Genomic DNA, 118651 nt, shown 5'->3' on the forward strand with positions numbered 1-118651 from the left:
CTGTTTCCGCTGGTAGGTGTCTCTGTGACTCGTGGCCATGGTCTTCAGATATCTACCAAAAGAAGCAGAGGGGAGGTTAGAAGAAATGTTTTCACTCAGCGAGTTGTTAGAATTTGGAACGATCTGCCCGAAAGGGCAGTGAAGTCCGATTCGATAACAGCTTTTAAGAGAGAACTGGATAGGTATCGGGGGAAGACAGGTTTGCAGGGTTATGGGGAGAAAGCTGGTGAGTGGGGTTAATAAAAGTCAGTTGCTCTGTCAAAGAGTCAGCACAGACTCGATGGGCCGAATGGCCTCCTTCTGTGCCGTAAAACATTCTATGATTCTATGTCTTTCTTGACTGAAAATTTTCAGTGAATGATCATTCATTTCTACAAGCCCTTCCCCCTCCCTCCCCACACCACTTCATTGGATAATAAAAAAAACCTTGCATTTGATATAGCCTCTTATCACATCTTCAAGACATCTCAAAGTGCTTCACAGAATATACTGTAAAGTGAATTGACTGTTTTGTGGGCAAAACGCAGCAGCCAATTGTGCACAGCAGCGCCCCACAAACACATTGAGTGACCAATTTATTCTTATTTTTTTGAAGGAGTTATTATCCCCTAAAATGCAATCGCACCAACCAACCAACAACCGGGTTCCTGCTTACTGCTAGGTAAACAGAGACGTGTGGAGTAAGGAAACTTGCCCAATGTTTTGCCGCAACTGGGAAACGAACCCAGGTCTCTCGCTTGCGAGGCAAGTGCTCTAATCGCTGAGCTGCGCAACTCCACATCTGATAAACATGTTTACCATTTCCTGTTACAATCTGCATCACCTTCTATTTATCCGTATTAAACCACATCTGCCAAGTTTTTGACCATCTGTTTAAGTGCTCTGATCATTTTGTACAATTATTCACTTGACCGCGCAGTTTGGTATCATCCGCAAATTTTGTATTGCAACCTAGTCCAGCCCATTGTGTCCTGAGCTGCCCAATGGAGCTCTGTACGTTAATCTCATTCGTCTATACTTTCTCTTTAGGAATAACAATCCTTGTATTTTAGATAGTGACTTATCACATCGCTGAGACATCTCAAAGCTCTTCACAGAATATGCCAATTGATTTACTGTATTTTGTGGGCGAATCGCAGCCAATTGCAAACAAGTGTCCACAAACAGTCGTGGATTGAGTGATCGAATGTATTAGTGCCAACCCATGGAGCAGTATTGTGTGTGTGGTGACATGAGTGCCCATGTGCTGGCTGGCTCTATATGCCTTGTGCATGTGCTGGTGAAGCCATCTGCTCAGAGTTGGCATCAAAGTGCTCAAGGACAGGGCACTAAACCATTATAAGACCCCCAGAGTTGTTCCCTGCAACTCTGTTCCAACATTTGTTTGGAATCAGGTTGCAAATAGCAACTCATCCGAGAGCTAACAGCTGTAAACGTTTTTGCGGGGGAAGCCACATCTCAGTGTCAAGCCTGTCCCCACTGAAAACCAACTGCTCATCCAGTGTATAGTGCTCAGACTGTGGCAAACTCTAGAAGTGTCCGAGCTATTTATCCCCCGTGTTTCACAGTTCCTCCGCGCAATCATAACCCTTGCCTTTGAGCAGAACGGGTGCTGCATCATCAGAAGAAAAGGGAGTTTCTCCTGGTGTCCTTGCTGACAGATTTCCCCCAGATACAAAAATCGCTCATTCATTTCACGGCTGTTTGCTGTGTGCGAATTGTCTGTCAAGTTCTCCAACAAAACGCTATTCTATACAGTGAACTGAGTTTCAGGTATCCTCCCAATATGAAAGGTGCCGTGTCAAATGTAAGGATTATTATTGTTGTCATTATTTTTAGAGTAGAAAATGTGATTTGTTTTCAGATCCAAATGGCAAACTCTGAGAAAACAGTGCTTATCATGCGTCGATGTCTAGATACGGCATCATTGTAAACAAACCATCTATTTTGTCCCCTGCGCTCACAACTCTGTTACCCACAGAGGATGAAAGGAAGACGAGAGTGAGAGAGACAAACAAGATTGAAGGGGTGCAAATTCAGAACAAATCTGCAGGAACACTATTTCAGTGAGCGAGTAGTAAACATATGGAACAGGTTCCCCAGAGAGTTAAATGGTGGAAGCAGAAAATGTCTTTTGTTTCAAGAACAAATTAGATAGATTTCTACTAGAAAATAATATCTCGGGCTAGAGTGTATAGTTTGGGACACGACATGTCAAGAATGGTGGAAGGAGAACTAGATAGAACTTGATCTTCTTACGCCTGCAAGTTCTTATGTTCTTAAGAAAAGAAAGAACATTTCTGATAAAAGTGTTCCTCAATGCTCTGACAAGGTCATTAAAGTGAGGACACGTTTGACAATGTCTCAGCAGATATCTCCCGATCTGAGTGGAATGAAACTCGTGAGAAAGTGTTTCAATTACTGGACAGATATAAGTAGTGCAATACCAAGTCTGCTCACTGCAAATAAAAGGAGTTCAACTACATTTCACCTCCAAAGCCACTTTCATTGTCTCGGAACCTCTGTGGAGTCTGGGTGTGCCGCTTGTTAAATGTGCTTTTTTCTAACACGAAATTAACTGAACAAACTGTTCCTATTCTGCTCTCAGAACCATGTCTGTCTCCTCTCACAAGGTGACACTGCGATACTCAGCCATGTCTTCAAGACGTCTCAGAGCACTTAAATGATAATAATCATATTAATACTTGCATTCAATGCCATGCCTGCAAACCTCAAAGCTCTTCGATGTTAGTTTCCGTCTGGTGTAGTGACTGTGCACTTGTCAATTTGTTCACAATAAAGTCCCAACACACAGCCCCAAAGTGACTTTATCTGGCTGATTGTTGGCCAGGACACCAGGAAAAACTCTCTTTACTTTTTCAAACAGTGCAATAGGATCTTTGACGTCCATCTGAACACACGGGACCTTGGTTTAACGTCGCATCCTACGTTCGGGACCTCTGGCAACACGGTGCTCCCCCCCACCCCATCACTGGGGTGCGTCAGCTTAGATGAGGAGCTCAGAGACCCCCGGGTGGGGCTTGAACCCCCAAACTGATGCCTCGGAGGCGAGAGCACTGTGTAACAGAGCTGTAACTGATTAATTGTGATGCCGGGTTTAGTCACTTTCTGCTGTGAGGGGCTCAAATGAAGGTTACATAATAAGTTTATTTAAAATATAAATGCCAGGCCTTGCACAAGATCATGTAAATTAATTAACGGAGGCCTATTCCCTGGACACTCATCTGCTGGGTTTTTATCAGGTGCTGTTACTAATTTTCATGAGCCACAACAACCTCGCAGAGAGCTCTTTGTATGGCTAATGTTTAGCACAGATGGCGATAGCAAGGCACTGCGGTTAATTGAGGCAAGATACACAAACCCAGCTACGTATCTGATGGGAGGGAGCAGGAACCGTCCTTATCAGAGCAGACCTGCCTGTGATTGTTGCTGGCCTGACAGAATCAGAGCAATACTAACCAGATGCCTCTCTGCACACTCTCACCCCACACCAGTGATCAGAGACTCATATCCCCTACATACAACGGAGAGCGTGGCTGGAACGAGCGTTGGTGAAGAGGATTCCGTCCACTGAATCAGGGAATCAGACTGACCCTCGAAAGAGAGGAATGTTAAAGGGTGTGTATTGACCATATTTTGTGGGTGAAACACAATGCTTCTTCCCCCATTGATGGTCCTTCCTCTCTCCTCTCTGATCTTTATATCAAAGCAACAAGTGTGCATTTTTCCTGTTCTCAGCGTTACACAATCATGTCCAAATATTGATGTTATTCACTCCGTGCCTTCAAGCTTTTTAGAGACAGTGAGCCAATAATTATCTAGTGTACTGCATGCACAGCCATCTGTTAGCCACCACCAACAAACCTAATCCAATCAACCATGTTCCTAAGAGCTCCCACCCACACTGCCAACCTGCTACCTTGCTGTCATCTTTGCGGTTTGTCCACTGTTCTGGTTCCTCCCCGGGGAAACAGTCAAATTGGATACATGGGGGAGAGGATTGCATCAAGGACTTCTATCTAGTCTTAGCCTGCAAGCCTATTTTGTCCTAAAAAAAAACTTACATTTGATACCGCACCTTTCATGTTGGGAAGATGTCTCAAAGAGCTTCACAGGATGTGCTGGAAAGTGTAGCGACTGTGCCCTTTGTGAGTAAACGCAGCAGACAATTTGTGCAAATCAACATCCCACAAAGAGCCATGAAATCAATGACGATTTTATTTGGGGGAGATTGTCAGCCAGGGCACCAGGAGAAATCCCCTTCACGTTTCAAACTGTTGAGCAAACATCTGAAAAGACGGGGCCTCAGTTAAATGTCTGAAGGGCAGCACCTTTGAGGGTAGAGCGCTCGTGTCAGTCTAAATACCTGAAGTTAAGATCATCCAGAAATGTGGAAAATGTTCTCAGGCTAAAGACTGGGTGAAATTGCAGGCCTTTGTAGTAATAATAATCCTTGCATTTGATATAGCGCCATATCACGTCATTGAGACATCTCGAAGTGCTTCACGGGATATACTGTAAAAAGGGTATTGTAAAGACTATATTTTGCGGGCGAACCACAGCAGTGTCCCACAGTTGTGTATTGAATGGCCAAATTATTATTACTATTTTTTTTTACGTACATCCTACAATATTGGCCTGGCCAGGTCTCAAATTGATAATGAGAAGCCTAAGCAGATGGTTAAACTCCTGAAGCAGAGCTGGGAGCCAGGACACCCCAGGCCCTACTGACAGTACAGTGAAGGGTAGCAAGGCTTATCCCTCTGGGTGAGAGGCTACAACATAGCACAGCCTGGCGTCCTTCACCCTTGAAAAGACGTCTCCTCTGAAACAATATCTCCCATTCCTACTCATTCCACTGTTTATCAGCCATTGTCTCCCAGATCAGTGTTCACTTTCATAGACAATCAATTATATTTTGCAAAGGGCTTCGAGACATTTTATGTGAAAGAGCGCTGCTTAATGGCAAGTTGTTATTCTCACAATGTAAGGCAGGCAGCCAGGGAATCAGGGACAGCAGCAACAGACATCTTTTTACTCTCACTGCTCACATTAACCAGCCTCATCTCTGCTGTCTGAACACAGCATTCTCCTGGCCCCTACAAGCTGAGTTAATAACATTTGTCGCACATTCAAGGTAATAAGCCAACGGTGCAGTCTGTTTGTTTGCGACAGCACTGAACAAACAAACTGCCGTGAAGTGAATGATCAAATTTGCCTGTCACGTGTGCTTACAAAATACAGTCACTGTGTGAATCATCGTGTAATTTTCTGATACATCCTCCTTAATGAAAGGCGCTATGACAAATACAGGCATTATTATGTTATGAACATGATCATCATATGGGGTCTTATTCAACCCCACAATGCCTGTGATCTTGTGCACATTCTTGTGACGTCACCAAATTGCCATTAATTTTTTTTATTGAGAATCACTGAATGAGCATCAAGGCAACAGGGCGTTGATGGGGAAGTGGGTGCATGGCTGCTTCGCATCACAAGAGTGTTCCCATATCTTGCTCACAGGCTTGGCTCGGGTAATTAATATTGTTAATGTGTTTGCTGTTCTCCTCCCCCNTCATATTGTTAGTAACCATTTACTGAGTAAGTTAATGACACCCACATCCAGCCTTTGTTCGAGGGATACCACTGTATTGACTGTACTGTGCTGTAAAGACTGTATATTTTGTGGATGAAACAGGGCAGCCAATTGTTGCTATTGTACTCACTCGGCTAATTTGTATGATTTTGGAATGGATTTGGAATTGTCCCGTGCGGAGAGAGAGCGAGAAAGAGAGAAGTGTTCAGTGTCTCTCCCTCCGGTGTCTTGAGTGTGTTTGAGTGAGTTTCAAGAATAACTGGGGAACAGTGTGGTAAGTCACAATGTGAACAGACTAACAAAGGATGGTGGAGTGACCTATGTGATGCTGCACCCTCATCCTGGCTCTGAGCACAGCTCGGACACCCAGAACACGGACTCCATCTCACACCAGGGAAATTGCTCAGTTTTGATTTAACTTAAAAAGGAATCAACTACAGGGTTGCGGGGATAGGTATATGGGACTGGAAGGACTGCTCTTAAAAGAGTCAGCACAGACACGATGTGCTGAATGGCCTTCTTCTGTGCTGTAAATGTCAACGGTGAACGTGTAACAAGGGGACTGACAGAGGCTTCTCCATCTCAGGTCACTCCTCCCGACTGTAATAATAAGGATAATCTTTGCCTTTCACACGATGCCGAAATATTAACGCAGGGAGTGGAAAAGGGTGAAAGTACATTGCCAGCTGTCACCAGCCACATCTTGTGCAGTATGTCATGCTTACCCAAAGCATTGAGAAATAAATACAGTTTTGTCAGTGTTCCTAGGACTAATGTGGGAATTGGTGAGTTAGGACATTATGTTTCAGTGTGCAATATATGTGCAATGTGAAACCAATATAGCTTGTCATTGCAAACACTGTCTGGCAAATGCTGCTTGTCCAGCTAGGACTATCACCACCAACAACAAATTACATTGTGTAGCGCCTTTCATGTTGGGAGGACATCCCAAGGTGCCGTAGGCACTCGGGTCAGTTCACAGGTAGAGTGGTCCTCAACAGGTAGGACCAATCTTCCTGGTAAGGATTAGGTTAGCAGGAGCTGGGTGTGAAGGGTCTGTGCCCCGAGTGTCACATTAGCCAGGGTTGGAGGTTAGAGCAGAGTTGGTTGGAACAGCGAGGCAAGAACTTTGCCTCTGGCCCAGTCTGGAGCTCTCTCTCTCTCTCTCTCTCATACAGACACACACACACACCAACACACATTCTTTCCTCAGTCAAGGTCTCCTGAAGAGCAGGGAAGGAGAGAAAGAACAAAATGAGTTCACGTACAGGGACAGGCTCAGACATTTGCGGTTCCTCGGAACTCCATTGATAACCCTCAGTGTTCACTGTCCCGGCCTAGCTCATATCTAGATACCAGATACTCAGCTGCCAGTGCTGTACACTGGCAGACAAAGGCAGTATTATGCACACATTATTTGTTCTTTTACATTATTTAGTGGGTATGTGCAGAGCCTTGCCCTCCACTGAAGGCTGATGTGTTTACCTATAAAAGTAGGCTCTTGACAGTAATTCCAGTAATGCTTTGAGACATTTCGATGTGATAAGGCACTCGCGCTGAAAAAACACAAGTTCTGCCTTTCACACTTAACGTAATTAATAATGTGAAGGAAGTGACCTTGAGGAACAGGATATGAAGAGCATAGGTAAGGACTGAGCAGCAGATTTGATGTGTGATTTCTGTGTAATGAGTCATTTATCTCCCAGCAGATATCTCTCAGCCCTGCTCTCCGTTCTGCTGACTCCACAACCAGAACATTGCTTGCCTTATCGCCTCTCAACCCAAAAACAAACAGAATTACTGACAAGGGATCAGGTGCTTTCATTTCCATTTCCTCACAACATGATAATAATAATCCTTACATTCAATACAGCGTCTTACATGTCAGAAGAATGTTTCAAAGCACCCCCATCCCCCCACCCCTTCCTGCCCCCAACGTGGAAGACGCTGGACTAAATACAAGGATTATTTAGCCATTTAATTTCTGGCTCTCTGATCTGACCAACAATCCCTTCGACGGTAAATTCTGAATCTTCTTGATGTCGCATTTGAACGAAACATGGAAAAAAAATTCCTCCCTTGTTCCCTCCCTCACACACACACACACACACACACACACACAAAGTGCAGGAAGGTGAGAAACAGATTGAAAGTCGCAAGGTTGTGTAGCAACGAGAAGACATACAGGACTATTTGATCCGCACAGTATGTGGTTTAATCCCGTCAATCAAAAACCAGTCAAAGGCACAATCACAGCTTCCTTCCATAATTCACTCACGTTGTATTGATCCTTGACACAGCAGAAGTCGTTCGGAGTGATTTAAATGAACTGTAATCAGGGAGCGAGGCCGCAGAGAACAGGACATTGTGGTAATTCATTCGCTCCCTGTGTGCAAGCGAAACAGATATCCATCTGTAACCACTGAACACCCACTTGTCTGGTCCCATTGCAACATACATCACTGTTACAAATGGAAGGCCCTTTAGTACCAGTGTTGGAAGGGATAATTACCCGAGCCAAGCTGGAGAGAGAAGCCTGGGAATATGAGAACACTCTTGTGATGTGAAGCAGCCTTGCACCCCCTTCCCCCTCAGAGCCCTATTGCCTATGATGTTCATTCAGGGACAAACTGTACTCATTTGCTAAAGAAAGGCAGCCCTGGCTACCTTAGTAATCTTACCAGTCCATCTGCCTGGCTTTCCATTTGCACATCTTAGATACCGAAAGGAAACAACAATGACTTGCATTGATATACCGTCTCTCACGCAGGGTAACATGCCAGAGCGCTTGGAAATCTACGTGGACAGAAATAATTTAACACTTTCAAAAATAAAGGATTGGAATGGCAAAAGCAAGGCAATGTTTTGATTTAGCATTACTAAAATCTATATTAATGTAACACAAATAAAGGTCTCCTGACGTCTTAATAAGATTATTATTCTTGCCAGAGCGCACAAAACAACAGCTTGCAATTTATATAGCATTCTTCACACGGGGCAAAGTCTTGGAGCGCTTAACAATGTCAGAGCCTGACATCGAGCCAGGTAGAAAAATAATCAGAATGATACCAATAATAAATAAACAATCAGAAATAAGCATCTTTGAAGCTCATTTCTCTTACGCAGTCACAAATGGGTCTCAAATAACACTGCAGATTTTTATATAAAGACGGTAACTCAACGCCTTATGTTTACCTGCGAATATTAAGTGTGAAATGATCTAACAATGCGTTGTTAAACTCAGATTTCACAGTAACAGGTGATTTGTCAGAACACTTGGCAGGTTCAGTCCTGCAGAGAATCAACCTAAAATGACAACAAGAATCTTATTAAGACGTCAGCAGCACCTGACTATCACCTTAGTATAGATTTAGGAACAATCCTAAATATTAAAATAAAATACACTACTTTCAGATGAGACCTTAAACCCAGATCCCATATGCCTGCTCTTTAAAGGACATTAAAGATCCCGCGCTATTCAATAGCATGGGATTGCCGACAAATCTCCCAGATAAACACAGACAGGAACAGTCACAGCCATCCACACAAGGATGGTCACTGCAGCGCTTGATAACATGCCAGCACCTTGGGACGTGCTCCCGACGTTGAAAGGCGCTTTGCAAATGTAATTTTGTATTGTATTTATTGTATGACAAGCTTTGGGTTATTTAAAAAGGAAGATTTACTTTTGTACAGTAAAAAGATTACGAGGTACGGGGTGGGGGGGGGGGAAAGAGGAGCAAATAGGATTAAAATATCTGACACGACCAAACAAACTTGTAGAACAGGCTTGAAGAGTTGAATGGCCTCCTCCTAACCTTAATACCTTTGTGAAAATTTAGCAACCACAGCTGCCTTTGTTGGGCACCACCTTGGGACTGTTGAGCAGCAGATGAGCATTGAGGCCTCTCTAATAGTCAGTTCATCATCGGGCCATGTGTTATTTTTTGTGAAGTAAAAAAAAAACCTCATTACAACCCAGTCTTGGCTGGAACTTGTTCTCGAATTCCCCAGAGAGAATAAATCACATTAACGGTCTTACAGAAATACACAGCATGAATTCCAAACCTCCTCTGCAATTCTACCTCAGTTCCACCCCCTCCACCCCAATCCTTGTCAACGGCAAAGCCCCTACCAGAATAAGCGCCTCACTACTCCAGGATTTAGTGTTAGTGTCAGTGGTTTGCATGAATCAGCAAAGAATTATATTCCTTTGTTGTGGATTCACAACATCACTGTCAGTTTGCATTTTTCATTCCCCATTAAGGATCAACGGCAGCAGTTTCCACTATGTACATTAAGAATGAGTTGCACTCAAGGGCTGGATTTCCAAATAGTCTTCACTTAACTGTTTTCTTTTACAAATTGAGATCCTGCAGAACTGTGAAAAATTCTTTCATCTTCTTAAGAACTGCAGAAAACTGCTTCCAGATGAAGCCTGGATTCTTTCCACGCTGGGATTGGATGGACAGTTTGCTCTCAGGGCTCTTGAGACTCCATGAGCTGAATGAGCTCTTTCTGTGCTGCAAATGTCCAGGATTCTGAAGGCTATAAATTAGGCAAAGAGACACAGGTGTAATCTACTCTGTTAGTTAATTACAATCCTAGCAACACCTGTTGTCCTTATCTCTATGCTCCCTCTGGGTGATGTCATCCGCAGCACAGGGTAAACTTCTACATGTATGTGGATGACACACCACTCTATTTTGCCTCCTCGAGTACCAACTCCAGGTCCCCCCGATGTTCTATCAGCTTGTCTGGCAGACATCAAGGCCTGGATGAGTGTAAGTTTCCTACAGCTGAATATGAACAAGATGGAAGCCATATTCCTTGGTTTCCAACAACACCTCCACTCCTGCGGAACTGAATTCCTCAACCTCCTTGGACTTTCCCTCAGACTCACCGAACCAGTGGTGAAATGAAATGAAGCAATTATAAAAGCTGATACGGCAATAAGTGAGAGACGATAATGTTTTGCTGAGACTTTACGATGTACTGGAGACGTGTTCACTCCAATATAAGATTACTAGCGTTAAAGAAAAGGCACAGAATAGCAACTAAACTGATCCCAAGTGCAAAAGAATGAGTTATGAAGGAAATTCTGAAGAAGAGTTTAAGACTCACCGCACGTAGTTAAGAGAAAGAGCCAAATTAAAGTATGTAAAATATTTAACGGTAGAGATAAGATAGACCCTGACTGTCACTTCAAAGACGGCCAAGAAAGTAGAACCCGAAGACAGAAATGGAAATGAGTTGAAGTAAATTTAGCCCGGATACTCTCACAGAATGATAAATGTTTGGGAAAATTGAGCGAGCGAGGTGGTGGAGACAGGAAATGGGGGATGTTCAAATTGTAGTTAGATGAGGTACTTGTCAGAGAAGGTGCTCTGGTGATTAAATAGCTTTTTCTCGTCTCCGTCTTTCCTTATAATCTATTATCATCGCTGCTTCTGATGATTGCCTACTCTGCGGGCCAGAACACATTATAATGACAGCTTTTCTCCCACAGTCTAATCAGGAGAACTTGCATGCCAATTGCTCACTGTTAGATTGCAATGACTGCCGACACTACATGCTAAGGGAAGCCACGTTTTATTCCATAAATGAAACCCCTAATTTCCTCAGCTGTCAGTGTTTTGGTTCTAAAAGGTAACAAACAATCACCTTGAAGGAACATTAGGGCAAGTATTTTGTCTTAACACCCGAAGGCTCTGCCAGCCTATCATCCTGATTCTAACCTGGCTTGATTGGCTCTCCATCCTCCAGTGGATCTGAGTCCTAACCTTTATATCCCTCCACGGTCTTACTCCACCCTACCTCTGCAATCTTCTCAAACCCTAACAGCTGCTCCCTCAGCTCAGCAGGCACTGGCCTGCTCATTCCCCTACCCTATAATCAGCAGCTGAACTTTTAAGCATATCTGCCCCCATCCCATAACTCCATCCTCGAGTCCCTTCGACTCACCTCCTTCAAGATTTTCCTCTTTGACCACACTTTTGGCCTTCTTCTCTTCACCTCCTCCCAGGGTCAGGTGCAAACCTTGGGCTGCCCGGCACCTTGGGATGTCCTCCTGACGTGAATTATATTGATGAAAATTTATATTGTATTGTGCAATATGCTGGACACTAAATGCCGTTATAACGGTAATCCCATCGTGGCATGGACTGAAAAATTCACAAGGGTAGCAAAAGAATACACTGGACCCCCAAAATTGTTGGCCCATTTCAGCTGGTCTGAACTAGTATTAATGATCATGGTGTGTTAATGATCACCCAAATTCACTGTTCACATTAATGGCAACAGCCTCCAACAAGAGACTTTTGGAACAAAATCCTGCAAAGAAATTACAATCTGTGATGGCCCATTAAGGACTTATATTGAGATGTAGCATTATAATAAAGTTTATAAATCAATGGCATTTATTACTCAGTTTCACTTCTCTCAGCTCCTCCATTTGTCACCAACAGGCAAGATCAGACCAGCGGTTATTACTCCGTTAATTACGAGCTTCCATCGAGCATCGATCTTCTGTCCAAATTCAGACAAAAACAGCTTCAGCCGAACAGTGATGGGCTATGAATTTGTAGATTAAGCATGTACGACAATTAAAGAGTATCACTGCTTCGCTAAGTAATGGATCTATTAGGAAGTTCAGCAGGAACCTCTTCATGCTGAGGGTGGTGAGAATGTGGAAGCTGTGGCTGGAGCGAACAGTATCAAAGTAATTAAGAGGAAATTTGCTGCACACAGCAGGGAGATGGGAATAATAAGTCTTGCATTTGATATAACGCCTTATCACGTCTTCGAGACTTCTCAATAGAGGGGTACAGGAGAGTTACGGGGTACAGGAGTGTTGGGGGAGAGTTAATTTGTTTCCAAAACATGTATCGGCTCTCTTAGCACTGAAAAAACACACTCGTGAACGATGGAGGCAGACGTCAATTTTCTGGGTGCTGCACAAACATCAGCCTAACGATGCAGTGTCCGTGAAAAGACATTAACTGAGAGCAGTTCACGACCGGAGAGCCCTGGGCATTCCGAGCTTGGCAACAGTAAAGTATATTTGCGGTCGGCGCTCTTGTTTCAGAAATAAGTTAAACTCTCAGCACGCACCGAGATTCCAACTTTATCCTAAAGTTATTTCCGCTGGAGTTGCGCACACCCCATTAAAATTCTTCCACTGTCTCTGGTTTGGTGGCTAGCTTCCATTTCCCCGGCTTTTAGTGTTACACAACATCTAATGGGTCTCAGATCAAGTACCAGCAACTCAAAATAGCAGATTAATGGCGCAGATAGCGGCTAGGAAGATTAGGCTGTGCTCAGGGACACAGAGGAGGCTGCTCCATTCTACTAGAAACATTGAGATCTTTGTGCCAACTCGTTGTTAAATCTCTTAATCAACCCCATTTCAAAATGATTCAACGCAGGACAAAAATCCTATGGGGGGGGGCTGTGGATTCCATGTAATTCACTGCCAGAAGTAAATAGCATCAATGTATTTCAGATGAAACTCGATGTATATGTGAGGGAGAAGGGTATAGAGGGGAATAGGAGGGATAGGGCTCATGAACTGCTCAGACTATGGGCTCACTGCCTTGAAGGTCCAACCACAGAGAGCTGCAAACTGAGCCATGGCTGACATAATCTTACTTTCCTGAGTGACGTTCAACTGCATGTCTGATCCTCTTTGTTTGGGAATAGATTTCAGGCGCACAGATGAAAGTGGATAATCACCATAAGGTATTACGAGCCCGAGAGATCAACAAAGATCACCCGCTAATGAAATCATTAAGAAATCCATTTAAGAAATAACGCACATTGCACCATGATGTTTAAACTGAAACCAAAGTTAAAGACATTTTAATGTGCTCAGACACTCGGGCTGACCTGCAATCATTAAAGGAACGTCTATTGTCGGGGTTTGGTGCTTTGGGGACTTAAGACCAATTAATGAGGTCTCCTGTTTGACACTTGAATTTGTTAAATGCTTCCTGAACGTTCTCCGCTCATTCATATCCAGCGTGTTAATTGCACACTTCAGGTCAATAGCAGGATATTGTATAGTCAACATCTCCTCATTTGTGGAGTCCTGTAGCGCAGTGGTTAGAGCACTCGCTTTGCAAGCGAGAGACCCGAGTTCAATTCCAGGCAGAGGGCGAAACCTTGGGCAAGTTTCCTTACTCCGCACAGAGCCTAATAATAATCCCTCCAAAAAAAACAATAATAAAGAATTGGTCACTTTCAATCCACGACTGTTTGTGGGACATTGCTGTGCGCAATTGGCTGCCGCGTTCGCCTACAAATATACAGTCAATTCACTTTACAGTATATTCTGTGAAGCGCTTTGGGACATCCTCCCGACGTGAAAAGCGCTATATCAAATGCAAGGATTATTATTATTATTATCTCACTGCTTTATAAGCTGTCTCAGTTTTGCTGTGTTCGCCCTTTAAGACCATAACTGAAGAAGGTGAATCTTGTTCCGTGTACGTCATCAGTGGAGAGAAAAACAGAGATGGGAAAAAATGATTGATTGCCAATCTCAGAGGCACCGACACAGCCTCCAGGTAATGGACTTCACATTGTATCAATACCTGAATCAACAACATGCAATGGATCAAAAATGAAGCTTTAAGTAGAAGCAGGTGCAGTCACTACACTTTAAAGTAACCAGCTCTGCTCTGACAAATATACCTGACTAATAATCAGAGATCAACGACAACCTGCATTTATATAGCGCCCTTCATGCGGGGCAGTCTTAACAGTGGTGGAGCATAGCCTGGCACCAAGCCGGGGGAGGGAGATGGTGAGCGTAAGCACAAAGAGGAAGGTCTTCAAACGATTGCGTTGCCACAAGATCATGTTTAACTTGGTCTAAGCCTATCCAAATGCTTCGTCAAGTCTTTTAATTAAATATTCACAATCGCCATCTGGGTGAAGTCCTCTGGAGAGATTTCCTTTTCAGATACGATTCCTTTATCCCGGGCATCAAAGGAAGGTTTCCTTTTCCTTCAGGGATAGGTACAGAGGCTTGATAAAAAGAAACTCTCTGATAAGTTATGAATCTGTTGACTCCTCAACCTATCCCGCTGGACAGGCCTAACCTTTAAATCTTTGGTTTAAAGATAAAGGGAACATCTACACATCCAAGTGTTATTGATCAGCCAGGCAGGGTGGTCAACTCTCAAGAGTGCCCTGGGTGACTGTGGACCTTCCTGGCTTTACTGAGAGGACAGTGGTCACAGAGCTCACTGGTAATGGCCCACTCAAGCTGTTGGGTTGATGTTGCCGCTCGGCTTGAGAAGTAAGCATAAATAATGTAGCTGCTGTTTTAGAGGGTCTTTAATATTTTACAGATCAGAGCGACGAACACGCAATATGCCTGGGCACAAAACTCGTGAGTAGCTGCCAAACACATCCATGGCTGAATATCGCAGGATGCGGTGTAGATATAAGGAGCATCGAGAAAACAGGCAAAGACGATTGGCTCTTCCTCTCATTGCCTGTTCCTCCCCGACAACGCACAATCCAATCCCACCTCCCCGAGATGTGTTCCTACTTCATTTCCAAAAAGAAAATCAAAACTGCGGAATACACACATCAAGTGATTCTCCCTCAACCGCAGTCTTATCTGATGTGATATTTTCCCGCTCAGGGGAAAGAACCACAGAAAATAGTCATCAGCCCATCCAATCTACTCGTTTTTCTTTGCATAAACCACTTAATCTAATCCCGTTCTCCCGCTTGCTCTCCAATACCCCTTTGCTCTTCTTTAAAACATCAAACCAATTCCCTTTAATAAGAATCTCAGGACTTTTTCAATTCCACCCTCATTGTAACACATTTGCTAACCTGCCTTTCATTCCTTTTATCATTAACTTAAGTTTGTGCCTCTTGTTATTGACTCAGTGAAAATAATCTATCATCGCTAGTTACCTTATCAAAACCCTACATCATTTTTGAAGACTTCTATCAGGTTGTCGTTTAACCTTCTCAGCTTCAGTGGGGGAGAAAAAAGTGAAGTTTCTCTTAGTAGCAAACTCATTCTTAAACTGGCTCCGGCCTCCTGCTTGTCCTTTGTACCCACCGTTCCACCATCAGCCACGACACCCTGAAACTCAAGATGAAAGTAGATAAATATTTGTTAGGTCAGGGTATTAAGGGTTATGGGATGAGGGCAGTAAACTGGACTTGAGGTATAGATCAGCCATGATCTTATAAAAGCTCACTTTAATCCAAGACTATTGGTGGGACGCTGCTGCCGCGTTTCACCCACAAAATATAGTCAATTCGCTTTAGGGTACATTCTTTGAGACGTCTTAAAGACGCGATAAGGCGCTATATCAAATTCAAGGATTATTAGAATTATGATTATTATAAAATGGTGGAACAGGCTCGAGGGGCTGAATAGCCTACTCCTGTTTCTATGTCTATGGACCTCTGGCCCTCAATCCCTCTGCCTTGCCCCCTCCTTCAGGTCACTCCTGAAGACCTTCCTCTTCAACCGTGCTTACGGTCACCTCCCCTTGGTTCGGTGTCAGGCTCCGCCATAGGAGGGTTTATGAACACCCCCGGAGGTTTCTCCTGCCCCCCTCCCTGTGTCTTTATTACGCTTCTCAGAATTTGTGGTGAACTTCAGGAGACATCTGTTGCAGTTACAGTTGCTGGCGTTTGCGCACTGTTGCTATGGCAATGTGGGTGAAGTGCGCAATGCAGATCTTTCTCAACAATTGGACAGAATGGAAGAAGCACTGATTATAATATCTCCGTTCACCTGCTGGAGTTCTGATCGTATCTCTGCTTTGAGCGAGAAACCTGATCCCAAGTCCTGAGAGGGTCAGGGCAGTGACCACCAACAACAACTTGCATTTATATAGTGCCCCCTCACACAGGTTAGCGGCGCAGAGCGCTTGAGACAACATTGTTGATCGCTGCCGGGGCAGGGCTCAGTCACACTGGGAAAATGCCGCACTTTTGACCGGGTCACTTAAATAATCTGCCAAATCAAAAATTAATATCATATTCTCAATGGGGACGGGGAGGAGAACAGCTATTTGGTACCAGTTTTATCCAATCAGAGGCCAATATTTAACAAAGTGCATCGTGTAACCTTAAACATGCAGAAAAGTTAGAAAGAAAAATACTAGTTGGAGATAATGGGGTCCAGTTTGCCACATGGCATTATTAGCAAAGAGAAGGGAGTTCCTCCCAGTGGTCTGGTCAACAATGTCCCAGACAAGAATTTGATCACTCGCCCCACAGCTGCTTACGGACATTGCTGTGTACACATTTGGCTGCTACGTTCTCCATCAAATAGTCACTACACTTCACAGAAATCTCTATGAAGCACTTTGAGATGTCTTGACGTGATAAGGCGCTGCATCAAATATAAGGATTATTGTTACTGCTGAACTGTATTCCATATGAAATGGGAGTCATGCAAATGGAGTCCTCATTGTAACCTATTGGACATCACTGTGACATGCAGAAACTCTGTCCTGACGTTGCCCAAGTCTGGTTCAGAGCCCCGAAGGAAATAGGAATTCATAACATGAACACCACAAGCCTGTCACCAACGTTAAAACGAAAGAATAGAGAATTAGAAATTAGCAGAGAAATGGACGGTCAAGGAGAAGACAGGGAGAAAAGTAACGCTCGAAGAGCCTTCGTGTCTAGCATTGTAAAACAAATTAAAGAGCCTTTCTTTTAGTAAAATAATTGCAAAGGAACAAATCATAGGTTGGGTATCGAGGCCACTTTAGAGCAATCAGCTGTCTCGTGCTGTCCTCTGGTGGTGAAGACATTCTATGCAGCTTTCGTACAAATTAACGACGGAAGGAAATTAGACCTTTCCCCATCAGTGGATGTGGATAACTCGGAGCTTAAACAGCTTGACAGTTTGAGGTCCATGTTTCTTTCTTTGCCCTTTGCTGCGTGGACTGAGAGACGGAAGTAACAGCCGGCAGGTCTTAGACCAATCTTGCTTTCCTCAGTGATTACGGAGGTCAAATAACTAACAGTAGGTAGACTCTCATTCCGAGGATTTAAGTGCTGTAGCCAGACTCCTATTCCATTCCGAGAGGACCAACATTAACCTGTTTCTATAGCAATTGGGTGACATGGGAAATATAGATTCTTATTTTCACAACTGTCCAGAAACTCAGATCATAACATCTCTTTCATCTGCTTGTGTTCTGATAATGTCTCTGCACCTGCGCTGGCTCTGAAAGAGCTGCCTGTTTAGTCCCATGTTTCTGCCGCCCCACAAGTGGGAATTGGTACCTTACTTGGATCAATAGTGTTTTCGAGCACCATCCCATTAACCCCCATTTTAACAACTGGGAAATCTAATAAGAATTTGCTGGACGAAAGACCAAGGTCTATCTCGTTCGCCTTCCACCATCTGGCAGTCGCATGCACACGTCACTCCTCAAACAATATACTGTATTCTGAGATATTATTTCCTAAAAGAAATCTCTCTAATTTGCTTTTGAAAGAATCAATACTTTTTGCTTCCACCGTCCCGAGGAGTCTGTTCCATACGTTTACTGCTTGCTCACTGAAAGTGTTGTATTGAAATGCAATAAAGAAGGGAGTGCAAGAGGAGTGCAGAATGATACCATGCGATGAACCGAAGCTTTGAGGCAGAAGACAAGGGTTGGTATTGTGGAAGGAAAGGATGGGATCAAACCGGCTAAAGACCCCTTTTCATCGGAACCTGTCTGGCAATCGATCACCTGTGAATAATACGTTTGATAATTGAAACACGGCACGAGGAAGTTTGTAATTAAGAATGGTTTTCATGTTGGAATGCAATACAACGCTTTGGTAAACCTGAATATTACATACGTGCAGTGCAACTGCAATCGCACTTTCATAGCATGACATCTTTAAGAGTAGAAGGACCACACTGCTGACATGAAATGTCTAACAGTGAAAAAAACACATCAGTGAACACAGTCCAACAGAGAGACGCAAGTTGTACGGAAAGAGCACGTGTGTAGCACATGCATTCAACATGGGAAGCGACACATGTGAACAAAAGCACATGCAATCCTGATCTAGGTTGTCACTGTGAATTCCCAGCATGGTCACACAGGGTCAAGTGATCTGTTGACGGTGCGTCTGAAAGCCCCTGAACTGACATTTCCTTGGACCTGGAGCAGTCAGTCAATGAGAGAATGACACCTCAGGTGAGTAGGGTTGACATTGCCTTTTTATGTAATGCAGGTGAGATTCCTTGTAAATGGAACAACGCTACACTGCAGAATTGTGCAAGTCCAGCTCATCACTGTACAGTACAAAAAAAACAAGGAAAAAAAAATCAACTCCAGTTTTGATACAAGATTGGCAGCAGCAAGAGGAGTCAGTCTGATATGTACAGAAGTCACAAACATAATCCAGTATTTACACATAGTTACAAGAATGTTTCCTAGTCACATTTTACATCAAGACACAAAATAAAAGTCACAGGAAATAGGCAGATTGATTCTCATGGTGTGGCAGCACAGTACGTTATAACCTCCCAATCCGCAGGACTCAAGAGATGTCTCAGGAACCTAAGAATGTGCCAGATTTGGTCTCAAGTCTTTATTCTTTTGCTGCCAATGTTTTTTTCTCCAGTTCTGTCAGTAATTTGTACACAAGTTAGGCACAGTCTTATGATTCCCGGCATCTCCCTCTTGGCCACTGGGTGAGACACACAATGTGGCTCCCACAAGTTTACAGAATGTCAAATTAGCTCTATCCAGAGCTCCTGTGACATCGACCCCTTCAGTCAGACATTAAGACTAACGATGCACTTTAATCACAAGGAACAGGTCTCAGCCCATCTCAAACTCTGTCATGTGGAGCAATGTTTAGGGGGATTGAAACAAAGAACGTTAAAAGGAACGAAAAAGGATTTGCTGGGTGCAGGTGGTGTGTGCAGCTAGGAACATTAATTACTAATCAGCAAATCACAATTCCCAAAGTTTACTCCATCTGTAAGAGAATCCTCTTTCTACGTCTTCCTCGCAGCAGGAGGCCATTCCCAGCTTACCATCACAGGGGTCCACAACAGTTTAGTCAACTTAGACCTTCAGGCCTTCCTTGGTATTTTATGACATGTCCAGTTTACATCTAACAATGACCACTGTGGGCAAGTGGGCAAAACCTCACCATCTCTCCATTGAGGTACAAGTGTTGACAGGTAAGTCCCAATTCTACCAGAGCACCAGAATATGTCTGCCACTGAACCCTGACTGTACATCCTGCAGGAGACGCAGCCTCAATCATTAACTTAACCCTTAATAATCATCAATATTTAAGGATGTGGGAAAGAAGTGGGGTTTATAATAAGGGAGGGTTACACAGGGAGCTGTGGCACAGACACCCTAGGCTGAATGAACAGCCTCTTTCTGTACTGAAAATTTCTGTATCAACAAGACAAGGAATAGGAGTTTCATCATCGGGTTTCTTATTTTTTTTTAAAAAGCACTGTTTGTAAATTCATTCCCTTTTTTTCCTCATATCATCTGGATTTGCTGGTTATTTTAGGGAACTGGCATTACAGTGGAACTCACTTTAGTGTCTGTGTTATCCCAGGCCGTACTGGATCAGTGAGCCCCATACATGTGTGGATTCATCTCTCTGAGCTCAGCAACCACTCCAAGCGAGTCTCAGCAATCGCTGTGTTCAAATAAAAACAGCTACAAAAAAGGCAAATCTAAACACAGGAACATTTTCTGTGTTGAAGGCACACGTATAGAAAGTCCTTCGAGGCCCCTCTCCCAAAACACGGACACTAATCCACGTGCAAACCTCTATTGCCAAATCCTCGCCCAATGTGCCTTGTAACCTCTGTGTGGTAGTATTTGTCTACACGGGAGTAAAAGGCTAAGCTGCTTGACTGTGACCTCATGTCTTGTGCTGGTTGATGCAATGGTAATAACAGATGCTTAACAGTCACAGGGGATGCTTTAGTACGAGCTTATCATAAACCTGCTTTGCTTGTCATTGTGTCCAGGATAGGATAAATCAATGGTGGATCATTTAGTAATGTCAGCGCTAGCTTTCCGTGGGGAAGGACATATTTGCTGAGGGCCCCAGTCTCCATTACTCAGGAGATTTCACTCACACTCAGCACCTTTACTATTGATGTGGAAATCCCTGGGAAAGGTCACTGTTGTTGTATTCACTCAGTGTTTCATTTTGTAAATTATGAGACTAACATGAGATACAATATGGTATGTGATTCACAAATTACCCAAGACAAAGCAAAGCGTCACCAACAAAAAAAAACATCAGGAGAATTCAGAACCCTTTGAGATCTTTGCAATGTAAACCGAAATCTCCCAGCAAACTGCAGACAGACATTTTTGACCATTCGTTCTGACTCACTTTTAAGCAATGTTGCTCAGTAAAGGACAGTCCTTAAAATTGGACAAGAGAAGTGACAGTGGCTCAGTGTCAGGGAGTAAAGTCGCCAGAGACAGCTGGAAGTGTGAACACACTCCAGTGATCCAGCAGTTCCAGTACAAGGACAAAGCCTGAATGCCGAGTGCTCCTATACACTACTACTAACCTCCTAGCAACTGTGCTGTGAACATACCAGTGGGGCAAAGCTGTCGATCCCAGCAATTGAGGGTCATCTTCAGCCTGACTTCCCCCACACGCTGCTCCGGGAAGGATCCCAGTGGAGGGGAGGGTTTCCATGTGGCAGGTTGGAAGCGATTTATAAACGCCTGATTATGGATCGAAATCGTTTGTGACATTTTTGAAACGTGCAGTGCCCGACTCCCAGATCTGGTTAGCTTCAAGCCCAAATAGTAAGTTAGTTAAACACGTACAAGCGAGGTGGACAAATATATTTATGCAATAGTTAAAATCACCCCAAATTCACTGACTACCAATAATGCCTGGTAGAACGAATGGCATCAGGCAGGTAGGTTAGGTTAGGTTAACTGGCCCGCAGATGGAAACTAGATGTTGCTCGGTTAGGGTAGCCAAGGTGGCATTTCCTATTGCCATTGACCACCCAATGCGCTTTGCCTGCAATGGCTGACACCCGGTGTCTGAAGCCAGGAATGGGAGGATTGCTCGTGGATCCAACTTAACCTTTCAATCTGGTAGCAGGGCCCCCCACCCTCTCACCCCCCACTCCCCCAGAACTGAGTTTCTTTTTAACTGACAAACAGGAGGCCCCCCCCCATTTGTCAAAGCCACACAGCTACCTCTCCAGGACTGACAATGACAGATGGCGGAGCCAATGGCTCCACTAAAAGCCAAATGATTTTGCTGTTCGCTAGTTTAAAAAAAACACAGAACATAATTCTCTGTAGTGTTGAACCCGGGGGGGGGGGGCAGTCTTTCACACAAAACAGCGCCTCATGGAACATGTACTGATGTCCAAACAGATCCTTAAGTTACTGAGGCCCAAACACACGACGGAAAGGTCAGACATTCGGGATATTTAGGGTTTAAAAACAGCTTCCTGGGATGATTTTTTTTTCTCTCTTTTTTTAAAAAATAAAACAGTGCGCTGCCCAGCAGACACTGTAGGGACTAAAATCTCTGCTCATTCCACGTGCACCTCGGCCTCCGATCTCTGCAACGTCAGGTCTGTGGGCAGGTAGCTTCCCTGGCCTAGAGCGGTGCCGAATGTCCTGGCCGGGTGACCGGGGCCTGGGGCCGCAAACTGGATGCTCCCCCCCACCCCGGCCCTCTGCTGCTGCGACACCGCGTGATAGTCATCCAGGTTGTCGTACTGGGACGCAACGGTCAACGTGCTGTGCCGGGGTCCGCCCAGGTGGAGCGGGCAGGGGTACGAGACGGTCTGTTCCCTGGGCAGAGGGTCAGGGTGCTGCTGATATCTGGTGCTGGGGACCGAGATTCTGCTCAGCTCCTCTTCCTCGCTGTAACACGCTCGGGTGGGCTTGTCGGCTGGGCTCGGCCGTACTCTCGGCCGCTCCAGCTCCGGTCTCTCCTCCGGGGACCGGGTGGCCTGGTCGTCGTAATTCCCTCGCGGGGCCTCATGGGCCGAGGAGAGCAGGTATTTTCCAGTTGAAGACAGATATGCTTGGGAGTCCGGGTGCTCCTGCCTGTGTTTCGGGCCGTAGGCCGGGGGAAGCACGGGGTGCGCGCTGTACGTCTGCGAGTCCAGCAACTGCCTCTGGCTGGACTCCTGCTGCAGCCCAGCCGCGTAGTGCAACTGGTCGTAGGGCTGCTCGTGCCCCTTCCTGGCCCTACTGTTGCTCTGCTTCTGAGGAAGTGCCGGCTTTTCTAGCTGACCGTTGCCGAAAACCCCGTGATGCTGAAGATGATGGTGGTGGTGGTGAGCGCAGGAGCCAAGGTACGCAGGCGCCGGGCTGTCGGGCTCGCCCTCCTGGCGCTGGAAGGCATACAGCTGATCGGGATCCGGGGTTTTTCCAGGCCCTGGGTGCCATCTTTCCTGCCCCTCGCTCGACATCAGCAGGCCGCTCTTCCCGGGGTCGGACTTGCTTCGGAGGTGGACGACCTCTAGGCCGCCAAGCTCCTCCTGCAGGACTGGGGTCACGTTGTCGTACTGGGACATCACGGCGCCCTTGGATTTCTGCCGGGCTCGCGTTTCCCGCCGGATGGACTGGAAGCGGGACTTCTCCGAGTCCTCGGCGTCCCACATGATGTGGGCCAGCTTGACGTCCGGGGAAGGGGGTACGTCGCGGCTCACAAAGCTGTGCTCCCTGCTCACTGCGTTGGTGTGGTGGGCGCTGCCCCTGGGGTAGGGCGGGGGCACACTGGGGTAGGGTGCACTCTTTCCGTGAAACCTGCCGACGTACTGCGGGACATCCCGGCTGGTGAACGAGTGGAACGGCCTCAGCCTCGCGGAACCATAGGGATCGGCGAGGTCGTAAAAGGTGCCATCGGTGGCGTGGAGGCTGTACCCCGAGGACGAGGGGGAATACGGGCTGTACCTATACTGGACCCGGCCGTTCTCGAAGTAAGGCTGCAGCTGAGTGACGTGGTAATCCGACTGAGGGGGAGGCGGGGGCTGGTAGGCCTTGTACTGGTAGATGGGCCGCTGGTAATAGTAAATCTCATCCTCTGGAGGCACCTCTGTTCTCGAGATGGGAACCGACCGAATGGAAGATGGCGGGACGTGCAGGGAGTGGACCCGCCTCAATGTCGGGTAAGGTGCCTCCTCGAACTGGGCGTGTGGGTAGCCGTGTGCCCGCAGGCCTGTGGTCCCCGCCAGAGCGTAGTCCACCCTGGAGTGGGAGCGGGGCTTGGGCATGTGAAGGTTGATGGCTTTGAGCTGGCTGCTGTTGAACGTGTTGAATCTGGACGACGCGGAGGCCAGGTTCTCCGGGCGGGAGTTGTAGGCGGGATGTTGGGGAATGCTCTCGGCTCTGCATTGGTAAGACAGGTGCTGGGGAACGCTGTCAGCCCGACACTGATACACGAGAGGCTGGGAGAAATGAGGGTGCTTCTGCTGGTAGTAGGTGTCGGGATCTGGCAAGCTCTCCCCCTTGGAATGATAGGGATGTGACTGGTAAAGGAAAGGTGGCTTGGCAGGTGGCGCTGGAGGTAAAGCATCCTCAATAGAAGATGGTATCGTTGTTGAAGCTAGGAAGGAATGGAAGTTGGAGGCTGTGATGGTATCCACCAAGGAATGACTGGCGGCTATCTTGCTTTCCATCGATCTCAGGGGTGGGGTGGGTGGAGTTTTGCTGTAAGAGCTGTGATCAGGAGGAACAGATTCAGCTCTCGGGTGCGTGACTGGCCCCTTTGCGCTGTCTCTGGCTTTCTCCTGGTACCCACTGTGCACAGCCATGGCGGTGGCCGGACGGCTCGTGTAGGTGATATCACTGGTGAACGCAGGAGCCAACGGCTCAGACACGCGAGTCTCCGGCTGCTTCACAGGGGATGTGCAACCTCGAACCTGAAACAGAAATCAGACAGGTATACTGTTATATATAAAATATAGTAATAATAATCATTGTATTGGATACAGCGCCTTATCAGGTCATTGAGACATTTCACAGCGCTTCACAGAATCCACCGGAAAGTGTATTTTGCGGGCGAAACGCGGCAGCCAAATGCGCACAGCAGCGTCCCACCAACATCGTGGATTTAGTGACTACGTTATTATTATTATTTATTTAATTCAAGGGATTATTACCCAACCCCCCCTCCTCCATAAAAGCGATCCACCAATCAACTAACAACCAGGCTTCTATTACTGCTGGGTAAAAGAGTTGGTTCGTGTGGAGATACATTCAGGTGCAGAATGACCGAGGGCCTGTGCTCTAACAGTCTATGATTCCACAAGCACTTGGTGATGATCTCATTTCCTCTTACCTGGCCAGAAGGTGTAGGGCCCACTTTGGTGCTGGGAGGGGCTTGTCCGGTGGCGGGCTGGGGGTCGACAGTTGGTGGTGCTGAGGTGTGGTGGCTGCTTACTGCAGGGAGATGAGGGGGTGGTGCGGACTTGTGGTGGTTGGTGACTGCAGGGGGAGGAGGAGGAAGTACAGGCTTGTGGTGGCTGCTTACTACGGGGGGAGTAGGGGGAGGAGCAGACTTGTGGTGGGAGGTGACAGGGGGGGGAGGAGGGAGAGCCTCAGACTGGGGTTCCGGGCTCTCATCCATGGGGGTAGGTGGAGGGTGGGAGCGGTCCATGGGGGTAGGTGGAGGGTGGGAGCGGTCCATGGGGGTAGGTGGAGGGTGGGAGCGGTCCATGGGGGTAGGTGGAGGGTGGGAGCGGTCCATGGGGGTAGGTGGAGGGTGGGAGCGGTCCATGGGGGTAGGTGGAGGGTGGGAGCGGTCCATGGGGGTAGGTGGAGGGTGGGAGCGGTCCATGGGGTAGGTGGAGGGTGGGAGCGGTCCATGGGGTAGGTGGAGGGTGGGAGCGGTCCATGGGGCTAGGTGGAGGGTGGGAGCGGTCCATGGGGGTAGGTGGAGGGTGGGAGCGGTCCATGGGGGTAGGTGGAGGGTGGGAGCGCTCCATGAAGGTAGGTGGAGGGTGGGAGCGGTCCATTGGAGTAGGTGGAGGGTGGGAGCGGTCCACAGATATCTGCGGCCCAGGCGGGGGGACGGGGGGCTGGTTCCCCTTCTTCCTGTGAGGCTGTGCGCTGGTCTGCTGCTGCTGGGCGCTCTCGGCCAGAGCCAAGGCCAGCAGGCGGGCAGCGCTCTTGGGAGGCGGAGGTGGTGGGAGGAGAGGGACAGCGCTGACCGCAGGAGCCTCCTGAGGGGACTCGGCCACCGTGCCTGCAAATCAGAGAGAAAAATAAACTTGATTTTTAGTGAATCGGTGCGAGGATCAAGCCCTTATTGTCCCCGACGACTTTACAAACTCCACAATAGAAGCAACGCACGAACAACTTTGCATTTACTGAAACATCTTTGACTCTCTGTCTCTCTCTCTCATCGGAACCTCAAAAGTGAACTCGCACTCAATTCAGGTCTCACCTGTCTGTGACTGTGTGGACGAAACAGCCTTATTTTGATTGGTTGGTTCACGCCACTCTGGTCGTAGATTTTTAACCATCTGTGATTGAGCGGGTGGAGAAGCCTTATTCTGATTGGTTGGTTCATGCCCCTCCGGACTTTGACCTTTACCCCCCGACTGCGATGGAGTGGATGAAACAGTCTTATTCTGATTAGTCAGTTCGTACCACTCTGGGTGTTGACCTCTGGCGTCTGATGATGACCCAACGGCTGCAGAAGACAACTTCCTGTGGATCTCCTGTTGGCAGCTCTCTGGGATCTGCCCCTCGCTGGTCTTCAGCAGCATCGAGATCATGTGCGGAGGGGACTTGCTCACATTGCTGCTCACAGCAGGCTTGGGGGAAGACGGAGAGGTACCCAGTGAAACTGTCGCCATGCTGCCAATCATCTCAGACACTCGCATTGGCACAGATATAGTGATGGGCTCAGAAATAGTCAATGGTGGAGACTTGGGTGACTTGCGTCCGACCTTGGGGGAGAAGGCATGGACCATCTTTTCTGCAAACGAGGTTGGCTTGGCGAGTTTATCCTCAGTGGGGCTCAGATCAGGAGAGAAGAAAGGGCTCATGAGCTTGTCTGGCGAAGGAGAAACTGGCTCTGAACTGCTTCCGCTTCCTGGGGTTTGATGCTCACTCCCCAGTTCCATCTCCCTTTTGCTACCGATTGCTCTGTCCTTGCTGATGAAGGGAAAAAAATCCACATGAGGTGTGCTGAAGTCAGGCCCTTCGGGATCTGCCCGAGGTGGACTACACTGGAAGGACATTGGGTCAAAGTCCAACCCAGCTGCTCCCATGTCTGGTGGGCTCAGCTCCACTTCCTCCATCCTGGGGGACACCAGGGCAGGCACTTGCAGTATAGTGTCCTCTCCTTCGCTCTCGTCGTTGGGCAGGTTGTCATACGAGTTGCAATGATTGAGGCTGGGAAGGATGCCAACATTGAAGGAAACGGACAGAGCATCGCTGCTGGAGCGAGGTCGACGAGGTCTGTAGAGCTTCGATTCTCCTGTAAGACAACATCATACATCATTACTGAGCGCTCGCATACCATTGCCTCCAGTCGGCAAGTGACGTGACAGAAACCCATCAGAGCTTCCACACCGGAGCTTTGCTTGTTTTACTGCAATAAGCACATCGAAGTCCAGATTATAAAGTGTCAATATCACGTGTCGTGTTTGCAAGAGGTTTTGGTTCAAGGTGGCCCTTCGGCTCATTTGATCTCATCCTTCCCGACCACAAGTGTTTACATTACAGCAACAAGAGGTTTCTTAAATCAGTTCACCGACATCCCCTCTGATAACCCTCTTCACATCTTGACCAACAACAACAACAACCACAACGCGGATTTATATAGCGCCCTCCACGCCGGACGGCGTCTCAGAGCGCTTCACAGTAACAAATCCCGGGACCGAGGGGGGGAAGGTGACCAAAGGCACGGTCGAAAAGAAAGGTCTTCAGAAGGGACCTGAAAGTAGGAAGAGCACGGGACGAGGGGGAGGGAGTGAGGACTTGCGTAAAGACCAGAATATGTGGCAGTGCCACAAAGCAGCAGCAGGGGGCGCACTACTCTAAGGGGCAGAATATTTAGCAGCTTAAACCGGAGAGAATCTCCAGCTGTGAGACCATCGTGTCAAAGTGAGATCATCGAAGAGATAGACTGGAATGCGCTCTCTCTCTTTCCTTCTCTCTCTCTCCCCCTCCCTCTCCCCCTCCCTGGAGGGACACATCCTGCTTATCTAATTCCGGAGAGTATGAGGCGTAGATATCTGACATTAAGCAGTCGGGACTGAACAGATGTTTTGCTATGAGTTCAAATAAACATGAGTGTTGTCAAGGCGTTGCTGTAGGTACCTGCACCCACTGTTACCCACCACCCACCCACCGCCCCCAGCCCATCCCCATGACTCACCTTCTACATTGTGCAGTGAGGAAAGGGACTCCTCACTTTTAGCAGAGCGGAGGGTTCCCGAATCCCCCCTCCCTGGTGGTGAGGAAACAAACACGCAATTAGCACAGGAAAGAAAAGCATCATTACATCAAAAGTCTCAAACCGCTTGATGGTATTTAATTATTGTGTATTTGTAGGCAGACCAGCAGCCACTTTTACACAGAGCAAGGCTTCCCTCCTCCCTCAAAAAAGACTGAGGTGAATGACTGATTAATCAGACGCTTGCTTCGCCCACAAAATATACGGTCAATTCACTTTACAGTATATCCTGTGAAGCGCTTTGGGACGTCTTGAAGACGTGATAAGGCGCTGTATAATCAATGTAAATTGTGGTCAATCTCCAGGATTCTTGGTCAGGAGACAGAGATACTCTCCACTTTTCACGTAGCAACACAGCTTCTTTAATATCCTGGTGGACGGAATTGGTTCGTTCAACATCTCATCCGAAGCGCGGAACCCCTGACATTGCAGTGTTCGATTGGTGCTATTAGTGGATAGATGTGTGTTAGGTCAGGGTGTTAAGGGATATGGGGCAGGGGCCGGTAACTGGACTTGAGGTACAGATCAGCCATGATTTTGTAGAATAGCAGAACAGGCTCGAGGAGCTGAATGGCCTCCTCCTGTTTCTATTCTAGACTTAGGTATCAGCCTAAACCGTGAGCTCAAGTCAAACCAAGCCTCTGCGCGCTGAGCCAGTGTCGAATAAATCCAGCCCAGCGCTGTGTATGGGGGTTACTCACCTCCCAGCGCCATGGCTTTCATCTCACTGGGCTCACTGGGGTTCCGCTGTAGTTTGCGCTTGGCTACGGATGAGGATTTGCCCAGGTTGAAGAAGGAACGCCAGGTCCCAACTGGAGATTTCTTTGCTTTGATCATGGTCCTTTTCCTGGGGAATGGAGATACAGAGACTGTGTTAATGTCAGCGTGCTGATAAACACTGCAGAGAAACTCACAGTTTACCAGCTCTCCCCCGAGGTCAGGCTCTCACCAGACATGCTTCCTTCTCGTCTCTTTATAGCAAGTTATTTAATCGACTGACACTCAGTGGGTCTCAAAAAGAACACGCCAACTGCACACACACACACAGTGTGAGTGCAGTATACAACAGAGTTGCCCAGAAGGCGAGGTTGGGTTATACCTGTCGATGGGGAAGTCGATGATGGTGTGGAATCGACCCTGCAGCGCTGCAGGTCCATCGCCCACCTCGATGTACTTGCTGTCTACGGTGACTGGGGAGTTGATCTGGGCCTGGGTTCGTGCCTGAGCCTCCTCCAGGGTCAGCAGCTTGGTGGAGGGTGACGACACGAGCAACGACTTGGGTCTCGACAGAGAACTGTGACCTGGGCCGAAAAGCAGTAAAAAAAGAGAGGCTATAGAAGAGAAAATCTGACGGTTAAAACAACTGAGGTCCCCAAATCCCACTTTAGTCTTGGCCAGCAACACCAATCTGATCTCAGAGAGCGGAAACGCACAAAATACTTAAATTCAGTTGTAATTTGGACGCTGCTTTTCTGCAGTCGCCAAAAATGAAAACACAGGATTCTCCATGTCACATACAGCTCCACCCTCTCACACATCAAACCTGCTTGAAATTGCCCCCACTCTCCCTCTCCGGCCCCTCCACACATTAATTACCCTCTGTGTTAAAAGTAGTCATATCCAAACACGTATCCTCCTTCCAAGTTTGAGACTAAGACCCCTCAATGTGCAACCCTGCACCATTCTGAACAAGGTATTGGAGGGTCTCTCTACAAGCCCTGAGGGTCTGGACTAGTTCGGTGACGTACCTGCTCCTTCCCTGATGACGGAGCTGAGTTTCGAGCTGAACAGCACGTCCACATGGTTCAGAATGAACTCCACCACCACGGACTGAATCCGCACCTCCATGAAAGCCGCAGTGCCGCTGAAGCAGGCCGACTCGATCTGCCTGGACCTGAGAGGACAAGAAAAGCAATTGCGTCGAATCAGACCACGATTAGCCACTGAGATTTCCCCCATCGCTAACGACCACTGAATCATTTCGCTTTCAAAGCTACGTTCATACCGGGATGTACACTGAAAGCCAACAATCACATAACTAACCTGTCCTTTACCTGTTTATGGTGAGAGGTTAGACATTGGCGAAGGATTCAGAACGAGTCTAGTACAAGCAGCTCTACTGAGCAGTGAAATCTACAACAGTGGCAGTAATGACAACACAGAAAGAGCGACCACTCCAACCTCACCTCAGGAGGTTTGGAGCCCAGACAATGGCGAGGTTCTTGGTGTGCATGTTGGTGATGTAGCTGAAGGTCGCCAGCCGCGCCAAATGTCTCATCAGGAACTCCAGGGTCCTGGGCGGAGAATTAGACAATGTTACACACACTGACCAGTGGTACAGCAAGTACAGGCACAGACGGGGCTTAAACAAGGTCAAACAGGCCGCAACGACAAAATTCAAGATGGGCTGAACATTAAGGTTACCAAACTTCACCGGTCCTAAATATGAAGAAATGTACCAAAGGAGAGCATTATCTTGATACTGCAATCTGATTTTAATAATTATAATAATTCTTGCATTTGCATTCTTTTCCCTTATCGTATTGTTCAGACGTCTCAAAGTGCTTCACAGGATATACTTTACGTTGAATTGACTGTATAGTTTGTGGGCAAAATGGAAAGGACAGTGAACGGTCAGTGTGCGCTGGCGTGACTGTCTGTTCAGGAGAGGGGAGCAGGCAGTCAGTGTGTGTTGGGGTGAGTGTACAGGAGAGGAGAGGGCTGTGTGTGTTGGTGTGAGTGTCTGTACAGGAGAGGACAGTGAGCTGCTGATATACCTGTAGTGAGGAGGCGGCAGCTGCTGGATGACATCGTGGATTTTAATCAAGCGGTCCTCATCTGAAGCCACAGACACAGCATCCTGTGAAAGACAAACATTTGGCATCAGGCATTGTGTATTTAAAGACTGCAGTCACTAACACGGGATTCCACATGATGAAGTTCAGTTCAGAAATACGACAAACATAAGAGCGTAAGAATTTGCCGGCGAAAGAAGACCAAGGTCCATTTAGTTCGCTTTCCACCATCCGGGCCGTCGCTTGACATGTCACGTCCCAAACATACCCCAATACTAACAGCTCTGCCAGGATTTTAGTCCAAGTCACACGAGATACAGCACTTGTGTCTAAACCAGCTTTCCTACAGAGCTACAGCAATGAGAACAAATCAGAGAGCAGAGTAGAGGAAGCCAGACAGTTTAATCCATAAAATCTGATAATCCCGTTGATTCGGGGAATAAACTCAGGCACACACTGGCAGCAGAGAAACACAGGAGGCTGCTGTTTTACTATCTGCACTGGCACTCTTACAAACACAACACGATATAAAAGATTTTTTATATATAATAATAATTTCCAGAAATTATCAAGGGAAGGAACCTTGGCTGAGTTTTTCCCTTTCCTTAGCACTGGGGACATTGAGATGATTTCTATTCACCCAAGCGCTTCTCTGACAAACTCACAGCTCCAGCCTTGTGATCTGTATATGGTAACAACAACTTGCAGTTATACAGCGCCTCTCACGAAGGGTTGTGTTTCAGAGACTCTTACAGTTGCATATGGTATGTCTACACACTGGGCCATTAAGGCTCGTCTATGTGCCAGGATAATGGGAAATGCTGTGGTGGCCGTTGCTGGTCGCGCCTGAGAAGCTGCCTGTCTGTGTGACTCGCGGATGGACGTGACTTACTGAGAACTTCTCGTACAGCTGGTAGGTGAGCAGCGGATTGGGCAGCTCTCTGAAGTAGAGCTTGCACAGGGAGCCCACACAGTGGATGTCCTGCAGGTACAGATCCTTCGTCAGGTCAGGAATCTGCTCCGAGTCAAACTCATGCCTACAAGTAAAAACAAAACAAGTTTTTAGTAACAAGAGGAGAAAAACACTTATGGCCACAGCATACGTTATACACAATCTTTTACCTCAATGCCCTTTAGATCCCTTCCTAGTTGCCAGAGATTGTCTTGTATGTGGGCATTGAGTGAGGATGTCATAATAATAATAATCCTTGCGCTTGATATAGCGCTTTTCACATCTCTCACGTCTCTCAAAGACATCATAATGCTTGACGTTGCCGTCCCACCCACAAACTCCGCCCCGAGCCCCACACCTTCCACAACAACAATCTGCCAACGTGCTCTGTCAAAGCTCACATACGAATGGCTAACAGGCAACATAGCCTGCAGCTCTCTCTCTCTCTCTCTCAACGCCCAGGGAATCACTCCCTTAGCACTTATAAAAGAGTCAGTCAAGAGAGGGAATAACATTGACAAGAGAGAGAAAAAAGAATGTTTCAGTCATATGGCAATCACTGTTTACACCCAAATACCACAAAAAGCACTGCTACCCAATTGCATTAAAAATCATTTGGCTGGGATAACTAGCACAAAGGCAGCTTATAAATTACATGTTGTCGAGAAGGCAGCCCAACAGAAAACACCACTGCAATAAAAAGATAGCAACTGCACTACAACAATGGACTTTGCTGCGATAAATAGCTCTAACAACAGTTCTTTTGAGTTTAATTGAAGCTTTCCCCCAGCTTTACCGACAGATGGAGATGGTGGAATGTTCTCAGGTTGGGCTGTGTGTCGCCTTGGCTCAACCCAGCCCTGTGCTTAATAATTCCCAGAAATAGGTAAGCTCCAGAGAGAGCGCATTCCATTCCAACAATCTATATCTGGGATTTCCATGTGGGGGTGGGATGTGTGGAAATCACAGCTTGCTTTGGAGGTGCTTAAGCAACGGTGATGGGTTTCCGCATGTGTCAAGACACTCGGCTGACCAAAGAAAAAACGTTTTACCAGGGATTTACAGCTGGACAATACACAACAGAATCCAATCACAGCCTGTTCTTTCATATTCCTCAGTGAATAGCACTAGATCCAAACAGCTTTGGCATAGGCATAAGATCATCGACTAACAAAAGAGTCCAGTCATACTCTGGGTCAAAATCATTTGCGGCTTTTCTATGTTCTAATAAATTGTACAAAAATACTTCTGCAAACCTCCTTCATATCTCCCGCTGACGAAGCACAGTTTATGGCTCCTCACTGATTCAGCAACCAGTGGAGTATTTTTCACTACTGACCAGTTTGAGAGGAAGGTTTTATGTGAGTCTGGTTTTCAGGCGCTGTTACAGCAAACCCGTTTCTGATCGGCTTACCGTAGCTTCTGAATATTGGACGCAATCCCTGAAAGTCTGTAGATCCCGTCCACCACTCCGTGTCTCTCAATAAACTCCGTGCAGCTTTTGAGTACCTGGGGGACTGAAAGAGAAAAATAATTAGAATTACCAGAGTAATTTTCTGCAGAGTTGCTAGGCACAGACAGCAGTTTAGTTTGGATACCCTTAAGCATGGGGAAGCAAACACCCACCTGGACAAAGCAAAATGGACATCAGCCTCACCAGAGGCCCAAAATTCTTCACAGCCATAGTTTTAATATCTAAGATTACACGGGGCGCAAGGGGGGGGGAAATAGAGATGTTTCTGTTCTGTAAATCAAAACATTCATGGCTGATCCTTTCTCTCACAAAAGCCAGAAGCAGTCACACTACACTGCCAACTGTCACAAAGCAAGATCAAAAGTGAGATGCTCACAAAACAGCACCTCATCGCAATAACAGAGGTGTTAACAGGTCCTTGACAATGCTGATAAGACGTGTCTAGCTCCAGTGAGTGAGTGTCTGTCTGCTCTGCAGGTGCCTCAACATAAACAGGGCAGGTTATGACAGACAGAAACCACAGGAATGTTCACGCACGTTAGCAGAGGAGTATGAACCAGCGTGCTGAATCAAGTCACAAACAAAACAAGCCCAGTAGTGACCAGTGAAAGACTGCACTGGTAACTCAGCAACGGCAGAATATTGCTGAGAACTGTTCAGCCGTTACAAACAGTAGTTTTCATCCAATTCTCTTCTTGTGGGGTTAAAGTACTGTACAGCTCAGTTTATAATTTATAATAATCCGTGCATGTGATATAGCACCTTATCACGTCTTCAAGACATTTCAAAGCGTTTCACAGAATGTCCTTGAAAGTGAATTGACTGAACATTTTGTGGGCGAAATGCGATAGCCAATTGCGTACAGCAGTGTCCCACAAACAGTTGTGGATTGAGTGACCAGATTATTTTTTTTTAAAAAGGATTATTATCACAGAAAAGTGATCCGCCAATCGACTAACGACCAGGTTCCTATTTACTATTACTGTTACAATGTGGAATGCTTTACAGCCAATGTCTATGAAAACTGCATCCAAAAAAGCTGAAAGATTTAAAAGGGAATTGGAAAATGGTTTCAACAAAATAATATGAAATGGTTCTGGGAAGAGCAGGTGATGGGATTAGAGCTGACAGCTCCAGTGGTTGGAGTGAACACCAGCAGAGATTTAATAGCATCCGTCTGTGCCTTACACGCACGCTGACAGTCTGTGCCCAGGATGGGTTTCAAGCTTCTCTGCCTCCTCCACCACTTCCTCAATGGAACAGGGACTTTTCAGTCATCACCGTTGTCACCAGAAAAGTCCCGTCAATGGACACAATGGACAATGCATTACAAAATTACATTTACACCTTACGCCTTTCATGTCGGGAGGACGTCCCAAGGCGATGGACAGTCAGGGATTTGGATCCGAGCTGGGAGATTGGGATCAGGGAAGGTAGGAAGGTGGATGAAGGTGCTGTCAAAGAGGAGGGTATTGAGATTGCCTTGAAGAATGCGAAGGAGGGAGCGAGGCAGTTGTAAAGGCGCTTTACAAATGTAACTTTGTTGTTGTTAATGCAGAAGACCTTGGTGCCCATGTTTGGTGAATGCAACAGGTCGTGGGGGAAGCTGGAGTTCAATCATTTCCCTACTCCAGAGAAATCGTTGACCTAATGGTTACAGTCATCCTGTCAAACCATTCTGTCTTCAAATGCAAGATTGGGCCATTTTAACTTCAGTCTTAATTAAGAAGACATTTCAGAATTTTCTGGAATTTTGTCTGATCTTAAATTTGAAGACAAAATGGGCTTGCGGGCTAAGGTTAAGTGGAATTTGGTACCAGTGTGTCTGCAGGCGATGGAGCATATATGGCCTTAGCAGAGTCCTTGTACCTGGAGCCCTGCAGCCATCAAAAAGAACTGCAAAAGGCAAAATACTGCAGATGCTGGAAACCTGAAATAAAAACAGAAGTGGCCGGGATCACTCAGCAGGTCAGGCGGCATCTATGGAGAGAGGGGGGTGGATTAACATTTCAGGTTGATGACGAAAGGTTAACTCACTTTCCTTTCTCCATAGAGGCTGCCTGACCTGCTGAGTGTTCCCTAACTCACTTTCCACTCTCCATAGAGGCTGCCTGACCTGCTGAGTGTTCCCTAACTTACTTTCCACTCTCCATAGATGCTGCCTGACCTGCTGAGTGTTCCCAGCCACTTCTGTTTTCATTTTTAAAAAAACAGCAAGCTTCAGTATTGCACATTCAGTGCACCTGGCAGAACATCAACTTAAACAAGGCAAGAGACAGCCAGTCACAATCACTTCAAATAATGCCTGTGAATTTGGAGGTCACTTTAACTTCCCTACCAGGGAAGACATTCCAAGGATTCAGCAAATGCAACCATTTGAAACCCTTTTTGCCATTTGCCTTTCTAATCAGTCAGTGGAATTTGCCAAAGGGTCTGTGAGGTATCTTTCCACTCACTGCACTCCTTTTGTAACTACTCTGCCTTACCTCCCCCTGAGAGTGGGACCCCCTCTAAGGACAGAAGACAATGACTGTGTATCTCCACCGATATCCAACTTAATCAATGACTCCAATGCCATGAGTGCTAATCAGCCCATTAGTTCGTGCTTGGCTGTTTCTTTGAGTTCTGCACATTCAAGCCTGAGGCATTAGCTCCCACTATAGCTGCTGTTCATTTCTGTTTTACATGTTTCCATGAAAAAAGGAACCTGCTCAACGGCCCGTGCCTCAGAACAGAACCTTTCCCTTTCAAATTAGCTCTACAGAAAAATGCCATTTAGCCCATTTACAACAAGGCTATCGGAAAACAAATCCTATTAAGTCGTGGATGAGCTTAGTTAGTTTACAATGAAACTAAATCTGAATTAAATGTACCCCTGATCACTAGGACCATTTCAATTCACTTGAACAAGCTGGAGAAAGCTAAGATCAATGCATTTATTCAGTTTAATTCAGAAGGGGATACACCTAAATACCCCACATGTTCCTATCACGATGAATAGATTCTAACATGAAGCACAGCACATTGGTTCTTTATTTCCACATCCCCTTGCTTTTTCAAATGAGCATTTATGTCCCTGAAATTTAGGTGAACATCAACATCCCCACACACTATTTTTAAAAAAACATAGTTTTCCCCCCAATTCACCCCAATTCTCCTGGATTATATGCCCCCTCCCTACCCAAATTTAAATTAATTGCCTATGATTCATCTCATTATTTATAGAATGTTCCTGGTGCACATAAACTGCTGTATTTGTCTCGATAACAGCGTTCATCTCCTTGCTAATTAATTTAACATGTAAAGAGCTCTGAGAAGTCCTTGTCTCACTACAGAGACAGACACAGCGCAGCTCTGGTTGAGAGTGGATCAAACTTGCTCTACAGATTCGCAATCAAACAAACGAAAGCCTCTTTATTCTCTAATAAGAAAAATGAAATGTGATCAGTCATTTCTTGCTCAGTACAGTGAAACTCAGCGTGAATATAATAATAAGAATAAATTTGATATAGTGCCTTATCACATCTTCAAGACATCTCAAAGCACTTTGAGGCTCAATAAGTGTAGCAGTAAGAAATAGGAATGGTCATTAAGTGAGACACAGAGAGACGTTTAAATTTCCCACAGATTTCCCTGGCATCATAACTCAGGGATATACAGGACAAGTCACAATTCTCACAAAATAAGCTAAATGAAAACATAGTAAATAATCCTACACGTCTCGCCTTCTCATACCCCTCAATCCACTACCTCACCCAGAAGCTATCTAACCTCCTCTTTGAAATTACAGACATAATTCCAAGAAAAAAAGATTTCAAAAACAACTTCCTGAAAATTAAAAGGGAGTCAGTGTTAATATTTAATGAACTTTTGCATCTAAGTGATCTATTAGGCCATTGGATGGGTTCCTGGACACTGCTGCCAGTAACTGTTGTGACGTTACTGTGCAACTGCGGCGACAAATCAGTGCAGACAAGGAACCCACTGCTCTATATGACTCAGTATCACGCCAGGCGGTGCACTTACCCACTGAACCATTGTGGCAGCTTAAATAAGTCATTTAACCCGAGACAGGAGATAATAAAATACTTGCATTTGATATAATGCCTTATCCCGTCTTCGAGGCGCCTCCAAGTGCTTCACAGAATATATTGTAAAGTATAGTGACTGTACATTTTGTGGGCAAAACTCGGCAGCCTATTGCGTACAAGAGTGTCCCACAAACAGTCGTGGACTGAGTGACCAAATTATTATGTATAATTGTTTTTTAAAAAAATGGATTATTACCTGCCGGAAAATGATCCACCAATTGACTAACAACTGGTTTCCTGCTTACTGTTAGGTAAACAGAGGCTTGTGTGCGGAGTGAGAAAACTTGCCCAACATTTTTCCCTGCCGGGAATCAAACCCAGGTCCTCTCGCTTGCGAGGTGAGTGCTCTAACCACTAAACTACAGGACTCTATAAAAATAGTTTCTACACTTATCAGTAATTACTGTAAAAATGCCTCTAAGCACAGACCGGTTTGCTGTTCCTAGGGGAGGGGGAAACTCACTCACCATCGTGGCCGGAGTTGAGCAGGTGTTCGCCCAGGTCACAGCCGAACACCCGCTCCTTCAGGATCCCTCGCTGCTTCAGCTTCTGTTTGGTCGGCCGAGACTTCATGAAGGTGCGGAGGAAAGTGATCAGCTTCCCGTGCTTCTTGGAAACTGTGGAACGAAAACCAGAGAAGATAAATAACGCTAAGTCATGCTGTCAGGCCGCTTGCTTTCACACTGATGTCATTTTGTAGTTTTAATGAAAGCAACAGCTGTCACTGTGTGCGGGCACATCGCAATGCTCTGATACCAGGGCTGTGCCCTCGAGACCACACATTTTACTGGCATCTGTAGGATAGTTATATAATAACAACAACAACAAAGTGCTTAGCCTCAGACCAACCTTGCTGCGAGTGGAGAAAACCAGAAATACAGATTCTCACTCCCCACCCACTATTGACCCCAAGTTTGTGTTGAGTTCTCTGATCTTAGCACTGTGTGAACGGGACATCATTAGGGTCGGAGCAGTCTGAAACTTGGGAATCTGAGCATGGATTCCTGTAGCTCAGTGGTTAGAGCGCTCACCTCGCAAGAGGGAGAACTGGATTCGATTCCCGGCAGAGCGAAACCCTATGCCAAGTTTCCTTACTCCCCACGCCTGACAATAATTCCTCAGGAAAAAACAAACAATAAGAATTTGGTCACTTCAATCCACGACTGTTTGTGGGACGCTGCTCTGTGCAATTGGCTAGAGAGTTTCACCCACAAATATACACTTTACAGTCTATTCTGTGAAGCGCTTTCAGGCGTCTAGAAGACGTGAAAAGCGCGATATCAAATGCAAGGAATATTTATTATTTGTTATTATGACATTAAACACAGGGGTGAAGCAGACACATATGATGAGTCTGCAAGTCACATGCAGACCCCCAAACCCCCCTCCCCCAACAACCACAACAATTAGCATTTATATAGCACCTCACAGCACTGCATAGATTGACACACCGACCCCTCCTCAATACAGCTCAGAACATTGATCGCAACATCAATTGCACATAGAGTAGATTTTTTAAAAAAATCCAGTTTAGGAACTTCCTGGTAGTCGCAGGCTACAGTAACGAAGCTGTCGATAGCAATTCTCGTTTGCTTCTCATTCGTGTAACTCAAATATTGACCCTGACCCAAAACTCCTGAAATCTTTTAAAAGTAATTATCTACAGTAAACCCCACATAAGTCGCATCAGTTAGGACCGTACATTTAATATGACTAATGCAAAGAATATGATCTCTTGAATGGGCCTTGAACAGTCAGATGTACGACTTAGGCAATTATACGATTTATACAGATGATAATAGTAATAAAAATAATCCTTGCATTTGATATAGATCAGACTTACGTGAGAGTTTCTGTACAACCAAACGTGTGAATCAGAGAGTAAATAGAGCTCGAATGAGCTGGAGACACTGTGACTCGGTCCCAAACTGACTTTTCAGTCAAATTTCTGAACATTGACCTTGGCCAAGTCTGCGATTATGCACACGCTTTCAGTTGTATCCTATCAATAAAAGCGCTAGAGATGTACAATATCGGTGCACTGACTCAGCCTAGGCTTCCAGTATGTTTCCTCCTCCCCTTCCCCAGACAGACAGTCAACACATCAGCACACACTCCCTCACTTCTCCCCCATGCAATAAAATAGTAAAATTAAATCGTATCAGGGTGCTGAGTCAATACTCAACCCGTGATTACAAGAAGGAGCTAAGCAAGGCTGCATTACTAATCAGCGTTCTTCCAGATCCTGGCCATTAGGAAACTATGCTAGCGAGTAATTTCAGGAACGTCAGGCTTGTGTGGTCACATTGCTGCCTCTCATCTTCACCCTGAATTCCTCCAAGTCACAGAGCCAGAATTTGGGTGCAAACAGCAGGGGCTGAGTGGTGTGAGCACAGAACAACTACATTCCTAAACAGGACCTACTTCCCTCCCACCCCCCACTGCACAGCGATGAGCTGCGTTCATTAACAGTGGAAAGGGAAGGGCAGATCAAACAGCCTTGGCCATATGAAACTCAGTAACAATTACAGCTCCAACTTAAAGCTCCACCACCACTGGAGCACAAACAAAAACCATATTAACAGTGAAATTCTTCAGTACTGAATTGCCATGAGTTCTGCCTGTCCGTTTACTATCACTGAGAGCAGTAACGTACACCAGATCAGTGTATGGTACTACAGCATATCGGATGTACCTTTACGCTGTGAATTTTTCAGCTTACTGATAACATCAGCCGTGCTATCATTAATCACAGAAACCCTCAGCTCAGCACGTGAACCACAGTTCAGCCCTACCTTGGTTTTGATGAATTAAATTATGTAACTCGTTCTCTGTTTCGTTGCAGCTCAGAACGCACAGGCAGGCAAGTAGGCAGGCAGGCGTTCCTATAAACGGGAAACTAACCCAAAGGGTCGGAAATGCACCCTGTTAGCACAAGCGTCGGCCTTCACTCTGCACCTACAGCTTGTTCCCTTGCTCCCGGGTCTCACTTCAGCTCTGAAGCCAGCGGAGTCAAGCGAACGTTTCAGACAAAGCTACACACGCTCCTTCGCCGCACGCCAGCCGAGCTCTTCCACCAAACACTAACCAGAGGGCAGATTATTGGGTGAATAAGCCCTGTAAACGCAGCTCTCACCTTGTTTTCACAGCCCGGTTTGCCTGAGTCTTTGTGGCAGGAGCTAAGAACATACCTTTGTCCTTCTGCACATGGCCCCGAGCTGACCTACCTGTGACGAGCTGGTTAATTTAAAACGTCAGGAACTCTTTCTCTTGCTCCAGGCTGGCTGGCTCCTCCTCTCCCCGGCTGCTCAGGTGATTGTTCCGTCACAGCCGCTCCCATTGCTGGCTGCAGGGAAAGCTTCCTAACTCGCGAGCTGTTTACCACAAACAGGCCTGAGAATTGTGTGGGACCTGCTAGCCCAGCTAAGTCCACCTGACATCATGTAAATCTCTCCGCAGTTACTATAGCGCGAGCAGGAGGTGAGAGGGTAGAGCAAACCCCAAATACCAGGCAGTGTAGAGTGTACAGCAGTGACTGTACTGATGTCCTGTGATAGCAGTAGTATACACAGCAGACGTGGGAATTTCTTCCAGTGAGTCAACAAGGACATCGTCAAGCAAAAAAGTAAAATTTCACTGGTTCACAGGCATTACTGCAGAAATAAACCTTTTCATTTGTAGGACAAGTGAATGACAAAGTACGTCTAGAGCAAGTTCCTTTTGCTGAAGCTAATACTTAATCCTCAGGCTTTACTGGCAATGAATTACGTTTCATCCCCAAAGTCTACAGTCAATTCACTTTACAGCATATTCTGTGACGTCTCAAAGATGTGAAAAGGCGCTATATCAAATGCGAGGTTTATTATTATGTTATTATTCACGCAGTGAATTCTGAGATCTGTAAATTGCATTCTCTGTACACCTCCTGTAGGTACCAGTTGAGTTTTGTTTAAATAAATCTCAATACTGATTTTTTTTAAAAAAGTAAATCAATTCTCATCGTTGAAGAGAGTTCTAAGAGTGAGATATCCCACAGGTAATGCTGATAGTAAATCTATTTTGTTTCCTACTTTCTGTTGAAATTAATACTGGTGACAACAGACACAAGGTCAAGCAGCCAGGATCTGCTCTCACGTGGGAAGGAGCCCGAGGTGAGGAATGTCAGGTGAAAACTTGCCCGGAGATCAGCTTGTCAGAAAATACAGGCAATAAGGCTCCTGGAGCCAAGCCAAAGACAGGTTATGGCCAGTAATCATGTGATGAGACGGTTTTCACAAGCTCTGAAATGACTCCCCAGTTTCAAAGGAAGAACCTTTTCAAAATATCGAATATTCCATGAGCAACCACGGGTAACCTCAGACAGCAGCACATCATCAACACATTACTCACACAACGTGCATTCAGAACAGTCAGTCACCGCACATCACTGAGGTGAGTCACTCTATTCTCTTCCCACGCTTACTCAAGGGGCCAAACCTTTATATGGTCACATCAACCCTCAATGGCTCTCATTGGGCAGCTCTGCAATTTTGACGCTTTCAAAGGAACATTTGCCTTTCTTTTCCACATCACTGATTTATTCACAGGAATTTTCCTGAGATCCTGGAGGCAAATACAAGCAGAAATAGCATTTTTTAATGCTCTTGCTGCGTTACCCTGCAGCCAAAAGTGTTTATTCCAACAGAAGACACTTTCAAAGGCTTGTAAAAAGACAGCACATTGTCAGACCCACTGAGAGGCAGCTAAACCTACAGTGGTTGTGAAGGCTGGAAGCTCGTCCTCTGAATCAGTAGCTTAACACACAGTTCAATTCACTCAGCGGGCTGTACAACCATGGACCATATCCTGGTTGAGTCTGATCCTGTCCTTGACCAATGCTCACTTACGAGACCTCCTGCACAGCCAGCAGACAGCAATCAGCAGTGGATACTCCTGGCTACGTTTCACCCTCCCTAGCACAGATGTGCTACTAATGTCAATGGTAAGCACCCCAATGCTCGTTCTGGCCACGTCAGCACAGACACACACACACACAAACACACACAAGAGAAACAAACCTGTGACCTTTCGGTCTGTGCGGCTTAATGTTGACCTTTACCCACCAGTTTCTCACCACAATTAAAGCCCCTTCTTTCCAGCACGTCACAGCGCATGAATACGATTGTCATCACACAGTTATTGACCCAAGAGATGGTCATGTGGCAGGCACGCAGCAGTTGCTGGTGTTAAGACCTGAGTTCGCAGCTCCCAGCCGCTAGACAAACCGCGGTAAGTCAGTGCTGCACTGGAAGGTTTCTAGACGGTTTCTGATGAATAGCCTTCGCCTTCGGTATCTCCTTGAGGAAGGCAGTGGTTTTATTGCGGAAGGTTTTTTATCATCCATTTACATTAATTTTTAAATCGGAATGTGCTTTTTAAAGCAGACATGCTTCAACAACAAGGAAATGCGGTTATGTAACGCTTTTTACATGAGAGAACATCTCAAAGCGAAGTCTGAAAAGTGTAGGCGTGGATTCCAAGCAGGGAAGAGATATAAAGATGGTGACTACAAGCATGGTAAAGAGATACAGGTTTAGAAGTCGGATGTAGACAGGATGAAAAGTAGCAAGACATTAACTTGAGCTCAAATTATTCAGAGCTCGAATCTTGGGGATCCTGTCAGCTCAGCGCCCTTCCGGCTTTGATACAATAAGCATTAAAACATTTGCCATAGGTGGACAGGGAATTCCAGTATCAAAGGCTGATCCAGTCTCTCTTGTTAACGAGACTTGGAAATGTAAGACTGCTTCTCAACATACCAGGTAGGGTGTTCCTCGTTGCAGGAATACTGCACTGTATATACTGGTAAGCCATGGGATTGGTAAGTGACGTGACCGGCCCACAAATACAATAATAATAATGTTCAATCGCCCACAAATACACAGTCACTCCACCTTACAGTTTATCCTGTGAAGCGCTTTGGGACATACCCCGAACATGAAAGATGCTGTACCAAATGCAAGGATTCTTATTATTAGTAGTAGTATATTATATTGGCATTTAAGTAAAATGCTTTGCACAGTTACCATGGATTAGGGAGAGGAAAAGAGAGGGAGATAGGGAGACAGAGAGAGAGGGGGAGGGGGCAGGGGAGGGAGGAAAGGGAAAAGCTCCTCCGAGATGCAGAAGGTCAATATGTTGAAGATTCTGACTGATTAATGAGCAGCTATAATACCTGAGATAGTTTCTATTGATGCAGAATTACATAAATCAGCTGTGCTGTAACCCATCCCTGAGGCCACTCCAGCCTGCCACCATGATTTGATTCCTGCCAACAGCACATCACCTCCATCCACTGTGGCCACACAAACCTAAGCCCATTCATTCATCCATCCATCCATTCATTCATTCTTCCCCATCCCATGCTCATCAACCCACGTTTACGCCAACCCATGCCCCATCATTCCCTGTTCCCCATTCCACATTTCCCAATCCCACACCTACCAATCTCCTTTCACCCGACTTCCCCTCTCCCAAGCCCACCCCCACCTTCCGTTCACCAAGCTGTGTCCTCTATTAGCAGATGAACAAAAGGCAGCAGTTAGCAGTTAAGACAAACACCACATACAGCTAGCTGCCGGCTTGACTTTAGCAAAGCTATTCTTTGGCGGGCACATATCTGGTGCTTATGGTGGCCACTATTTCACCCACCATTTCACTACTAGAGCCACGATAGCATTACTATAGGCCAAGTATCTCAAGGTTAGTATGTATGAGACTGCCACAGGAAATGCCACACACAGTGTTAGTTCACTGTTAGGACGGAGAGTAATTTTACCCTCGTCTTCATCTCTACCTGAGCACCGTCGGGATGGTGCTAGAGAGGCTGGAACACATGCAATACCTGGTTTTATACTTTCCATCTCCAGATCTGCATGCAAAGGGAAACAAGATCAGGACAATCAATGAAGCTTTAGTGCCGTCTCACACCACACGTCTGGTTACCACATTCAACAAATATATATATTTTTTGTCTCTCTCGTTAAAATGGATTCAGAATTTAAGTAAATAAAAGCACCACAAACTTCTCTACAACTACAATCCTAAACCCACCATGTCATTTATTCTCCAGGCTGACTGCTACTTCAGTAATGGAAAATGAAGAGACAAGCCAGGAGTAAAACCACCTGAAACCTCTCTGCCTTTCCATGTGTTTGCGGAATATCAGACGTTGTATCTCACACAACATGCATCGAACAAAACCCAGGCAAGACAAAATGCCTGGGGCTGCAGAGAGACTGATGCTCTGGTGTCAGCATCGCTCTTAGTGCAGCAGCACAGCCCAGCATTAAACACGCCCATAGATTACATTTACGCAAACTAATGAAAACCTTTCACTGGTCCATCGTGTTCTCACTGAACCTCATGCGAAAGCTCTGGAAACTGACGAGGTTGTACTTTGTGATTTTATCCAACGCCTTAATGTAACTTTCTAACATTTGAACTAGTGTGTGCGTCCATTCCTCCCTGGTCTGAATGATAGCAAGAGCTCCTTGTTACAGGCTAATAGGGAAGGTAAGCAATATCTTTGAGACGTCTCGAAGACGTGATAAGGCGCTATATCAAATTCAAGGATTATTATTATATTATTAACATTGCGTCTCATATACGTGTGTCCTGCGAAATTTTCAAATATATATAAATAAAAAATAATAATAATTTCACTGAATCCACAAAAGTTTGTGGGATAATAGTCAATTCACTTTACAGTATATCCTGTGAAGCTTTGAGACGCCTCGAAGACATGATAAGGGTTATATCAAATGCACGGATTATTATTATTAATACAATGAGGTTCAGTGTCGCTCAGAACAAAATGTTGATGTGATCAGTGAACGAGTTAGCAGAGCAGCTCAAGCTAAATATCTACTCTATTGAACTATAACGCTCTTATCTTAAACAGATTCTTTGATGACGACTGGCTGCTGCGATCTATGGGAAAGGAGAAGTGACAACGTACAAGGGGAAAAGTAACTCCAGGAGGCTGGTCGGGTTCCGTGTCCTGGGGAGACTGGGAAAGGACAACCAGAGAAAGGGTTAAATCAATCAACAGTTAAAACAAAAGCTCCCAAACGCGTCCGATTCAGACGTGGAACGATTTAAAGTTCCCACCCCCACCACCCCCTTCCCATCACAACACATTTTCCTTTTACAGTCAGAGGATATTCGCCCACCAAAACTACACAGTCACTTCATTTTACAATATATTTTGCAAAGCGCCTTGAGACACGCATTAAACGCAAGGATTATTATTATTATTGGCATTTAAGCAAAACAAACACCCTGGGTTAGGTTAGGGAGGGGAAAAGATCACCTATAGTTCCTATGCATTACCACAGTGACCCACTGCTGGAAAGTGTCTGTGAGAAGACTTTCAGTGAACATTAGCATTATTATTATTTTGAAAGAAATTCGAACTGCGTTTCTCTCCAGTTTACAGCAATGAGAAACCGCACAACAAAGGTTTCTATAATCAATACTTTTTCTCTCGGCTTGTACAATTCTCCTGCACTGGCCGGCAATAGCTCATTACACGTCATCACATACACGTCTCTCTCACCTCCCTCTCCTTGTCCCCGGCATGCCTGAGGAAGATTAAGTTGCGTGCAATTGAAAAAGCAACAAGCGATGTGGTAATTTTCCAATTTGACACAAAAGACTAAATCTGGAATGTTCTGAGCCGCTTACGTTTCTATGGAAATAACAGATTCCACAAGTCTTGGGGACGTGGAATGCCTCGCCAAGCAAAGGTGTTAGAAGCAATGTGTGCTTCAAAGGGGAAGGAGATGGGCCACAGATTGACCACCGCTATTCCTACACTGTAAATTTCTATGATTCTGTGACCTGCCAACCTCCTTGCCCTCCACGGCAATTTCCTTCCGTGCGACATCACTTCCCTCAGGTCTCTAAGCTGTAGCTCTTGTTAAATGATTCCCCGCAAATATTTCCAGACATTTCAATTTACAGAATTGGTTTTCCAGGACTTGAATATTTTTCCCGTTTAGATCCTTAACCCTTAAAAAAAAAATGTCCCACTGGTGAAAATTGCTGTACCGTTTATTCATTTGTTTCCCCTGAGCAACAGACAAACCATATTTGGAACCACCACGTCAAGCAATTGAGTAACTGCAGTGAGAATGCAGCAAACGTGCGCAGTGTGCTTGCTACACAGAGGAAGACACCGGGATTTTGAAATTCCAACATGCAGAGCATTAAATGCCAGAACACTCAGAAACAGGTTTATAAACAAGCCAAAGACAAGTCAATCAAGTTACCAGCGTAGGGCACCAGTCAGACAGTGATCAATGGGCACTGGTGAACACTGGCAGCAACACACCAGATAGGTCTACGTCCCAGTGTGAACATAGCAAGGACGACGAGAAGAGGAGAGAGGAGAGAGGATCACAGCAACCAGTAGATGTTATATTTGATGCTAAAGATTTCAGTGTGAGGATAGGATGATAGGATCCAGACGTGACCAGGCAGAGTAGCTCAGTTCAAGGTTCTGGCATAATTAATACATCAATGTTAATGTTAAACCCTGTCGTGTACACAGGGTGATCAAAAAGTCATGATATCTGCCCTATTAGCTTTAAAAAAACCTAAAATATCATCATTTCTTTAAGACTTGTTGGACATTGTAATGGTATCACAAGTTTTTGGTCACCTGGATACACTCCCAGCTGAGATCCAACAGGAGTCTGAGACTCTGCTACAGTGAGCTGTGTTTCCTGATCAGTAGTCTACGATTATCTGTTTTCAGTAACAATCTGTTCTCGATGAGCTCATTGAACCTACGCTTGCTCTGCCAGGCAATAATGCAGAGATTTAAATTTCAGAAGCACTTACGATCCATCAGGAATTTCTGAAAGTCCGTCTAAAGGTCAGTCTTTAGAATCTGCAAAGGACACTCCATGCTTCAAGTTGATGTGAAAGATCACAGCCAACACACACGTGTTTTTTTTCTCTCTCACTCTTTGTTTCTCCTACTCAAATGTAACTCACTGGCTCCTCGTATCAGTAAATGATGTCCGATGATGCCTACACTTAAATTATTGCATAAAGCAATTTGAATATTACTTTTCTAAAAATACCAATTAAAAGTATAAAATATATCTAAAATATTGGGATACTTTAGCATTCCGTAGAATGTCCGCATCATTTGTCAACCAGTATTCCTACTGCCAATGCACCCCCTCTGGGAAGCAATGCATTACAATCGAGAGGTTCAGAGGGCTGAAATTCCTGTCAGCATTGAAATTGATGATGGCGGGTTCAGATTCTAATGGGACTTGCCCATTATATTAGCACATTCTTAAAGTCTACACTTAACACTGAGAGGAGTTCCAGCCCTCTGCTAGCCACATTGGCCAGCAATGGGTTCAATGGTGTCACTAAAATGCAAGGAAAATAAATGATTACTGTACCTGGCTTTGACATGGTGCTGGTTACAGAATGAGGAACTTTATCATTAATGAGCTCCACACACTCACTGGGAAAGAACCCAACCTGCAAACCAAACAAAGCCAATCGTCAGAAACGCATTTACACTGCAGATCCCACATCACCTCATCGTGCAGGGGATTTAGGGTTTGGAGCACGTTTACTTTCTGTATTTCTGCTCGTCAGAAAGTTACAGCACAGAAGGTGGTCATTGTTGGTTTCCTCACCTGAAAGCCATGCTTTCCCCTCCACCACGTGGTGTCCTCTTTGGGAGGCATGTCAATAACTGAGACAATATCTCCAACCTGGAACGTAGGAGGGCAAATGGGTTTTTAGTCCTTCATTTAAACTCCCTCCCTCTCCGCCTTCACCGGTCCACAGCCTCTCACAGTCACCCACGCAGACCGAAACATAAGAATTTGCTCCTCTGCTCCTATCTGCCCTCCCGCCCGTGCAATCTGGCTTTGACCTCCTGCAGTTTTTCAGTAAGTTACCTCGAAGGAGAGCTCGTCAGTGGCTTGGGCGTTGTATCGCTTTATGACGTGAGCAGCAGCAATGGCAGGGACGTTGATGGAGGACTCTTCATGCACCAATAGATGGTTCCCTTTGTTATCAATCTGTCAGGCAGAGTTGAATGGTCAGTGGCAGTTTACAGGTATGTGGCGAGAACACAGGCAGGACAGGACTCTTCAGTGTCTAACACAACCACACACGCAGACAAGAGATCTGCCAACATTAATGTTCATTTGTTTTGCTGAGTTTCCATTTTGTTTTTGAAGTGTAAATAGATAACAATCTGAGGTTACTGGTTTGAAAGGAGTTATAGAGGCAGAAACACAGATCGCTCAACATTATTGTTCTCGAAAATCCTGCTCAGCGAATCACCCTATAACACAAGTCAGTCACAATCGCTGCTCAGACAAAAAGGGCAATCCCAAATTCAGAACTCAATGCAACCTTCTAATTTTTACACGGACTCGTAAACAGCTGTGTAGATCACAGGGAAAAAAGTCAAGTGAGAAAGAGAGTTTCAGAGCGAGGAGGGCTGACAAAAGTGTGGTACTTTATTTTGGTCTGACATGTGTGGAAAGCCATCCCATAGTACTGTAGCACAGCTACTGATAAAACAATTATTTAGTTGATTTATAGCCATTTTATATTTTGAATGACATCCAATAACCACACAATCTGCTTTCTCCACAATGGGGTCATTCCCAATTAGTGCAGATAACCAGCTCTCTACTGCAGAAGGACACGAGTTCCCTATTTTCTGCATGAGAATAGGTTTCGTAATGTTAAACAACATCCAAAGGGGCATTGCAACCTGAACTCACCGGAGAGATATTTATGTAAGAACAGAATACAGGGTCACATAGAGATGGAACAGTGTAAGAGGCTTCTATGTAAAAGTAATGCATTAGCATCAGGGCCTTCTGCTGCACGGGCATTTGGAGCCTGACTGCATTAAGGCTATCCTAATCCCAAGGTTAACATGATGGAACCACAGCTCTTGAAAGGCTGAATCAAATTAATGGATTTGTATTCTAAGAAAGTAATGCATTTCCAGTGTCGAAGGACATTGAGCCACAGAACTCACCAAGCATTCCCCGAGAGATGGATTGCTAATGCACAGCATTCAGTCTGCGTTCTTGAGAGTAAAATGGTGCAGTTTATTTTAAAGGACTTGAGATAGGAAGCTACAACAGATGTCAATCACTGCAACTGCATATTTAATGAAAATCTAACCAATTTACACCAGTGTTAAGGCCAATCTGAAATCAGTGGCAGGTGAAAGAACATGGCAAAGAGAAGCAGCAACACTCACAAACCTCCTTCCACATGAGATGGCAAACTAGGAACTCAATAATACTCAAACATTCCGACAAAATATTTGCCACAGATCTTGTAAACCCCACAACTGCTGTCCGTAAAAACTTACCGGCACTGGTAACTCACACATCGCTCGGTTCATTGACTGAAAGGAAATGCAAGGCAAATAGCTGCCGGGGATGTGAAACACAACACACTCAAAGTCACTACAATTTACCACAAGTGGATTTTTAATGAAGGTCTAACTAACGTGCACCAGTGTGATCTCCACGTGAGACCAGTGAGGCACAAAATAAGGTGAGGGAGAGAATGAGCAGCACACGTACCTCCATCCACGTGAGTGCTGGGCCACAGTTGATCTTGTTGTCTGCGATCACAGAGAGCCTGGTGAGATAGGCCATCAGCATCTGGGTCACAATCTGTGAAAGCAATACATAGTTGGATCCACTGAGAAAGGCAAAGAGCAAACACAGATTGTTAAACACTTCCTCATGATAACAATTACCTCCCCCGATCTAACAAAGTATATGCTGTTGAACTCACACAGCAGTGAAAGTGCCTTCAAAAAACAGATAATAATAATAATCCTTGCATTTGATACAACGCCTTATCACGTCGTTGAGACGTCTCAAAGCGTTTCACAGAATATATTGCAAAGTGGATTAACTATGCACTTGTCAGCAAAATGCAGGAGTCAATTGAGCACAGCAGTGTCCCACAAGCAGTCGTGGATTGAGTGACCCAATTTTTTTAAATATATACTATTGTTTTCTCAAGGTATTATTACTCCTGGGAAAGTGATCCGCGAATTGACTAACACCTGGGTTACTTCCTACTTACTGCTAGGTAAACAGAGGAGTGTGGAGTTGCCCAACATTTCGCCCCGCCCAGGAATCAAACTCAGGTCCTCTTGCTTGCGAGGCGAGTGTGCTAACCACTTAGCTCCAAGACTTCACTTGTATGATCACTTTGCAGTGGCTTAATTTGTGTTCTACTGGAGAGATAGGATGCTTTACATTCTTCAAAGGTATTTTGTGATGAAGGTCAGTGAAAGACAGGTTTTACAAAATCAGTTGTGGGGAAGATCCCGTCACAGGAGGAGGTGTGAACGCAACTGTGACAATGACTGGTTCATCAGAATAATTCAGTGAATTGTATTGCTCAAGAAATCCCGCTGTGAACTTGACAGAATTCATTCCACTTCATTAAACTCTGTTCATTTTGCAAAAACAAGCAACGCTTTAGGCCACTTCAAATCGGTGTACAAATGAAAATTAATTTCACAGCACAAACCGCTCAGGACAGGAGTGCACAAAGCATGACAACAAAGGGATAAGACGGAAGCTTTCCACCATTTTCATTCTGTTTAGAAAATCAGAGTGTATTTATTCCAGTTAGTAACTTGGCCCCACATTTGCAGAAAGTGCTGATTTTATTTAAACTATTTTCGTTCCTCACTGACCTGTTGAACGACCCGCTGACAGATATCAGTTAAAACAACACAATCACATCTTAACACTTACAATCTTCAATATTTCACTGAGCCACATCCAGATCAAGCTGAATGGAAAGTCAGAATTCTCCTGAGTAAAGTATTTTACTGAGGGATTCCTTTACGCAGTTTACACTGCCTCTCAGCCTGTCCTTTCCCACACGACCCACCAATAGTCTGTCCAGGGCACAGTGCCCAAAAGGGACTCTACCATTCATTGCCACAACATGCCAAGATCCTCCCCACCCCCGGATTACCCCCTCTCTTCTAAACCTCCTTTTAAACCTTCTGAAACTCCTTTATCACCTCAAGGCTGGACTATGGGAACTCTCTCCTCGTCGGCCTTCCCGGCACCTCCCTCCACAAGCTGCAGGTCATTCAGAACTCTGCAGCTCGTGTACTGTCGTGTACCTCCACTGCTCCCCATCCCCCAGAGGATCGAATTCAAGATCCTCATCCTCACCTACAAGGCCATTCACGGCCTCGCTTCCTCCTACCTCTCCGACCTACTATCCCCCTACTTACCTGCCCGTACCCTCCGTTCCTCTGGCTCCGGTCTGCTCCACATCCCCCGCCCCAACCGCCCTACCATCGGTGGTCGGGCCTTCAGCCTCTCAGCCCCGAGGCTCTGGAACTCTATCCCCCAGTGCCTTCACCGCTTCCTCCCTTTCCTCCTTCAAGGCCGGTCTCAAGACCCTTCTCTTTGCCTGTGCCTTCAGCTCCTCTCTCGACTCTCTATCCCCTCCTCGCTCCCTCCCTTCCCTCCCCTCACCCTGACCATTTCCCCCCTGCTCGGGTCCTGACCTAACTGTCCAGCGCCTTGGGACATCCTCCCGACGTGAAAGGCGCTCTATAAATGAAATCTTGTTGTTGTTGTTTTTGTTGTTTTCCCAGTCTATAAAGATTACGTCTTTTTAATCTTACTTCAAAGCTCATCTCTTTTACACTTGGGGTTGGTTTTGTTGCTCTTTCCAGTCCCTTTTTCAAACGGAGGTATAATCTCTATTGTGTTGTGATGATCAAAAGTGAGCAACCCATTCTGTGTGTGTGTGTGTGTGTGTGTGGTCTGACTGGTGTCAGAAGAATACAGAGATCAGGAGAAATGACAGCCAGGCAGAGGAAAGACAATGATAATCTTGTTCAGATCGGTACTTTGGGAGGCGGTGGATGGGAGGGCGTAAATGATGGAGTGGGAATCGCTGGCTTCCTGGACCAGGACTTATTGATATTATAGAAATTCTGCCTGCTCTTATTTAAAGCTTTTAGTTCTGCTGACGGCTGTGGGAGCTGATGAAAATTATGCCTGTGCACTTGTGGGATTAAATCTCTGAGAAATGGAAAGATTAAAAGGCACGGGTAAGGATGATGCATTGTCCCAGGGTTGCACAGTTCATGCGCTGGGAGGTAATTTCCTCTTGAAGTTTGAATATTTATGTGACAGCTGAGAGCTGACTACATCATTGCTGTAGGTTCTGCCTGTCACATCGATGTGCAAAGCCGACTAATATATTATTTTCGCTTCTCTTAAGAAAATTCCTAATTACTTTTCAAAGCTGGCTGTGTTTTCAATTTTAGAAATGGAGGAACAACAACAATTGACATTTACCCGGCGTCTTTCATATTGGGAGGACGTCCCAAGGCACCGGGCAGTCAAGGATTTGGACCCAAGTTGGAGGTTGGGATCAGAAGGAGTGGAGATTGGAGGGTGACCAAAGGCACAGTTGAAGCGGAGTGTCTTGAGACTTGCCTTGAAGGAAGTGAGGGAGGGAGCAAGGGAAAGTGACTTGATTCTATTGTGGGATGGAGTTATAAAGGGTGGGGGCAGAGAGGCTGAGGGCCTGACCACCAATGGTGGGGGGGCCGGGTGGGGGATGTGGAGCAGGCCGAAGCCCGTTGAGCAGAGGGAATGGACAGGTGGATATGGGGTTAGCAGGTCATGGAGGTAGAAAGGACCGAGGTCTTCGAGGACTTTTAAGGCGCGGACAAGGATTTTGGACTCTGGGGGTCGGGGAACCAGTGGAACCGGGTGAGGGTGTTAAGGTCATGAGAGTCAGCTTTCACACAAAGTCAGGGGCTATAAGGAGAAGGAAACTGATCGACATGCAGTAATGACTGCTCAAAGCTGAACTCTGATGAACAACGAGTAAGACGTGATAACTCACATTTAGAGATTGCAATTAGATTTTTTACTGGTGCGAATGATCGATCAGGTGGAGCGAGAGAGAGAGAGAGAGAGAGAGAGAGAGCACTCGGCAAAGCTCATAAACCAAGAACACAGCCAGTGCACTGATTTCCCAGCTCTAACCTGTGAGCAAACATCCATCAGTGATGAAACCAAGACTAGCCTCCAAGGTCAATATCGGAGGGATATACAGGTGGAAACCATTTCCAAGAGGGAACTATCCCATTTACATTGCACCCAAAACAATCAAACTTTCAGCACGTTTTTCAAAAAGCATTTCAGCCATCTTCAAAATCCTTTACAAGGTCTTTACCATATTTCACGGCCCTGGAAAGAAGCTTTGACAAGATTTTGGGGACTTCTTTAACTGTCAACAGTGATGGGATGCAAACAGTAATCTACAGTTGTTGCTCCTCTGAGATGTTGGGATAGAATCATCAATAACTGTAACTCACGCAGGTTCACTCTCCCTGCACTGCGTACGGAGACAGTTTCAGGCTCAGCAGAATGGTGGAGGTTTATATCAGGGAGAAGGGAATAGAGAAGCGAGCGTACGAGGAATAGGAGGCACGTGTCGTGTTAAACAGCACCAACTTTGTTAGAGCACGTTGGCGTTTTATGGTTCCCGACCACTGCATTGTAACGGGCTCCAAAGTATGTGCATTCCAAACGAGGAGAAGCCAGACACGATTTGCAAACGTGTCCCTGGAGCTTAGGCTGATGAGCGCAGCTGCCTGGATCCTCCTGCCATCTCCCTCCTGCACATTTGGAGCTCATCAGGGATGCACTAATATTTGAGGAAGTCTACTCCAGCTGTCCCCCTTCCCTCCTCGTCCCACAACAAAATAACTGCACTCTATTTCCTCCCTTCCCTTCCCACACAGGCAGCAACAAGCAGCTGTATATGTACACCGTACCTCCGCAGGCTCCTTCAGCCAGCCTGTGCGGGGCAGCTCAGCCAACTGGGAGAAACGTCGGTCATAAATACACAAGTGAAGGTGTTTGTCCAGGACCCGGAAATCCTCATAGCTCCTCTTCACAATCCAACTCCTGCCCTGCGGACAGAAGAGAATTTACTGGAGACATGATCATCACAATAAGCCTGTGTCCCTGGGGAATAATGTGAAGTTAACATCGAGTTCTTAACAACAACAAACAACAAATGACATTTACACACAGAGCCTTTCACGTCGGGAGGGCGTCCCAAGGCGCTGGACAGTCAGGGATTTGGACCCGAGCAGGGGGTTGGGATTATGGAGGACAGTGAGGGTGGGGGTGGTAAGGTGACAGAAGGCGCAGTAGAAGAGGAGGGTCTTGAGACATGCCTTGAAGGAGGCAAAGGAGGGAGCGTGGCAAAAGGACTGTGGGATGGGGGTGGGGGGGGGAGAGAGGGAGGGAAAATAATCAATGGAAGAGCAATAATTGTTAAAAAAAAACTCAATCAATCCATGACTGTTTTGGGGACACTTCTGTTTGATGGTGTGTTTCACAAAATACACAGCCAATTCACTTCACAGTATATTCTGTGAAGCTCTTTGAGACGTCTTGAAGACGTGATAAGGTGCTATATCAAATACAAGAATTATTTTTATAAAGCCTGCCAACTGTACAGGGTCGGGGACACACATAACTAATCTCAATAATAAAAATTAATCTCAGGATCTGTGGAATGGGTTAAAAAAAAGTCAGCCCACTCCTGGATCAGCGGTCAAGAGAACAGATTCTAAGAACAAAGTCTTTTTACAAAATAATCTATTTTCCCAAGAAATGGCTGTGCTAAATCAAACCATCTGTCGGTATATTTTTTTTTATTTTATACGACTCCAAAGCCAACGTGAAGGTCTGTGATCCACTAGGAATTAGCCAGAAACTGCCAACGCTTGTTGATTTCTGACCCTTAAAGCTGCAATCCATCACCAGCGAGCAGACCCTGCGAGTTTCCCACAGCCTGTGCACAGCTTGCCCCGCTTGTCTGTGTGAGCGAGGCCATCTCCTGACAATCACTGCAAAATGTACTGTAAAAACCCAGCTCTTTTGGGAACTAGGTAAGGAAGTGGTGCTGTCAATCTCACAGCACATGAGAGACGCAGACGCCCCCCCCTTTCCCCCTGTCCCCAGAGCACTGACCGACTCACACTGTTTAGTGGGCTGGAGGGTCGCAATTTCTAAGTCTCTGGAGAAATCACAACACTTTTTACTTCGGGCCCCTGACTCATCGCGGTGTGAGCTGCACCAACTCCGTTCTCACGACTTCCTCCATAATAAAAAATAATTTCAGCTCCAAACCGCCTATTGGAAACTTAAGACACGAGTGTCTGCATCATCTAACCCCACTGCCTGAACTCTAAGGTGTGCTGCCCCCATTGAAGTGCTTGATAAACGGACCGAATTAAGCACCAACCAGTAATCGATGAGCTTGTGGCAGTAACATTTATCCTCTGTTGCGTGCCTGTCAGCATGCATCTTGTGTATGGCGTGTTCTGGCCCCCAGCACGTCCCTACAATATCTGCTTCTAGTAGAACTGATATCAAATAGAAGCGAGCCGTGCCATGAACTCACACAGAGTACAGCATGGGACGAAAATACCACTTAAAGTCTGCCGTCTCAGCTTGAGGTTCAAGTAATGGTTCTCAACTCCAGCGTTTAAATCAAACAGTAAATTGCCTGTTGAGCAAATGGTGGGATCAGAGAAATTGACAGCACAGAAGGAAGCCATTCAGTCCTTCGAGCGAATCTGTTCTGGCTCTCAGAGCAAGCTGTTCATTCAATCCCACTGCCCCGCTCCATCGCCACAACCCTTCAAGCCTCTACGTTCTTAACATAGGAACAGGAAGAGGCCATTCAGCCCTCGAGCTTGTTCCACCATTCTATAAGAACATGGCTGAACTGTACCTCAACTCCAGTTACCCGCTCTTGCCCCATATCCCTTGATACCCTGACATAACAAACATCTATTCACCTAAGTCTTCAGAATTTTAATTGATTGATGCTGAAACCTGTTCTATCAGCTGAGTGGGAGTGACAACATAAAACCACCACTAAAAATGCTTCCAGTTTCACTGATAAGCACAGAATATTCCAATTGATAATCACATAAATAAAGCAGTAAAAATGCCCTCCGACACTGAGGGTCACACATAAATAATTGCCAATGGACCACAGGAACACACTCAGGTCAAAGGTAAAAAGGCATCAACGTCTTCAGGAGCAGTTAAGACCGGCAGATAATTGTAGGAGGAAGTCAGGATTCTCCCTCTCACCTACAAATCCCTGCAGAATATCGCTTGCCCTTCCGTCCCTACCCCTGTACTCCTCTCTAGCCTCACACTCCCCTCCACTCGGCTAACACAGGCCTGTTACGTGTTCCTCAGATCCCTGCTGAAAACTGCAGGTGTGAAAACAGGATCGAACCCAGCTCCGATGTTGACTGTCTTGTGGGTATTTCTTTACAGAGAGCGTAATCGACAGCTGGAACAGGTTACGAGAGGATGAGTGAGGCCAGAACATGCTGGACTCATATATAAGAAACAGCTTGATGCTTCATGTAATGGGAGGACTTCAGGGTATGGAAGTTTGAGATTAAATGGGTCATAGGGTCTTCTTCATCCCAACCTCTCGTGATCTTGTCTTGCCACACGCAATGTCAAAAGGCTCTGACTGTTCAGAGCTGCTAACATCCACACGATTTCACTCTTAGTTTTGCAAATAACTGTGCTCAAAACACACATGTTGAGTAGAAACCTGGAATATGTTTGCTACTTGTTAATCCTTCTCTACTCCACATCCTCTTTGCATTTCTGATTCCACACATACCTCCCCAGCTGCGTGAAGATTCTCAGAATTTCCAGGGCTGAATGTCGTAAAGTAGAATCACAGAAAGGCAGAAATCATTCCTAACCAAACGGAAGACAGGTTTTGTTTCTCCTTAGGGTAGAAATACGCCTGTAAAACCTGTTCCTCTATGTGTGGAATGACGTGAGCTAAATGAGAAAATGTTGCAGTACATGTGAATTATAATAATCCTTGCATTTGATATCGCGCCTTATCACGTCTTCAAGACATTTCAAAGTGCTTTCACAGAAAGTTATTGTAAAATTAATTGACTGTATATTTTGTGGGCAAAACGCGGCAGCCAAATGCGCACAGCAGTGTCCCACAAACAGTCATGGTTTGAGTGACCACACTATTATTTTTTTTGGAAGGGATTATTGCCCCTGGAAAGCGATCCGCCAATCGACTAACAACCAGGTTCCTACTTACTGCTGGGTAAATAGAGGTGTGTGGAGAAAGGAAACTTGTCTAATATATGAAATACCAAGAATACAACAACCTGCAGCAACTTTCACTCACAGCGCAATCAATGGGAGCAGTTGAAGCTGACGTTGAGGACACAAACAACAACAACAAAATTGCATTTATAGAGCGCCTTTCACGTCGGGAGGACATCCCAAAGCACTTCTTTACTGTCCAATCCTGAGCTGTGGGGAGGTGGTGTGTCTGGGCTGCTGCTCTGACTGTAGCTCTCTCTGCACGCAGGGAATGCAAGCTCAGCGTTTGTGCACTGAGCAACCTTCTCAGCTGCCAAAATACCTCCATACTGCCTGGCAATCAGCCAATTATTGATTTTCTGGGTTGACTCTCTCGCTCTGCTCTCTCTGAGCTCAAAGAGAAAGCTGCCTGTGACGTTTCTGGCTGAAACCCCTGAAACAGCCTCAATACAAATGCTCTGTCTCTATTAACTCCTTCATTGTCTGCCTGTATGCCTCCGACTGCAGTATTAGTTAGCCCGGTTTCACAGAGATGCGCATCCACTGGGATCTGAGCAATCGGAGGCTGGACACCCGTGTAGCACTTTCATTAAGCAGAGAGACAGAGTGGCTGGTTTAATGGGACACCAGCAGATCAGCCAGTGGGGGGTGGAGGGGTGGAGAGGGGATCCTGGATGGTGAGACACACACCCCATGACAGGAGACAACCCTGGTTTACTGTACGAGGAAGGCAAAGTTCTACATGAGTTTTAAAAGCTTTGCTCATCTATCAAATAAACTAGAAAATTAACCTTTCTGTTCTTCACAACAACCACAACAACTTGTATTTATTTACTGTCTTTCAGGTGGGGTAGCGTCTCGGAGCACTTAAGATTCTTAGAATAGCTTCTTAAATTCCATATGAACCGTGATGTGAAATTTGAAATTATAAGTAAAGATAGGAAATAAGTACTGATTGTCAAGAGATTTACAGGAAAACAATGAGGAAGCTATTTGTTGACCAGAGGGTCGCTATCAAACCCCTCAGCCTTGTGCACAGCTGCAGTGAAAATATAAGGCAGGTCCAGTGCTGGTATCCGCTGATAAATCACGTAACCTGTTACTGTATAAGGCACTGGTTAAACTCCATCTGGTGTTCTGTGTGCCGCACTGATCACCAGTACTATATAGGAAGTACATTATTGCTCTCCAGAGGGAAAGCGGAGTGGCAAAGAGGTTTCAAGGCCTCAGGAATAATGTTATGAGGTTAAAGGGAATATCCAAGAACATCCTGTTCTGAGTATATCCCCCAGCGATAATATATCTTATATCTGTAGTCATGAATTCTTGTATTTAGCACATCCATCCCAGCTCACTCCAGTAAATGTCTGGTCCCATCTTCACGTCCCCACACTCAGTGACAGATTTGAGATTTTAATATATGTTTTTGTTTACTGACCTTCGATTCAAGACCCTCCTCTTTGACTGCGCCTTCGGCCATCCTGCACCCTACCCCTCCTGATCCCAACCTCCCCCCCACCCAGCTCGGGTCCAAATCTCTGACTGCCCAGTGCCTTGGGACGTCCTCACTGTGAAAAACGCTGTGTAAATATAATTTATTGTTGTTGCTGGAAAGTAGTAACTGGGCATAGCTTCATACTGATCACAGAAAGCCTTTCAGAAAGCTGGGAAAGGAAGACAATATAAGCATCGCCTGTATAATGATTGTAAGCAGTAAATCAGAATGTTGATTCACCACGGAACAGGCAATGTAAAGTGAACATAGAATTGACACGGTAGTTGTGCCCATGTAATACAAGAATTGTAATGTACAGGGATACCATATTGGCGATGGAGCATAGTTATGAAAAGTTTGTTCAGTCCATCAAGCCGACTACCTCCACAGCTCAACGGTAATTCTTAATGGATTGATGGTTACCACACATCAGTCAATGCATTCGAGAAGAGTGAGAGTGTGGATAATACCAACATATCGCTGACACAGAGATGCTCTTAAAGTTAAAGCTACTCAACAAACCATCAAATGGTGCTAATTTGGAGTTGATGAACAGATCAGCCTGAATGGCCTACTCCTGTTCCTATGTTACACCTCAAACGATAGGACCTCTAGGATTCTTCAACTCTGACCCCCATTATGTTCATGAGCATCAAGGAAATCCAATGAAAGCGGAAACACATGAGGTATTATTTACTATAAACTTTAATTCATTCTCAAACTGTTGCAATGGTATTTAGAAAAGCAAATCAATGAGCAATATAACAGCAACGCAGGCCTTTGCCTCCACAACACACTCAACCCCATTGAAAAACGATGGCTGTACATGGGTTACCATTACCACATTGCTGAACATGATCTTCCGTTCCCTTCCAGAGGAAAGGGGAGATTTCAGCAAAGCCCATCACAGCAGGCTACAGGTCAGGACCTTCCTGAAATGTAGGATATAAATTCCTTTCTCGGTCGGGGGCAAAACCGTGCAAAAGACAGAGGAGGTATCGGCCGAACATGTGCAGGCTAATCCTGTAAGTTCACACCCCAAACAGAAATGCAATAACTTCATAAATCCAGGAATACTGTCTCCTGCAAGTCCGCAATGCTCTCAGATTTATGGGGCTTGGCCTTAGGTTCGGAAAGATGTAAACACATTTTCATATGGTTAATGTTAAAATATTCCTAAAATACTGAACAGTAAAACGTCAACACTACAAAGTATATACAGGTTCCTGAACCTAGGCAGCTTACACCAGCAGAGAGGACAAGGGCTGAACTGTTATCATTGTAACAGTCATCAGTAAAGAATTGTGGCTCTTGATAGACCAAACCTGCTATGGGTGTCTGACTGCCACATTATGTTGTGCCATAGCTCCTATGGGTACGTCTTCCTTTACAGTGGGAAGAAAGGTTGCCTTTCACTTGTTGAATACTGGACTGTGCTTTGCTGATCTCCACATAGTCATCCATCAGCTGCTGTCCTTGCTGCAGAGTGGAACAAACCTAAGCAGGAGAGTAGGATCAAACACTGGTGATGGAGGGAGGGCAGTGTCACAAAGCCAGGTTTACTCACAAGCTGCATGATAAATACTCTATATTCCTGTCTCAGTCATACCCTCGCTGGAGCCAGTTTATCATTCTGAAGTTGCTATTATCCACAAAATATTTCCCTTAGGATACAACGTGCTTAAGCCGTTTGCCAGATCATACAGGGCAGAGATGGTTTAAAGATACTATTATACTGCATACTATACAAGTATACACCATTAGGCTCTGAGGCAGATCCTATCGCATTTTCAGATCCCCAAATCTTCTTGGAGAGCAGCTGAGGTGTACAAACATACTCTGCTTCGCTATTAAATCCAAGTGTGAGGTTTCCAATCCATTGCTACAAGAATCGTCCCAGTTTACAATGTTAAATCGTGTTACAATCCAACGTATTTACAATGCGTGCTTATCGCAAAAACAATTTAAAATTGCTGTTAAAAGAATGCATTAAAACATCCTTTCCAATGGCTTAATGGCTTAATGGCTAATGGCTTTGAAAAATTTTCAAGCTTAGTAAATATAATTTACAATTACATTCTATATTGTAACTGTAACTCAAAACTGGCTCTTGTTCAATTGTGAGCCTGGAGAGTGAGTGTTATCAGGAGAGCCAAGCCCATTCTGCTAATCACTTGATATCTATAAATGGGCGGCTTTCAACCAGTGGTTAGAGATAGACATGGGAACCTGGATTGTACCTCTCTCAAGCCCCCCCCACCCACTCCGCTGTCCCAACTATGATCAGCCAACACGGGAAAATTAAAACTAGGATCCTCTTGGTCTACATAGCTCCATTTCAAACTTTACTGAGTGAATCCTCGTCATTACACTGGCTGTATCATCCCTGACTGCACCCTAACAGAAGAATAAAAGGCTAAAGCTGATGATGTAATAATCAGAAAGAGTTGGTTACCTCAGAAGCTTTGTCATGTCCTAAAAATATCTCAATCGCAATCATACTGTCAGAGGGAAATAAGCCCCCACTCCCCTCCCCAATCAGACACATAAAGAGAGGGCAGAACTCAGAGGTGGAGCCAATTCTCTTCTGCAAAGTAAATGAAGCAGAGAAGATAATTCATTATTTCAAAAGTAATTGGACAGGTGCTGGAGCTTGGGACTCCCCTCTAGGAGATTTCCTGCTCAAGTGCTTTTTTTTAAAACCACCGTTCCATTCTCTGAAGATCATTCACATGATAAACTCAGGAACCAACATTCCTATTGTTTGAAGGGTGTGGTAGGCAATGTTCTAATAAGGCCCAATTTCCCCAACCACATCCCTGCCAATCTATCTGGGCAAAAACTAAAATAGTACAAAGACCAAGAAAAAGGATCTGTAACGGGGGCTGGAGGAGAAGTGATATGAGGAATGAAGTGCAGGCGGTGTGAGCGTGCAATAAATGCCAATAAAAATTTCAAGCGAAGTGAACAGCAGAGAGATAATTAGCAAAACCCCCTTGTTATATGGAACAGCCTGAGAAAAGCAAAACAATTCGTCTTGTACACAGACTGTAATGGGAGTGACTTTGATCGATGCTCACATCAGGAATTTGCTTGGATCAGGCTTTCCTGTAAATGGATTCAGGGAGTTTATCTCCAGGTTTCTATGGCAATGCTGCTCGTTACATGATTGGAGTTTACTGCATGCCGTGTGGTGAACGTAAAATGTGTTGTAAAGACAAACCAGACAGGAACAGATCAGAATACAGCCTGAATCTCCCTGAACTCGTCTATGGCCAGTGAGTTGAACAGCTATTTACTGTACACAGCGTCCCAGTGTCACTGCGAGCGCTGTGTGTGCCAGCCTTGGGCCTGTTTACCCACCAAGCCGGGAGACTTGTGTTCCTAACACTGGTTATTCGGACTCCCTGGATTTTATTCTGACTGTTTTCTGTGGCTGTGTTATCTCTTCTATTCAACCTCCATTGTATTGTGTCCACTGGCTCACAGACACTCACCAGGCAATACATCATGGCAGGGATTTCTTCTGATTGAAGAAACAAACAACAGCTTGTATAACCTTACCTGACAGGAGACCTGAACCAGAAACACAAGGTCCTTGGTATCAGCGCCATTTCTGGTCACATCATTCTGTTCCTCCGTCAAGGCCAGCTAAACAGACAGAGGAATGGGGAGGTGGGGGAGGGGAGGGGAAAGACAGAAAGAAAAAGGAAATATTAGGTCAGTGATTGTGGAGAAACAATCCAGTAAATAATGCACAAGGTCCTGAGGTTTATCGCTGAACCTGAAGTGTAACACAGCACAGTCTGTGCTCTGTGAATTGCACAGAGGCAGCAATATTACCGGTTCAGTCAGAAAGCTCATCAAAGACTTACGGTGACTTACATCCAATCAATGTTCCCAAATTAAATGGCTTTATGACATGAAAGCGAAAGTTCATTCACAGCTCGGATTCAAAGCGATTGCATTCGATCAGCACAAACACACCCAAACCTGCCCGAACCTCGTAAAAACGAACAACACACGATTAGCAGCAATACAAGGGTCATCCTTTTATATGCTTCAAATCCTTTTGTGCCTTTTCCAGTCCTGACCCAATACAAGCTGGCTCCGGCATTCAATTTAGCACAGCAAATCTCTCTCATCCCTTTTCCAATTACAACCCTCAGATTACTGTTGCAGAAATAAAACATGTTTATATGGCATTGTCTGTGAGGTATTCACACCACAGCTGACACACAGAGTTTAATGAGAATGAAAAAAACACATGAGTTTCTATACAAGTGTTTTTGCTTTCTCGAGATGCACATTCATTCGGAAACAAAAGATTCTTTAAACAAAGCCTCAATACACATTGCAAAGTGGACAACCCCACTGTAGTCTGGCACTTACCCTTGTTAACAATTTCCCTTTCTCAAAATAGGCAGAGGCCTAGGAGATCTCTCACGGCCATGTCCACACACCGGCTACACTCTGAAGCTTCAAAGCCAAAATAAAATACCGTGCTTTACGTGCTGGCCTGAATACCAGCCTGAAGAAAATCCAGCGCCTCTACTGAACAGTGCTTCCTGTGAATGTCCGGATTGTTTAATACCTGGAGCCGCTGCTATCCGACTTGGAGCTCCCCGTTAGCCTGTTTCCACACTGCCCAATTCATGCTCAATTTGCTGTGCAAAAGCAGCTGCTCTGTTGCAGGAAGAATCCCCCTGGACATACACAGACCGACAGCACGGAGTTTGGCTGGAGCCAAAAGCAACACAAGACTACGTGCAGCAATGATTTGCCTGCCAGACATTTCATTGCTCAAACCACTCAGCAGGGACGTGGGCAGTTCATGTGTCGTCAACAGTCTTTATCCCATTCGATGTCAACTCATTAAACGCAAACGGAGCTGAGTTTTACTGCAACAGTGCATCACCTCCTGCATTCTACTGATCGCACAACCCTGACAGTATCCACTGGAGCCTGATATACATTAGGCTGATCCATCTCGCGGCTTCACACAGGCTAACGCTTTCACTTTTCAAACCACAACGATTTGGCTGTCTTGTGCCAACGTTTCTTTATTCTTCTTTTGGGTTTGCACAGTAGCTTTTAGCGCCTTGGGACGTCCTCCTGACGTGAAAGGCGCTTTACAAATGTAATTTTGTCATTGTTGTTTTACAAATGCTAAACTGCAACAAATCAGCCCCAAAATATTAAAGACGTAAAACCTTCCTCCGCTCATCCAGAACTCTGCAGCCCATATCCTCTCCCACACCAGGCTCCGTGACCCTATCACCCCCATCCTCGCCCAACTCCACTGGCTTCCCATCACACAGAGGATACAGTTCAAGATCCTGGTCCTCACCTTCAAAATCCTTCATGGCCTCGTCTGTATATTTTGCTAATTTGCACACAGCAATGCTCCACTCTGAGACTTCCTAACCCACTACCAACCTGCCCACTCCCTCCGCTCAGCGGGCTCCGACCTGCTTCACATCCCCCGCCTTGCCGGTCCCATCACTGGCGGGCAGGCCTTCAGCCACTCTGCCCCCACCCTCTGGAGCTTCATCTCGCAGTCCCTCCGACTCGCCCCCCTCCCTTGGCTACATCAAGACCTGTCTCAAGACCCTCCTCTTCGACCATGCCTCCGGTCACTCTTCTTCCCTTCCGGCCCCCCCATCCTGCCCGATCCCAATCCCCAGCTCGGGTCTGAAACACTGATTGTCCAGCGCCTTGGGTCAAAATATACAGCTCAGTGGGTAGCGTTCTCTCGCTCTTTCTCTCTCGCCTCTGAGTCCTCCCGACGTGAAAGGCGCTATACAAATGTAATTTTGTTGTTGTTGACGAACAGATATTTTCGGGGGGGGGGGAATTGCATGGATAAGCCTGTGAAACAAATGATGTCTTAGCAACCTCAAAGGGAATGGCTAAAAAGAAACCTCTCCAATGGGAGATATCTGCATAGGGAATACTGACAGCACATATTACTGTAATCATGGAGAAAAGAACAGAAAATGCCATCAACCCTTTTGTGTCTGCAGTAGGACATCTGCACAAAATTAAGTGGCAAACTGCAGTGGATGGTTTATTTTGGTAACAGATATGCCAGCTATTCTCCACATTTACCCCTTCAACAGGAAACCACAGGGAGGTGGTGCAGGAAAAAATAGTGCAAGTGCTTTCAAACAACAATAATAACAACTTGCATTTGTATAGCGCCCCTCATGCAGGGTCCCAGAGGGCTTGACAATGGCGGAGCATGATGTCGAGCCGGGGGGGGAGATGACCATAAGAGGAAGGTAGAAGAGGAAGAACTTCAGCGTGATCTGAACTTGGAGAATGAAAGGGGCGAGGCGGAGGGAATAGAGGAAGAGTGTTCCAGAGTTTTGGGGCGTAGAGGGCACGAGGGACAAGCAGGAGGATGGAGCCAGTTGAGTGGAGGCACCGGGTAGTGGGTTGGGGGGTAAACAGGTTGGAGAGGTAAGGAGGTGCCAGGGCATGAAGGGATTCGAAAACGAGTGTGACGTGCTTGCGTGTTCTCCAAATAGTTAAACCCCCAACACCAGGTTACATCAGAGAGAGCGACGCCTTGCACTCAGCTGCAGAGTCTGCACTCGGAGATAAAATTATTAAGGTCATCCTTACTTCTACCCCAGAGAGTAAAGCCAGCTCTCATTATGCACCGCAGCACCTTACACAAACCCAAAGGGACAGAGCAGGAAGCTAGACATTAAGCAAATAAGAGTCCAGCAGAATTATCCAACCATTGTCATTCACACCAATTTAGTAGATCCACTAAAATCATAAACACCGCCGAATGTTCACTCCATCAATATTCTATTTTGATCTCTGGTTGAGGAATTTGTGATAATGATGACTTCACCGACTCGGACCTGAGCAGGAAAAAAATCTCTTCACAACTGGATCTTATTTTCTCCTCATTTCGGCAAAGTGTCACTTGATTTAATGCAACGGCCACTTCCTGTTGTGTTATCAACGTTGACAGACACACACACACACACACAGATTCCCCAAATTTAGACCTCTGTTTCAAATGGCAAAAGCAATTATAATCTCTGGCTAACACAGTCCCTGCGGCTAAACACTAAACAGTGGGGGCCCTTCACCACAAAGGTTAAATCACTGCTGAAGCATTTGATTACGAGCTGCCCCCAGTGAGTGACACAGACAGCTTCTCTGCAGCTTGTGCCAACGCAGTTTCACTTTTAAGCTGAATTCTCTTTAAAACCGAGGCCATCCTCAGACACCGAGAGTGGTTTTGTGACGGCACTAAATTACTCTCCTTGAAAAAAATTCAGAGATTAAAAAGCATCAATAACTTCTGCTTTCACTGTCTTCCCATTGTCTGCTATTCTCCTGATCTTTAACAGTTTGAGGTTGCACTATTTCTAAACAGTCTCCACTTCCTACTGTTTATAGGGTTATTTAAGCAATAATAGTCCTTTTGTTTGATATCCCGCCTTCTCACGTAGTCACGGCATCTCAAAGCGCTTCACAGGATTTCACTGTAAAGTATAGTGACTGTATATTTTGCAGGCAAACCCAGTAGCTAATTTGCACACAGGAATGCTCCACAAACAGCCATGAACAACAAGTTGCATTTATATAGCACCCCTCAAGCAGGGTAGAATCCCAGACACCTTGAAATGATTTTATGATTTTATGGTGGGGGGGGGAGGGAATGCAATGTTTCTGTGGTTCAATCTCCTTTCATAGCACAGGAGGAGGACAGGCAGCTTGATTTGGCCTGGTTGCCAGTGGAGCTAACTATCGTCACCCCGATGTGAAAGGCGCTATGAAATGTAATTATGTTGTTGTTGTTGTCGTCATCCCATTTGATATCTTTATCCTCTCATGTACTCTGTGAGCTGGCACCACAAAGCTAAGTGTCAAATTGCCTGAAAGAATGATGTTGAGAGGGCCACACCCTGGAACACTGCACACCCCTGCACTTACAAAAACAAGGTCAAGCTTGGAGACCTCTTTGCCAATGCTGAAGGGTCCAAATATTTTATACACCCTCTATGACCTCAGGAGTACTTGTTGCCAAAACAAATCAGGAGAACAGTAAGAGTTAACATAAAAGAGTTGAGTAAGAGTCCATACTCTCTTTTAATACAGCATCTGAGATCCCAAAGAACAGAGATGCAACAACCTGGCCATGTACTAGTCACTGTATCCTCACAGCCCCTTCATTCATTAGAGCAACTTTATTGTTCTGAGGCCTTTAATTATTTGCGAACGTAACTTGCAGTCAGTCATATGGAAAAGACCTGAATTGTGTTGCTCTCAATTTTTTCCCGATAAAAAAAAGGGCTTTGTTTCTTCTTGTTCTAGATGCCACCAGAGGCCAGGACATCACATCATCATGTCTCCAATCCAACATTATATCTCATTATAGAGTAAAAAGCAGAAAGGCTCACCTGATAGCTCTCCAGATTACACCAAGGACAGACACTGCATTAAATAGTATCTCGTAGTAACAACATACTCCTTACCCCATTGCTGGGCCAGGAGAACCTTAAACGTTTCCACTCCCAACCTGGCTTTTCATTCATTTCCCACCACTCACATTCATACTTCTGTTTAATGTGGTTGTTCTTTACCTGCTGTACGAATGTAAAATGAAGAAAAATCCACAGCTGAGGTTAGTCACCCTGTTCTCCTCATCCTTCTGATGTCTAACAGGGAGACAAGCGAGACTTAATGTATTCCCAAAAGGGTTACTGGGAATCAATAGAGTTGGCACAAGATTCTGAGGCACTTGACTGTCTCCTAGGAACTAAGTCCCAAAGCATGAAGCCTGCAGCTCAATCAAAGAGCGAAGAGGATGAGCCACTGCCAGCATTGTGTGGACATGAACAGCTCCTTATGAAGGACGCTGGTCAAAGGAAAGGAAGGTGTCTGTAAATGAATGAAATGATGATGAATTGCTTCAGACGATGTGTACCAGCTCTTGCGCTCCCATCAGATGAGGAAAAAAGTGAAAGGCGTCAAGTACAGAAACAAAGAGTTCACCTGATAATAAAAATAATAGTAGCTTTTGATGAAGTGTCTATAACATCCGCATTGTCTCAAAGCGCTTCAGAAAGTTTCTGTAAGGTGTAGGGATTGTATATCTGTATGTGAACCCAACAGCCAATTCGCACACATGACAACATCCCACAAACAGCCAGGCAGTGAATAACCAATTTCATCTGGAGAATTATTGGCCAGGACACAGGGAGAAACTCCCTTCTCTTTTCAAATGGTGTCACGGGATCTTTACTGTCCATGTGAACAGACAAAGACAGGATCTGGGATTAATAATAAAAAACAGTGCTATGGTGATGCTTTTCAAATGCTGAAATGTTGGATCTAAAATGGGTTTATGTGAGTCCAATAAAACAGCTCTTAGGCCAGATTTACCAAGTCAGCAAAGTCTATTTGGTTTGTCGGAAGGCTCAAGTTTTCCAATAGAATATTTCCAAATTAACCCAAAGCAGGTTTCCTCTCTCTCCTATACACTCTTCTCTCCCCCGCCAAGCACCATACATACACAGAAACCCTCACCCTCTTCTCTCCCCCACAGACACACACACATAATATATATATATACATCTCCAACGCGCCCACAGACACGCCCATCTCGCCGAGCTCTCTTCTGGGACAGCGCAAGGTCGTTGGTTTTTGTAGGAAAGCTGCCAGACATGCTAACATTCCTGAGTGCCTCCTGCACTGCTGCTAATGTGTTTCAGCAGTCCGCAGTGATCACTTTAGGATGCTCTCCTGCAGAGCCCTCCTTACACCACGGAGCACTCTGACATCTCCCATGTGTGTGCTCTCTGATCAGCTTACTCCCTACCAACCTGCCCGCTCCCTCCGTTCAGCGGGCTCCGGCCTGCTCCATGTCTCCCGCCCGACCCGCCCTACCATCAGTGGCCGGGCTTTCAGCCTCTCTGCCCCCACACTCTGGAACTCCATCCCATGCTCCCTTCGCCTCGTTTCCTCCCTCGCCTCCTTCAAGGCCGGTCTCAAGCCCCTCCTCTTCGATCGTGCCTTCAGTCGCCCTCCCACCTCTTTGCCTTCAACCCTCCCCCATGCTCGGGTCCTGATCACTAACTGTCCACTGCCTTGGGACGTCCTCCCGACGTGAAAGGCGCTCTATAGATGTAATATTGTTGTTGTTTGTTGGTGCGTGGCATACGAACGCTTAGAGGTTCCTTTACTTTGGTTGTAACACGTGTGTCAGCATTCCAGAGCAGCCACGGCTCAATACAGGCAGCTCTCTTCTCCCAAGTTACAAAGACATAGAAAAATTATTCAACAACAACAAGTTGCATTTGCACAGCGCCTTGCACGTTGGGAGGATGGGCCAAAGCACTGGACACCGAAGGGTTTGCAACTGAGCTGGGGTTTGGAATCAAGAGGGATGGAGGGCAAGGGTGGAAGGTGCGGTCAAAGAGAAGGTCTTGAGGCCTTCCTTTGATGGAGACAAGGGAAGGGGGCAAGGCGGAGGGATTCCAGGATGGAGTTTCAGAGGGTGGGGCAGAGAGGCTGAAGGCCTTGGACATGGCGCAGGCCAGTGCCGACGAGCGGAGGGAGGGGACAGGTTGCTATGGTTTCAGTAGGTCACGGATGCGGAAGGAAGGGGGCAATACAGAGGTTTAGATGAAGAGTGTTCCGGAGAACCCAACAATTATTCTGCATTTTTCATGTATTTATCTTAATTCTGCTTTTCTCTAAAATCATTTGCAGAAGTGAGCAAAATCCCATCAGCGTACAGATGCACGGAGCTGGGCCGGGAGGCAAGACTACATTGACCACATGAGGGAAGGCCATCTGCCAAGTGGCTGCTTCTGCTGCCACCTGGAGGCAGAGGAAGTCTGTGGCGAGGAAGCACTTGCGAAAGGTAATGGAACCACCACCATCATCTGGCGGGGAGAGCTCATTACATTGCCTCAAAGCGGAGCAAGTGCGTTGCTATGTTCGTCGCAGCTCCCTGTTATCCCCTCCTCCTCTCCCCACCCTGAAATGCGACACCTCCCCCCAGTTTGATCATCCTGTTTCTAACTCCCCTCGAAGTGGCTCAGGGCGCACCAACTCCTAGCCTCCATTTCCACAGCCTCCGACAAGCCCAACCATGTTAGAATCACAGAAACATTCAGTGCAGAAAGCAACCCTTCTGCCACACTCACTCCTCCACTGGAGCTCTCAGCTATAATGCCATTTCCCCCATCAATGTTCTTATAATATATTTCTTTTCAGGTCGCTTAACAGAAGCTCATGACATCTCCACCCCCACCCCCTGCGCAACAACCAAGTCCAATGGCTCACACGAGGAGCAACACTAACAGGCTGTTGTTCTCACAATCACGTGCCCTGGAGAAAGGAGGTAGTAACTAAGACACAAGAGTAATTTGATAGTAAACCACAACCATCTCCAGATCACAACCAATTCACAGCCTTTGCCTCTCTCTGGCTTTACACATTGCAGTTTTACAGCAGTTATCACATGGCATCATCACAGCACACGATCTGGCACGTGAAGCCTGACACGAGATGACGGTGCGCACATTGCTGCCGCTTACCTGAATGCTGCCGAAGTCTACATTCTCATAGTGGAAATGAGCGCATTCAGCCAGTTTGGGGAAGTGGCCTTTGGTGAATGTTAACCTGCAACATTGAGAGGACGACATGAGCATTAATTAATGCGTCACCACTTCACTCAGAGACCTGCATTTCACTGGTACTCGATCACTGTAAACATCTAACGCCCAAACTGCAGCTCCTGACTACAAATAGTTCCACATCCAATCCAGAGGACTTGACTTATCACTGAGGCTATTGCTTCACTGGAATTACTGACGGTTTCAATGATTCCAAACAGGCGGATAAATAAGCTTCTTGTAATAAAGGTTCAATATGTCTTTTTATCAATGGACAGAAAGGGAGGGAATAGCCAGCGTCTCGCTGTAGAAGAGCATCCGTCTGCTTTGCCTGTGTGCATTACCAGCACTGGTCGCAGTGCCTTCACACGGGATAGCAGCTCGGAGCACTGTACACTGGCAGGTTGGACACTGAGTGAACAAGAGGGGGCGGTGATCGTAGGTGCGGTGAAAGAGCTCAGTCTCCAGGGATTGCAGAGGTCGGAGGTGTTGTGACTGAAGGCACAGCCACTGATGGGGGCACGGAGGGAGCGGGAGACTTGCAGCTGACATGGGTCCATTGAGCGAAGGGGGCGGGCAGTGGAGGAACATTCCAGTGAGGAAATTACCAGTAAGGAAATTACCAACTCGTTCTTGGAGACTCAAAGAGCACCACACAACACAACAGATTGTTGCTCTGCATCTGACATTCTTCTCAGACACTCCTGCTGTGGCTGCAATTAACACAGGCATCAATGCTGTTACACGCTCAGCTGAATATAATAATTTGATATAGTGCCGTATCACGTCATTGAGACGTCTCAAAGCGCTTCACGGGATATGTTGTAAAGTGGAGCGACTATATATTTTGTGGGTGAAATCTACCCCAAGTGCACCAAAGCTCAGTTCTCCCGATCCTCGTGAAATGCTGCACTCAGAGCAGACGCTCGGTTTGTGTGAAAGCCAATCCTTGAGTTAAACCTGTGGCTATTATTAACCTTGTTATAAAAGACAACTGACGCATCTACTGGGCAAGAGGTGACATTTATAATCACGCTGACATTATAATGCTCCAATTAATGTACAGCAGTGACACAGTGCCTGTGTGGGCCCATGTACACACGGTGCAGAGGACATTGGGAAACCGGCAAAGTTACAAAGAAAATGTGGTCACAAAGGAAGAGTGAGATCTGCTCTTCCTGCCTCAGGGTTTAACTCTCGGTCAGGACTTTGTGTCTATCCTGAGTCAACTTTTCTAATGGTATTCTAATTAACATCTTTGCTGGGATTAAATTCCCTGGGTTGGTGTCGCAATCACTGTTAAACACGGAAAAGTGAATAGAACTTTAGTCATATTCCCCTCCTCCTATACTCCCACACCACCAGTTCAGGCTCCCAGTGGCTCCTTGAAGAAAATTGAGATGTGAAAGGCCTGATATAAATGTGACATTTTAGTGATTTTTTTTTAAAAAAGGAAGTATATCCAAACATTAAAGTTCATTCACACAATACAAGTTACCGTGGATGTGATTGTTCAGGCGTGAACGAGCAATGATGCTATCAGCAGTGGGTCAAAAATGTTTCAAGAATTTGATGGTATTTATGAGGAACAGAAAGATTTACTCTCACTTCTCATTCTCAAATCCCGACGGGAAACCAGGATTCATTAACCCACCTCAGCAGAGCATTAGTCGATCCAATCTACAAGTAGATTTATCTGTTGTGAGGAAACACTTCCATTGTTTTGTTCCTACTCAATCAAATAAATCCACCTTTTTGTTCCTCAACAATTTTCCTGGGATGGAATGGCCTGTGCAGCAATACAGATGGTGTCAGCACACATCAAGAGGGAATTAGGTGAGGCAGGGTGATTTATTACTCTATCCTTGTGCTTTGGAAATGACCAGATGGGCTGGAATAGCCTTCTCCAGCCGTGTATGTTGGGGTCTCACTCTCTCCTGAAGCATTTGACTTCTTTATTCCTCTAAAGGGAATAGTTCCACAGACGCCAGACACCCTCGCCCAAGAGCTGAGTCATACCTAAAGCTGGACAGTGAATATTGGTACGAATATAACTGCAGGAGCATCGGAGCTGAGCCCAAGCCTTTCCTTGTCCCGACACCCACACACGCATACCCTCCAAAGGGACAGCAGACAGCAGATGAAACGGAGAACCCAGCAGATGAGATCGAGAACCCTTGCTACCCCAGGGCTACTGAGGCTAACTGTAGCTCTGGGTAATATCAGCTAACTCAGAGCAGACAAGTGATACAAACCTTCAACTTTCTGGTCTGTACAGCCTCATTCACCACCATATAATGGCTCTATCCACTTACTTTTACCCATAACGAAGTATAACATCCTGTAGTGTTTGTCTTCTGGGCATTACGCAAGTCACAAAGCCATCTACGGAATGTACTTGGGACACAAAAATTTTCACTTGTAATATCCCACACAAGACTTTTGAGGGATCAAAAGTTGAAACACGCACATGACACCAGTGATTTGGTTGAATGTTGGAACATAATAAAAGGCCTGTTGTGAAACACCAATGCACCACAGGGAACGATCGTCACAGCATCAGCAGCTGCTTGTAGAGCTGGAGAGAACGCAAACTGCAAGGAGCAACCATCTGACTCGCCGGCCTTTCACAAGCTCAGCAATGAGCAGAGACTTACTTACTTTTTGACGTTCTTTACTTTCATGCTGGCTGTGCTGCCACAGGAGCGGAGAGGAAGGTCAGTGGGCAGGTCCGGGACCTCAGCGCTCCTCGCCTGCAAAACACAAACACTATCAACACTCAGGAGGGAACACACCGAGCTGCAGTCGTCCACTCAGATAGTCCTGCAGATTTGCCAAAGGCCAACACAGAACTGGAGAAGGTGATACTGTATGCCCTGCCTGCCAGCATTGTATCCTGGAGGAGTCAGTCCAGGGGCATTCAGAAAAATTACATTACACGCAACAAATATACAGTCAATTCACTTTACTGTATACTCTGTGAAGATGTGATAAGGCGCTCTATTGAATGCAAGGATTATTATTATTATTTAAAAAAATTCCAACATCAACAACAACAACAACAACAAGATTCCATTTATAAAGCGCCTTTCACGTCAGGAGGACGTCCCAAGGACGTCCCAAGTCCCAACATCATGTGCACTTTGTGAACTTATAGTCCTTTATGCTCACAGTTCTCTCAACTCTGTTACCTTCCACTCAACACAACAAACCACTTAGTGGAGTCGGAGTTCTGACATTACCCTTGGGAAACTTGGGGGATAAAATGTTTTGTGAGCACTAGCCAATCCCTGGAAGTTTATTTGTTCAATTTAAATATCTTGAATTGATTCTGCATGGACGGCCTTAACTGGGGTAGAGCTTTCCACAATGCCTACGTGGAATTTCAGTTAAAACAGGTAGCTCATAAAGTGTTCGAATGGGACGATTCTTCCCGGGACTTCAAGATGATGGAATTAGAGTATGACTGAATAATGCAGGTCTTTCAAGCAAATGAAAACATTGGCGGATTCACTGACCTTGAACATTGAAGCACTAGTTATCCGAGTTGTGCAACTCTGCCGGTAAACTCGGGCTAGTGCCAGTTTAGCAGCTCTACGCAGTGAGTACTTTCTTTTTATACAAGAAAATAAAGCCACAAGATGGCAGCATTTAACAATAAACACACTGAACTTGCAGGTAAAGGACACGTCAAGATTATAACTGGTCTTGGAAAATGATGCCAAGCTGCAGTGCTACAAAGAAAAAGCTCGCAGCGAGTTCCTGGTACCTGCCATCCCCAGCTCGTGAGGAGTCAACCTGCACCTGTGGGATGTCAAATAACCAACTAGTCAATATTGTCCGGGGGGGAGAGTGGAGAAAAGTGAGGTAAGGGGCGATCTGACTGGCTCCAAGGTGACACGATTGGCAAAGGAATATCTGAATCGAGCCAACTTTCTGTGTCGGACACTCGTCTTCTAGTCAGAGGTTTCATTCCTCTACGGGCAGTGAGTCACCTTCCTGCTACACCGATGTTTGGGGAACAAGTTCACAGCAGAACTCCTCCTTCCCGCTGGGCTCTGTCCGTTCCCCTCCTACCCCCGCGTCACCCCCCCCCCACACACACACACACAGGCTCTGATATCCTGCTCTGTGCAGAAAGGCCACTGGATTGTTATGCAAATCTGTGTGAACACAGCATCCAGGAGAAAAACTGATGTCAGATTTGCTCACATTTACATATGAATGCAGCCGCACTTTTGAACAAAGCTGAGAACCATCGTTGAAGCCCCCCCTCTTTGCACACACACACGCAGCCATATCCACTCCTATCCTGTCTTTACCTCTTCGCACAGCATTTCCACCGTCTCCCCTCTCAGCTCTGTCCTTTTCCTCAGGTTCAATCACAGTGGGTCTAACCATCTCTTTCTCTCCCCCTATTGTTCTCTGTTCAGCCTGGCGTCCCCCTTCCCCGCCCCCCCGCCCCAACCCAGGCAGCACAGCGCTCCCTCCCCCCCACGTTGCTGCTCAGTCACATTACCAAAAATATTCGTCAACTTCTAAATGAGTGAACACTGAGCGCTGACCCAAATACTGCTCCCCTCTTACCCAATTTACACAGTCTGTCTCCAGTCTAGCGACAACTGGTCATGTCCCATAAAGCTTGCAATTCAATGATTAAGACTCAGCAGTCCTGCTGTTAGTGACACATTAAAATACACAAGGATAGGTGTGTGCGTTCCTCTGAAACAATTTACTGTTCAGCTTTGTCCTGTTCCCGCGTCCGCCCTCTGAAATACAAAGCACAGGGCAGCCTGCACCAATCGCAATGTGTTAGCTACGTGACAGCGTCAAGGCCGCATCACGGAGTCACCCCATCATCACATGCTGTAAGCTCCACACATTGAGGTTACTGTAATGTAAATTATGGAGCGTCCTTGGCCACCACAATGCTGGCCTGCTGCTCCCATTTCAGCATTGTAATTCCTTCACAATATACGCTCATTAAGATTTGGGAAGAAAATCGTTGCTCTGAGCTCATGAATTCTTACTGGAGTATTGATGTCTCCATGCCAACCATCTGTCCACCATCTCCCTGTGACCTGCATTTACACACACACACACACACACCACCTCTACAAATCTGAAAAAAATGGTGAAATAATAATACAGTATAGTCAGACGGGACCTGTTTAAAGTCTCATCCGAAGGACGGCACGTCCGACAATGCAACACACCTCCAGCGTTGCATTGGAGCTGAGACTATGAGATTCCAAGCCCCTGAAATCCATTTCAGTGAAGAGTGCTTTGCAGATAAAGAGACGCTTGTGTAACACAGAACGTGCACTGAGGATGAATAGTCATACCTCCTTAACAAGGCAACAGCCAGCCCGCTCACCATTGTGTGTTCCCGCTTAGTTCCCCTCCTCTCCCCCTCCTCCACCCCAACGTGACGAGCCACAGTGAACAAGAGTCCATGGGGAGGAGGTGGCAGCAACACACTGAAAGGTAAATAGCAACAGAGAGGCCGAGAGCAAACAATGTGCCTCACAAAAGTCCAATCGCGCACGCGAGAGAGAGATATTCTCCACAAGTCACAAGTATGCCATGAAGCTATGTTGGTCACAAGGAAAAAATTCTGAAATTCCAACCTGTTTACTCCACACTCGCAAAACACCGTCAGAACTGGAAAGGGAACCATGTGGCAGCTCTTTAATGAAATAACTTCAACGATCAATTCACATCCCACTTTATATCACCCCAGGCGAGAAAAGGCAGGAGGGAGAACATACAACAACAACTTGGGTTTATACAGAGCCCACCACGCGGGGTAAGGTCTCGGGCGCTTAACGGTGACGGAGCCTGACGCCGAGGAAAAGCTTTTTAAGAAAATGTTACGTTGGGTGGTAACTGTAAAGGTCGGAACGCCTTCGTATTCAAGAAAATGGAATCATCACGGTCCAGAGAAACAGAAAATTCAATCAGTTGGGCTGCGGCTCTTTATCTGTCATCATCTCTTGTTCCGTACTAAGCTGTGAGCTTCTGCAGCTTGAGATGCTTATTGCTTACTCAAGTCCTCTTCTTTCCCCTCCCCTAAATAACAATAATAATACTTGCATTTGATATAGCGCCTTGTCACATCGCTGAGACGTCTCAAAGCTCTTCATAGAATATACTGTAAGGTGAATTGACTGTGGATTTTGTGGGCGAAACACAGCAGACAATCGTGCACAAAAACATCTAAATGTTTCACTGGCAAATATGTTTAACTCCAGGGGTAACAGAGTGGAATAGTTATTTAGAATAGTGTGATGTGAAATCAGACAGGGAGACAGATTTCACCTCGCTCTCGATTTGTCTGTGGCTGTCAGGGTTCCGAGTCCAATTCCAGTTTGGGCAGCCTCAACTGAATTCCTATTGCCGAAGAGTCACATCACCCATCCACCTGTAAAGTGTCACTAATTGGCTGTCACAGTTGACAAATGATTGTATGCAAAGCATTTCTGTCCTCACGTGAAATTGATCTGCATCAGTTTCCAGCAGGCAGACAGCTCCCCCACCCCGTACACTGGCTGCTCCTCAATGTTCCCGTTCTTCAATCATTTGAATGTGAATCGGTTGCTAACATTCACAGGAGATTGTTTGCCCGTCTTTGTGTTTGCGGCAAAAATATTCCTTCAGCTTTTTTCACTGCCAATGTCAATGCCGGATCAGCGCCCAGAGTGAACTGAGAACAGCGAGGTGTGGAGGAAAGTATACACATTTATATAATATTGTTAATAATAATAATCCTGGCGCACAGAGGTGTCCCACAAACAGTCGTGGATTGAATAACCAATTTATTATTTATTTATTTACTTTTGAAGGAATGATTTCCCCTGGAAAACGATCTAATCGACTATCAACCGGGTTCCTACTTACCGCTAGGTAAGCAGAGGCGTGTGGAGTAAGGAAACTTGCCCAACACTTCGCCCAGCCGGGAACTGAACCCAGGTTTCTCGCTTGAGAAACTCTAACCACTAAGCTACAGGACTCCTCATGTCACAGAACTACACCCAAACCAGAATGACTGCATTTTGCAGAGTCAAGAACGGAGCTTTCCTTTCACAAGCGAGGAGTGAAATCACAAGGGCAACAAAAGCACTGATAAAAGCACTGATAAACGTTGCATTTGATATCGCGCCTTTCACATCAGGAAAACGTCTCAAAGCACTTCACAGCAGTTACCTTAAAGTGCAATAACTGTGTGTGTTTGGTGGGATGTTTCAAAGCGCTTCACAGAATATACTGTGGAGTGAATTGACTGTATATTTTGTGGGTGAAACACGGCAGCCAATTTCCCACAGCAGTCTCCCACAAACAGTCGTGGATTGAGTGACCAAATTATTTTTTTTATATATAAGGGATTATCACCCCTGGAAAAGCGATCCGCCATTTGACTCACAATCGGGTTCCTCCTTACTGCTGGGTCAACAGAGGCTTGTGGAGTAAGGAAACAATAATAGTTGCTGTGATACTGGACAATATGCACAGCTGTAGATTCAATATTACCAATTAAACTCGTGAGTGCATATTTTATCAAGTATTACTGATAAAATATGACAGACTGGATTTGCAGCAGGTTTTTCACCTTGCATTAATGAAATGAAATTTGAAAGGTGGCAAATTATGCAGCTTATTCAGAGTTCAGTGTGATCCAAAAGGATGTCAGGTGTCATGACAATTATTGGCCGTGGGTTAGTTGAAAACGCACTAAAGCAAATGGAGTTGGACGTCTCGACTCATCTAAAAGAACTCTGCAAGAACATGGGTTACCATAGCACTGATCGTCTCTTCCCAGTCCAGACGGTCGCGAGGAGGGAGAGTCAGCAACAACTCGGAAACATAGTCGTTGTCTTCTGGCTGTGTGGAGTCTTTCTGCAGCCTGCAACACGGAGAAAGCGAGAGAGAGAGAGAGAGAGAGAGAATCAGCACAGGAAATCGTCTAAATGGACAACACAGTAAAAGTCCCAGAGACTAACTGGATTACAAGGGACCATGACATTTAATATCCCAGATACAACTCACAACCTGACACTCAGATCCAGAAATCCACAAGACTTTCATGAACGTGTGTGAAGTTTGACCTGGTTATTATCACAGTCCTTTTGTGACATTAGTTGATATTGTACCAGCAGGTTTACAGTCAATGAAAATGTGGTGGTGGAAAGAACAAGTAAAGCGCTGGTCTTAGAAAACAGGAAGAATATAACGATGGGAAGAGATCGAAGAGGGGGGAAGAGAACAGATGTGGAGGTCATTGGGAGGGGAGAGGAAGCAAAGGAGAATGGTGTGGAGCAGAGGCATTCAGTCCGTTTTGTCAGTGGTAACCAAGAGAGGAGAAACATGCACCTTTTTCAGAGGAGGGAAGACAGAGCAGTGCAGCTTGTCTCAGTAAAAGAAGAAATAAACACGTTTTTGGAGGGTGGGAAGGTGGAAAGAGTAATGACTGCTAATCTAGTAGGAAGGGAAGAGAAAAGGCATCAATCTTGGGAAAGAAAATAATAATAATCCTTGCACTTGATACAGCACCTTATCATCTAAAAAGTGCTTCACTGAATATATTGCAAAATGCGGCAGCCAATTGCACACAGCAGTGTCCCACAGACAGAGGGGAAGTGATCCGTCAATTGACTAACAACCGGGTTCCTACGGACGGCTCGGAAACAAGGTAAGGGCCAGTTTGGGGGATTGGGAAAATTATTTGCACTGTTGAAAACGGCACTAATAGATGCACAGCACTAATTCAGAACTAATCATTTGAAATAGCTCGTCATGGGAACGTGAGGTGGGATTTGGGAATCCATAAACACAACAGTAAACTCAAGCCTTTCCCAGTGAATGCAAATCCAGGTCACAAAACTGGATTGGCTTTTCAGCCACTTAACTCCAAAACTGGGATCGTCTCTCTTAATAAAACACTTTGCATATTAAAACCTTCAGGTTGATTTGCCTCAGAATTGCAATTCAAGCGAGAGACAGACAAATGAATTCAGCTCAGGGATACTACACTGCAAAGCACATCTACTGTACAATGCAAATGAGATAGAAGAAAGAAACATTTTTCCTAAAGAAACGCTTAAAGAACACATTGGAAAAATGCTTCACCTCTGAATTCTGTGCGAAATGATGCTGAAATTTTAATAACAGCCTTTAGGCATTAATTAGCTGACTCTCTCAGTGTGCAGTGTAGCCTGGTTATGACAGGTTATTCTGTGCTCTGCTGTTGGGAAGTTTTTCGTACAGGCTGACCCCACAATAAGACACTCTACAATTTCTCACAAAGCAATTAACAGAAATTACTCTCTTTCTCGATTACATGGGCCAGTGTTAGAGATGATGAGCACAAGATGAATGCAGCTGGGAGAAGGATGCATCCCACACCAACTTCATTCTAAATTATAGCATTCTTGCTGTTCGCACAGACACTTACACAACAAATCTTACTCACGTGTGCACCAAAGAATTGCTATTGCTCACGTTATTATTCGACGCGTGATGAATCAGAAGGTTTTATATGTTCCCCTTTGGTTCAACACTTTGAATCACACCAGTCCTTGGCAGGCTTCACTGGCTCTCAATCACTGAACGGATCGATTTCATAACATAACATAACATGTAGGAGCAGGAGGAGGCCATTCGGCCCTTCAAGCCTGCCCCGCCATTCAATCATGGCTGATCTTCTAATCTAACTCCAGCTCATAACCTGACCCCCTGCCTTATCCCCATATCCCCCCCCAACCCCCTGCCTTATCCCCATATCCCCCCCCAACCCCCTGCCTTATCCCCATATCCCCCCCCCAACCCCCAGCCTTATCCCCATTTTAAGGTTGTGACCCCTTGTTTTAGTTTCTCCAAACGGAAAAAAATCTCCCACTATCTACTCTATCATTGCCCTTTGATCTTATGGGTTTCTATAAGATCCCCTCTAATTCTTCTATATTCTAGAGGATATAGGCCCAAATTGGTCAGCCTATCCTCGTAACTCTTCCCTTCATCCCTGGTACTAACTGAGTAAATCTACGCTGCACCCCCTCCAAGGCATTTCAAGATCCTCTCACTCGTTTTCAAATCATTTCATATTCTTGCACCTGCCTACCTATCTGACCTGCTTACCACCCTCACTCCACCACCCGCTGTCTCCAAAACATTTCTTCAGACAAGAGAGCTGTGAGAAGGTGGAATACACTGCCAGGAAGCCAGAGATACAGAAATAATTGGGATGTTTAAAAGAGACAGATAGAAAGATACTTGGGAATTATGAATATTTAGGGATAAGACAGGGAAATGGTATTAAGAGGTATGTGACCATCTAATAAACTGGTGGAACAGATTCAATTGGCTGAATGTTTCTGCATTATTAAATGCTGGTGCAGCGTAATTGTCTTCACACAACTCAAATCCATCTAAAAGGAAAACACATGGAACTTTCAACCCTTCCTGTAGTGTATACCTACCAGAACAGTGCATACAAACTGTGCCACAACAAGAGCGGGAGGCATAATTCACTCAATCAAATCACACCAGCTCCTTTTCCGCTGTTTAGCGAAATCTAATCAGATAATTTCACGCAAGTCAATTTGCAGACACATCCAACAGCCCAGAAAACAACACACAGTTGGCATAAAGCAACTCACAGTTTTCTTGCAAAGAGCTCCTACTGACCAACAGTTGTACCATAACAACCAGAAAAGAAACATACTGAGGCATTGGAAATCAAAAAGCATGTGAATGAGGTGATGGGAAGCCAACAGATTCAATCTCAGGATTGTGCCGCGTTAACTCTGTATTGACTGTGTATTCTGTGGGCAAGAGTTAATAAAAACACCTCTAATAAACAAAATTGGTCACTTCAGTCCATGACTGTTTGTGGGACACTGCTGTGCACAATTGGTTGTGGCATTTCGCCTACAAATATAGTCAATTCACATTACAGTATATTACGCGAAGCGTTTGAGACGTCTGGAAGACATGAAAAGCGCTACATCAAACACAAGGATTATTATTATTATTAACTGATCCAAAGCTTTGTCCACATTGCGTACAGAAATCAACTAACACACATCTAAGCTGCCCAGAACATGATTTCTTTGCATTGCACCAATGAAAGTAGTGCCTTCTCACACACCACAATCCACAAACATTAAAAATGTCTTAGAAACAGTAACAGTTCAGTTTCCTCGTGTCCTTGTGTCCCTTCCACCGTGGCATCCTGAATAAGGGAGCACTGGAAAACACAAGCAAAAGGTGCTTCCTCCAGCTTTGCTCATCCTTGATCCTTGCTCATTCTTTTCCAGTTATTGGTGAGTTTGGGGATTTCTTGCCTGTGAGAATGAATCAGCGACACACTGTACAACACTGGCAGCTCCACACAACACAAGCCTCATGTCCTTCCTGGATCAGCCATCACTTCATTACAGAAAAGATGTAATGAATCAAAACATAGATGAGTCAACTCCATTTGAGAGAACAGTTTACTTCCTGTCTATGTGAAGAGCTTTTACTGCTAACACTGCCCCCACACCAGCTATAATAATAATAATCCTTGCATTTGATATAGTCCCTTATCATATCTTCGAGATGTTTCAAAGCGCTTCACAGAATATACTGTGAAGTGAGTTGATCTGGGAATCGAACCCGGGTCCTCTCGCTCGCAAGGCGAGTCCTCTAACCAATACGCTACAGAATTCCGGCCTAAATATACAAGACAGTATTCAACAAGTTAATCTTAAATAATAGAAAGAAAATTAAAATAGAAAAAAGAAAATAAGGCAAAACATCTTTTAAAAAGTTCTAATTTTGTGTGATTAATATGAAAAGTAATAATCCTTGCATTTGATACTGTGTCTGAAATGTCAAAATATCTCAAATAATTCACAAGTAAGTGTAGTGACTGTTTTAACAACTTGATTGATATAGCGCCCTTCACTTGGGGTCGCATCTCACATAAATGCAGCAGACAATTTGCACACAACGAGGTCTCACAAACAGCCGTGAAGCGCTTGACCAATTTACTCACAGCATTGTTGGCCAGGACACCAGGAGAAACTTCTTTCTCTTTTCAAATAGTGCTATAGGATCTTTAACAACCTGAACAAGATGGGGCCTCGGGTTAATGGCACATTTGAAGGACAGCACCGGCAACACTATAAACTTCGCCTCAGAACTGAAGCGCGGAGCCACAAGTTGCTGATCCAGCAAATGCTACCAGCTAAAGCTGCCACAGAGTATGAACAGGAGCTCTGTGTGCGTGCGGTGGTGGAACTACTTTGAAAGAATGAGCAAGAGACCACACATACAGTGGGAAATCCAATATTCTTTCTCATTGACAATCCCCACATACAACTAGGATTATACAGCAACACGGAAACCAGCAGTGGGGCTCCAAAGGTTGAAATATTTAGACCCCAGCTGGAGGCACAGCCAAACTACACTATCAGAAACCGATTCTTACACACGTGCTAGTCAGGCCAGGTAGTTCGCTTACACAGCATCAAAGACACTCCACCACACACTGGGCCAGGATTTAACTACAAACCAACGAGAATAAGCTCTAACCTTCCCCCTACCTCCTGTGCTGCCAGGAAACAAAGAGTGGATCCGTTCTATTGCTCCATTGACTAACCTCGCTTCAGGGATTGCTTGACTGAATGTTTTGTTCTGGTCGGAACAGAAAGTTGCCTTGTTCGTCAAATTCTATTAATTCCAAAGTAGAAAGCAAAGTCCCGGGAACATAAAGTGATACTTCCTTTCATTGGAAGAAACATGAGGCGGCGAATAAAGCTTCACCCTTGATTTCCTGACGTGTGAGACTCCAACAATTCTGCTGCCTTACACTGTTCTGTCAACATGACGCACTGAAACCCACAATGCTAACCCTCTGTACCAAACAAGGGCTTGAAAAGTTTTGAAAATCCTAAAATGACAAACTTCCATTAGTTGATGCGTTTTCTTAGAATTAAGTTTAAGCCGATGTGGGAATGAACTGAACGGGTGAATAGCCTGAATTTGCTACTAAGGGTTCAGTAAATATAGGTGCCACTCGAACTCTCAACAAGTAACAGGAAAGGTTTCACAGTAATTACAGGGGCACCTTGAACCCCATAGAATTAGCTACACTCAGCCATGTCACTGGGAAACCTTGATCTTCTTTAGAAATGCTTTAGCATAGGGTGAATGACATCCCGTTGAGTCAGGATGGTCCTCTCAAGAGAGACACCATTCACCGAAGATCAGTTAATGGCATTGCCGAGGCAGTTACCAATATTTCATATGGATTCTCTGAAAAACAGGATAGCCAGACTTGCTCAGCTTGATATGCAAAGAACTGAGTCAAGTCTACATTGAGTTAAGGTGTAGCCACAAACCAGATGTTTCCTCAAGACCAACGTTTAATAAATCATCACCTCTTAGTTAATCCCAATCAAAAGCCTAAGGTACAAGTAAGAAACAAGTACGATTGCGGGGAAATGGTCACGATTGCTGAAAGCTCCCGGGCAGCAATTATGGTAGTCAATGTATCTAGTGATATTTAATAACCAGAGTAACTCCACTGCTGTTATCTTAGAGCCAGAGCTGCTTTCAGGCAGTGCTTCCCATTAAACCGCCTTTATAAGGACATCACCAGATAATTCTCCATAGAAATTCCTGTCCACTTAGAGGAGATTACAAAAATGAACAAGATGTAAAATTACACCTTAAGCACATTTTTAAACTGAAGAGTACAGAAATCTAAATTCATAGGTTAGACAAATTGAGGTTAATTTGCCAATAAAATACCATTAATTAAGATATAAAATACCATTAAGGAGAATGAAAGTTGGATTGATGTCAATAATACGACAGTGATCCATTCTCCCTTTTTAAAAAAAGTGGTTTTAATTAACAGATAATAGGAAAGATAATCAGGTATAAATGCCAGAGGATATAAAACAGAGACAGAGACGGGAAACATATAATTAAGTACATCAGTGAGTAGCAGGTGATGCTGAAACATCTTAGAGAAACAAAGATGCTTCACTTCAGCGAACATGAAGAGATTCATTTCTCTTTATTGGTGCTTTGGAATCTTGTAATAGATTGTACAAAGTTCAACCTTTCAACGTACATCTGATCATCCTGATGGTCCCGGGTGTTCTTTGTCTTTGTCAGGTTTCTTCAGACGCAGCTATTTAAAGTCACATCTGCGCCAGTGAATTTTTCAGATCTTCAGATCGTGCCTGAGTACCGTCCCCTTCAACCGTGCCTACGGTCACCTCACCCCCCCCACCCCGGCTTGGCATCATGCTCTACCATGACGCTACCCTGTGTGAGGGGCACTATATAAATGCAAGTTAATGTTGTTGAATTCTCATGAAGAATGTAATTACAATTGTAAACTGAACTGCCAAACTATTACGTCATTTGCAATTTTTCAACAATCTAAAATTAAGTTTGTTATACTTCCATTGAATGAGTCAACAAAAACAACAACAAATTCAGGCAGTTCCCAGCCTAAAAGATGTCTTCCTGCCACCAGGAATAGCATAAAGCAGTCTGGTAACACATATGTATTTTGGGATCAATTTGTCAGAGGAATTCTCTCCGCCCCAAGCTGGAATGGTGGAATGGCAGAGTTGGGTCTTGGGAGATTCGGAGTCATAATAATCTACTGGAGGATCATAGATTCCTTTAGCACAGAAGGAGACCATTCGGCGCATCGTGCTTGTGCCAGTTCTTTGAAAGAGCTATCCAACTTGTCCCATTCCCCCTCTTTCCCCATATCCTTGCCAATTTTTTTCTTTTGAAATATCCAATTCTCTTTACCACTTTTCCCTTTGCCAATATGCTTTACATTCTGGAGAATACTTGTCTCTGGAGACGAAACTCAGTGTAGATGCAGTGTGACTTTATGAAGACTAAATGACAAGAACCCTGCGATTGTCTTCACACTTAGCTGTTTAGTGAAGCCTCCACATCTGTAGCAACAGTAGAAACTTGCAAAGTTGACAAAAACTAATCAACGGTCCTGATCTGCAAATGCCACATTCCAGTTCAGAAACTCTCCACTCGAGAGAGCTTTGCTGTTCAAACACCAAACTCTAATCCACGCAGACTATCATAGCGTAAAACTCAACTATACCATAAACTCCTAGCAAACATGGAGCTAGCCACCAAGCTAGGAACTTATGAAATAGCCCTATAACAGCAACCGATTCATCAGGTCTAAGTTTCAAAGGGTTTTCATTTGCAATTGTTTCTAGTTCTCTATTTTCCCCACCAGCAGACAGTGTGGCACAAACACACATTAAATGATGAGAATTTCACTCCGATTTGAGTAACATATTGCCAAGAAAAGGCTACAATTTGAGAGAGAAATTGGTATTATATCAGGGTGCAAAATAGTGGAATAAATATGATGTGGAGCAAATGAGCACTCATCCACCCCGACACAACTAATATTTACAAGTGCCCTGAAGATGTTAAACTGCACCCTAATAATATGTTTGACATGATCAAACAATCTAGAAAAGAGAACATCAACTGAGGTTCCAAAGAGAGAACGTGAACAGACAGTCAGATCAGATGTAATTAATTTACGTAGAGCGGTGAATTTGTGCAATAAACTACCCAGGAGGGCGATGCTGGCAGATGACGTCAAGAATCTAAAATGGAATTTGATTAGGTATTTGGCAAATAATTCATTTGAGAGAGATTAATATTACAATTATTTATTTCTTTAAAATCTTTAGGACCGGCTAACGTTGTTGTTTTGTGTCCTGTAGATTGACGCAATTCAAGCACTCGCTGGTCAGTTTGGGGTTTGCAGTTTCCCTCATTCACAGTCGAAGCTCCATTATTAATGAAACTCTGAGCAGTTTCTTCTCAATCTCGCTGCTATACATCTCCCTTCTGTCATCTCCCCCACACTGAATACCGGAATGATTAAACGCCCAGTCTCCCCACATACGTCGAAGCCTGACAACATGTCCCTGGTCTTGTGGTTTCTGAACACGTTTCAAATGCAAGTAGCTAATCATTTCCAGCCTCAGAAGTTGGCCAATTTCACACAGCTGCTCTAAAATTCTTTCTGTTGGTTAAAACTGGTCTGCAGCCTTAATGGGAGTCCTGTAGTTTAGTGGCTAGAGCACTCGCCACACAAGCGAGAGGAAATCGGTTCGATGTATGTGCAGGCCTGACATGCTGAAAACGTAAGCACTTCCCGACAGATTGTTGTGCAGCACTGCACTTACATTTTCAACACTGATGACGCATTGCAACAAGCGGCAGTTCTGGGCAGTCGTGCTATACTCTGAAACAACACGCAGCGCCATTCACGTCCTGCGTTCCTGCACTGACCCACGAGTTCTGAGATAACACTTTCAGTCAAGTTGGCGCGTCGGGCTGTGGGCCCGATTCTCTGCAGCCGACATCCTGGGAAAACCAGCTGACGACAAAGTCTGCAAACTATACCATCGATCAGCACAGTAACTCACCTGACAGGTTCATCCGCAACCCCTCCGGCTTCCGCTCCAGCAATGCTGTCCATCTCACAGTACAGCAACAGCCTAGGAAACAGCGGGGTGTGGGGAGAGAGAGAGAGAGAGAGAGAGAGAGTCATTAGCTGCACAGAACAAGTTCTGACACCGAACATTTAATTACAATTTCATAATCATTCTCAAAATCAAAGTAATCAGGTATCTGGAGTTTGAAACGATTTCTGTTTTGCAGCCTCAGCAAATTTGATCCTCCAAGAGGGGGCAATTCTCCTGCTCGGACTCTAAAATGTCAAGTCAATTTAAAATATAGACACGCACAGTAAATTAGTTACAGCAAATTAAACCCAACCACTTTCAACAGCATCATTATCACGAGCAAATAATTGTGTGAAATCTGACAAAGCGAGATGTTTTTATCTGTCATCAATTTGATGTGTTTCTGGAGATTTCTGGATAAATAACCAATCGATACCAACAATGACCCTTCCCCCTCGGACCCCCCCCACCCACATCTCATATTCAGACCGTAATCAAAATGGTGTTCTAGTAAATCCTCCTCCCCAATCGTTCAGCCAATCTGGTATTATCTTGTAAGTTTGAAGCAAGTTTTGTCATTATAGAAGATGTGATGGCTTATCAACCCATCTAAATCTTTGGTCTCTCAATCACAGTTGAACCCCAGGAACTCACTAACTGTTACTTCAGCACAAAGCTCCTGGCTCTTCAAAAATGATAAGAATTCAGTCTGACAGAAAGCTACACAAATCAGCCAGGCCACGTCATTAAGCACTTCCCACATGGAAAGTAAGATTTTGCTTTCCAAACCCTTGCTTCCCTTTGTCGGCAATGTCTTTGTCAATCTCCCACTCTACAAATTCTCTCTTATTATGTCGTTGAGACGTCTCAAAGCACTTCATAGAATATATTGAAAAGTGGATTCACTGTGTATTTTGGGGGCAAAACAGGGCAGCCAATTGCGCACAGCAGTGTCCCACAAACAGCCGTGGATTGAGTGATCAGATTTTTTTAGGAAGGATTATTACCTCTGGAAAATGATCCACCAATTGACTAACAACCGGGTTCCTACTTACTACAAGTTAAACAGAGGCTTTTTAGTGTTTCTTGTTTTAAAGCGAAATAGATGTAACTTGCATGGAAAGGATCTAAAATGGTCTCTGTGCCACGAAGGCCGAGGACGATTGTGGTTACAGGGATGAACACTGGCAAATAAGTAGATCCACATTTGATGAATTGACAAGGACAGAGAGATGAAAAGTCCTCCAGCATTTCCCAGACGGCATGTGGCATTAAACATAAAGCCCAGCCTTGCTAGCCAGCAGCTCATCCATCTGCAAATGGCTTGCTAATAGACTGACTTGGCTGGAACAAAGGTAGCTATTCAACAGCACCTCCGTTTCCAAATTGCAACACACAGCTTTAAGTTAATGAATAATTCTCAACACAAACCTTCCAACTGCTCATTTCAATTAGTCCCAGAACTACGTCACAGCATTGTTCCTCTGGCGGGTATTGACCTGATTTTACATGAACCCTGAATCGCAATAACCGGCTGCTTTCACCCAACCAACACTCTCCGAGACTGAACATTTCATACATCAACTTCCAATCCACAACCTTAACTCTCACAGGAGAGTAAGTGGGCAAGCAACCGTAACCTGGCATTCTCTCCTCGGAGCTGAACTGGCTCTAAGGTGACATACGTGGCAATGGAATGTCGGAATCGAGCCTCTGTTTGTGGAGGTTATCGGTAATCCTTCTCCTGGTTGTTCTCTTATACCCTTTAACATCCTTAGTTATCAAGCAAATACAAGTTAGCTTTTTAAAAACTTGGACTATTTAGCAATTTTACTGTGCGTATTGTACTTACTGTATTATGTTGGATATGGGAACACTAAATGTGGACTAACACAGAGCGGGAGAGTGTTGAATTGCCCAGTACTAACCTGCACCATCTCAACAAGCACCAAACTCATCCAAAATCACACTGAAAAGAAAAAAAAATGATTCCTAACTTCAGTGAAGCATTCTTAGCAAACCTCTGCTTCACAGCGACCTGTTGCTCTATCAATCTCCAGCCCTCCAGTGTCAGAGCCAGAACTCAAAACTTGCCAGAACAAATCACAGCTGTTGTTAAACATTTTAAGAATTTGAATGTCCGCCTGTTACACTTGGGTGTGGTGCCTCTTACATGGTAATTTCACGGCGAGCGTTTACTTGGGGGACGCAGGAGGAATTAGTGAGAAGCTCCTCTCCAGACACATCCACATTCCTGCATTTAGATGAGCTTTGTGAGAGGCAACGGTCAGGGAGTTTCAATTTGAACGTGTTCCGATTAAATTAACCAGTGTGAAAGCAACTACACCGGCAATTTGTTTTTGCCAAAATGTAGCCTAAAGTTCTTAATTTCACCGGAATCATACAAGAGGCAGATGGATTGCACATTCATATCATAGAATCATAGAATTATACAGGACAGAAGGAGGCCATTCAGCCCAGCGTGGCTGTGTCGGCTTTTTGAAAAGAGCTATCCAATTCAATCCCAAACTTCCACTCTCTCCCCATAGCCACGCAAATCTGTCCTCCCCAAACTTGTCCTCCCCAGACGAGCCTTTAATTTCCAATTCCTTTTTAATTTCTTACTTTCATTCAATCCACAACTGTTTGTGGGACACTGCTGTGCGCAATTTACTCCCACATAGCTCCCACAAAATACACAGTTAATTCTCTTTACAGTATATTCTTTGAAGCACTTTGAAGAGTCTGAAGAAAGTGATAAGGCGCTATATCAAATCCAAGGATTATTATTAATATTATTTCATCAGCTCTAGGGTCTTTCTTTTTCAATATTCCCAGTGCAACACTCACCAATTCTAGACCTTCAGGGCACTATAACACAGTCCCTGCACAATCACCACAAGACTGTAATCACCAGATCCATTCCATAAGTATTGCAGGAATGAAACCATTCTTGTATAGGAAATATTCATCTTCTATAACATCCTCGGGGGCAACCGGAACTGAGTAGGGGTCGCCGAAGCATTTCAGTGACTTTCTTTTGTTTTTTTGATCAATGAGCCACAAGATGTTTGGCCAGATATTAAAGCTGCTCGATGCAGTCTCCAGCAAAGCACCCAAGCAAAGCAGAGTTACAGTAAATTGATCAGGAGCTATACAGCTATACAGAGGCTATTGAAAGGCACAGGATGTTTAGTGAACTTTGAATGCATGATGTGATGTAAATTACAGCAGTTGGAGGTCTATAAAATTCCAACCAACAATGAAAATAATATCTCGGCAAATTCTTATGCTCTTAACCAGAGCTACACCGGCACTCCACACCATAAGCAAACCCATTTTATAATGAAGCACTTTATAACTGGGCTCTTAATGGTCCTTATCAACAATCAACTTTAAATATCTATCAGCTCTTAACATTGATTACAAATAACCTCACTGGCAACGACTCAGACAAAAGCGAATACATCTCTCTAAAGGTTATTGGTTAATAACCACATCAGCATATTGAACTCCTGAAAAGCAGCCGTGGATGGAGAGAGGTTCATTGACCCTGAAGCATAAAAACTCTGTTGCAGACAAAGCAATGTCCGAATAGAAAAAAGCTTTGTTGCTTGAGTCTCAACAACGTGAGAAGGCATTATATCAAATGCAAGCATTATTATTATTATCATCATCATCATTATCTCTGCTAAAAATGTGAAAGGGGAGAGGATTGGATGCATCTATGTCATTCCCCAAGGTGGAACAGCTGCTTGTGAAGCCAAACCCCAGTGTGAATTTGCGACTCAAGTAATAAAAATTGTGAAAATAAAAATAAAAATAATGGGAAAATTTGTAAGGACGTATTTAGGGTTTAGAACATATTTACAAATTGTTGGGAGATTTTATACAGGAGTAGGGAAGCAGAGGCAATACACATGAGATGAGGCAACAGTAAGGAATGTAAATATGAAACATCGCCTGATTTCATCCCTGTATTGCATTTACCTCCCAGCACAGAAACCTCAGCTAACAATAGCACGGTTTATGACCTGCCATTGCCAAAGTGGATTGAACACTTACAATGATAATAACAATCCTTGCATGTCATATAGTGCTTTATCACATCATGGAGCCGTCTCAAAGCGCTTCACAGAATATAACGGAAACTGGTGTGACTGTATTTTGTGGCAGAGACGTAAAGCTAAAGGAAACGTGTTGCTCCTCTAAATCGTGCCCATCTCCCAACGGCAAGAATATCTACCCCGACAAACGTGAGAAATCTCAAGCGTGGAGAGGTCTGAAATACTATCGCTATCAATTCACAGCATCAACAAACATGACACTATAACCTGACACTGTCCCAAAAGCAGGGACATTTCCTCAAACAGTATACACTCTGCCAGAAAGTCATTCTAGGCAGTTATCTTTACCAGCACACAAGCTCGGCACAGGTTTATAATAATAATAATCCTTGCATTTGATACAGCGCCTTATCACATCTTCGCGACGTCTCAAACCGCTTCACAGGATATACTGTAAAGTGTATATTCTGATTGGACACCATTGAAAAACACCCAGAGCCTAGATTGTAAATGAAATACACTGGAGGATCCAAAGGAGGATTGAAAGATTCAAAAATCCCCAAAAGAGTTAAAAAAAATCACAACATAGCACTCTGTGAGACTTGGATGGATCAAAGGAGAACTGAAGTTAATTTAGTCCTGACTCCCACTGCAGTGCAATAACTTATTGATGTGAAATTCCGACTGATTTGAGTCCTGAGTCAAGCTTAACCTTGGCTTCGTCCCTCTCTGCCCTGAGGTAGCTGTTAGCAAGGACGGCACTGGTGCGATCACTCATGGTGCCTTAAACCTTTTTTATAGTGTTTGTGTCCTGAACACTCTCCAGTCCTCCCTGTCGGACGGAGGTGGATGTGGGAGGTACAGCACTGGATGAGGACTGGACGGCGCTCGTAGATTTACATAGAATGTACAGCACAGCACGGAAACAGGCCATTTGGCCCAACCGACAAAATATACAGTCAATTCAGTCATAATAAGACCCTGTATCAATTGCAAGGAATATTATTCTTATAATTAATCCGTGACGGTGTTTATACTTCCATGCTTACTTCCTCCCTTTTATCCCCATCTCCTTCATGTGAATTTACAGCTTAATCTTAAATGCATCCATGCTATCTGAGTTGGTAGGCTCCCACTGCAGATCACCCTGTGGCCACTTAGTTCTGAATATTAAATAAAGAAGGCTAATTGAGCGAAACCCTGGAGATGCACCGCCCTGGAACCACAGCCCAGCACGAGACACTGCCTTGAGGAGATGAGGGAACCAACAGGGCTGGTAATATAAATTGCAGATTGATCTGACAGCTCAGTCAATATTTTAATCGATTTCAGATTTTAGCAAGGGTTTGACACAGAAATGTAGGATTTGAAGCTTCCACAATGCATCCCAGACATGAAACAGACGTGATTCTAACTCCCAGCCGAGTTCCTCCTCCTCCTCCTCTCTGACTAGGTTTAATCCCACGCTTGTGATTTCACACACCCACCGGAAACACCAGGAGACGGCTCCAAGGGTTTAGGCAAAGCTATTCTGTGCTCTGCAGTAAACGCATCCTGTTAGCTCCTGTCCTGCCGCTGTCTCAGTAATAATAATAATCCTTGAATTTGATATAGCGCCTTATCATGTCTTTGAGACATCTCAAAGCGCTTCACTGAATACATAAAGTGAATTTACTGCATATTTTGTGGGTAAAAAGTGGCAGCCAATTGCGCAAAGCAGTGTCCCTACAAACAGGAGTGGATTGAGTGACCAAATAATTTTTTAAAAATGATTATTACCCCCCCGGAAAAGCGATCCACCACTCAACTAACAATTGGCTTCCTACTTACTGCTACACAAACAAAGGCATGTGGAGTAAGGAAACTTGTCTTAAGGTTTCACCCTGCCGGGGAAATCAAACCCAGGTCCTCTCGCTTCCGAGGCGAGTGCTCTAACCACTGAGCTACAGGACTCCAGTACAAGTGAATCATCAGCAAAACCTAGCCCCGCAACCTGTAAATTAAGACATCAACCTAGATTAGGCGTGTAGAGTAAGTATATCACTGATACAACCCTGGCCTCAGAGATCAACCATCTCAGTATCTCCAGAGGAGGTCAGCAACATTTAATCCTCTCAGGTAACTGGAGCTGTTTAGTTTCTTTACTGCTGGACAGTTCAGAAGAATGGTGATCATTCACACAGCACTTGAGCAGAGATTTACATGCTGAGTGTAATTTACTGGTCCTACTGGGAAATACGTCTCTTACGTGGAAAGAAAGCACAAGCAATAAACAACCCTAGGTATCAGAGTTGATTTTTTTTGTTTCATGGTCTGCAAATCCCAAGACAAATCGACATCTCACAGTACCAACCAACATGAGTGAGGTCCTCCAAAACTTACATTGCAAGAAAAACTCTCTGGATCTCCAAACACTCGCTCTGCACACCACAAAACAATACCACAGAGAAATGACTTCAAAAGTCAAAAACATTAATATCCACATAAAAAATAAGTATTGTGTTTGAATGTTATTTTTGGGGGTCGAACAATTTAGCAAAGTACCAATAGAAATGTGTGCGCCAATGTCTAATAGGCTACATCACACTCTGGCTGTTAATAAATCTAATTGCTTGGAACTTATCCCAATGGCTCAGTAGGAACCTTCTGGTGCAGCACTGAGACTGTATTGAATGAGTTGTTCCTAACAGCCAAGGTCACATAATCAGCCACGTCAACCTTGGAATGGGGAAGGGAAAGAATCAGGGTTCCTGCACCTGATCATGGTCTGTTTGACGTTACTTGGGACGTAAAATAAGGATAAGATTGGGTTCTGCCGAGATGCTTGCTCACAGTTGAATAGACTGCGGACACATAATGCCAAGGCTCAAACATTAAGAATGAAATGGCTCCTTGGGGGAGCTTCTGAAATCCTTTAGGAGAGGAGGGCAATTACTGTCAGGCCAGGACCAGCAAAGTCATTGTCAACTCTTGTAGATTGACTGCATTGCACCCAGTCTAGCAATGTATGGGAGAGGTCAATATATTTAACTGTGGAGATGTTCCTCCAAGCAGGAGACTTGAAAGAAAATACTGCAACTTAGGGAACAAGAATTCCTCTTATGAAATACAATAAACATGAACACCCGATAGCAGGTAAATCAGCACTGAAGATTAGTAAACCTTGCCTCTCACCAATTGCTATCATTTACATAGCAATATAAATGCACGTAATATAAAAAATATTGATTTTTATAATCAATAAGCAATGCTGACTTACTTTCTCTTGCGGCTCTCCAGGGAATGTGAAATCAATGCAGTTTGTCACTGACAGCAGACCATAATTGTACTGGGAGCCAATACTGAGCTCAGCACAGTGCAAGCAAGGGTCAAATAGTACCTACATTTACGGGATGTGGGGGGGAGAGGGGAAGACAGAAAAGGAGATGAACAACGACCATTCCAGGCATGAAGAAGGGAGCCCAAACCAAGGATCACCGCTATCCGCAATATTTGGGGGAACAGAACTCACCCAAAACAGAAGTCTCAGACACTATCTGTAGTCTTCGCCGTGAGAAGCATCTTGTGCAGCTATCTGATCCTGGTCTGTTCTGGGGAAGCACACATGTGAAACTGATGGGCAGATGGTGATTTCAGACAATAATGATTACCTCTAGACAGACCACGTAGGTGGAGATGCATTTCAGTGATGCGTAAGGCTGAGGGAATTGAACGGATGTGAAAATCTTGAGGTCAAAGCTGCAGGAGTCTGTAACACAGCGCCTAAGCTTGGGAACATTCCCGTGTGAGTTTCATTTGGTCTAAAACTGCCCAATATTTTTTTAAAAACGAAGGATTGAAGTCACAGCTGTGGAGAATCTTGTTAAGGAATGAAACAGATTGGCCGTCATGAAACTTTTTGTTGACACCTCAGCTGGTGTGATGCCATGTGAGTTACACCAGGAGCAACACTTCCTTTGTATTTAAATGCAGTACTGAGCTTAGCTTTTGTGGGTCACAAGACTGAAGGTTAGTTTGCAAATGTCATTAAGAGCCCCAAGCAAAGTTATCATTCAAATTAATTGCTGTTTTTATCATTACCAATTTATGTTTTTTTAAACCTTCTAACCTAGAGGCAAGAATGTTTAGGGACTGAGCCAGATTGAGACCTTAAAATGACAGTGTAAGAGCTAAATGGTTCCAAACTTTCATGTTATGACACTTTCAATAGTCCTGTGCTCCAACTTCATATCAGGTAAAATAAGTATATAAAAGATGAAAATTGGTTCATATGCATTACAAGTAATCACAGGAATCATTTTCATTTGCAGTGAAACCATTCCAAATCATCAACCTCTTTCCCTGCATCCAAACCACATGGAATAATGCCCAGTCCAGCCAGTTTTGTATCCTTCCCCAATTAATTTTAACCAATTCCTATCCAGAATGTTAATTCAGGATACAAACAGAAACATCAGAAATAGGATTTCACGTCTCAAGACCTTCCTCTTTGACCGTGTCTTCGGTCACCCTCCCACGCCCATCCCCTTGGCCGCCACCACTCCTGATCCCAACCCCCAGCTCGGATGCAAACCTTCTACTGTCCAATGCCTTGGGACATCCAACGTGAAAGACCTGAAATGTAATTTGTTGTTTTGTTCTATCCCACTAGTAGGGCAACCATATCGCTGTAACCCAATCCTCTAACTGTGAAAATTAGTAAAACAATTTGGTTAACCATTCCTCATTGTATTTCTCAAAGGAACTTACTATGGGAGCGGGGTTGGGGGGTATCCAGTCAGACATCCCTGGCTCCTAAGTCCAATGAAAGATGGAGACTTTCAAAAACTGCACCATTTGTACAATGATTTTGGGAAAGACTGTTTTTCTGACCATTTCCCTCCCCCTCTGCTGTTCCCCTCTCCAGATGGACTGTGGCAGCATGCATGTTAAAAACCTTTGATACCAAGGCTTTGACTTCAGGTTAAGTGTCAAGTACACTGAAGCCGAGCTTGAAAACTTTCCCCAGACACAGCCCAAGGTCAACCCTGGGGGCAATTATACCCAGTGTCCATTCAAAGCTTCTGCCTACACGCAGCATTCAGCATGTCATACGAGCCTTTTGTAGTCACTTTATGAAGAGCTGCAAATCAAAATCTCTTTCTTATTCCACATCCCTGCGTGCATATCCAAGTTTAGACGAGGAGAGTTACATTGATGGCTGAATGGAAGAAGTGAGGATGGAGCAGTAATCCCTGTCCGAATAGAGGAGGCCTCTCCAGATTACTGAGAGGCAGCAACTTGCAGGCTTGTCCCATCACCTCTGGACTCAGGTTTATTCTATCTGCTGACACTATTACAATCGTCTCTCCACCTCCCATCCCCCAACCCCCCCCTCTCCCATCTATTTTATTGGTGGAATTTGTAATTATAGTTGCCTTATAGTGCCTTATCAATTTGTCAAACTTGTCAAAGCGCTTCACAGAATATGCTGTAAAATGTAGTGACTGTCAGGAAAGGGGGTAGAGGACACTTGTCTCAGACTCACAGGTGATGGGGTTACAGCAGCTAGCTTCAGAGACAACTCTGGAAATGTAAAGTGATCTTGCCAAAGCCCATTCCATTCGCAGCGCAGAGTAAACTCTCTCAGTTGGTGCAGATTTGATCTTGCAAAACTAACTGCACGAAATTCTCATGGTGGAGAGGGAGAGATATGAGATTGATCCATTGCAGTGAATCTTATGGCCAGACACGAGGAGCTCTGCGGCCTCTATCAGACAGACGCTGAACAGACAAAACACAGATGGGTCCTGCTGCCCCGAAGTCAAACACCAACAGGGAAGATGCGAATACAACAAAAGGCACATGGAACCCACCAATGCTGGGAGACAACATGACCTTAACCTCTCTCTGCCAAACCCCCGCATTCCCACTCACCAGTAATGATTGCAAACCAGACATAGAGACGATTAGAAAAAATAAACACACAAATTCCCCAAAATGCATGTTGGTCTGGTGAAAGATTCCCACTGGGGAGCACCATTTGCTTCTGTACTTCAAACCCATTCCAAGGACAGCTTCAACCAGCTAGCTCTCTCCGTACAAACAGCACCTGCCACAGACAAACTACACCCTGCAAGGTAGTTTGCAATAGACTGGCTCATTGCACATTCATTTGCACCAACACTGTATTAAGTCTGCGATGTCCCTCCCCCACCCCATCACCAAGGTGAGGATGCTGACTTTTGCCCCTCCTCCACTCCTTGCTATGATAATAACTCATTTGCATTTGACATAACGCCTTATTTCGTCATTGAGACCTCTCAAAGCGCTTGACAGAATATTAGGTCCACAATGGTTTAGCATCGTTATACACTTGGTCCCTGTTATACCATCTCCGAGTGCTGATTGTCCTGCACCCACAAGCTCCTGCCAGTGTCTGTGATATTCCCACCAGCCACTGAATGACTGGCTTACTACACGTGCAGTACAGTGCTGACACAACTATTTCTATACCGCGTCTCGTTGCACTGCAGGAACTCTTTAAATGGACACAAACCTGGAGTCACAAGGTAGGTGGAGTTTTGTGATACGATCAGCGGTGACAATGAGCGTCTCCAGCCCCAGCAGTTAGAAACTCTCAAACTCAGAATATGCTGCTCTGGTTAATGGATCATTCAACTCATGTCTGTTTGTGGGATGTTTGCTGCGCAAATGACTGTCAAAATATTTCCACGTAATAAAGTATTTTAGAAATGCAAGATTCTTCTTCCGGTTTGCTGGGTCTGAAGTGTTCACTCCTACTTTAAGGTTACACTATTCGCTTGCTTCCAGCACAGGCGCAGGTTGGCAGAAGCCAGAGAAGCAGATAATAATAATCCTTATTATTAAAGATTATTACAGGTGCCTCCAATGTGTGAGTTCACTGTGAAGCGCACCAGTCTGTACAAACACTGGGAGGGGTAATCTTCCCACTTCAGCCTGGAACACGAGAGCTGTGGGGGGGAATGAATGAATGAGCAGTAATTAGCATTTTCCCAGGTGATAACAGCAGTAGCCATTTATACTGGGAGGTAGAGTGAATGAATAAAAGAATGAAATGAATGAAATAATTTTTTTTATTTCTCAAAAACATTTGCTAATATTTATGAAAATATTTATTTGAAATTTTACCACTGAAATTATTTTTTAAAATAGTACATTACATAATACCTATATTATAGCTGCTCCATTCATATGTATATACAGTACATATACACACAGATATACATTTAGGTACACACACACAAATCTAAATAAAATTGGATGGATTTTAATTGCAGTGGCATTATAATAATCCTTGCACCTTATCACACAGTTGATGTCTCAAAGTGCTTCATACAGATTATCCTGTAAAGTGAATTGACTGTATGTTTTGTGGGGGAAACCCGGCAGCCAAATGCTTACAACAATGTCCCAACAAACAGACGTGGATTGAGTGACCAAATTATTATTATTATTATAGATGCTCAAGACATGCCTGACACAGCTGCTCAAGAAATGCCTACATCTGCAAAGCTACATCACTTCCCTGATAGACATTCCCTTGAGAAAGGGAGGTGCCCATTTGGATCAAACCCAAGTTCTGACAGATACACAGTTACTCACAACACACCCATTAGTTTCACGAGTCACTGCTGGGCAGGTGACTTTAGATCAATCCTTAGGGAATATGAATAAAATTGATTTATGACACCCTTAATTTGTTTTGGTCTGATACATGCAGAAACTCATCACCATACTTAAGGGTATCCAAACCAGAGTTCCATAGAGCCCACCTACACATGGAAATTCCAGAGATGATAATAATCCTTGCATTTGATATAACGCCTTATCACGTTGTTGAGATGTGTATGTGGGACAGGTTGTGGCTTTGGATGAGATCACAGAACATCGTAAGTCTAAGGGGAAACCCACGTTAATCGATTTCCACAAGACATTTGACCTAGTGCCACATGAAGTCCTCATGTTGAAACTGAAAGCCATGGGAAAATATGGTTGAACATTCATTCCTTCATCTTTGAAGCTATCAGTTCCTTTTACAATAACTTTCTATGATGGAATCTTTGTCTCTACAGATCTGCCTCTTTAAGAGGTAGGCAATCAGTGGAGACTTTTTTAAAAAAAATAAAACTTAAATCATGCACTGTATACCCTCTAGCTGCAGAATAGCAGAGATACCGAACTCATTCTCAACACGAGAGATTCATTTAACTTAAACCCGGAGAGTAATTGACTTCATGCCAAGAGATTACAGCACGTTTTAAACAACAGACAAATCTCTCTCTCTCTGTCGCTCTCTCTCTCGGACATCTTCAAAGTATGACTGGATTTCACTTTCAGCTGCTTCCCCTCCCCTGCCTCCCCACGAGCCCCCTCCGCAAACCCATTTACATTCCCAAAGAATGTTGTGACCAGCCCCTCCATCCATAGCCTCCCCGAACCCTCTCACCTGTGTGTGTTCATCCCCCTCCCCTAAGGCAGGTTCACAGCTCCTCCGCAGACTGTTGTAACCTGTCTCTCAGCCTTGGATCAGTGCCAGCACTGCAGTCCTGCACATCCATCCCACAGTGCAGTGCAGTGCCTGACGCTGAATCCCCACGACCTGCTGCTGGAGATCTAATAACTGGTTTCGTGCTATAGTGCAGCTTATGACTTTACCACCCAGACTGTCGACTTCATATCACAGCCCTCAGGAAAAAAACGTGTCATCTCGCTGCTCTCCTTCCAACAGGCTTATCCACTGCACGTCAAAGCCATAGCCTCAGCAAACCATTCTCTGACCCTCAAACACAACATTAGATTACAAACCCTTCCCTTTCTGTCTACACATCGGCCAATCCCTCAAAGGGCAAGCAGATCAAAGCCACGCACACTGACAGGCTGGCCTGACTATAAGCCACGCTGTGCTCATCGACACAAAGTGAAACTGCTGCTGTGATCACACACACAGAGCAGGGACTTCAAAACGAATATCTTCCAGAAAGCCTCCGCTCACACAGCCAAACCCATCTCAGACGCAAAGCAACATGGCCAATTATTACATGCGAGGTCTCCTCATCACACTGAACTAAACCTCTTCCAAGTGCAACATTGAAGAGGTCTGAAGTCTGGTTTGCCTCAACGTTCCCATGTAAGTACTCTTCTAGAACCTCATATCCCACATTTAAGGACAGTAAGTTACAGGAACAATGCTTTGAGACATTTCTTTCACGTGATCTGTGCTTCATAGGAACATAGGAATTGCTAGACGACAGAAGACCAAGGTCCATCCAGTCCATCTTCTACCATCCTGGTCGTCCCACGTTACAATAAAGGAGATATTGACAGCTTCATAAATGTAAATTGTAGTTCCTTCAGTTGTATTAAAAGTGCTCGTGAGGGCACATTCTCCCAGTAACAAGATGCTGGATGGTTGTACATTGCGGAGTCAGTCTCGCTGCTCACACTGAGGAGTTAATGTGGAGTCAATACAGCATTGGAAGGCGAAACCTTTACCAATAGTTATTCAAGTACAAGAGAAGACAAAAACCGGAAACTTCTCACCTGTTGAGGCAGCAGGTTAATGCTTACTTCACAGTGTTGAGGATACAGGTTTAATTTCCATTCGTCTTTAGCAACTAGAGGGGACTTTATGCAGAATTGGTGCCTGAGTTCAATGGGTTACAGCAGAGATCCAGCTTCATGGAGGATGGAAGAGCTGGCGGGAAAGTAGCACACATGTGGATCTGTCAGTCTGGTTTGGATGCTGTTGGAGCACAGTGATGAGTTTCCATACTTATTATAATAATAATCCTTGCATTTGATATAGCGCCTTATCACCTGCCAGACATCCAGGTGAACAAACTAAATCTAGCAACTCCTCCATTACTGGACAGCAGAAATGAGAATGCTACACGTGTGAAGTTATTGACAGAACAGCTCTAAGCTTTACAACAAATAAAACTAATGAAAATGTATAAGGGTGGAGGCAAAAATTACAAACTGAAAAGAATATTGTTTCAGAGTCTGAACTATCAGAGTTTCAGTCTTGCCGCCAGCAAAGCAGCCTTGTAATGACAGCTACACCCCCACAGCTGATTCTCACAGCCTCCTGTGATTCGTGACATTATTCATGACAGTGATAACATCACAATATGCAGTCCCAATTTAATGCCATTTCAGCAAGTTAAATCATTTCCATGGTTTTATTTCATTCGGTTTAAGTCTATATTATAAACTACGCACAGCTGTAATTTAATTCCAGGGTTGAGATGGCATCCATTAGCCACTTTGAGCATCCCTCTTATGGTAAAGCACACAATTTGACTTCAGAGAATGGATTTGCAGCCTCATTACTCACTCTATAATCTAGTGTTTCATCGACACTGCCACTTTCTCTCAATCAAGGTTCTCCTCTCAAACATTTCAGCAGAATGAGTCTGGCGAAGGAGGAACCTTCCTTCCCCATCTTCAGGTCGTGCCTGAAGACCTTCTTCTTTGACCGTGCTTATGGTCACCTCCCCCCCGCCCCCCCACCCGGCTCAGCGTTGTGCCCGCCACCGTGAAGCGCTCTGAGACGCTACAGTGCGTGAGAGGTGCTATATAAACGCAAGTTTTGTTGTTGAACCTTCATGAATGGAATCCTGTCCAAGCAGTAACGGTAATTTATTACACAACACATTCTGGAAGAAAATGGTAGGAGAGCAGAAAATATTTCCATGTGGAAATTCCGTCCCAACAGGGCAATAAACCCCCAAAATTTACACAATTCTTTCATCAAACCTCCGTCTCGGATTGCTGCTCCCTGCGATTTACTGGTTACTAGTCCTGGCATTGAGAATGAATTCAATAAGAATGCATTCTTTCGCATGGTTACTGTTTCAGGAATTCGACAGTAACAGCTGGCAACACAGCAACTGTCTGCAGAGGCAAACGCAGCAAGAGGGATTATTTACGGAGTGAGCACATGAAAACATTCCAGTGCAATGTCAATTTTCAATGCACAAAAGTAAATCTAAATTATACTGCGAGTGAGCAGAATACTCAATGTCCCCAAAGAGAGGGATTGTTTTTTTGGAAAAGACTTAGCTTCAGTCAACTTTATTGATGCGATCAAGGGTCTCTGTTTCTAAGGGCTAAACGGCATCCCTCTGTGTGCTGCTAGTAAAGCCAGGATCAGGTCTGACTATGATCTAAGTGCTCCAAACTGCTACCCCATGTGAAGGGCGCAAAATAAATGCAAGTTGTTGTTGCTGTTGATACCCCGCACACAAATGAACAGGTTGGGAATACATTATCTGCCGCCACACAAAGAGCTGCTCCTCCTCATCCCCATCCTTTGTCACCACTTTCACGACAAGACAGGGAGCGATTGGGAGAGGTTGGTTTCCGGGAGGGAGCAAAAGTGAACAATGAATATTGCATCCCTATAAAGTTAGGATTAGTATTCAGGAAAGATTAAATTATATCAGTCAACAGAAATTCTTCATCCAAACCTCCCTTGTGATCTTGTGAATACTAAATTTAACAAGAGACTTGGACACAAGATTAGAAGAGAGAAGCTGAACAGATCGTACTGACTTAATTACTTTACAGAGAGTGGTGAATTCATGAAATGAATACCAAGGAAGCTGATTGTGGCATATTATGTCAGCAAATTCAACAGGGAATTAAATACCTATTGGCTTCTTCATCCATCCTATACATGCCTATGTTCCTGCACGACATACTGTACGTGGATAGTAATATATTGTTCGCAGATTAAAAATTAATTCACTTATTATAGTTTTGCCCACAATATACACAGTCAATACCACTTTACAGTGTATCCTATAAAGCGCTTTGAGACGTCTTGATGTGATAAGGTGCTATATTGAATGCAAGGATTATTATTATAACTTAATTCCGGGGCAGCAGATTCCTGAAGTTATTCTGCCCTGAGACACCCTGCCAATCCCTACTACAGTATGCATGCCCTAATTGAGACAGGATTGCTGACCAGATGCCAAAGACAACTGTCGGCATGCCACCCTCTATCCAACACTTAGCTTCCTCTCATCACTCCACATTAGAGCTTTCGCTATGCACTCCAGATATACCAACCTGAAGCACTGGAATCCGAATCACAAACGGAGCATCAGGGTGCAGTCAGCAGCCTTTCATCATGGTTTAAAAAGCACTCAGTTCTAAGGACGTTAATTTTGTGCTCTGATGATGTACATAATTACAGCACTGGCTACAGCTTTGGTAGCAATGCGCTAAGGTAAATGATCACAGACAAGCAAGTGCCATATGGTTGGAGCATTTAAAGGAGCAGTGTGGCATGCCTCAGGCAGTATGTAAGAATAGCTTCTACATTAGCATTGCAATTTACAACAAATAGCAAGTCAAGGAATACTCCTGCTCTGACATTCAATATTTCAGGCAAACTATGGTGGAGATGGAAGTCATTGTACCTGGCTTCCAGCGAGGCAGAACAGACAAGGGATAGAGCACGTCTCTGCCAGATGAGGCTCAGAGAAGGAATGGTTGGTTGGAGGGGGCCCATGGAAATGTGGTTTTGGAAGCAATGCCCACAGGAGGGTTATGAGAAAGTTATAACTATATTATTCATCGCTAAAAAAGACAACCCTCACATTTTTCACCATTATAAACAGTGGCCCCTCTAACGCTGACATGATAAGAGGCAGATCTGAAAATCCAAATCGCTAGCTTGAAAACAGAGTCAAAACATTCCTGAAATGTCATCTCCAGCACCGTTGCCTCGGGCAGTGTATGGCTCCATCACCATCTGCTGACATAAAAAAAAGCCATTGAGATTACCTGTAGCTCCTAACACAGAAATTACAGATCTCTTTGCTATTTGGGGTGATTAAACCTGCCATGGTCTCAAAGGCTCAGGCAATGCTTGCTCACCTCTACGTGCTTAGCTAATACGCTTGTCTTACTTGCACTACCTACCTCTGCAGGGATCTGCATTAACTCTAGTCTTATTCAACTTCACTCAAATCAGATAGCCAAGGAAAGCACGTCTGCTGGTCTATCCACCGCTGGGGCAGCTGGCAGTTTTATCTGTTCGCTGTAAATAATACCACATTTAACATTAGAAACAGTCCCATTTAAAGATGACGGGTTAATTAGGTTAAAAGAAGCCAAGTCCAGAAGCAGTAACTATCTGCAGCAGTGCACCAGATTACAGCTGTGGGAGCAATGGCTTAAGAACACTTTTATTCCTGAATCGTCGATGAACAGAGGTTCACAAACACTGCACGCTTCCTTTCGCTTGTTTGTTATTCCAAGCGTTGTGTGGTTCTGCTGCGTACACACATCTCGAGTCTGTGGGAAGCCAACTCCTCCTGAACAGGAACAACATTTAAACACCAGCCCATTTCATTACTAGTTGCAGCAAAATAATCTCACATCTTGAGCTCAACAGGATCATTTTCCTCACTGACTCGACCATTAACTGGCAGCTGAAATGATATGATTCAAGATCTTATTGTGGCGGCCAGTTTACAGCACAGTACTGTAACCTCCAATCAGTCCTCATACAATTGCACTTCAGAGACACAGTGCACAGTATAACGTGCAAATTGTAATGCTGCACATCTAACCTCCCACCGAGCTCCACACGCACGCAGACAGAATGCATGTCGAATGCACAATACCCATGTGTATAAAAGCGCGGCTCAATGCATTTCATACGTGGAGACATTCCAATGAGCTATGGCATCTCTGCACATTTCCACGGTGTAACTAACCGAGCCGTAAAAGTCTTGAATACCTGCCCATTCATAGATCACACTCAAACTAGGATGAGCGTGAAAGGGGTCAAAAGTGCCACCGATTCCAGCAGCAGCACGCATATTGATTTCCATTTGCCTTATGATACTCTATACTCTGCTGTCTGCTTGGCAATGATACAACTCTTTACTTTTTCCACAGTGAACGGTCTCCAAGCCTCGGCTCTTGCCAACCTGCGCTAATACTCCCCACGATTAGGTACGCAGGTGGGGCTGCCTCCAGGGAGAGAGTGCACATTCCATTCCGACAATGCATCTCTCTGGGACTTCCATGTGTTGGTGGGATGCATGGAAATCGCAGTTGGGTTTGGATACTCTTACGCGTGGTGAAGGGTTTCCACGTGTGGCTGACCAAATGAGGCACGACAGGAATTGCTTTTCTTTTAAAAACTTTCAAAAAAAAAAAAAAAGTCGTGGCGGATAAAATGCGAATGTTGCATTGATTTTCTTTATTGCACATTTAGTATGGAGGGATGAGATATAACAATCAATTTTCCCAAATATTACATGGTTTCCAGCTCAGGCTAACAAGACTGTTAAATCCCAGAATCGCTTCGAGTACGGGATACGACTGACAAATGTTACATCAGTCTGTAACATCCTGCCGCACAACTTGAACAAGACAAGCAGTTAGGACAACTGCGTAGGCTGAAGGAATCCTCCTCACACACTGCGGGCACCATAATGTGGGAAAGTGAAAGAGCTGGAGGCGATAACAACAAAACCGAGTGCTGATTTGTTAACGGCCATCCTGAACGACAAGGCCAGATACCAGACAAGACACAGTCAAGGCCACTGAAGCAAACCGTATCAACAAACATGGCAACAATGTGCACTGCAAATAGCAAATGGAGCACTCAGACAAACGGTCAAAGCGCTGTAGCCAAAGCACGTTCACAACCAGCGATCAGTAAACCCGGGCCCTTGGGAGCAGACTACAGATAAAAGAACAAGGTTTCCATCTTATTTGGAGCAGCCTGAATGTCAAATTATTTCAGTTCTGCACACTTCTGTAGTTTTCAGCCACTACGCCCTGAAACTCTGGAACACTCTTCCCCCGTCCCTCCGCCTTGCCCCTTCCTTCCCCGTCTTCAGATCGCGCCTGAAGACTTTCTTCCTCCCGGCTCAGCGTCGCTCTCCGCCACCGTCTAGCGCTCTGGGATACGATCCAGCACGATGGGTGCTGTATAAATGCATGTATGGCGATGGGTTTCCGCGTGTGTCAGATACCCGGCTAACCCAATTTTTTTTATATGATCAACGGGTAGGCAGTCCAGCAGCAGCAGCCCATTCATAAAACTGAGACCAGCAACCGTGAGTCCACAAGCTGTGTGAAACCCGTGACTGACTCAAAAATAAAATCAATCGCTAGTTACAGCCCTCCAGTCACTGCCACAACCACCAAGAGGAGATCTCATTTCCCGATAAAAAAAAAACAGCGAATACCACAAAATACAGACTTGCCAATCTAGCGGGAAGCGCTCTCACCAGCTAATAACCGCACTGGCTGTGTGTTTAAACAGCTCTACAAGAAGGCCTGAGAAATAAGTCAAAGCATATCGTCCTACACACCTCTGCGCTGAAAAAGTACAAACTGTTAACATTATGGGAATTTTATAGATAGTTTATGGCAAAGGAAAGTGAAGCATGACTTGCAGTTTTTTAAATCTTTCGAAAAAAAACTTGCAAGCGTTCTTGAAAAAACAACAACCTTCATTTATACGGCCCCCCCCCCCTTCACATGAAGCAGCGTCACAGAGCTCGTGCTGTCCACAGGCCGGGAATCAATCACGCTGTGCAAATAATCACACACTTTCATGCACTTGTTTGTACCCTTTATACAAACAAATCAGGACGTGTCCCTCCAGGGAGAGAGAGCGCATTCCAATTCCACAAACTATCTCTGGGGTTTCCATGTGTAGGTGGGATGCATGGAATTCTCAGCTTGGTCTCAGTTATTAAGCATAGCGATGGGCTTCCGCGCGGCTGACCCCCCCCCCCAAAAAATACAAACAAACTACTTCTGATCGGTTTAGTATGTGGGGAGCTGAAGCTGCTTTAAAATAAAAGCTCACTAGGTTGGCCCCGACAAGGTGACTGCCATTTCACACTCAGCTCCCACACTCAAAGTTGCCATGGTTAGCAAAACAGAATACGAGGTAAATTATTCTGTAACCATTGCAGGAAAAGCACAACAAATAATGCAGATTGTCAGAACAGCACTCATCCATCTACCTGCATGGACCACACAGACAAAGATACCACCCACTTAAGTCGTGCAGGGGGTGTATGTGGTATTTGTTCACGCCAAGCAGGACATTTGCAATTAAAGAGAATTGTGAAGTGAATACAGCAACGGCTGACAAGGTGCAATACTAATTCAATGTGGACAAATGCAACATGATTAGATTGAGGAAGGATAATAACCAGTGGAATAGAAGTGAAATGGTGTTAAGTCTGCAGGACACAATACTTGAGAAAGAATTGGCCTCACTGGGGGATGACTCACTGAAATCATTAGCAGTGTGTGCAAGAATACTGAAATTGGAAAGGGCACAATTTCAGCCCCGTCGGGAGTCTGTGTACAATTCTAATCTCCATATTACAGTGGGCACATCTTGGCACCGTAAAGGATACAGCTAAGGGCAGCTAAGTTGATGTTAGGCACTTGGATGTAGAAACTACAGAAACTGGATATGTTCATAAAAACTTGCATTTACACAGCGCCCCTCATGCAGAGTAGCGTCCCAGAGCGCTTGGCAGTGTTGGAGAACAATGCCGAGCCGGGGGGCGCGGGGGGGAGAGAGGACCGTGGGCATGGTCGGAGGAAGGTCTTCAGGTGTGATATGAAGATGGGGAAGGAGGGGGCAAGATATCAGTTATTAACCTCCTAGTTAGGAAGAGAAGGTTCAGGAAAATCTTATTGGACGTAAATGGTATAAACCAATCCATCATATATTTAATTCACACAACTACAAGGGTACTCAGACTCCAGCTCAGAAGACGGAGGCTGAACAGACAGACCATTGACTGAACTACTTTACGCAGAGTAGTGAATATGTAAAGCATTCTATCCAGGGAAGTGGTAAAGGCAGATCGTGTCAGCAAATTCAAGAGGAAATTGGATATACTTGGTAAAGAAATCAATATGTGGTATTAGAGATGTGGTGAATACATTTTATTTTGGGATCCAGCAGTCTTTCAGTCCTGCACATTCCTATAGTCCTGAATAGCTGGGTGGGCACTGCCTGAGTACAATTGCTTAGGAACTCATGTCCACAGTACAATACCCCACTTGGCATGGGGTGCGATTCCAGTCCAGAGAGAGAGAGATCTCCTCTGTCAATTTAAGGCTTTTAAGTGAACTTGAAGCATAATGGGGTTCCCAGTGGATTTCTGGCCAAAGGAGGAAAAAAGCTCATTATTCTGCCCCAATTGACACTTAATTGATCTGTTCACTCAAGAAAAGTCTTATGAACAGCCGGTGCTAGTAACAGACATGGTCTTAAGATAGAGCCAGAGGCAGTGGAAAGGAGTTTTGCATTGCAGCTAATCTGTGCTGTACCTGAGCTGGGAGTGCATCTGACTGAATCTGGAGACCCAACATAAACCATTTCACAACAAATCCATAAAATGAAGCATGGAAATTCACTCAAAATATTGCACATTCTACAGTTAGCATCTGAGCTTACTTTCAAAACAAATGGGTCTGAAATGGTAGCTCACTGACTGAAGAACTTACTATTGTGAACCAAGGGTGGAAAGATAACCTTCCAAAACAGCCATCATTGAAAAATACATACGCATCCATTCCAAAAGAAACACTCTGGAAGTGCATATACATGAACCGCTTCTAACAGAGTAATAACGCCAGTCAGAGTAAGTCTGCATCTACTCACCACAAGTTGGAACAAACATTAATAACAAACTTCAGAGAATCACCATCATATATTCCAACTTACTCGCAAGACAATCAAAGTGATTCGCTGCCAACATGATGATCTGGAACAAACAGGGCACTGGTGGCTGAAAGTGTTTTCCTCCTTCTCGCTGGTGATATCATGATGTCAGACTTAGCCCTGAAACCAAATCTCAAAACATCTCAAGGCTTTGTGTATTCTGGCTGGAATCAAAGCTGAAATTTGAGACTTTAAGCTCTCATTGTGGGCTACTTACACTTCTCTAGTCCTCAATCTCTGCTCCCTAGTCATTTGGATCTGAAAGCAACAGCTAATGGTTTGACAAGCACAAAGAAAACTTCCTTGAAGATCAAACTCCAAGTTTTATATAGATATAGATATACACACACACATACACCAGAGAATGAGTTGGTTGGAAACTTTTGTTTTGAAGAATTGTATCAGCATAAAATTCACTGTTTTTGTGTTTTAACTGATCTTATTAAAGTGTGCTAAAGCTCTCCAAGATGCTGCCTGCATGAAGGGCGCTATGTAAATATTCATGATTTTTGGACGAGGAAGGTTAGGAAATGAGGCACTTTCCTTATTCAGGCATCTGTTAGTACCCTGGTCAGGACCTCTCTCTCCTCTTCCCCAATAATAACCCTTACCCCATCCCTCATCCCAAAAGAATGGCCCGTATTGCAACAATGTGAAATTTATATTCCCATTCTCAGCAATGTGGGCTTTCTGAATGAGATCGCTAATTGAGAACCAACTAAGCACAAACTAGGAAGTTAGCAAAGTGCCCACATTAATTTTACAAAGGAACCTTAGGTCAAGAGTCAGATGATTTCATACCATCAGCCTGAACTGTGCTACATGTAAACGCAGCTTCCCTAGTCTCTGAATAAGACCAACACACATTTGGGGGTCCCCAAACCTTGCCTCTTGCCAACGTACACCCAATACTTTCTGGAAATAGGTAAATAGGATGCATCCTTCCAGGGAGAGAGTGCGTATTCCATTCCGATAAATATGTCAGGAATTTCCATCTATGGTTGGGATGCATGTAATTCTCAATTTGCTTTGGATACTCGAAAGCATCGCAAAGGGTTTCTGCATGTGTCAGGACACCCAGCTGAACAAAAAAAAAAAAAATCCTTCGATGAGTTCTCTTGGCTCAGATCAGCAGAAAATTGTTGTATCCTCATTACTTCTTACACTGGGATTGATTAGGCTTAACATGGCATTCTGTTACTATAGCAACACTATCTGGCACAAGTACTGTGCAGAATCATGACTTCTGCGTACAATACACCAAAGGATGGTGATGCAACACTCCTACACAAAGTCCTTGAGACAATCTCAAAGCTGCAGAAGCTCAAGCTTTGGCAAAGTGCACGGTGTTATGAACCATACTGTACTGTCCAAAGTCAATAACCCACATAATAAAAAGCCTTTCTCTGCTCCGCAAAGTGCTGACCTAATCCTTGTATCAAGGACCTGCTCAGTCAGCAGAACTATTGGACACGTCCCCAATGAACAGGTAACTGTGTATGTAGCTTGGGCATTGAGTCAGAGAGAGGCCCATTAATCACCCGAATGCTGTATGTGCAGTTGCAACACTGCCGATTTCGTACAATGGGGTCCTGTAGCCTAGTGCGTAGAGCACTCGCCTCACACGCAGAGGACCTGGGTTCGATTCCTGAGCAGAGCAAAACCTTATGCAAGTCTCCTTACGCCACACGCCTCTGTTTACCAAGCAGGAAGTAGGAACCTGGCTGTTAGTCGTTTGGCGGATTGCTTTCTGGCGGTAATAATCCACTCAACTGTGGGTCACTCAATCCACAAAGATTTGTGGGACACTGCTGTGCGCAATTGGCTGCCACTTTACAGTATATTCTGCGAAACTCTTTGAGATGGTTCAACAAAGTGATAACGACAATATCAAATGTGATTATTATTATTATTATTATAATGCACGCACACAACTATATCTTAATTTTTGCACCCAACGTTCTCATGTTAGCTCCTGGGACAGGGAGGGTGGATTTCAGTGGAAAGATGCGCCATTTAACTTGAAGGAGCCAAGTTCGAGCCCTGTAACGTGCCTCGGCTTAAAGAGTGAAAAATCCTCCAACTTCAGTCACTATAGCAACAAGCAGATAACCGACACTGAATCAAGCTGCAGAAGCAAACGGCAGCTGTACAAGTGCCCAGGGTAAAAACTCTCTAATCACACGCTCGACAGGCTGAAACATCGGCCATCACGCGCTGAGGTTTACCTTCAGTGGAATATTCAGACAAATAATAACAACAATAATCCTTGTACTTGATATCGCGCTTCATCGCAGAGCGCTTCGCAGAATGTACTGTAAAGTGTAGTGACTGTGTACTTTGTGGGTGAAAAACGGCAGCCAATTGCGCACGGCAGCATCCCCATCATGGATTGAGTGACCAAATTATTATTATTTTTTTCTTAAAAGGGATTATTAGCCCCGGAAAAGCGATCCGCCAGTAAGGAAACTTGCCCAACGTTTCGCCCTGCTGGGAATCGAACCCAGGATCTCTTGCCTGCGAGACGAGTGCTCTAACCACTGGGCTACAGGATTCCACAAAATCAAGAGAACCTTTGATAACATTACCTCTATGCAGCTACTGAACAATTCCATGTTATTCCCACCACGCCCCCCCTGCCATCTGCTGCCAATATCCTTCACGGAGCCTCCACCACCGCGTTTACACAGCGGTTTATAGTCCCATTAGCTGGAGCTGGTATTTTTATGTTGCAATTACCCAACAATAGCTGCAATAACGAGGAAAGTTAATCCTGTAATATTTCTTAACCTATTTTGCTCAGCAATTCTGTGGCTTTTTCTTAACGTGAGCATATTTTTGATGACCAACTATTAAATTATCCTGGTTACGAGTGTTTATGTCCATCATGGAGTCACTGATGGCAGAATTAAAAAGGCAATGAGTGGTTAGGGAACAGAGATGCAATGAATAGGTTACCAAACTCTCCTGTGCCAATCTGCATGGACCAGTCTGGGCTAACAGAACGACAAGCAATCAGTAGGTTCATTCTCTGGGTCAACAACAAACAGCATTTCTATAGCACCTTTCACGTTGGGGGGGTGGGGGGGACACATTTCAACGGCATTGTAGCTTTAGGAGATACAGGCAAAAAAAAAAGCAAACATCTTTTGGAAAACAATTAAACATTCAAATCATGACAGCTCTCTGTTCCCACGGATTGAGTGCTGCCATGACACTTGCTCGCTGATCTAAGACCTGTTTGCATGTTAAATTTGCATTTGTGCATAACCAGGGTCACTTCAGGGACTTGTTGTCCGCCTTTTCTAATCTGGTCGAAAAGTCGGTTCCTGGGTTATTTTTGATGGCACAGCCTTGCTGTGCGGAGACACGATAGGCTTCATGTAATGAGGAGCTGTTTAACAACGGGTGCAGTCTGGGTCCATGAACACTGAATGTTTCTCACTCAGTCACTTCTGACATGGACTGGCCGTTTTCCACAATTGTTCTTGCAAGTTTTTGTAGCGTTGAAATTCTCGCAAGAGAGGTTCTCGGCAGATCAGCCAGTGTCCGTCCTGCATCTATCAGACATCTATCTTCACATGTCTGATACCTGTGAGGCCATCAATAACTCAGATATCTTTCCTGAAGGGTTGAGAATCCACATAAACAACAAGAATTTGGTTCTTCCAAGCAAAGAGACAGAGATCTTTTTAAAATAAATACATTTCCTCAAATTAATTAGAATCGTAAATTGGTTGGACCAACGTCAAGCCTTTTAAATAATGTGCTTTGATATCTATATCTGTTCAACACCTCCACTCTCCTGAAGATGCTCTCTGCCACAACAGCAAGACAGATCATTTGAACGACTTTGATTTAATAGAATCATAGAATTATACAGCACAGAAGGAGGCCATTCCGCCCATCGTGTCTGTGCCGCTCTTTAAAAAAAAGTTATTCAAATCAATCCCACTCCCCCCCCCCCCATTCCCACGTTGATGTAGTAAACTTCACTCCTGAGGTCAATTCTTTCTGAGAAAAGATTTACAAACATTTACAAACAGACAATTCTCACAACTCAGCCATGTTATTAGATGATTTCCCTCTTGTGCAGAGAGCACAGTGTAACATGCATTACACATAATCGCATGCGTATATTCCAGATCCCAGTTAGATGAACAACAAGTCACACAAGTTTATGCCAGACTAGCATTCAAGATATAATTAGTGAACCATTAAGAGGGTTGGCCCAAATCCAAGCTACTGTTAGCCAATGACTAGGCCAACGTTTCTGTTGAAAATAAAAAAGCATTAATGTAATAAGGTGGCGCTGGAAAGCCAAAACTGCCCAGAAAAATTGTTTGCAATGCTAAACTCTAATTGAATTAAAAACTTGTGGACGTTCCACACTTCAATCCAAATGCTTTAATACTCAAACATGTCAGGTGACTTTCGCTCAGTTATCCTCTTGCATTTGATATAGTTAATCCAAGATCCCCGACTAACCCACCTCGATCCCGACCCCCAGCTCGGGTCCGAAACACTGATTGTCCAGCGCCTTGGGACGTCCACCCGACGTGAAAGGAGCTTTACAAATGTCATTTTATTGTTGTTGTTATCAAATGCCGTTGAATTATAGCATCGAGACGAGCTCATGAGCCAGCGTCTCTGAAAAGTCTAAACCTATACATTTTTACAATGTCTCTAAAATAGCACTAATTTATTGCTCAAGTCTTCCCTTAGTCAGAGTTTGTGACGTTGACAAAATGAGTGTCGCACAGTTGGTAGCTTTCTAGCTTCTTGGTTGTGGATTCGAGCCCCAAATTATAACTCAAACTCAAAATCTAGGCTCTCACACCCCAATCCTAGAAAAAGCATTGAATTATAAGAGGTGCCATCCTTTCAATAAGACATTAAGCCTAATTTCCAACAATCTATCCTCATGAGAGTAATAACAATAATTCTTGCATTTTGATATAGTGACTTAGAAAATATCTCAAAATGCTTCACAGAAATTGCTCTTAAGCACAACGACTGAGTATTTCGAGGCAAATGTGGCAGCTAATTTATCTCAATTTTACAGCAATGCCCATAAACAGCCAGGAAGTGAGTGACAATTATAACCCGTGGGTTCTGGGTGCTTAGATAGATGTTAAAAGATTTCATGGCGCTATTTTGAAGAATATAACTCTCCCTATGTTCTGCTCGATATTTCATTCAAATTCATCCAAAAAAAAATATTTATCAATCCTACATGTTCCTCGGTTATTTGGTGGGATTTTGCTGGTACAGATTAGAGCCCGCACGTTTGCCCACAAAACCACAACACTTCAAAAGCAACTGATTGTCTAAAGTGCTTTGAGACGATAGACGAGATAAGGCATTGTATCAAATGGAAGGATTAGGCGTTTTAATCACTGAGCAATAAGAGCACTGTGCAACACTGCACACACTTGGCTGCGGCACACAGCAAACTAGCTATCAGAGAACCCAGAGTGGAGTCTTTCCTGTGCAACGCAGGGCATTGGATTACCGCAGGGTATTAGAAAACGCACCTCACATGTGAGAGGACCCAGGTTCGATTCCCGGGCGGAGCGAAGGCTTAGGCAAATTTCCTCTGTTTACCTAGAGTAACTAGGAATTAGTCGATTGGTGGATCACTTTCAGGGGGGTAATAATCCCTCAAAAAAAAATCCACCACTGTTTGTGGGAAAGTGCTGGGCGCAATCGGCTGCCGCGTTTTGCCCACAAAATACACACTCAATCCACTTTACAATTATTCTGTGAGCAATTTGAGACGTTGCAACAACGGGATAAGGCGTTACATCAATTTCAAGGATTTTTTTTAAAAAAAGATCTATTCTGAATGTCTTTTGTGTGAAATTGAAGAATTTAAAAGCAAAATGCACCCTATGCCCCCTTCTGAAAGTCTGCCCTCCATCTCAGCGTATGGCTCAGGTTACATGTTAAACAGATTTTTGTATCGGAAAACACAGCCATCAAAGTAACTGCAGCGACATGCATTCACCCTTCCTTTGCAAATGAAAAACAGATTAGCATTAATCCTCCCGACACACAGAAACTAGGTCATCGCCTCAGACTGCGAAAGAACACATCAGAATATTTCACATACTGATCGTTCTACCTATCTCGTTATCACCCACAAATATACAGTCAATTCACTTTACAGTATATTCTGTGAAGCGCTTTGAGACGTCTAGAAGACGTGAAAAGCTCTATATCAAATGCAAGGATTATTGTTATTTTATTATTGTAATTGTTCAATAAAAGAAGACAGGTCAGGACAATCTCCTTACTATCCTGGGACACTATCTTAACAGTTTTAGACACTGTGGCAGACAGCGTTGGTCACTGAAATGGTATCATAGATCTATCAGCAACACCAAAGAACAGTTCTGAGGACTTCAGGCAACTCAGTGCCCCTCCCATGCTCTCTATCCTCCTGAACGCCCAGAGTATGAATAGTATTAGGCATCAATACAAACAATTCAGCCACTCTTTCCTTTTCCTATGAAGAAATCATTCAGTTGATCAGATTCTGGTGAACTGTTCTGTTCAATAATTTGAATGGTTCAAGAAGTAGCACTTTTTCATGCAATTTTAATGTAATCTCTTTTTTCCTCTTTTTGAAGCCGTGGAATTGATGTCTTCAGCCTGTTGGAAAGGCACACTGACACTCGCACGTAGGCTCTCCATTGGGTTAATTCCTGTATCGCACAGGCTTGCAAACACAGCCACACTGCAGAGAGAATAACTCACAGTGTTGGTGCTCATCCCACTCTTGCTGATAAAGGCAATTTGGATGGTGTCCCAACTGTTTCTGTCCTTTTTTGCCCTGCCTCATTGGGTAGTACTCTCGCTTCTGAGTCAGAAGATTCTGGGTTTAATCCCCCACGTCGGGAATTGGAATCACATAGTCTAAGCTGAAACTAATGCAGCGCTAGGGGTGTGTTGTATTGTCGAGTGTCGTCTTTCAGATGAGACATTGAACCGAGGTCCTGTCTGCCTGTTCAGGAGGACATTAAAGATCCCTGCAGTGCTATTCGAAAAGCGAAGGGAGTTTCTCTCTTCTGGGATCTTGGCCAACAAATCCCCCAGATAGAAAAATAGTCACTCCCTTCATTGCTGTTTGTGGGACGTTGCTGTGTACAATTGGCTGCCTCGTTTCATCCACAAAATACAGTAATCTATGGTATATCTTATGAAACGCTTTGAGACGTCTTGATGACATGATAAGGCGTGCGATATCAAAATGCAAGGATAATTATTGTTGTTCCTTCAGGGCATTCGGAGCCACGACCAACAGATGGGACGGTGGAGACATTAAAGTGATCAATGTTAGCAGAGGCATTTGGAACTACATCTGAAAGGATCAAGGAATTGTTTGGCATCTTAAAAAAGAAAACAAGACAAAAAATTATATCAATGCATGTCATCAGACAAGTACCTGCATGTGCCCTTCAAAAACAGCAGTCAATATCAGAAGAGAGCTCTCTCTCTCACTCTCTCTCTCTGATGGAAAGCCAATGTCTGATAAAAACTGTGGGATATGAAACATATTTTACAGTAATGTGTTTAATAAAAATGAACAGCATCCTATTCATTTTTATTGAACATATTACACAGTGAGGACAACAACAGTCTCATTAATAATATAATGGTATTATCACAGGTTTGTTCCAATGAAGAGTTTAATCAGTATCTTCCCTTAGATCACCAACACAGGTATTTAATTAACTAATAGCAGAGAAAGATGGCACACATGCCAGGCTCAGAGCAATTTAATCTCACAGCCACCAAATAGCTGGACTGAGAATTCAGAAGTGCAGAGGAAGTGAATTCCAGAGAATTCGGAAGTGCGAAGAATCACTGTGTACTTACCCACTCCGGGGAACTAACTGTGTATAATCACTAGAATGTTGTACCTTGGTACACTGCGAGGGTCAGTTTGGATTAGTTGTATGCACTCTCATCTCTCGAGTCAGAAGGTTGTGTGGTTCAAGCCCCACACTGGGGACTTTGAGCTCACAATCTAGGCTGAAGGTCCCATCAGTGCCTGTTCAGGTGGATGTTAAAGATCACAATGGCATTATGAGAAAATAGAAGGGAGTTTCTCCTGGAGTCCTATAATCCCGAGGCAAGTTTACAATCCTCCATTCCAGGCGGCACTTAATGCACAAGTGGATGCAGCAGCCCTACACTGTGCACACCAACCATTCGAACCCACCGCTCTCACCCCACACCATTCACCAAAATCCTTCCTTCACTAGGTTCACCGATCACCCACCTGCCATACCTTCACTCAGTTCACACCAGTCGTGCAACAATGCACTCACTCTCACCCCACACCAGTCACGCAATACCAGCCACTGCTCCCACCAGTCCCATGACAACAGCACCTCACTTCCGTTTTGCAAATTGAAGACAGAAGCTGCTATCAATGTTCCAGTTCTAGAAAGACTGCAGTTGGTTTGTTGGGTGAAGGTGAGATGAAAGATTCAGAAAAACCTGTTCAACTGCATCGCAGGCTGTTACTCAGAGATCCAATTACCCAAGAACACTGCATCAGAATCTGCTCACTGTGTGGAGATTTGAATCACACATTATAACTGTGGGTAAATGAGTCACTTTTGTCAGTGGGATTCAATAGCAAATTATTGTTAATAACTCCTTCAATCTGGTTCTGGTTTTCTCATCAGTGAACTGAGTAATCATCTCCATTCATTGAAGTTTAATAAGTTTCAAAGCATAATTCCTGGAGTCCTGTAGCTCAGTGGTTAGAGCACTCGCTTTGCAAGTGAGAGATCTGAGTTCAATTCCAGGCAGAGGGCCAAACCTTGGGCAAGTTTCCTTACTCCACACAGAGCCTAATAATAATCCTCCAAAACCCAAAACAATAATTGAATCGGCCATTTTCAATCTACGACTGTTTGTGGGACATTGCTGTGTGCAATTGGCTGCCGCGTTCGCCCACAAATATACAGTCAATTCACTTTACAGTGTGTTCTGTGAAGCGCTTTGGGACGTCCTCCTGACGTGAAAAGCGCTATATCAAATGCAAGGATTATTATTATTATTATTATTAATTCGGAACACCAACCACAGAGATAGCAGGAAACCCACTTCAGAATGTGCAAATCTGCACAATATGCATTTTACAGTATATCCTGTGAAGCTCTTTGAGATGTCTCAACGACGTGATAGGCACTAAATCAAATGGAATTATGATATTATTGTTAGGATGCAGCTATTGTCTGGGTCACCAGACAGAGAAACTCAGTTTCACAATTGTCACAGGCAGGTATCACCTCCCACAGCTGTCACTTTCAGCACCGATCAACATTACTAAACCTAAACCTGACGTCATTGCTCAGGACATAATGAAGAACCTACTTTCCCGTTCTGCTCTGACTTTGCAGCAATTTATGAGGGTCTGAGATACAAGGGCACCAAGACAGAGGGCAGTCATCTCTCATACACGCCTCAGTAAAAAACACACAGAA

General features: G+C 44.7%; 1 protein-coding gene and 1 non-coding gene across 2 annotated transcripts; both read right to left on the bottom strand.

Annotated features, from left to right (window-relative positions):
* Window positions 1-18818: 18818 nt before the first annotated feature.
* LOC103180339 (rho GTPase-activating protein 32) lies at window positions 18819-100630 on the bottom strand. Its single transcript, XM_042343819.1, has 24 exons — window positions 99855-100630; window positions 87279-87350; window positions 78580-78688; window positions 73447-73538; window positions 70708-70792; window positions 62696-62782; window positions 54285-54422; window positions 50020-50112; window positions 48358-48480; window positions 48091-48168; window positions 47848-47929; window positions 37849-37998; window positions 33231-33333; window positions 31757-31901; window positions 30847-30929; window positions 30256-30363; window positions 29818-29963; window positions 29169-29370; window positions 28771-28916; window positions 27992-28063; window positions 26048-27088; window positions 25550-25846; window positions 24941-25500; window positions 18819-24521 (listed from the first exon to the last, which is right to left on the bottom strand). The coding sequence occupies exons 1-24, from the start codon at window positions 99866-99868 to the stop codon at window positions 22179-22181; spliced, it is 6369 nt and encodes a 2122-aa protein (XP_042199753.1). The 5' UTR covers window positions 99869-100630; the 3' UTR covers window positions 18819-22178.
* Window positions 93263-93337, bottom strand: trnap-cgg. The gene has a single exon. It is a non-coding gene; the product is annotated as a tRNA-Pro (tRNA).
* Window positions 100631-118651: the final 18021 nt, after the last annotated feature.

This window comes from Callorhinchus milii, unplaced genomic scaffold, assembly GCF_018977255.1.
Source record: "Callorhinchus milii isolate IMCB2004 unplaced genomic scaffold, IMCB_Cmil_1.0 Scaffold25, whole genome shotgun sequence".
NCBI lineage: Eukaryota > Metazoa > Chordata > Chondrichthyes > Chimaeriformes > Callorhinchidae > Callorhinchus > Callorhinchus milii.

Excerpts from the sequence above, each read along its gene's own strand:
- LOC103180339 (XM_042343819.1), bottom strand. Across the intron at positions 33,334-37,848 it reads GCTCAACTCCGGCCACGATG|TCCCCCAGGTACTCAAAAGC; the intron begins GTGAGTGAGTTT and ends TTTCTCTTTCAG. Across the intron at positions 29,371-29,817 it reads CGTCATCAGGGAAGGAGCAG|GTCACAGTTCTCTGTCGAGA; the intron begins GTACGTCACCGA and ends TTTTCGGCCCAG.